At 45.4% G+C, this 111,301-nt stretch overlaps 2 protein-coding genes across 4 annotated transcripts; one reads left to right on the top strand and one right to left on the bottom strand.

Annotated features, from left to right (window-relative positions):
• The first annotated feature begins 3,004 nt into the window (after positions 1-3,004).
• On the top strand, positions 3,005-52,431 carry LOC140198036 (basic helix-loop-helix domain-containing protein USF3). Of its 2 annotated transcripts, XR_011886089.1 has the most exons (7): positions 3,005-3,535; positions 23,685-23,751; positions 26,401-26,429; positions 35,300-35,382; positions 38,330-38,426; positions 38,678-51,146; positions 52,026-52,431. XR_011886089.1 is itself a non-coding variant. In XM_072258866.1 (6 exons), the coding sequence occupies exons 2-6, from the start codon at positions 23,705-23,707 to the stop codon at positions 44,473-44,475; spliced, it is 6,054 nt and encodes a 2,017-aa protein (XP_072114967.1). In that variant the 5' UTR covers positions 3,005-3,535; positions 23,685-23,704; the 3' UTR covers positions 44,476-51,249. The 2 variants fall into 2 exon arrangements, 1 of the variants encoding a protein (XP_072114967.1); XM_072258866.1 differs by lacking the exon at positions 52,026-52,431 and having other exon boundaries at positions 38,678-51,249.
• A 4,530-nt stretch (positions 52,432-56,961) lies between these two features.
• LOC140198035 (B- and T-lymphocyte attenuator-like) lies at positions 56,962-99,308 on the bottom strand. Of its 2 annotated transcripts, XM_072258864.1 has the most exons (6): positions 99,055-99,306; positions 79,152-79,472; positions 75,581-75,622; positions 67,578-67,721; positions 67,430-67,482; positions 56,962-57,714 (listed from the first exon to the last, which is right to left on the bottom strand). In XM_072258864.1, the coding sequence occupies exons 1-6, from the start codon at positions 99,143-99,145 to the stop codon at positions 57,448-57,450; spliced, it is 918 nt and encodes a 305-aa protein (XP_072114965.1). In that variant the 5' UTR covers positions 99,146-99,306; the 3' UTR covers positions 56,962-57,447. The 2 variants fall into 2 exon arrangements, with proteins under 2 accessions (XP_072114965.1, XP_072114966.1); XM_072258865.1 differs by lacking the exon at positions 75,581-75,622 and having other exon boundaries at positions 99,055-99,308.
• Between the last annotated feature and the right edge of the window lie 11,993 nt (positions 99,309-111,301).

The raw sequence follows: 111,301 nt of genomic DNA, 5'->3' as shown, positions 1-111,301 counted from the left end.
AATGATTTCTGAGCTTGGAGGTGTGGGAGGGAGCGAATGGGCTGCAGTGAAGAAACAATTCCTTGCATCCTTCCACAATCTTAACAATCTGTTTCATTTAAAACCTTGAACGATGAAAGTCAAGAAAAGTACAATTAATTAACAAAATCAATAGTAGTCACAGAGAAGGAACGTGTATCGCAAATTTCAAGGCCGTTGCAAGTTAGTGAAGTGAGGTGGTTAATATTAAAAGAAGCATTGATTTCTTAGTGTATAAAGCATGTAGGTTGTTTGGTGTTGGGCATGGAGTGGGTGGGGGGGGCTGTTACCATTAATTATCCCCACTCTCCACTTTGAGCTGATATGGCTGCATGTCAATTACTGTTACTGTGACAGACAGCTGTCAGAATCTCTAATCTCATTATTCTCTTCAATCAGCTGCCTGTCCTCTCACCTTCAGGAAGACCATCAGGCTGCATAAATTACATGGATCACTGGAACCACACCTACAATATTATAAGTAGGTCTGGCTTCCAAATGTTAGGAAGGATATTTTGACAGAGGGTGGAGTAGTGTTAACCAGATTGTTTACTGAGATGGGTGTGGGGGGGGGGGTCCCTTAAGGAGAAAGGCTGATCAGACTGGGCCTATAATCAAGTTTGCCAGCAGGAGAATGACCTCATTGAAACATACAATATTCTCACATGGCAGTTACAGTTCATGCTTCCTCTGGCTAGAGTGGGTGGACCCAGAGGTCACAGTTTCAAAGCAAGGAGCTGGTCCTCAGGACTAAATTAAGAAATTTCTTTGCCCAGAGGGTAGTGAATCTTTAGAATTTCTATACAAGGCTGCAATAGGCTCAGTTACTGAGAATGTTCAAGACCAGACAATAGTAGAATTAAGTATATGGAGAATTTAAGTAGAATCAAGGATATGGAGTGAGTGCAAGCAACTTGGGCAGAGGTAAAATATAAAGTTTGGTGTTACTAAATGGTGGAGCTGGCACATAGGACAGAATAGTTTTCAGTTCTTAGCCCTTGACTGCTCCTTTTTGTTCTCTGAATGTATTTGTGTTGCATTTTACTATAGCTTTGCTGACAAATCTTGGTTCTCAAGTTTCAAGTTAGAGTGTCTCTCTCTGACCTGGTTTCAAACAGCAGTTGAATGTGACCACTCATCTCATGCTGGCCATTAGGAGGAATTCTCCATTTGGCACTACCTTTCCATCTGGATCTACATAAACACACGAGATTCTGCAAATGCTGAAAATCCAGAGTAACATATTCAAAATGCTGGAGGAACTCAGCAAGTCGGGCAACTTCTCTGGAGAGGAATCATCTTGGCCCAAAATGTTGACTGTTTATTATTCTCCTTAGATGCTGCTTGACCTGCTGAGTTCCTCTAGCATTTTGTATGTGTGTTCCTCTGGAACTATAACAGTTTCCTTTTGAGAGTACCTGTTGAATATCCTACCACTGCCCTTTCAAGATTCAATATTTTTTCCTGTCTGTTTATCTTATCTCAAAAAGGGCAGTGAATTTCTGGAATTCTCTGCCCCAGACAGTTGTGGAGACCAGATCATTAGATATTTTGACAATGGAGACAGGGAAATTAAGCATTGATAAGTTGAGAATTATGGGAAAATGGCACAGCAGAGATGAAGCCAGTGTAGATTAGCCATGATATTGGATGACAGGGTTGCCTCGAGAGGCTAAGTAGCCTACTCCTGTTTTCTTGTGTTTTTATGTCATTTATCTTCAATTTGTTCTCGTGTTTCATTCTGCTACCAGAAATGATCACTTAATTTACTGTATCAAAACTCTTCATTACCTTAAATTCTTGTATTAATTCTTGTTAGTGGTCTTAAAATTGGAATTGCTTTATTATTGTGAACAGTGAAAAGCTGCAGATTGTACATCTGCCCCAGGAGGTGCAATGCTTGTCCCAAGTCCTGAATCACTGAAGGATGCTCAACAGCTGTGGCAGGGCTCGAGTATCATCACCTCTCACAGAGTGAAACCAAGCGACATTGATGGCAAGGCTTCACTTCCAGATGAAATCAATGCCCTTAATGCTTGCTTTGACTGTCAAAACAGGAAATCAAAGATCAAGTTGCACAATGAGGCATTGAAGCCAAGGACATAAAGCCCATTGATTAGTTTTGAGGGGATGATAGTATTGAATGCTGAGCTGTAGCCAATGAAAATGCAAATTTGCTGTCCAGATGTTCCAGGGCTGAGTCAAGATCCAGTGAAATGTCATCTGCTGTTGACCTGTTGTGACAGTAGGGAAATTCAGTTCTCAGGCAGGAGATGATGTGTTTCATCACCAACCTCTCAAGGCACAGTATGCAAACACCAATGCCCTTGAACAAAAAAGATGCCTACAAAAAGGTCATGAATACAGCCCAGTCCATCATGGGTAAAGCCCTCCCCACCATTGAGCAGATCTAGTTGGAGTGCTGTCACAGGAAAGCAGCATTCATTAACAAGGACCCATACCATCCTGGCCTTGCTCTCTTCTCGTTCTTGCCATCAGGAGGAAGGTACAGGAGCCTCAGGACCCACACCACCAGGCTCAGACTCCTGAACTAGAGGGAATAACTTCACTCAACCTCACTCACCCTATCACTGAACTTGCCACAACCTATGGATTAACTTTCAAAGACTTCATTCCATGTTCTTTATATTTATTTATTTATTATTGTTGTATTTGTACAGTTGTCTTTTTGCACATTCACTCTTTGAATCTGTCCTGTTCGGAGCAGTCTTCAGTGATTCTATTGTGTTTCTTGCATTTACTGTGAATGCCCGCGAGAAAATGAATCTCTAGGTTGTATATGGTGACATATGTACTTCGATAATAAATTTATTTTGAACTTTGAAGTCCCGCCTTCAGAGGGATGCGAAGTCAACGTAGTCAACCGATCAATCAACGTTCGTCACTGTTGCCCCGCCCCTTCTAGTGCAAACACTTCCGGCTCCCACTCAACCGAACTTGACCCATGGCTCCCGCCTATTGGCCCGTTGATGTCACCGCCGGCCCGGCGATAGGCCTGATCGCCATGACAACGGCGGGTAGCACGTTCGGCTGCATTGGGGCCTGATTCTGAGGGGGGGAAGGCCTGGGCCCGAGCCCCGAGTTTAAGTTAGAAGTTGCGGCCGTCTGGGAGTGAGAGCCTACCCCCCCTCGCCCCGCCCAGCCCACCGCCCCGGAACTCCTGCTGGGTCTGAACCTCCACCTTCCTTCACCCCATACCCGTCTCGGTGGGTTCCTGGGCAGGGTGGGTCTGGGGCTGGGCTGGGCAGGGCTGAGTTGAGGCCGAGGCCTGCGCTTGTCTCTGGGACGTCAGTGGGCCCAGTGTGTGTGTGGCAGATGAGGTGAAGAGACCAAGACCCTGGCCGGCCCAGCCTTGGAGCCTGAGCCCCCCTCCCCGTACCTGCCCTCTCACTCCTTCCCCACCATCCCCAAACACAGTGGGAGGCGATGTGGGCGCCGATGTCCGAGGCCACCTGGGAAGCTGCTGCACTGGACACTTCCCCCGCCGTACCCTGAGGTAAGGCAGGACTTTGGTGGAGGGCGGTGGGTGGGGGTTCAGTGATATCTCCACCTCACCTCAATCACCCACCTCTCAGGATTGTGCCCAGAACAGTAACCAGCTGTGTTTTGGAGAAGGTTGTAGATTGAAGCCTTTCTCCACAGAGGTGTTGTCTTGTGGATGAAACAGTGGTCTGTCTGCTGACTTGGCAGGTGTAAACGATTGTATTATAGTATTCAAAGAACAGGAAACTTGTGTTTAGTTTCTGTCTTATATTAGACTTTGCTACCACCTTTCTTGGCACATTTATTTCACTGATTTATTTGTGATAATCCTCTATAAAAATTGCTGCACTTTCCATGTATGGGAAGGATTATACCTTAAAAATATTTCATTAGCTCTCAAGTGTTTTGGGATGTTCTGAAAGACGACGAAAGTACAGTAGATATGCTTGTTCTGTTTTATTTTCCTCGGTGGTGTTGAAGTTACTTTGCCCTTCCAATGGTACAGTAACTGTTCGTTCAGTTTTCAAGATCATAATCTATAGCCCTCTCACCATAACGTCCTTATCTCCTTTACAAAGTTCCTTAAAATCTATCTCTGTCACGGAGCTCTCAACATAAATCTGAACTTTTCTTGTGGGCTGCTGTCAGATTTTCTCTGAAAGTTGCCTCGTAGGTACTGGACCTTGGGATGGTTTACTCTATTAAGTGTTTTTTAATGATAAAAAGAAAGATTGTCCAGGAATACTCATTTGGTCAGGCAGCATCTGTGGAATAAAGAATCAGCAAACTTTCAGAGTGCCAATTTTTTCATTAACGAGTTGATCTGCTGCTGATCTTTACATTATTTGTTGTTGCTAATTTCCAGCCTCTTGCTTCATCGTTGTGTTGTTGTAGTTATTACCCCTGGTAAAGTATGCTGGCCGCATCACACTGAGTAACATTGAGGTCTTGCTGTATTTATTCCAGCTTGCACAAGTGGGATTGATTTTTCTCACTCTCTGACTCCTTGAGTAGAGAGACAACTGCCGCCTTATTAGAAGTTGAAGAGTTGTGTGCTTTTTGATGCACCAATGAGGCAGAGTTGTATCGGCGTCACTGACAACAATCATAATGCTAAGCTTAAGAGAGGCCACTTAGCCCTATGGGTCTGCTCTAATATCCAACAACATTAAGCTGATCATCCTTTCCTTTTTTCTCCCATTGGCATTAACTTACTTATCACCTCGAATAATGACCTGCCCTCTGTTGTCTTTGTGGTAGAGAATTCTACAGGCTCATTATAGTCTGGGCCTGAGGCTGTGACCCCTGGATCTGGAATCTCCACCTACTGGGTACATCACACCTGTATCTTACCTGTTTCTCTTAGGGGCATTGGGGAGATGGGGTGGAAGTACATATCTACCAAAGGAGGTGTAAGGTACTGCTTCCTTCCATTAGCCTGAAGGTCACCCTTGAGCAAGGTGTAGCACCTGCTTAGCCCCCCCCCCCACCATTCCAGGGTCACGTGAAGCCATGGGAGTAGGTGGTGGATGGTCGTATGAGCAGCTGGTGCATATCACAAGTCCTGGTTATGCAACCACTGACACCAGGCAGACAACCTCTGAGGAGTATTGCTAATGACTAGGGGTCACCATCTCGTAAAGACACAGCCAGTAAGAAGGCAATGGCAAACCACTTGCAGACCATGGTCGTCTATGTCATATGACATGGCACATAACAAACAAATAAGGCATACCTCATTCTTCTGTTGTCATGAATAATCCAAGACACTTTGTCCTGCAGCCATAGGAGGTACAAACCTTGCCCTTACACCAACTCCCTACAACCTTCCAGAGATTCACCTGTACCTCCATCCTCGTCCATTCCATTTGGTGCTCTCGCTGTGGAATCCTGGAGGTTCACTCCTGCAACTTTCATCATCCATTTCCTTGTATTTTCTTAACATTCTTGAGGAATTTCACAGACCATTAACCATCCTTGATGTAGCAACCTTCAAATATCTGTTAATTTCGTGCACACTGTTTTTCCATTCTGTGATGGCTGTTTTTTACCCACTGACTACCATAATGGACAGGAATGAACAACTTTTAATTCATGAATATACACTTTAGATATCTTCCACTGCCTATGTACTGTCAAACCATTTAGCTAATTTGTGCCTCATATCTTTGTAGTTTCTTTGTTCAGATTCAGGGCCTCAAATTCCATTACTTCACTCTTAAGGAAGAATTCTGTCATGTTCTGTCACTTTGCTCTCAATAACCCCACACTAAGAAATTGTTAATTATTCCCCTGTTTCATAGCATCCAGTTTAGGATTGCCTGCTATCTAGTCAGTCTTCAAAGTAAAAAGTACCAAAATAATCAGTTTAAAGTAAATGTATTATCAAAGTACATATAAGTTACCAAAGAAATACAATAGAATCAATGAGAAACTACACACAAAAACTGACAAACCAAAGTGCAAAAGAAGACAGATTGTGCAAATACATGAAAAACTAATAATAACAGAGTGAGTGAGGCCTCCATTGGTCAGAGCTGACCGTGATTATTGTGTCCTAGCTGTCTAGATACGCAAGTCTGGGTAGTATGATGTGGAGAGCAAGAGCAAGCTGTTGCGCGTGTAGCAAGCTCCCCCTTGTCACTCAACTGATGAACCCAAGGTGCGGCAGAGACCGACACAGTTTGGAACCAGCAGCGTCGCAGCAGTTGCTAGTTAGCATTGAACTCCATGTAGGACTGCCTTAGGAACTCCAGCACCGGATGTTTCCCTTGGGGTTTATTCCCAAAGCCTTCCCTGTGAGTGGGAGTAGCCGCAAGGCAGTGGAGATTTGAGATCAGAGTTTTCCTTCTAGATGAACTGCCAACCATGGTTAACAAGCCCCATCTGCCTGAAGCGACTGGTTTTAAGGAGACAGTAAACCGTCTTTGCCCCTTCTCCTGTCAGTAGGAATGTTTCCACTGGGCTTAGTAGCTAAGCCACATGTGAAGGCCAGGCGCTGGACTTGGTTGTCAGAGGCACGTGCTATTGGGAGCATTTAATATTTAGTGAGAACTTGTTTCCATTGCCACCCCCAGCTAAGGAACCAAATAATAATAAACAAGTAAATAACTAATAGTGGGAACATGACTTGTAGAGACCTTGAAAGTGAGACCATGTGTTGTAGAATCAGTTCAGCATTAAACTGAGTGAAGTTATCCACGCTGTTAACTACCAGAAGTCAGTTGGTTGAATGGTAATAACTGTTCCTGAACTTGGAGAACTTCTTTCTGATGGCAGCAGTGAGAAGAGAACACAGCCTTGGATGGTGGGGGTCCCTGATGGTGGATACTGCTTTCTTGTGCCAACGCTCCTTGCAGATGAGCTTAATGGTGGGGAGTGCTTTTACTGTGATGCAACAGAAGAGGATTATTCCATGTTGCCAAATACAAAATAGTACTTTCTGAACCAAATCAAAATATTATTAATGTTGGTAATCATTGAAAAGCTGAAGGAAGTTCATTTTGGTATGGCAAAATGTAAAACAAACTCAGAAGAAGCTGGAGATAATCACTGGTTCAGGCTGCACCTGTGGAGTGAGACAGAGTCAACATTTCAGATCTGAACCCCAGAGATTCTGTAGATGCTGGAAACCCGGAGTAAACACACACAAAATGTTGGAGAAACTCAGGTCAGGCAGCATCTATGGAAAAGAATAAACAGTTGATGTTTCAGGTTGAGACTCTTCCACCTTCTGTGCTATTCCTTGCCCTCAGTTTGGAAAGTCTAATCACGTGGCAGTACTTCTACTCTCTCTGTATATGCAGAGAGAGAAGACTGCAGCACCAGTAGTGAGGACCAGGAAGAGATGGACAAGGGCGGCACAGGAACACTTAGAGGACTGCTTTGAATTGGTGGGCTCTACTGTATTCAGGAGTTCATCTTCAAATCTGGATGAGTATTCCACAGTTACTACTGACTTCATTAAGTCCTGTGTGGTTGAGCGTATGCCTACAAAAACTTGCTGTACATTACCAAACCAAAAGCTGTGGATGAACCAGGAGGTTCGTCATCTGCTAAGGGCTAGATCTGTGGCATTTAACAAGAAAACCAGGTATGACTTGTGTTGCGCTATTTCAAGGGCAAAGAGACAATTCCGAGTGAGGTTGGAGGCAACATTGGATGCTTGACAACTCTGGCAGGGTTTGCAAGACATTACTTCATACAAAGTGAAACCCAATAGCATGAGTGTCAGCGATGCTTCACTACCAGATGAGCTCAACGCCTTCTTTGCCTGCTTTGAAAAGGAGAATATAACTAGAGCTGTGAATATCCCTGCTGTGATCTCTGCCTTGGAGGCTGATGTCAGGCTGTCTTTAAGGAGGGTGAGCCCTTGCAAGGTGGCAGGCCCTGATGGAGTACCTGGTAAGGCTCTTAAAACTGCTGCCAACCAACTGGCAGAAGTATTCAAAGACATTTTCAACCTCTCACTGCTACGGTTGAAAGTTCCCACCTGCTTCAAAAAGCAACAATTATCCAACTGCCTAAGAAGAATAATGTAGGCTGCCTTAATGACTATCACCTAGTAGCACTCACATCTATGATAATGAAATGCTTTGAGAGGTTGGCCATGGCTAGAATGAACTCCTGCCTCAGCAAGAACCTGGACCCACTGCAATTTGCCTATCACCACAGTAGGTCTACGGCAGACACAATCTCATTGGCTCTTCACACGGCCTAAGATCACCTGAACAATACAAATCCTGTGTCAGGATGCTGTTCATCAACTGTAGCTCAGCATTTAACACCATCATTCCCACAATCCTGATTGAGAAGCTGCAGATCCTGGGCCTCTGTACCTCCCTCTGCAATTGGATCCTCGACTTCCTAACCGGAAGACCACAATCTGTGCGGATTGGTGATAACACCTCCTCCTTTCTGATGGTCAACACTGACACAGCTCAGGGATATGTGCTGAGCCCACTGCTCTACTCTCTTTATACCCATGACTGTGTGGCTAGGTATAGCTGAAATACCATCTATAAATTTGCTGATGAGAGAGCCATTGTTGGTAGAATCTCAGATGGAGATGAGAGGGTGTACAAGAGTGAGATATACCAGCTAGTTGAGTGGTGTTGCAGCAATAACCTTGCACTCAATGTCAGTAAGACCAAAGAGCTGAAGGGTAAGACAAGGGAACTCAAACCAATCCTCATAGAGGGATCAGAAGTGGAGACAGTGAACAATTTGAAGTTCCTGGGTGGCAAGATCTCTGAGGATCTAACCTGGTCCCAACTTATCAATGCAGCTATAAAGAAAGCATGACGTTGGCTATATTTCATTAGGAGTTTGAAGAGATTTGGTTTATCAACTGAAACGCTTGAAAACTTCTATAGATGTACTATGGAGAGCATTCTGACAGGCTGCATCACTGTCTAGTGCGGCGGGGGTGGAGGTGGGGAAGAGGCTACTGCACAGGACTGAAAGAAGCTACAGAAAGTCATAAAATTAGTCACCTCCATCTTGGGTACTAGGCTCCGTAGTACCCAAGACACTTTCAAGAAGTGGTGCCTCAGAAAGGCAACGTCCGTTATTAAGGACCCCCATCGCCCAGGGCATTCCCTCTTCTGATTGTTACTGTCAGGAAGGAGGTACAGTAATCTGAAGGCACACACTCAATGATTCAGGAACAGTTTCTTTCACCTCTGCCCTGCACATTGAACCCATGAACATTACCTCACTTTTTTTTAATATATTAGTTCTGTTTTTGCACTATCTTTAATCTACTTAATAAAGAAACACACACACACTTCTTTCTATATTTATTATGTATTGCGTTGTACTACTGCTGCTAAGTTAACAAATTTCACGACACATACTGGTGATAATAAATCTGATTCTGATCATGATTTTCAGATCTAAGCCATGTTTTAGGTTCAGCACAGATATTATTGGACCTCTGCAGTTTTTTCGATGGGATTGGGCCCAGTATTTGTTTGATCATTTTGTTCACTGATAAGATGGTCGGTAACTGGATAACATTTTTAGGATAATCAGTTTAGGTTTCATTTTGTCTGAGTTCTTAACATTGTTGTGATCTATTAATAGACATCTGATTATAGATATCTTCTAATTGTATTACTGTTTAAATTGTAGAGGACATCCAAGGACTAGACAGGGCCATGCAGGCCCAACTACACTCCCACTCCTCTTCCATAGCCACTACTGTTTTTGGATGAGAAAATAGCTAATTTGTCTTGAATCCTATTTTCTGAATTACTCTTTACTCATAATTTGTCAGTGTGGGTTTTGAGATTTACAACAAACTTCCAATGTCAGTAGCTGCTTAGGAATTTGGGGTTTGTGAACGCATATTTGAAAAGAAGAAATTTGTATGGTAATGGAAAAAAGGCAGAGCAGTTGGATGAGTTGGATAGCTGTTTCATTGCCAGCACAGGAGCAGTGGGACAAATAGATGCCTTCTATAAGAGAAGCATCATCTGAAAAACGCTTTGTTCTTCTGCTGACCACACTATTAATAAACCTTTTGGTTTTATACTATGTCAGTTATCTCCAGTAAGGAACATAATTAAGAATTTTGTTGTTCATTTTCCAGATACTTTTGATCATCTTATAAAATTTTCCAAGTAATCCAATTCCCCTCCCCTGCTTTTGGAGTACTGACTGCATGGTTGGTTCCTGTTCTTCCGATCTTAATGTACGTTTGTTGCAGACCTCTGAATTGTAGTCAAAGTTTGGCATTTCCTGTTATGTAACCAATTCACTATTTCAACCGATATGTCAGTCCATGGCCTCTACTGCTGCGATGAGGCCACACTCAGATTGGAGGAGCAACACGTTATATTCCGTCTGGGTAGCCTCTAGCCTGATGGCATGAACATCAATTTCTTGAACTTCCGGTAACAGCCCCTCCATCCTCTCCTTTATTGTTCGCCATTCCTGTTTCCCCCTCTCAGCTTATTTCCTTACCTGCCCATCACCTCCCTCGGGTGCTCCTCCCCCTTCCCTTTCTTCCATGATCTTCTGTTGTCTCCTATCAGATTCCCCCTTCTCCAGCCCTTTATCTCTTTCACCAGTCAACTTCCCAGATCTTTACTTCACTTCTTCCTCCCCTCCAGCACCTTACTCTGACTTCTCCTCATTCTTTGCACAATCTTAGCCTGAAACATCGACTGTTTACTCTTTTCCATAGATGCTGCCTGGCCTACTGAGTTCCATGCAATGGATCCCATTGAACCATGCAGTGTTCCAGGAGAGTGATAAACACAAGGAGTTCTGCAAATGCTGGAAATTCAGAGTAACGTACACAAGTGCTATTTCTGCTCAGCGGGTCAGGGAGCATCCTTGGAGAGAAATAGAGTTGACTCTTCAGGTCAAGACCCTCGGCAGGATCAGTACAGCAGGGAAACTGCCTCTTCAGCCCATCTATCAATGCAACTTGAACTTCTGCTTAAGTCTCACCTATTTCACATAGACCATATCCCTCCAAACTCTTCCCATCCATATACCTATCCAAAGTTCTCTTTGAAGATGCTGAGAGATTATTTCCCTTGGCTTGATAGTCACCACCCCCCCCCCCCCGGAGCAGTGGAAGTTTTTAATGGGACGGTGGGGGGGGGGGTTGCTCAGTAGCAAGGGGAACACCTGAGGGATTACAGGCTTAATTTACAAATTGAATTACTTATTATAAGTATTTGATCTTAAGTGTCTCACAATTAATTACAATGATCACATAATCACCTCATTCTCTGGCTAACGCACTGCTCTTTTGGACTTTGCTCAAAGTGTGTTATAGCTGTTGATGATGTGTTTGGCATATCATGAGAAATCTGGAGCGAAGAAATCGTGTCATTTCTGGGCCTGGTCTGCATATTATTGTCATTCACTACGTAATACAGTGTTAGTCAGTACGATTCCCATACTGTAATCATGCGGTTCCAGTGAATGAGGGTATGGTGTTGAGCGGGGTAAAGTTCAGAATCTGCTCTTTTGAATGGTCTCGACCACATTTCTCGAGCCTATGGCCCAACCAAGATATTGTTGCCCCTCATTATGTATCTTCAGGCAGAGAGTCGGGTATTGCCTTAGCTATGACAACTTCATAACTTTCCCTTTTATTGATTGCAGCCCTTGAGGTTGGACTTAAACAAGAGGTAATGACTGTGGACATTAATCCATAACGAAAATGGCAGAAGCTGACCAAACGAAAAATGAAATTGCTCATTAATAAATCTGGAAAGCCCCATACAGTTGGAGAAAAAGTGATTCTGCTAGCAGTAAGGGAATTTCTGAGCATGGTTTTGCATTAGTCACCAGGCCGAATAATTGAAGCAATTCTGCTCAGAGACAACTCTGTTCCTAGACAATAGATGAAGTGTTTGAGAATGTGGAAGATATTGTGCATCAGAATTTGGACAACAGAATACTTAGAACAACAGAATTTGCTTTGCAGTTGGATGAGTCAACTTTGTCAGGCATTGAACCTTTGCTTCTTGGTTATGTTCACTTCATAAAAGATGAAAGCATGGTTCAAGAGTTTCTATTTGCAAGGAGTGTGGAGGCAGATTACAAAGTGGGAGTCAATATATCAGGTAGGTGAGCAACTTTTCAAAGAGAAGAACATTCCACTCACCAACATTCTTGTTGTGCAACAGAAAACTTGGAAAGGATGGTAGGGTACGGGTACCATGGTGTACAAAGGCTGTTGAAAATCTAGTCAAGAGGAAAAGAAAAGCTTACGGAAAGTTCAAAAAAACTAGGTAATGATAGAGATCTAGAAGATTGTAAGGCTAGCGAGAAGGAACTTAAGAATGAAATTAGAAGAGCCAGAAGGGTCCATGAGAAGACCTTGGCAAGCAGGATTAAAGAAAACCCCAAGACATTCTACAAGTACGTGAAGAGCAAGAGGATAAGACGTGAGAGAATAGGACTAATCAAGTGTGACAGTGGAAAGGTGTGTATGGAACCAGAAGAGATGGCTGAGATACTTAATGAATATGTTGCTTCAGTATTCACTACAGAAAAGGATCTTGGCGATTGTAGGGATGACTTACAGTGGATTGAAAAGCTTGAGCTTATAGACATTAAGAAAGAGAATGTGCTGGAGCTTTTGGAAAGCATCAAGTTGGATAAGTCACCGGGACCGGATGAGATGTACCCCAGGCGACTGTGGGAGGCGAGGGAGGAGATGGCTGAGCCTCTGGCAATGATCTTTGCATCATCAATGGGGATGGGAGAGGTTCCGGAGGATTGGAGGGTTGCAGATGTTGTTCCCTTATTCGAGAAAGGGAGTAGAGATAGCCCATGAAATTATAGACCAGTGAGCCTTACTTCAGTGGTTGGTAATGTTATGTACCCCTAGGGGTCATATTTTTTATGGACTGTATCTTTAAAAAGAGAGAGAGAATTGTTCAAAACCAGACACCTTGTTATTAAGAGAGAGAGAGGCGAAGACTGCTTTGAGATGGTGTTATGAGCCCCTAAGGTTCATATTTTCTGTAGACTGTCACTTTAAGGCACGAGAAAGAACTGAGACTAACTTTTGAGTTTCTGCTGAGTTCGGAGAGAGAGGGCACCGAGCAGCTCGTGGGTCGTCATTGTGACCGAGGGCGGCGTTATTTGATGGACAATCAATGTTATGGTTTCTCTGCAGCGTGTTTACTTTTTACAAGGACAGTTACAGACACAGAGAAACACATGCTCGGAGTCAAGATGGATTCAATCAATGAAAGACACCAGTGAGTGAGGTCCTGGTCTAAACTTTCAGCAGCCCAAAAAGGGGTGAGTTGAGATCGATCCTGAGTATTGATAAATGACTCTTACAAGTTTTCTGCAACTGGAACGAGTTTGCAGTGAGAGAGAAGGGAGGAGCTACTTGATGGACAGCTGGTGTTCAGCGTGGTGAGATAAACAGAAGTTCAGCCGATAGATTGATAGACACATGGTTTCGGACACTGGATGAGCTTTGTTGTGCCCACAGAAAGGTGGGATTTTGGAGTATTAGTCAGGAGAATCGATCAGTGGCTCTCGCAGTGTGGAGAAGGTGTGACTGGTGGGGAGTTATTCGTGTGTCCAACCCTCGCCTGGGTTGATAATTCCACCACAGAAGAACGGTCCCCTTTTGTGGTGATCACGTTCGGTGACTTTAAAGGAAGAGAAGAGTGGAGAGAAGGTTTGAAACAGAAGAAACCTAGTGACAAAGAGGTCACTGTTTGGACTCTCTCTCTAAGTAGTCTGTAAGGGTGAGTTTGATTCCATTCGAATACGAAGGTGTGGTTGTCGCATAGTTAATCCACAGGAGTGGGTTCTCTGGTAAGGGGAGTACATTGTGAATATCACTTTTGTGTTACCCTTATTTGGGTGTGGTAGTTCACTGAAGAAAGGCACCCCGTGGCAAATCACTGTTAGAGTTATTTCGTATGTCGTGGAACTGGATAAGTGGCTATCACAGTTGTGTGTTTGGGGTAACCTTGTGTGGAAACTACCTGTGTGTGATAATCCTTGCCTGGGTTGGTAGTTTTACCACTTGAAGAAGGTCCCCTTAGTGATAGACTACTGTTGGTGATAATCCCTACGTGGATTCTGTTGGAGTATCCTGTGGCCACACTTTGGGATGACCCGTAGCTGAATTCGGGTGTGGTACCACTTGTGTTGAAAGGATATTCGTTGAAGGTCACTGTTGGTGACACTTTGTGTATGGAGTGGAACAACTTCAGAGATAACCTACCACTATTGTTATTCTGTATTGCTGTCATAGAATCTGTGGAATATCGACATAATTGCCTTCTCATGACATTCGCCTTTGGATTACAAACATCTCACATTAATTAACCTGAATTAAATATCTCTCTCTCTCCATCACCATTCAACTCAATACCACGGACTGAACTGAACTTTACTCATCTTCGTAAGACAATCTATTTACCCCTAGACTTGAAGAAGCTTGGTTTTCATATATTTCCATATATATATATATATAAAAATCATTGCTAACCTGTTTGATTTATTGGCATTTATATTACTGTATTGCATAGTTACTAATAAATACCATTAGTTAATAGCAATACCGGATTCCAAAGTATTTTCAATCTCTGCTGGTTCTTTAACCTGTCACGGGGTACGTGACAGTAAGTTGATGGAAAAGATCCTGAGAGGCAGGATTTATGAACATTTGGAGAGGCATAATATGATTAGGGATAGTCAGCATGGCTTTGTCAAAGGCAGATCGTGCATTATGAGCCTGATTGAAGTTTTTGAGGATGTGACTAAACAAGTTGATGAAGATAGAGCAGTAGATGTAGTGTATATGGATTTCTGCAAGGCATTTGATAAGGCACCCCATACAAGGATTATTGAGAAAGTAAGGAGGCATTGTATCCAGGGGGACCTTGCTTTGTGGATCCAGAATTGGCTTGCCCACAGAATGCAAAGAGTGGTTGTAGATGGGTCATATTCTACATGGAGGTCGGTGACCAATGGTGTGCCTCGGGGATCTGTTCTGGGACCCCTTCTCTTCGTGATTTTTATAAATGACCTGGATTAGGAAGTGGAGGGATGGGTTAGTAAATTTGCTGATGACACATTGAGTGGGGATGTTGCGGATAGGTGTGGAGGGCTGTTAGAGGTTATAGCAGGACATTGACAGGATGCAAAACTGGGCTGAGAAGTGGCAGATGGAGTTCAACCCAGATAAGTGTGAGGTGGTTCATTTTGGTAGGTCAAATATGATGGCAGAATATGGTATTAATGGTAAGACTCTTGGCAGTGTGGAGGATCAGAGGGATCTTGGGGTCCCAGTCCATAGGACACTCAAAGCTGTGCAGATTGACTCTGTGGTTAAGAAGGCGTACGGTGCATTGGCCGCCTTCAACCGTGGGATTGAGTTTAAGGGCCGAAAGGTAATGTTGCAGCTATATAGGACTCTGGTCAGACCCCACTTGGAGTAATGTGCTCAGTTCTGGTCACCTCACTACAGGAAGGATGTGGAAACTATAGAAAGGGTGCAGAGGAGATTTACAAGGATGTTGCCTGGATTGGGGAACATGCCTTACAAGAATAGGTTGAGTGAACTTGACCTTTTCTCCTTGGAGCGACGGAGGATGAGAGGTGTCCTGAAAAAGGTGTATAAGATTATGAGAGGCATTGATCGTTTGGATAGCCAGAGGCTTTTTCCCAGGGCTGAAGTGGCTATCATGAGAGGGCACAGTTTTAAGGTGCTTGGAAGTAGATACAGAGGAGATGTCAGGGGTAATTTTTTTTTAATACGGAGAGTGGTGAGTGCGTAAAATGGGTTGCTGGCAACGATGGTGGAGGCAGATACAATAGGGTCTTTTAAGAGACTCCTGGATAGGTACATGGAGCTTAGAAAAATAGAGGACTATATGTAACCCTAGGTAATTTCTGAAGTAAGTACTTGTTTAGCACAGCATTGTGGGCCGAATGGCCTGTATTGTGCTGTAGTTTTTCTGTATTCCTATGTTTCTAGATGAGCCACCAATAATAAGACGCCACCGTGAGTTTACCAGCTGTGTGGTGAAAAAGGCACGACAGTGCCTCTTTCACATCAGACAGTTGAGGAAGTTTGGTGTGGGGCCCCAACTCATAAGAACTTTCTTCAGGGGCACAATTGAGAGCATCCTGACTGGCTGCATCACTGCCTGGTAAGGGAACTGTACTTCTCTCAATTGCAGATCTTTGCAGAGAGTGGTGCGGACAGCCCAGCACATCTGTAGTTGTGAACTTCCCATGATTCAGGACATTTGCAAAGACAGGTGTGAAAAAAGGGCCTGTAGGATCATTGGGGACCCAAGTCACCCCAACCACAATCTGTTCCAGCTGCTACCATCTGGGAAATGGTACCGCAGCATAGAAGCCAGGACCAACAGGCTCTGGAACAGCTTCTTCCGCCAGGCAATCAGACTGATTAATTTATGCTGATTTGAATGTATTCTATGTTACATTGACTGTTCTATTTATTATAAAGTAAATTAAATAACTATGATTGCACATAGCACATTTAGAGGGAGACGTAACGTAAAGATTTTTACTCCTCATGTGTGAAGGATGTAGGAAATAAAGTCAATTCATTCATTCATTCTTGAAAGTAGTTGTACCTGACATTTACCGTTCATTGTGTAATTCACAGACAACATCTTGTTGTGAAAAACTTTGGTGACCGGCCACACAAATCATTAAATACTGTTATCACAGCAAAAAATAAAATCAAGCCCATGTTCTCAATTTTTGAGAATTTTGGAACAAAAATTATGAATAGTTTGAATGCTTGCTGTTACACACAGAAGTGAGATGCTCTGAAAAGGAAACTGCCTGAGATGCTTTTATGCGCTTTTTAAAATGATAGAATCCTTTGAAGACTTGAATGCTTCATTTAGTAATCAACTCAAGCATATTAGACATTTGTCAGAATTATTCACAAAGTTTAATGAAATCAACCTTCAATTGTAAGGAAATGATGTGAATCTTATCAAAGTCAAATGAGTCGTCTCATTTCTGACCATTACAGTAAGTACAGCACTGGCTGACACAACCTTATCCAATTTCTGAGTCCCTCTGAGTTGGAAGAGAAAGAAAAAATACCAGATGTTGATCCCACATGGGTGAGCTGCATAAAGACATGTCATATTTCAGGATCTCCTCCGGATCCAAATTCCACATTGTGTAATAAATCCATTCCTGATTATTTTGTAATGAGGAATTAACAGGAAGCATGGAGGAAGAGCAAAATTACTTTGAGCTGAAGCTGAGGATTAAAAATTCATATCAAGACTTTTGGTTGCAGAAAGAAATCTTTGAACACGATTCTGCTCTGTGTGACACTATCCTGCCTTTGTAACATCATTAGGAAAGAAATGGCAGCACTTGTGACCCAGGCAGTTTGGCAATATTGTAGAAACAAATAAAATCTGCAATGTGCCAGAGTTGGAGAAGCATGGGCACAGTGGAGGCTGAGGAGTTGAAATAGATTAAAAAAAAAGAGAGGCTTGGTGAACTTTAAAAATAGGATGACATTTCAGAAATTGAGTTGTTTTGGATCAGGGGCTTATGAAGTAGAGCAACATTGGTTGTAAGACCTTAAGATAAAGGAGCAGAATCAGGCCATTTGGCCCATCAAGTTTGATCAACTATTTCATCACGGCTGATCAATTTCTCTCTCAGTTCCATTCTTCTGCCTTCTCCCTACATCCTTTCATGCACCGACTAATCAAGAACCTATCAACCTCTGCCTTAAGTATACCTAATGAAGGCCTCCACCGCCACCTGTGTCAATTAATTCCACAGATTCTCCACTCTGGCTAAAGAAATTTCACCTAATCTCCGTTCTAAGTGGACATCACTTTATTCGGAGGCTGTGTCCTTGGGGCTTACACTCCCCCACCATAGGAAACATCCTTTCCACATCCACTCTTTTGAGATATTTTAAGATTTGATAGGTTCCAATGAGATTCCTCCCCCCCCCACTATTCTTCTGAATTCCAGTAAGTACAGGCCCAGAGTCATGAAATGCTCCTCATTTAATATACCTTTCAATCCCAGAATCATTTTCATGAACCTCCTTTAAATCCTCTCCAATGTCAGTACATTCTTTCTTAGATAAGGGGCCCAAATTTACACACAATAGTCCAAGTGAGGCATCACCCGTGCTTTATAAAGCCTCAACATTACATACTTTTATATTTTAGTCCTCTCAAAATGAATGCTAACATTGAGTTTGCCTTCCTCACCACGGACTCAACCTGGAAATTAACCTTTAGGGCAGGAGGCTGCAACCCTTTTTGCACCGCGGACCGGTTTAATATTGACAATATTCTTGCGGACCAGCCGACCGGAATATGGGTGAAACTATAAGTCACTTATAAGTGGCTAATAATACACTCAATTTCGTTTCTAAAAGGGTTTATCTAAAGAATTTAATGTTAAACAGACAGTGCATATTTTCCTCCCATGAATATAGTGATAAAGCAATTATAAGTCACTTATAAGTCAATAGCATCATAACATTTTAAGTAACGTTTGGATATTAAACACACAGGGCATATTTTCCTTGTACGAACATATAAAATCATTGCAACACACCAATATCGGTGAATCAGTGGGAGCTCTGGGCTTGTTTCCCTGCAACAAGATGGTCCCATCGAGGGGTGATGGGAGGCAGCGATACTTGAAGGGGGTTCCTTATTCCACAATTTAGTTTTCGTTGCATTCATTGCAGAAAATCCTGCTTCGCAGAGATATGATGTTGGAAATGGAAGCAACGTTTTGAGTGCTTTTGTGACTATCTCAGGATATTCAGCCTTGACTTTGATCCAGAATGCCGGCAGAGATGTTATGTCAAACATACTTTTCAGCCCACCATCATTTGCAAGCTCGAGGAGTTGATCTTCTATTTGCGCTGATGTGGATGATTCACCGGGGACATTCACAAATGGGTCCCAGGACCCATTCCTTTGCACGTCTTGGGTCATTTGCGTTTGGGAAGTAACGCTTGAATTCTGCCGACAGCGAAGTTAGGTGATTGCGCACCAGCTGTGATGCTCAGTCTCTCCCAAATTCCCAGTTAATGTTGGGAACAAGTCAAATATGCCCCTGTCCACTCGCCGACCCCACAGTTCCAGTTTGGCTTTGAAAGCAGACACTTTATCTGCCAACTTGAAGACAGTTGTCATTCTCCCCTGAAGTGACAAACTGAGTTCATTGAGCAGGTTGAAGATGTCACACAGATAGCCACTAAAGTACGACGTTCTCAGTGCAGCAGCATTTGTGGAGGTGGTTGCTCTCAGCGCTTGCTTACGTTTTTTCCGCTCAAAAAACTCAACAGGTTTGTCTTTAAGTGCAGGACTCAAAACTGCAGTTGTTTGAATTCTCTCCCCATTTAGAAAATATTTATGTTGTTGAGTGAGTCTTGAAGTGAGGTAGGATGCAGACAACAGAGCAAGTTAGGAAGTAGGCAACAGAGTTTAAGATGAGCTGATTTTTAGGAAAGGTAGAAGCTGTGTGTTGGCGCGTGGCCAAGTGGTTAAGGCGTTCATCTAGTGATCTGAAGGTCGCTAGTTCAAGCCTTGGCTGACGCAGCGTGTTGTGTCCTTGAACAAGGCATTTAACCACACATTGCTCCGAGATGACACTGGTGCCAAGCTGTATGGGTCCTAATGCCCTTCCCTTGGACAACATCGGTGGCATGGAGAGAGGAGACTTGCAGCATGGGCAACTGCCGGTCTTCCATACAACCTTGCCCAAGCCTGCACCCTGGAAACCTTCCAAGGCACAAATCCATGGTCTCATGAGACGAAAGGATGCCTATAAAAAAGAAGCTGTGGTGCAGGCCAGGCCAATTAGGTCTGGACCTTAACAAAACCCTGGTGAAGATTAGAGCAGCATATAAGGGGAGGCATTACAATGTGGTTTCATCTGCCAGTCATAAGTCCCAAAAAATTGATTGAAGTTGCAAGAAAAGCCTAAAGCTTCTTTCCAAATGGTCTGCAAATCACAACATTGGTTGTCACTCATTGCCTGGTTCTTGAGAGTTGAACTAATTCATTAAAAACCGGCTTTTTATATTCTTGACATTGCAATTTTCTTTTCCAAATCTATGAAGACATCAGCACTTCTGATATATTTTATTTGCCAAGTGTAAATATACGTTGTGTCTTCTAGTTCAATGAGTGATATACCATTTGTGTATTGTAAAGATCCAGGCACAGAATTGGTTTGGGAATGCTATCTTGTTTTGAGCAAGATCCTGGAGGTCTCAATAATGAGGCAGAGTTTGTTCATGTGGGAACATGTAAATGAGGCTAATCACCTATTTTAGTCCATGCTGGCATTCAGTACAGCATTGTAGGGGTTCAAAGTCAAAGTAAATTTATTATCTTTCTTTTTAAATCTTTTTATTGAATTAGTACACAAAAGGTAAACCATATAGGCACTGATACACAGTTACAATATATCTTTACAAGAGATATCAATACACAAAAAAAAAGTTAGTACAAACAGTGCAGTTTAGATATAAAATAACCAGGTAATATAATAGTATACTAATTTTTAAACATGTCAATAAGGAAAAGGAAAAAAAACCCCCAAAAAAACCCCAAAACACCCCCCAAAAAAAAACCACTGTGCAACTAAACTGAAAGGCAAAGCAAAGCAATGGGCTAACTAGGTATCAAGTAGAGTTAAACAATTTAAAACAATCACGTCCTCAAACCCGACCTCCATTAAAAACAGTTAAAAAGCAAGAAGGGAATAGATATGGCCAGAAAAAGTTACATTAAATGAAAATGTTGAATAAAAGATCTCCAAGTCTGTTCAAATCTAACTGAAGAATCATAAAGATTACTTCTAATTTTCTCCAGATTTAAACATAGTATCGTCTGGGAAAACCAAAAGAATGTAGTTGGAGCATTAATCTCCTTCCAATGTTGTAAAATACATCTTTTCGCCATTAAAGTAAGAAATGCAATCAATCTACAAGCTGAAAGGGAAAGATTACTGGAAATTTTAGGTAATCCAAAGATAGCAGTAATAGGATGGGGAGAAATATCTATATTCAATACCTTTGAAATAATATTAAAAATATCTTTCCAAAATGTTTCCAAAGAAGGACAGGCCCAAAACATATGAGTTAAGGAAGCTATCTCCCCATGACATCTGTCACACAAAGGGTTAATATGAGAATAAAAACAAGCTAATTTATCTTTAGACATATGTGCTCTATGGACAACTTTAAATTGAATTAAGGAGTGTTTAGAACAGATAGAGGAAGTATTGACTGGTTGTAAAATATGCGCCCAGTTATCCACCGGAATAATAAGACCCAATTCCTTTTCCCAATCTGACCTAATCTTATCAAATGGAGCTTTCCTAAGTTTCATAATAGTATTATAAATAATAGCCGTTACACCTTTCTGACGTGGATTAAGGTTAATTATAGTGTCTAAAATATATGTAGGAGGTAGCGTCGGAAAGGAAGAGAGTATAGTACTTAGGAAATTTCTAACTAAAAATAAATCCAAAAACCATGAAATACCATTAGTCTTCCAAATTTGAAAGGCATGGTCAGTGGAAGAGGGAGGGAAGAATATGTTACCTAAAATAGGAATCGCAAGCCCAAATTGATTAAGGTCGAAAAATTTTCGGAATTGATACCAAATACGTAAGGTATATTTAACTATTGGGTTACAAACCAGTTTACAGCGTTTCAAATCAAAAGGAAGAGAAGAACCTAAAATTGAGCCAAGTGCATAACCTTGAGCAGATTGTAATTCAATACTACCCATTTAGGAATGGATAGTGTATCTTGATCAAGTAACCAAAATTTCATATGTCGAATATTAATTGCCCAATAATAGAATCTAAAGTTAGGTAATGCGAAACCTCCATCTCTCTTAGCTTTCTGTAGATGTATTTTACCCAATCTCGGGTTTTTATTTTGCCAAATAAATGAAGAAATTTTAGAGTCAACTTTTATCAAAAAAGGATTTGGGAACAAAAATCAGTAGTGCAAAGTAAATTTATTATCAAAAAGGCCATTCAATCCAACTGGACCGTGTAGCTGTTTAGGATCCCCATAAGGTTCTTCCTATCCCTTTAGTAGTGGCAAGGGAATAAACATGGCCTTATGTGGTTTCCTGTGGATCTCTCCAAAAATATTACTGGACCCTCTTGCTCCCCAATTCTGCAAAATACCATCCTATGAAATGAATCAAAATCTGTGTACATAGACAAATGGATAATTGATCCTCAAACAATCAGTTAATCAATTGAATATAGTAGCAGCAGAAAATGTAATGCTTTCAGAATATTCCCTTGCAAAATATTAGCAAATTATCTAAAAACGTACTATGCATGATTCACAAAAACAAAATTTTCCTAATTTTGCAAGTTCTCCAATCTCTAGCACATCTTTGTAGAATTTGTCATTGTAACTTGCAGGGAAGCTTACTTTGTTTAGCAGTTCCAACTGGTTGATGTTGTGTGGAGTAACATCTCCAAGCTCCATCTGGCTACGCTTTGTGGAAGGGAGAATTGGCTTCAGGAAAATCAGTTGGGGAATGGGATCTCTGAGAGATAGCATGGACCTAGTGGGCTGAATAGCCTCTACCAATGTTAGAATCCAACCACCTCAGATCTACAATCAATCTTTCACCCATTATCTATTGCCTTTAGGTAAAGTAAGTTTCAAATTTCTGCCAACCTGTGTGTGTAGTAGAATGAATTTTAAAGTTTGAGAACAAAAGAAAGGTATGATGACAAAGTTAATTGAATGAATTAGACAAATCAAGTACAGAATGTAACAGAGGCAAGAAAGTGAGAAAGTAAAACAAAGATATTAAAATTCTGACATTTCTAAGAGTTGACTACACAGGAATGTGACTGCATAGTTTTTGTGCAACAGATACAAAGTACTTGAGAATCTCAGCGAATTAGGCAGCATCCATGGTGGGGAATAAGCTGTTGACATTTCAGGCCAAAAACCTTTGTCAGGACTGGTAGGGAATGGAAAGGGGGCAGAAGCCAGAATAATAAGAATGGGAGAGGGGAAAAGTACAAGCTGGTAGGTGATGGGTAGAAGAGGGGAAGACATATTCATAGAACACTACAGCACAGAAACAAGCCATTCGGCCCATCTAGTCCATGCAGAACTATCATTCTGCCTAGTACCATTGACTTGGACCATAACCCTCTGGATTCCTTCCATCCATGTAGTTATCCACATTTCTCTTAAATGTTGAAATTGAACCCACATCCACCATTTCCAGTGGCTGTTCATCCACACTCTCACCACCCTCTGAGTGAAGAAGTTTCCCTCATGTTCTTCTTAAACATTTCACTCTTCACCTTTGATCTATAACCTCTAGTTGTCTCACCCAACCTCAGTGGAAAAGCCTGCTTGCATTTACTCTATGCCCCTCCTAATTTTTTATACCACTGTCAAATCTCCCCTCATTTTCCCATGTTCCTGGGAAATAAAGTCCTAACCTATTCAACTTTTCCCTATAGTTCAGGTTCCTAAGTCTCGGCAACATCCTTGTGAATTTTTTCTGAACTCTCAATTTTATGGATTTCCTTCCTTTAGGTAGGTGGCCAGAACTGCACACAACATACTAATATGCTATTACCTTATTTTTTTGTAATTGTTATGATAGGAGTGCAGTCTGCAGTCACAATGCCAGAAATGACAGAGAATCAACTACTGCTGCGCAGAACTCACAGGTAAGTGTGGATTGATTTCAAGCAAATGCGTGAGATGATTCTTTCAGGCTCTAATGAATCCTTTGTATTCAGAAGCTTAGAGCTAGTTGAATTTCGATCCTAGTTTAAAATATCTCTTGAGGGCCACCCTTTCCAGAATGATCAAAAGTTTATAAGGAGAGACTGAATGGGCTGGGTTTATTCTCACTGTAATTTAGGGGTTACCTTAGAGATTTACAGAATTATGAAGGGCCTCGAGTCTATCCTAGAACAGGAGAACCTAGAATTAGTGGGCACAGGCTTAAGATGAGAGGGGAGAAATTTAAAGGCCATCTTCAAGACAAGGTTTTCACAAAGAGAGTGCTGGCAATCTGCAGCGAGTGAGCTACCAGAGGAGGTAGTTGAGATAGAGAAAAAATACATTTGAAAGGCATTTGAACAAGTACTTGGATAAGGGTCTCATGCAAGGAAATGAGACTATCAAGGAGGAGGCAGGCTGAAGAGCCTATTTCTGTGCTGTATGATTCCCTGATTTTATGAAAACGCTGGAATTACTCAACAGGCCAGGCTGCATCTGTGGTGAATAGAGTTAATGTTTCAAGTCAAAGACTCTTCATCAGAAATGATTAAGCTGCAGGAAATTTGTTAGGGAGGTGTGGGTGGGGTTGGTGGGGTAAAACGTGGGATAAGCTGGGTGGGGGGCGGGGGAAGGAGTACAAGCTAAGTTTAAGTTCAAATTTAATTGTTATTCAGCCATACATGAATACAGCCAAACAAAACTAGAGTTCCTCTGGGGCCAAGGTGCAAAACACAGTACCAAGAGTCACACATAACATACGTATAATCATGATAGCAGTAAACATACGGTCACCAAAAAAATATAGACCAAGACCCCGAGTGTCATGTCCTGTAGACTGATGTGCATGGGATGTTGGCCTGGAACCACATTTCTGCAAGAAGGTGATGGGTGAAGCCACAAGCAAGAGAAAATCTGCAGATGCTGGAAATCGAAACAAAACACACAAAATGCTGGAGGAACCTAGCAGGCCAGGCAGCATCCATAGGAAGGTCCTGATGACGGGTCATGGCCCGAAATGTTGACTGTTTTCTCCTTCACACTGTGGCTGCCTGGCCCGATGGGTGAAGTCAGGTAGCTGGGGGAAGGAAGTAAGAAGCAGCGAGGTGATAGGTGGAAAAGGTAAAGGGCTGAAGAAGGGATCTGATAAGAGAGGAGAGTGGGCCATGGGAGAAAGTGAAGGAAGAGCAGTGCGGGGGGGGGTAGGGGGAGGTGATAGGCAGGTGAGGAGAAGAGAGGTGAGAGGGGAGCTAGAGTTGGGGATGGAATAAGTGGGAAGGTGATGGGGGAAAGTGACCGGAAGTTAGAGAAACCAATGTTCCTGCAGTCAGGTTGGAGGCTACCCAACCATGACCTCCTCTACTGCCACAATTAGGCCACACAGTTTGGGGGAGGAATACCTCATATTCGATCTGGGTAGCCTCCAAACTGATGGCAGGAACATTGATTTAGGAATGGTTAGAGAGAGAAAACATGGGCTAAAGAATGGAGGGTCTCGGCCAGAAACGTCGACTGTGCTTCTTCCTATGGATGCTGTCTTGCCTGCTGCGTTCCACCAGCATTTTGTGTGTGTTGCTAGACAAATGAATGTTGGAGTACAAATGCAGAACACCAAGGCAGACCCAGCTGATCAGGTTAAAAATAAAGGAAAAAAGGCTGAGCTGTGTCCCAGACAAGGGTGAAGAAGTGGCAAACAATATTTGTGCTGGAAGAGTGCCTGGCAATGACAGTCTCCGACGAGAAAATCCAAGTTTGAAGTTCAATTGCACAACCATTTCTGAGTCCTCTACCATCAATATATTTGGGGGGGGGGTGGTGGTGTCATTATTGATCAGAAACTCAACTGGACCAAGTACTTAAATACTATGGTTGTGAGGGCAGTCAGAAGTTAGATAATATGTGGCAAGTGACTTGCCTCCTGACATTCCAAGGCCTTTCCGCTATTCATCAGATACAATTCAGGTGTGCAGTGGAATACTCTCCATTTGCCTTGATGAGAGCAATGTATCAGGAAGACACAAAATAAAGCAACCTGATTAATCAGCACATCGTCAACCACCAAATATTCATTCCTTCCACCATCTGCATACAGTGACTGCATTGTGTACCATATATAAAATTTGCTGTCATTACCCGTCCAAACTCATGGGCAACAGGTGCATGGGAACACCCGCTCCAAGTTTCACATCATCCAGTTTTGCTGGGTCTAAATTTTGGAATTTGCTGTCTAGCAGCACTGTGTGTGTGTAAACCACCAGAAGAACTTAAGCAATTCAAGAAGGTGGATCACCACCATCTCCTCTCGAGTAACATAGAACAGTACAGCCCGATGTCGTACCATCCTTATGACCTAGTCCAAAATCAATCTAACCCCTTCCCTCTACATAGGCTACCATTTTTCACTCATCCATGTGCCAATCTAAGAGTCTCCTAAAACCCCAGATGTATCTGCTTCTACCATTTAGCACTTGCTGTGTTTTTTACAAAAAAGAATGGCAGTAAATACTGGTTTCATTGATGAGGTCTAGACCCCAGAAAAAAAAGGATGTATTTACAGTACAATGACTTACTCTTTATTTTTCTGTTGTACATAGGAAGAAAAATAGAGAAACTCACAATGCAGGTAAGTGTTGTTACTGCTGATGATTAAGTATTACTCCCTTTTGGTTGTCAAGGGGAGTTTGAGAACATATTTCTTGAATCCCAGGGGACCAATATCCCGGTGGGGAGGTTTGTTAAGGCTGTTGGGGAGAGTTTAAACTAGAATTGCTGGGAGGTGGGAACCAAGCTGAAGAGACGGAGGAAGGAGCGGTTGGCTCACAAACAGAGAAAGCTTGGAGACAGTGCGAGAGGGAGGATGGGCAGGTGATAGAGAAGGGACATGCTCAGACCGATGGTTTGAGTTGTGTCTGTTTTAATGGAAGGAGCATTATGATCAAAGCGGATGAGCTTAGAGTGTGGATCAGTACTTGGAGCTCCAATGTTGTGGCCATTACAGAGACTTGGATGGCTCAGGGGCAGGAATGGTTACTTAGAGTGTCAGGCTTTAGATGTTTCAGAAAGGATAGGGAGGGAGGCAAAAGAGGTGGGGGCATGGCACTGTTGATCAGAGATAGTGTCACGGCTGCGGAAAAGGTGGACGTCATGAGGGATTGTCTACGGAGTCTCTGTGTGTGGAAGTTAGAAACAGGAAGGGGTCAATAACTCTACTGGGTGTTTTTTATAGACCACCCAATAGTAACAGGGACATCGAGGAGTAGACAGGGAGACAGATTCTGCAAAGCTGTAATAATAACCGTGTTGTTGTGATGGGAGATTTTAATTTCCCAAATATCGATTGGCATCTCCCTAGAGAGAGGGGCTTAGATGGGGTGGAGTTTGTCAGGTGTGTTCAGGAAAGTTTCTTGACACAATGTGTAGATAAGCCTACAAGAGGAGAGGCTGTATTTGATCTGGTATTGGAAAATGAACCTGGTCAGGTGTCAGATCTCTCAGTGGGAGAGCATTTGGAGATAGTGATCACAATTCTATCTCCTTTACCATAGCATAGGAGAGGGACAGGAGCATACAAGTTAGGAAAGTGTTTAATTGGAGTAAAGGGAAATAAGAGGCTATCGGGCAGGAAATTAGAAGTATAAATTGGGAGCATTTGGAGAGGCATAATATGATTAGGAATAGTCAGCATGGCTTTGTGAAAGGCAGGTTGTGCCTTATGAGCCTGATTGAATTTTTTGGGGATGTGACCAAACACATTGATGAAGGCAGAGCAGTAGATGTAGTGTATATGGATTTCAGCAAGGCATTTGATAAGGTATCCCATGCAAAGCTTATTGAGAAAGTAAGGAGGCATGGGATCCAAGGGGGCATTGCTTTGTGGATCCAGAACTGGCTTGCCCACAGAAGGCAAAGAGTGGTTGTAGACGGGTCATATTCTTCATGGAGGTCAGTGGTGTGCCTCAGCTTTGTGGGCTGAAGGGCTTGTATTGTGCTGTAGTTTTCTATGTTTCATATGTGGCCATAACTTTATGCAGTGGGTATTATGATTATATAAATTGTTCACCATTGATCTGTTCTTTTCATCTTGTGATGCGTGTACTCTAAACATCTCATGCAGTGTTCAAATGTAGACCTTCCAATCTGTTAATGAGATGCCCTGATGCACCAGTCACCTTAATTGGTGAGGATCCACAGGAATGGGTTAGATACCAATCTAAGCAAGTAACAAGTGACTGGAAATCAGTAAAGTAGAATTAAAATGTAGAATTAATGATAAGCCAATGGAATAAGTGGGAAGAATAAAAGATCTAACTGGCTCATTTTCTCATCACCAGAATTTTTTTTTGTAAGAGATTCATTTGAGAATTTGCTAGTTCCCTTGACCTACAGCTGTCCCATAATTAACTTTGTTTTCATCTGTGCTATCTGTTGTACAGTTAAAAGATGTAATTTTTAAGGTATGGGAGCTGTTATGGACTGCACGACAGGGTGAGTTAGGCATGTCCTTACATCTGCAGCTCTTAACTTCAGAAATTGTCACTATTAATTTATTGAAAAGGTCAAGCTGGTCACTTCACTGGAAAGCAAGAGAAAGCTGACAGAGCTTGTATATCTCTAAATGAAGGACTGAATGGTTGAAGGGAATTGCAGGAATGGGGAGAAAATGTGAGGTATTAAATTGAGGCACTATCTGCCCTCTCAGATGAATGCAAAAGATCCTTTGGAGCTATTGCAAAAAATAGCTGAGGTTCTTCGGTGAAATGGTCAATACATGTATTTAAGTTGCTATCAATGCCAATAACGCATAGTTATTGGTGAGAATCCATCCTTATAAATTGTCTGCATTCAAAGAGTGTTTCTTGGCTACTGCACAGTCAATGGCTGTAGCAGGTGCTGAAGGAATACAACATTTTGCATATTGTTTCCTTTAGTCTGCAGTTGCAGCCCATGTGCTGTAGACTTCGCTTTGAAGCAATAGTGAAATGAAAACTTGTAATTTTTTTATTGTTTCCTTTTCAAATGTGCTAACTCATGCTGTTCGTCCAACGTGTGCAGGCTCTTGATAATAAAATTTCAGTAGGCTACTTCTTTTGATGATCCCTTGGTATTTATTGCTGTCACTGCTGGTACTTATAGCTTTTCCTGATTGAAGTCCTAGGCAGCTGCAGGCATCTGTATGTGGTCAGCTGCCAATCTACTGACTTGCCCTCTGATGTTTACCTTATGATTTTGCTATCCTACCATGTTCCCCAGAGACCTCAGCAGACCAGCTATATCTCCTGGACCTCTCCTGTTGTTGGTCCTAACATTTTTGCGGTGAGTCACCATGTCAAGTAACTGTATGGCAGAATGCACTTCAGTGCCTACTAGAACAAGCAAAGTGTTCCGTGCTTTCCCGACCTCCAGCCTCTTCTTGTGCTCTCCCAGCCCTTAAATTTGGTGAAATTCTGTTGGGGAAAAGACACGCGGCAAGTCTTGCTATGTAGGTGGGTGCCCATCAGCTACTGGGAAGTACAGCTCACAAACCATCCAAATACACTGATCAGAGTATTTTACATGAACACCATTGAGTGTGTCCTGACTAGCTGCATCACTGTCTGCTATGGGAATTGCAAGTCATCTGACCGCAACAGCCTAAAAGGATTGTGAGGACTGCTGAGAGCATCATTAGAATCTCTCTTCCATCCGTCTGAGATATTTGACCACCTACCATTAGATGGTTAGGATAGGAAACAGCTTTTTTCACCAGGTGGTGAGACTACTGAGCTCCTGCCACCACCCAGATCTCATCACTTATGAAGTGCCAGAAGTGTTAACTGTCCTGACGTGAGTCCTGACCAAGGGTCTCGGCCTGAAACGTCGACTGCACCTCTTCCTAGAGATGCTGCCTGGCCTGCTGCGTTCACCAGCAACTTTGATGTGTGTTGCTTGAATTTCCAGCATCTGCAGAATTCCTGTTGTTAGTGTTATACCGTTTACTTTTTAAATTCTGGCATAACTACACCTTATGCTAAATGTCAATCTTCTGGAATGTATTTTTTTTGTTTACTTATGGTAAAATTACTTTATGCGTTGTGTGTGAGCTATATGTACTGTGTTGTACACCTTGGTCTGGAGGAACATTGTTTCATTTGATGGTATACATGTACAGGGTTGAATGACAATAAATTTGAACTTGATCAGAGCAGCTTATTCATAATGCTGTACACCTGACAAGTTTGTGGAACTCGTTGATCAACAAAATGCTGACTGTTAAGTCCCTCCATGGCCTCACCACTCCTCATCTCTGTAAATGCATTCAACCCTTTGACCAGCACATATCTGCATTTCTCCAACCTGGGTCTGTTGAGAATCTATGAATATAATTAGTGACCATGACTTCTGTTACCAACTATAAGCTATTATTTGAAATTATCAGCCTCTCTAATTTACAAAAAAAAATCATTTTCATGATCTTGGGAAAGATCTTGAAATGTTATAGCTGTTGTTTTGCCTTCCCTGTCCTGTAATCTCCCGCAGTCACACCAAAATTCTGCTTCTGTGATTGCAGGCTTTTTGTTCCTCTGACCCCAGCCTCTGATGCATTTCTTGGCTTCATTACAGAGAACCTTCAAAAGTTTACTTTTCATTTATGAACAAGTTACCTGAAGAGCAAAGCTTCTGTGGTCAACACCAATGGGGTGTCTCAGCATTAGCAACAGAAATGCACCTCCCAGTTTGTTTGGTAGTTTAGTGGCAGCTTTGTGAGTTAGGTGCTTCTCAGTATTTCCACTGACGCCATCAGGACATGTCAATTGAAGCACCAGGAACCACTGGATGAAGGAGATGGTTGTCTTTTCGTTGTCAGCTTTGATCAGTTTGCTATAGTAAAGTAACAGTGGAACGCAAGTGTCAATTCAGCAAGCCTCAACATTAGCTCCTTATGGAATGGAAGAGCTCCTTCCATTCCCTCAGGTGAAATGCCACCTACACAGGAGGATACTCTCTCACAAACAGTAGATTAAGTTGCCTCACCTTTCTATGTCCCCTGTAACTTCACCTCTCTTAATGGACATGTACTAATTGTGTTAGTTGGTTGCTAATCTGGAGGCCTAAATTAATAGTCTGGTGTGCACAAATCTCACCATGACAGCTGGGAAATTAACCCCTTTACCATGTATGAAGTACTTTATAAACGTACATTGATTTATTGTTACAATGACAACTATTGTCATATCTTTTTCTTAATTGTAACCACCATTACATGTAGAAATGATCATATTTATTGATCAAAATTGTTGTGGTAATCTTTATTGCAAACATTACAATGACACTGTAGTTAATTTATTGGCCTGGATTTTTCAGTTGCAAAGGTAGAGTAACAATCTGTGCTCAGCATCACTGTTAACGTGTAACTGACAGCAGCCTCACAACATGAAAATACTCTGATGTCAGTGATTCAGTATTCCTTCACTTACAATATGCAGTTTTCTCCAATGCTGTCAAGCTGAAATTCCTTGAACTGACATGAATTTAGACATTTTACTAAATTAGTTGTTCAGGTTTCCCCCACTATCCTGGGGTAGAGCGTTCCGATGAAACAGTTTGTAAGCTGGAATGTCGTAAAGTGAATAAGCAATTACCATTGATTAATATGGGAAAAATTTTTGAGCATTCCCAGCCCCAAAAAATAACCTACAAAATCATGCCAAATAACACATAAAACCTAAAATAACAGTAACATATAGTAAAAGTAGAAATGATGTGATAAATACACAGCCTATATAAAGTAGAAACCGGCATAAGCAGCGGCCTGATGGGCCACAAGGCTTGTGACAGACTTTAACTATATAAAGTGGAAATACTTTTCTGCAATCATTGCAGCACTGTCTAGTGCAGCGAAAATCTCACGCAAGCGCTCTCGGCAGCACTGTCGGCAGAAACACTCTCTCAAGTAACCTTTAAGCTATGAAGCTGCCAAGTCATACCAAATAACACATAAAAATACACAACCTATATAAAGTAGAAATAATGTATGTACCATGTAGTTTCACTTACCGGAATTGGGAAGACAGCGAGCACACTGAAGATGGTGTGTAGGCTGAGTTGTTGGAGGTTGGGGTGGTGGGAGGTAGAGGAGACTGGGGTGTCATCTCATCGTCGTCTGTTTCCATCAGGGCAGGCAGGTCATCTTCTGTGTCTGCCTGCCTCGATGTCGAAGGTCAGGGTTCATTGTCTGCTGTGGCTGATGTGGAACGCTGGAAAAACGACAGTATGCTTGACTGCTTAGCCTCGCGCATTTTTCTACCATGCAGTTCTTTGTAAGCACGCAAAACATCCTGCAAACCTGCCCTAAACCTACGTACTCTTTCAAAATTAAAGTCATACTTTCCTGCAATCATTGCAGCGTTGTCAGTCACAGCGAAAATCTCACGCAATTGCTTCACGTTCAGTTCCTGGACGACTTCACTTTCGGGCCGTTCGCTACTGCGTTCTGTTTCGATTGTTATCCTTTCCTCTTGCAATTGCATCGGCTCTTCATCTATCAGTTCTTGGTCATGGGATGCCAAAACCTCTTCAACAACATCTTCGTCAACTTCCACAAACCCAGCCTCCTTAGCCAAACTTACTATTGCCGTATCAGCCGAAGCACTCCCTCTGGTAAACGTTAAACTATGAAGCTGCCCTTGCCTCAGAAACCGATCAAACTACCCATGACTACCTTTAAATTCCACTTTCGCAACACTTTCATTGCCATCGTCCAGTGCTTTCTGTTTCAGCTTATTAAAAAGACTGACTGATTTCTCCTTAAGTATAAGAAAACTTAACAGAACACCACGCTTTGTATACCCATCAATCCACTCAAGCAATAGACTTTCCATTTTATCCATTATTGGATGCCGACTAAGAGAGACCACTTTGCTACGAGCAGAACCAACAGTAACATCAGCAGCTTTCAAGATTCTTTCTCTCTACGTATAAATAATGCGAATGGTGGATGCAGGCAAGTTCAACGTGCGAACAATGTCCTTACTTCATTCACCATGATCGAAATGCTTAATTATGTCTAGTTTTATGCTAAGTGTAACACCCTTACGAGCTCTTTCAGGCTTTTCTGATACCTTAGAACTCATCTTGCTAACGAATGCACAAAATAAATTGAGATAAAGCACGTGTTTAAGCAATGGCAGCTAGAATGCAGTTCCGGGGGAGGAGCTTGGCTGTTCGGGTGCGCGCTGCCTTTTTTCGTAACAGTGAAAACACCTTCTGTTAACGAAAACAGGTAACTAATGTAGGTCTTTTGTAACAGCGAAGTGTTGTAAAGCTAATGTTCGGAAAACGGGGGCCACCTGTATTGTTAAAGAGCATGGAAATCCTATAGTAACAATAGTGTTGAAATTCACAGCAGGTCAAGAGAGAAACAAAGTTAATGTTTCAGGTCAATAGCAGTTGATGAGAACATCTCTTGATTAATTTTATCAGTTCTGAACATTTTAAATTTGTTTTCCAAGCCATAACAATTAAACAGTCTGTCCCTTGATTTGCATACATAAAATTAGTTATTATTTCCTTTTATGTTTATTTCAAACTACACCAGTTTTTGTAGATTTCTCCTTTGTGGTGATATTTCTTCTACTTTAGTCATCCAGTCTCTGTTTGGAATCAGATTTATTATCACTGATATGTGATGTGAAATTTGTTGTTTTATCACAGGAGGGCAAAGATCTATAAATTAAAGATCTAAAAAATCTATAAATTACAAAAATAACTAAATATTGCAAAAGGAAAGGAATATCAAGCTAGTGTTTGTGGATTCATGGATTATTCAGAAATCTGATGGCAGAGGGGAAGAAGCTGTTTCTAAGTCATTTAATGTGTGTCTTCAGGCTCCTGTACTACTTCTCTAATGGTAGTAATGAGAAGAGGGCAGTGAGGTTCCTTAGTGATGGATACTGCCTTCTTCAGGCACCACTTCTTGAAGATGTTGTTCATGCTGTGTAAGGTTGTGCTTGTGATGGAGCTGGCTTAGTCTACGACCCTCAGCACCTTTAGTACTGATGTTAAAATGTAAATTGAAGTGTTCTGTAGTCCTCTGTAGAAATTGTTACACATGATCATCTGTTTGGAAAGCTGATTTCTGACTTGATATTGGGAATGGGTATCTCTAATGTAAGATTATCCACCTGTAACATCTTAGATTTTTGTTTCCACAGATGCTGACTAAGTGCTGAGTATTTCCAGAATTAATTTTTACTTCAGATTTCCAGCGGCTGCTTATTTTGCATCTCTCTTTTTACTGCTCCCTGTGCTTTTCTAATTTATTTATCTCTTGTTTACCTTCCCCTAGATGGATCAGCTTCTCCTCCTGTGACACGGAAATAACTGTAATCATCTGGACAACCTATCACACACATTCCCATTTTCAGTCCTCCTTTTTCCTCTCTCTACACCTTAAAACATGCTTATTTTCTAATTTTTCAGCTTGAAGGAAGGTCATTGACCTGAAATGTTAACTCTGTTTCTCTCCCCTCAGATGCTGCTTGACCTGCTGAGTATCTCCAGCATTTTCTTTTTTTTATAGTTTTGATGACTTAACTGATACTGGCCGTCAGGAATCCTTTTGAACTGATACCTGATAGAAGCAGTCATTGGAACATGGCAAGTTCTCTTCAAGGAGATTGCTTGATATTTGTTGGGATCTCTTTTATCCCCCTCAATGAGAAACATAATTACTATACAAGGAGATTGCTTGATATTTGTTGGGATCTCTTTTATCCCCCTCAATGAGAAACATAATTACTATACCCGTGACTGTAAATTCTGAGGCACTTTATTATACTAAGGTAATAGTCGTATTCAATATACTATATTTTTGCAGTAATAATCAAGTTTCAGCATTATTGTGTACTATCTTTTTTTGTTATTGCTAGTTGGAATTGTTTTACTTACGCTGTTTTGAAAATGAATGATCCAGAATTGTTGTTGTTCCTCCAATAAAGATAGCAAAATCACTGCCTTCACTTAATTACTGACGTTGAGATACAGTCTTTCCTGTGACTATGAAGAGAGTTATAGAAACTTAGAGAGTTCCATCATTGAACTGAAATATACCATTGTGGTGAAAGAAATGAGCACTGAGCCAAGGACAGAGTTATGCGGTGGGGGTGGGGAGAATTACAAGAGTTTTGGTAAATTCTGGGTGTAAATCAAATACTGAAGCTTGCTGTGTCTGAATGCCATTTGTTTGCTGAGTAACAAACTTATTCAACACTAAGGACAGTGGTTCTTAGATATATAGCAACAGTAGAAGTGTCAGGAATCCATTTAATGGGCAGCACTTAGCAATTTCATTGTGGTATGCCTTTGAGTAATGTGTATGTAATTTCAACTTTCCTATCACAATATTTCTGAACCTCGCTGCATGTGGATCTGTTACTGGAAAGTTAAGAAATATAGAAAATAAGGATTAGAAATTCAGTTCCTTCAATTTTTAAATGAAAAATTCTGATTTTCTAGTCGAAAGACACCGAAAGAAGAAGATTAACTCTGGAATAAACAAAATTGGAGAACTTATTCCATGCTCTCCTGCTTTGAAACAGGTAAAATAGTTCCAATTTTGTACAGCTCTTTGGATTTAAAAAATTAACGAATTGGATAGACAATGTAAGTTTGTATCCAATAAGGACACAGCCACGAATCAATCCAACCATTAACCTTCCCCAAACACGAGGAAATCTGCAGATGCTGGAATTTCAAGCAGCACAATAAAAATTGCTGGTGAACACAGCAGGCCAGGCAGCATCTATAGGAAGAGGTACAGTCGACGTTTCGGGCAGAGATCCTTCGTCAGGACTAACTGAAAGAAGAGATAGTAATCAACTGTCTCGACTTCACCGCACCTTGTTCCCATTCCAACCTCACTCCTTCCAAACACTCTGCTCTCCACTCCCTTCGCACTCCTAACCTTACTATAAAACCTGCTGATAAGAGGGGTGCCATTGTAGTCTGGCGTACTGACCTCTATCTTGCCGAGGCACAGCGACAACTTGCGGATACCTCCTCTTATTTACCCCTCGGTCATGACCCCACTAAGGAGCACCAGGCCATTGTCTCCCACACCATCATCAACTTTATCCACTGGGGATCTCCCATCCACTGCTACCAACCTTATAGTTCCCACACCCCGCACTTCCCGTTTCTACCTCCTACCCAAGATCCACAAACCTGCCTGTCTAGGTAGACCCTTTGTCTCAGCTTGCTCCTGCCCCTCCGGACTCATTTCTGCATACCTCGATACTGTTTTATCCCCCCCTTGTTCAATCCCTTCCTAGCTATGTTCATGACACTTCTCACGCTCTGAATCTTTTCGATGATTTTACGTTCCCTGGCCCCCACTGCTTTAATTTCACCATGGATCTTCAGTCCCTATATACCTCCATCCCCCACCAGGAAGGTCTCAAAGCTCTCTGTTTATTTTTGGATTCCAGACTTAACCAGTTCCCCTCTACCACCACTCTGCTCTGTCTAGCGGAATTAGTCCTTACTCTTAATAATTTCTCCTTTAGCTCCTCCCACTTCCTCCAAACTAAAGGTGTAGCCATGGGCACCCGTATGGGTCCCAGCTATGCCTGCCTTTTTGTTGACTTTGTGGAACAATCCATGTTCCAAGCCTATACTGGTATCTGTCCCCCACTTTTCCTTCGCTACATCGACGACTGCATTGGCGCTGCTTCCTGCGCGCATGCTGAGCATGTTGACTTCATTAACTTTGCCTCCAACTTTTACCCTGCCCTCAAGTTTACCTGGTCCATTTCTGACACCTCCCTCCCCTTTCTTGATCTTTCTGTCCGTATCTCTGGAGACAGCTTATCTACTGATGTCTACTATAAGCCTACGGACTCTCACAGTTACCTGGACTATTCCTCTTCTCACCCTGTCTCTTGCAAAAATGCCATCCCCTTCTCGCAATTCCTCTGTCTCCGCCGCATCTGCTCTCAGGATGAGGCTTTTCATTCCAGGATGAAGGAGATGTCCTCCTTTTTTAAAGAAAGGGGCTTCCCTTCCTCCACCATAAACTCCGCTCTTCAAACGCATCTCCCCCATTTCACGTACATCTGCTCTCACTCCATCCTCCCGCCACCCCACTAAGAATAGGGTTCCCCTTGTCCTCACCTAACACCCCACCAGCCTCCGGGTCCAACATATTATTCTCCGTAACTTCCACCACCTTCAACGGGATCCCACCACTAAGCACATCTTTCCCTCCTCCCACTTGCTTTCCGCAGGGATCACTCCCTACGCGACTTCCTTGTCCATTCGTCCCCACCATCTCTTCCCTTTGATCTCCCTCCAGGCACTTATCCTTGTAAGCAGAACAAGTGCTACACATGCCCTTACACTTCCTCCCTCACCACCATTCAGGGCCCCTGACAGTCCTTCCAGGTGAGGCGACACTTCACCTGTGAGTTGGCTGGGGTGATATATGCGTCCGGTGCTCCCGATGCGGCCTTCTATATATTGGTGAGACCTGATGCAGGCTGGGAGACTGTTTTGCTGAACACCTATGCTCTGTCTGCCAGAGAAAGCAGGATCTCCCAGTGGCCACACATTTTAATTCCACATCCCATTCCCATTCTGATATATCTATCCACGGCCTCCTCTACTGTCAAGATGAAGCCACACTCAGGTTGGAGGAACAACACCTTATATTCCGTCTGGGTAGCCTCCAACCTGATGGCATGAACATTGACTTCTCCAACTTCCGTTAATGCCCCACCTCCTCTTCGTACCCCATCCATTATTTATTTATCTTTTATTATTTTTTTTTTTCTCTCTCCTTTTTCTCCCTCTGTCCCTCTCACTATACTCCTTGCCCATGCTCTGGGCTTCCCCTGTCCCCCTTTCTTTCTCCCTAGGGCTCCCGTCCGTCCCATGATCCTCTCATATCCCTTTTACCAATCAACTTACCAGCTCTTAGTTCCATCCCTTCACCCTCCTGTCTTTTCCTATCATTCCGGAAATCCCCCTCTCCCTCCCACTTTCATATCTCTTACTATCTCTACTTTCAGTTAGTCCTAACAAAGGGTATTGGCCCGAAACGTCGACTGTACCTCTTCCTATAGATGCTGCCATGCTGCCTGGCCTGCTGCATTAACCTTCCCCATGTGATTCCAGATGCTGATACATTTCTTCCAAGTCTCTAATTCATGACCGTGTTGTGGAATACTGGATGGTGGGGGGGGGGGGGGGGGGAGCGAGGAAATAAAATGAGATGTATAGCAGAAAGAACGAGTGGCTGGTTTGAAATAAAGAGCAAAACTCCAAATTTCACTTTGGTTCACTTGTCTATTTGTATGCTTGTATAAATAATTTATGTACTTGGAAATCTCTCTGCTCTTAATGGTTTCCATTCCTTTGCCATTTAACTGTGTCAAAGAACCTCTAAAACACTTTAATTTTCTTTTCTACAGACCTTTTTCTTTGTACCACTTTTAAAAGCAGCAATGAATATGGCTTTGTTGAACTATTTTTTTCTCTTGTACACAGAGTAAAAATATGATACTAGATCAAGCATACAAATACATTTCAGAGCTGAAGAGGCAGAATGATGAAATTCTTCTGAATGGAGGAACCAAAGAACAAGGTGAGTGTGTGATACGATAATCTGTGTATCCAGTCTTACTCAGTAATTGTTCTCTTCACTGCCCTCCCTACCCTCACATCGTATTATTGTGATATGCAGTGCAATGGTGAAGATTTTAACAGCGTTTCATCATTGCTAAATGTTGTTACTGTGAAGCTATCACCCCGATCCTTGATCTTATAAACATCATTTAGCCACACAGACTCTCAAGTGGATGATTTGTTTGTAACTGAATTTGTTATATTCTGCAGCTGAAGAAATTGTCAGACTACGTAAACAGCTGGATGATCTACAGAAGGAAAATGACCGTTTTGTGGAACTACTGAAAGCTAATGACATCTGCTTGCATGATGACCCTACGATTCACTGGAAGAGGAAATTCAAGGGCACTAAAACTACTATGATGATTTCTCCCAACCAAGTGCAGGAGGACATACTCATCTACACAAACGGAAACCAACTGAATGGGAATTGCCACCAAGCTACAGTACAGAGTTCACCGGAGCTAACTCTGAATACCCTGAAAAACACTACTCAAGAAGCATGTCTTGATATAATGATGCCAATGGCAATACCTGATATCGGCCAAGTGGCAAATGGGATCCAGCCTCAGACAAGGATCTCTCAGCGGAACATCCCCGAATGCCTCCCTACAACTCAGAATTCTCTGAACGCTGCACTGTGCACCACCACCATGGGCACAGTCCAGAGTGTGCTGAATGTCTCTACTAACAGTTCTGGGCCAGTGCTTCTTCAGTGCCCCATAAGCACCTCTGCACAACTTGTGCTGGAGTGTTCACAAACCACATTTGGGCGGACCACCTCAGAGGTTCCCAGCGGATGCCCTGTCCTGAACATTGCTGGAACTTCTGCCAACACCTGTCCTGCTTTACCTTTGCCCTTACAGCAGATGGGGTCAATGTGCATGGGCGTGGAGTCTCCTCAGCAAACTGTTCTGGGGTCCACGTCATCCTGCAACCAGAGTTCCGAGTTTGGGTCAACGAAGTGGCCGGTTAGTGAGTGCCCACAGGGCATGATGGTGCCAAACGTTTGTCGGAATTCACCTGTGTCGGCCCGTGGTTTGCCGCCACCTTTCAAAGCTGGGACAATGTGTCAGGGTGGTCTGGTGTCGTCCTGTCCCATCACCAGCTTGTGGACGGTGTCCTGCCCAGCTTCCACCTACGCCTGCGCTGCCGATACAAATAGCCTGGGTGCTTTCACGTGCATGACCTTTGCAGGTAACACACGGACAACTTGGACCACACTGCAACTGGCAGGCAACACAGTACAGCCTGTCAGCCAAGTGAACTGCAGCGCTTTGCCAACCACGTTAAATGAAAATGTGAATGCCAGAAGCTCCTTCCCTGCTCCCGTTGCCGGGCACGTAGGAGCAGCATGCCCCGCCCCCTCCTCACTCCATGGGGTGCCCGTCTGTTCTGCCCACAGTCAGCTGCCGGCGAGCTTCCAGAACCCGGTGCAACCTCTCCCACTGCAGCCAGTTGTGGCCCAGCCCCATGCCCCCGCCCCCACTGCCGCCAAGGTGGTGTCGCTGCTGCCTCCCTTGCAGGTGATTCAGATGGCCCACCCCCCAGGGGCCACCGACCCATCCTCCCCAAACAGCCAGAAGCTGATTATCCTGCAGCCGGCCAATGCCAGCTCACCGGCCATGGTGAGGGGGGCCCTTCACAGCCAGAGACAGGGTCAGCAGATCGTCATCATACAGGCAGCCGGACAGAACCCGGTCTCAGTGGTCCCACCTCCGGGCAACAGCAGGGCAGCCCCCTCCCTCGACACCGGCCAGGTGGGGTGTAGCAGTGGCAGTCAGAGCACAGCCAGCATTCAGACGGTTGGTGGGAAGCACCTGGTCCACATCTTGCCCCGGCCCGTGTCAGCGTCTGCGTCTGCCCCCAGCAGCTCGCAGTCGGTGGCAGCCTCCGCTCCCAGCACCCCGCAGAAGACGATTTCTGTCAACGGGCAGCTCTTTGCCCTGCAGCCGGTGAGGCAAGCTGGGGGCTCCAGCCACACCACCATGCACGTCATCCAGCCCACCACCAGTGCTGACCCCCACACCAACGTGGCCCTCAACGCTTTCGGTGCACTGACCAGCCTCAGCCAGAGTGTGTCCCAGATGGCAGGCAGCAGGGCGATGCCCACAGCCCAGTCCACCGCTTCCACTGGCTCCAGCGGGCAGATTCCCTGTGCCCCCGTCATCACCGTCAGCAGCTCAAACCCCAGCAGCTTGCCCACTCCCGCTCCCGCTCCCACTCCCAGCAGACCCAGCCACGGGGCTCTCCAGCCCTCTAAGTCCAAGAAGACACCGAAGAAGCTCCTGCCTGCAAAGCAGGGGCTCCCCAGGAAGGGCTGCGCCTCCGGGCACAAGCCACGGGACTGTGCCCCCTCTCGGCAGCCCAGTCCCTCCGAGCGGGTATCCCCAGCTGAGTGCTCCGCCGCACCTCCACCCTCCTTCACGCACCACATCCCGGCCGGGGCGGCTGCCATTTCCACCTCACCGGAACCAGCACCTATCAGGCCCCCGGCGCTGAGCGCTACCGAGGATGCAGCCGAGGGGCCATCAGAGAGCAGCACACCGTTGGCAGCCCCCTCGACTCCGACCTGCCTGGCTACAGATGGTGTGTGTGCTGTCACGAATACTGCTCCATCCCCACCCCAGTGCCCCACCTCGCCCCTACCAGGGACAGGAGAGCTGGCAGCTAGGGAATTCCAGGTGGCCACGGCCGCCCCTTGTGGCATCAGCAGTGTTTCCCAGCAGCTGGAGTCGCTGGCAGCGGCGCAGTGCCAGGGGTGCGGAGATGCCCGGGGCGCGGAGCAGGGTGGCATGAGCAGTCCTCCGTCTCCTTGCAGACAGCCCCGGGAGGCTGGGCCATCCGGAGACCAGCTTCCGCTGTGCACCCCGGAACACGAGAGTGCAGGAGCCCCAGCTGGAACCCAGCGCCACACTGACTCGCCCATGTCCAGCAGCTCGGGCAGCGGCCGAGGCTTTTCCGTCGCCTCCCTGCTGCCTGACAGTGCGCGGGAGGACTGCACCTTCAACGCCTACAGCCTGCCAGACCACAGTGACATTGTGGCCCTTGCAGCTCGGGCCATATTCGAGCAGGAGAGCCCAGAGAAAGGCGCGGCAGCAGAGGATGCGGTGCCGAAGCCGGAGAAACAGAAGCCCCTGAGTGCGGACAAAGACAAAGCCCGGGATTCGAGCCTCCAGCCGGAGCATGACATCGGAGTGGAAGGGAGAGTGCAGGAATCTGTGCTTCCAGCCCAGGGCCAAACTGGAGTGACCACCCACACCTCATCTGCCCAAGAAATGCCAAGCCTGGCGTGTCCAGCCCTGCCTCCTTCCAACCCCGGAGTGCGAAGCCTGGGCCACAGCTGCACACCGCTGGCAGGCGAGCCGGCCAATGCCCCCGCCACCTACCCGGAGCAGGTTGATCACGCGGCGGAGTACCCCGCCAGACCCCCACCGCAGCCTCCTGTTGGCCCGAAGCAGATCACCGAGGTGCGCAAAGATGCAACCAAGCGCAACGGACCAGCAGATCACTTGATCTCCACGGCCAAACGTCAGAAGCAGTGTCCGAGTGGTGCGGTCCGTCCAGATGGGAAGCCGGGGCCAAGCGCATTGGTGGAATCCCCGTGTGAGCGGGAGCAGCCATTTCTGGTTCAGCTGCCGGTCAGCTCCTCCAGTGCGCCACACGGCCACAACCTGGGAACCTTGTTTCCCGCTGCCAACTTGCTGGGCTCCGGCTCGGTACCCATGCCAAGGAGCGCCGAGGGTCACTGTGGTGGGATGCCAGCTGGGCAGTTGGCACAGCAGCACGGGCTGGCGCAGGCCAATGGGTCGGCGCAGGGCGGGGTGCCGCTGGCCCACGGACATTCCTACTATAAACACCCGCAAGGCCAGCTCCGTGAGCGGCACCTGTACCAGTTACAACAGCAGCAGCACCTTCCACACGCCGAGAGCCCAGCGCACGGCGTGCCTCAGGACACCCAACTGCAAAAGAAGCGTGGGCTGGTGAGGACAGGCCAGACGCTAGCCCTGCCTCAGAAGCAGCAAGGGGGGGGCAGTGGGCACAGCCGCCACAAGGGCACCCCGCAGCCGCAGCCGCCACTACTGCTCCAGCACTGCTTTGGCGGCGCACACCCAGAGAAGCGGTGCGAGAATTCAGTGGGCAACAGAAACCCGCATCCGCAAAGCCTGCATGGCCCGGACCTCCTCCCGCACCAGGACGGCGGCCGCTGTGGTCCCTCCACCGAGCAGGCGGCCGGACATTCCCGCATCCAGAGGCTGCTCACCTCCAGGTCGCTGGAGCAGCAGCTGGCGCCCAAAGGCAGTCCAGCGTCGCGGCCGCCTGAGCTTCAGTGCCCGCCTCACCGCCCGGAGCGGAACCGCATTTCCAGCTACTCAGCCGAGGCCCTGATCGGGAAGCCATCCAGCACCATGCAGAGTCCCAGGAGCAGTGCGGAGCAGCCCGAGCTGCGTACGTACCTGGACCTGTCCATGAACAAGAGCCTGCCCGTGCACGGGCTCCAGTCCAAGCTCTCCCTTGACCACTGCATGGCTACTGATGTGGCTGATTGTCCCCCCTTCAAGGCCGGCGTATCTGCCCAGTCGGTCAGCACCTTCGAGGCACAGTCGTCCCGGGGCAGCGAGATGGGTGGTGGCATGGCAGGACACAGGGGGATCCCGGCGCACAGCTTCAGGCTGGCCCAGGGAGCGGGGGTCGAGCGCCAGGGCCGGCTGCCCTACCTGCCTGTGCAGGGCATCTCAGCAGCGGGCGGGGCTTCGTTGAGGGACGGGGAGGGCTCCTGCCACCAGAGTTTCATGCAGGGCTTACTGCCCCCACCCCTGGGTGAACAGCTGGGCGGTGGGCAGAGGTCGGGCCCTGATCATGCCAGGAGCACTCAGTGCACGCCGGTCGCCAGCATCGAGTATTCTTGCGCGCCACTCCGGGAAGCAGTGCAGAGCCGGGACGGCTGTGATCTGAGCTTGGGCACACTTGGACCCCGGGGCATCACATACCCGAACCCGCCGTCTGTGCCCGAGATCCAGAGCCGTAACAGTAGCCCAGGTGCGGCGCCGCAGAAAGCGACGCTCGGAGCTGGCAACAAGTGCCACACTAGTCCGCAGGTCTCCAATCCGCACGGAGGGCTGAGAGCGGCCCTGGGGCACGGAACCGAGCGGCCTCACTCTCTCCAAGCCAGTTCCACGGTGTCGCAGAGAGCGCGGCACCCAGCGCATGGGAGCTCAGCCGGCAAGCTGCGCCAGAGTGACCGGCCGCGCTCAGGTAACCATCGGAGTGCTGAGGTGCTGGAGCGTAGCCTCCAGCTGCCCCTGCCCTCGGGCGGAGGCGTAGTGCTTGCGCGGCAGCAGCCCAGCACCAGCCGCAATGCCAGCATCGTACGCTTCGTGGCTGACGGTCAGCAGGTTCCGAATGAGAACTTGGCCCCAGAGCAGCACTCTCTGTCTCAGAGCTTCGGCTTCCCTTTCATCGCCGAGGGCGGCATGAACCCGCCTCTCAATGCCAATCCACCGTTCATCCCCCCGGTAACGCAGCCGGGTGCTAACCGGACCCCCACCCTCATCCCAGTCGAACCGCAGAATCCACTGCCTTCATTCTATCCTTCCTACTCACCGGCACACCCCACCCTCTCCAACGACCTCTCCATCCCCTACTTCTCCAACCAAATCTTCACCAGTCCCAGCACGGAGAAAGCAAGCAACCCATTTGGTTCCATCCTCTCCCCGCCCCGGCCGGTTGGCTTTCCACAGCCCAGCTTTCCTCTCCTGCCCGACATCCCGGCCAGGCCGATGGCCAACAGCTCCAGCATCACCCCACACCTGTCCAACTTCAACCTGACCACCCTGTTCCCCGAGATCGCCACTGCGCCCCTCACCGCCGACACCCCGGCCATGCCCATGTCGCCTTTGTTGCCTTTAACCAACCCTGCCCTCTCCGATGTTTCCAAGCAGCACTCCAACAGGTCAGCCCATAACATAAGCCACATCCTAGGCCACGATGGCAGCTCTGCCGTGTGAAGCCAGCTGCTACACTCTCTGCCCAATGCCGTGGTCCAAGTGGGCTCGGATCTCCCTCCACATCCTGCGAGGGGTGCAAAGGAGTCAGTCCATTCCATCAGCAGATCCTGTCAGGTGTACAGGATGCTTTTTCTCCAGTTCCCTTTGTGTGAGGGAGGGAGAGAGGTGGTAAGGGTGGGGATGCCAGGCGAGTGTGGTGGACAAGAGGAGAACTACGGGTGTATCACAGCCATCCAACTGTTCCCATCACCTCCAGAGTACCAAAGTGTTCCCAATACTAGTGGCAAGGACAGACCTTTCAACAAACCATAGATACAGTAACCTGTATTTCCACAGCTGCCAATAGATAGAGTTTTACTACATAATAGAAGATTAATAAAATGAATATAAATATACACAGATGGAAAACAAACTTTCAGAAACCAATATCTGTTGGGTTTGATGTTACCCATTGCTTTGAGCATGGAGCCGGCTAGTAGCTTTTTTGCCGAGCAGGTTGGCTCTCTGCTGTCCTTACCCACAGGTCAGTGTACAGGAGCAAGAAGTGATGTTAACACGAGTGCTCCATGCTTTCATTAATGTCCCGATTCATTCCCCAAACTGCCATACAATGGGGTAAATCTCATCCCCATCAGATCTAATTTTTCCAAGTAAAGTGGATAATTTGACACCACTTCTCCGCTTACCCCGTGTATCTAAAGTACAAGGCGACTAATTCAGCATTAGGCAGAGGTGAGATAAAGGCGTATTCTGTGTTTTATTTCATGGATGAGGGTCTGAATTTGCATGTTGTATAAATATTTAAATAAAAATTCTAGTTAATTTCTATATAAATGTATTTTAGTTTGCCTTATTGTAAGGTACTTCAATATATTTGTTTTAATCGGAAGTAGGTTGGCCTCTCTGCAGGAATCTGACTGAAATTTGTCTTGAGCAATATTTAAGTTTGATGGTGCTTGCAGCCGCAGTTATCTGTAAATGGCAGCTTATATCAGCGTGACTCACTGGCACTTTAAAGCAATACATCTACTCAGGAGGTCAGGTCACTTGACTCACTCCTCTTGGGCATTCCTCATCTTGGAATTTCTGTGCTATCTTGTGTGTACCTCATTCTCTGAAGCAGAATGTGCAGGAAATGAATATGTTTCCCTTCATCTCCATCCTCTTGATTGTTGGCTTATAGGAAAGGTTTGGTCCTGGTTTGTGTCACTTGACAGGCCAGAGGGCATGGACGGTGTGGGCAGAGAATAAAAACATGCTATTGCTGCTTCATGTGCTAGGTTGAGGTTGGGGGTTCAATCTCAGTTGTTTATGGGTTGTTTCTAACTTGGGAATGTTGTGATAAAAGTTCAGAAAAGGGGCTCTTCATTAACAATGTGTGCCAAGAAATTTGCCTAAAGTTGTAAATATTAAAGTGGTCTGTGACAGGTAGCTTTTCACTCAGCTAAGTTTACTGCAATTGAACAATATAAGCAAATCAGAGATAATTAAAGAACAAATTTAATATACAGATTCAGTTCCCACTGGTATCAGATACCTCGTGACTTTTCCTCTCGGACAAATTTTACTTGCTTCAATTAGATCATTATAAAATAGGCCTGTTTAGACATCTTTTATATGGGCTAGTTTCGGTTTTTCTCTTTGTCCAACATTCTAGTTGCTTTATATCGACATAAACACCTTGTTGGGTAAAGTGGAACACAAGCAACTACAAGGGCAATTTAATGATTTCATTGTGTTTCACTGGTAACTTGGAAGCACTGTTTAAAAATACAACAAAATTACACGCCCCTCCTTTATGGAGCTCATAATAGAATTTATTATTCAGAACGCAACTTCTCAAGTAATATCGTGACTCTTTCTCCCTGTTGTTTTTCCAAATATATGCAATGTTGAGTATTAAAAGAAAATCTTATCTATACAAAGACTGACAGACAAATTCTACTGCAATAGCTATTAGGTCTGGTGGTAGTTTGAGCTAATGTTAAGTTGGCTCCTTGAATTATCTTAAACTGATAATAAGGATAGCCAGGATGTTTTGAAAATCCATCCATAACTGTAAAATAAAAGTGTTCTAAAAGTTGCAAAATCAGATATTTAAAGATTTACTGGTAAACAAATTCTGAATAAACTCCCGTCATCCCTTATCACCTTGTGCACTGATGTAGCTTCCTTGTGCCTGTGCATCCTTCCATTGATGCTATTTCCTCGCTCCTCATCAAATGTCAACTCCCACAACTCATTCTAGCTGCCAGCCTCTTGATCTGAGCTTTGTCTTGTAGGAATAACTTTGCTAACAAAAGTGGAGCAGGAGGAGCCCTTCCTTCTTGCACATAGAATCACGTTCCCAGAAACTGCATACTTCAAGTTGCATCTCTTGGGATTTGGGTTGTCCATGGAACATAGAGAATTTGCACTGACACAAAGGAGTTTAGGGTGAATCAGTAACTGGCTTTGCAGGCTGGCCAATCTTCATTTCCATGGAGGTCACAAGGGAAGAAAACAGTAGAATGGTTGTTACTGTGTGAGAAGCCCATTTCACACCTACTGCACAAGAACAGACCGCTTAGCCCATTATGACTGTGCCAACATTTTGTAAGAACTCTCGAATTAGATTCCATCTATTTCCTCATGGTGAATAAGAGAAAAGAACTGCACATCCCAACCAACCCCTCACTACTTCCCACTGAATGTTAAATCTGTTTCTTCTGATTGTTAATTCCCACAGTAAAAACAGTTTCTTCCCATCTCCTGACAAAAGTTCTTATACATTTGATGACTTCAAATCTGTAACTCCTCTTTAGAGAATTTTGAAATTTTGACTTTCTGATTGTTGCTGCTGAGGACGGTTTTGTGAGTGTGAATAACTGCACTTCTATAATTGAACTATATCCCCCAGATTGGTTTTGTTCCATATAAAGATTTAAATTCTCATTTTAATTCCAACTTTGGCATTGCTTCACCACCTTCAAGCTGGCTTTGCATAGTCTTGGTCCTTTGCCTGTGACCTTTTGTCCTATGTCTCTGTTTTGTCATTTTACATTAGTGCATTTTTAGTGGCCTTGTTTCTAATGTATCCTCCTAGACATCTCCCTTTTCTCCCTAAGGGCCATCTGTTTGCTAGACTGTTCTTCACTTCTTCAAATACTATTTCCAGCACTACCTCTCCAAACCCAGCACCCCTCGGAAGTTTTTCATTTAATTATATGCAGATATTATAGTCAGAATGCTTCCAATCATTTACTCACTGCTATTGGGCAGTTTTCAGCAACAATAAATTACATTAGATGAATTGTTGCAAATGGAAACAAAATAAAGGGCATAACTAAACTGCAATTTTAAACCTTTCTTCTATACGCAGAATTTTAATGCTAACACATCAGTCAGTTTCATAGTACATTCTGCTCTAAAGGATTCAATTTACATAGGAAACAAAGAATGGGAGAATCAGTAACCAGAGTAACTTCTCCCAATAAAAGTCAGGAATTTCTCTTGAATAATAAAGGGAGTAGGAAATGCTTACATGTAAATCTTATCTATAAAAATCATTAAACAAAACGGTTAACAGTGGAATGACTTAATTGTTTCCATTCTGAATGACAATATAATTTTCACTACATACAGCCTTGTCCAATTAAACCTATATCCTGGGGTTTTTAATATTAAAACTAGTCCAATTTCCAATGCATCCACCTGATTTGTACCCAAAGCCCCTGGCTTTGAGGGAATAATGCAGCTACCCAGATGTCATCAAATATTATTCTGTGGAAACTGCCTTGGATTCTTTTTGTATGATTATTATCATAGAGATCTTAGTGCTGGGGAATGAAACATTTTCTACTGTATTACCAGTATCAAGACCTTTCTAGGTCAGGTACACCACTGTGACGGTACCTCTATTCCACAATGTACTCTATAACCTACTAAGCTGATTCTATTCTTGATTTTCACACCTACCCCCAGCCCTCAGTTGACCCGTTTGAGTGTCATGATCAAATGAAAACAGCTTTACTCCTATTAATCACATCTCGCTTCACAACCCAGAACCGAAAAGACACACTAATCTGTCATCTGACCGCTCTGTGGTTACTTTTCAGTAGGGATCCTGGGCAGTGAAAGGTCAGCACTCAGTATCCTCCTAGTTCTAAATAGCATTACCAGCCTGTGGGTTACAGGCAGGGGCTTAGTCTAAATAAAATCGTTTTCTTGTGAAAACTGGTATGCATGAATGATTCCATGGCACTCATAGTATGCTATTGCTGCACAAAACTGCATTGGACTTGGACTAGCCACATCATTTAGATCTTATGTATCATCATTTCAGATTCAGAATTAGGTTTAATATCACTGGCGTATGTGGAATTTATTATTTTGCAACAGCAGTACCTTGCAATAAATACTAATAAAACTATAAATTACAATAGGATATATATTTAATCAAGTAGTGCAAAAAGAGGGGGAAAATAGTGAGGTAGTGTTCATGAAATCATTGTGGAGGGGAAGAAGCTGTTCCTGAAACGTTGAATGTGTGTGTTTAGGCTTCTGTAGCTCCTCCTTGATGGTAGCAATGAGAAGAGGGGAGGTCCTGGGTGATGGGGGTGCTTACTGATGGATGCCATCTTTTTGAAGGTGTCCTGGATGGTGGGGAGGATAGTATCCATGGAGATGGAGCTGGCGTGAGTTTACAACCCCCCGCAGCTTTTTCCAATCCTGTGCAATGGCCTCTCCATACCAGATGGTGGTGCAATCAGAGTGCTCTTCATGGTCCATCTGTCGAAATATGTGTCTTTGGTGACCTACTGTACCAAATCTCCTCAAACTCCAAATGAAATACAGCCACTGCATTGCCTTTGTAATTGCACCAATTTGTTGGGTCCAGCATAGATCTTCAGAGATGTTGACACCAGGGAACTTGGAACTGCTGATCCCTCGATGAGGACTGGTGTATGTTCCCTTGACTTCCCCTTCCTGAATTCCACAATCAATCTCTTGGTCTTACTGACATTGAGCGCAAGGTTGTTGTTGAACACCACTCAACCAGCTGATCTATCTCGCTCTGTATGTGCCTCATCACGATCTGAAACTCTGCCAACAATAGTTGTGTGGTCGGCAGATTTATAGATCACGTTTGCACTGTGTCTAGCTACGTAGCCATGGGTGTAGAGAGAGCAGAGCAGTGGGCTATGCACATCCTAGGGATGCACCATTGTTGATTGTTAGCAAGGAGGAGATACTATTTCAGATCTGTACAGATTCTGGTCTCCTGGTGAAGAAATCAAGGATCCAGTAGCAGAGAGAGATACAGAGGACCAAGTTTTGGAACATTGATTAGAACTGAGGGTATGATTGTGTTGGAAAGAGAACAGCTTGATGTAGGTATTGCCATTGTCCAGATGATCCAAGGCCAAGTGGAGAGCCAGTGAGATGGCATCCCTGTATAGGCAAATTACAGTGGATCCAGCTCCTTGCTTAGGCAAGAGTTTATTCTAGCTATAACCAACCTCTCAAAGCATTTTGTCACACATTAGATGAGTGGGCAATAGTTGTTGAGGCAACTCTACCCTTTACATGTTACATTTATCAGCTAGTACCACTTTTTGTGAATAGATGTGACCACTTAAGCAGTATCCACAATATAAAATGTTTCGTATCTGTGAGCAATGCTCGACACTATTTAATGCATTGCTGGTTGTGAAGATGCAACTTTGAAAATTACAAAACCATCTAATCTGAGTTAAAGTCAAAACCAGCTACTTGCTGCTTCCCGTGAAGGATCTTTGACACTGAACGGTGTAAACATAGAAAGCCTCTGCAGAAGTGATGCAGATTTAGAGTGGACTCACATTCATTAATAGTAAACTAGACCTGACCCTACATATACGGGTTAGAAGAGTTCATTGAGTCTGGCTAGTGTGACTTAAACACTGAAGTAGTCGTCTCCTTCAATGCTCAAAGTTCCTTGAAACATCTTTTCCTTTTCAAAAAAAAGTAGTGATATTCCAAAGTAACTTGCTCATGTTAGCAACAGAAGAGTGACAGATTACTCCCTTATTACCTACACTAACATGATAGAAACAAACTGGTTGAAAGTGATGGTGTAACTACGGAAAATAACCCATCATCAAAGATTTGTAGTAGATTTAAGGTATGTAGCACTTGCAAAGTAAAGCTACAAAATGGCTTAAACATTCAAAAGTATATTTTTAGCAAATGTTTTTATGACATTTGATTTTTTAAAATTGTAATAATGGTGTTCAGGCAAAAGAAGGCTTTGATAAAGCCTGTTGTTAAAGAGCTTTTGACCGCAATCTTCACCAAACAGATGCCGCTAGCATCTGCAGTTTTTTAAAAACTTTTTAAAGTTAGTCAATTTGCTAATGTTTAAAAACCCTTCATTCAGATAGCTGAGTTCAAAGAGAAGTCATCTAAAATTTCAAGGCGTTGAAAGTTGTGTGGGGCTAGTGGGGGGGGGATTTTTTTTGTAAGTTGGACTTTGACACCTGCACAATTATACAGTGACACTTTAGGGGAGTGGATGGTGTACATAATGCCTTTGTTATATATTTGTTCTTTAGCGTCTTTAGCACTGAAGAACTTGCAATGTATAACAGTCACCACTCTAACCTCCATGTCGATCAGCTTGTGAATATATTTAAATATTTCTAAAACAGGTAACATACTTGATTCTGTATGTATTCAATTATGTTAATTTTATTGGGAAATTTTCTATTTTATTGTAAATACTTGTGAATAAAAATTTGAATTTGGTTATAACTGGGAATTAATAGTGTTGCACTGTCCAGACATTTGATTGAATATCTGCAGTTTGAAACAGGATACCAGCTGTCATATAAATATTATAGAAAAAATTGTGATTCTCCATTTTTATGCCCTTGTTAACTTGCTACGTTTAACGGTATCTGATAGTAAATCGCTACATTTTATTGTTCCTCTGCCCTATTTGCAAAATACAGCATCTCACCATTACTTCTGTTGAGATCCGTCGGCTGTTAATACAGCTTTGGGTAAATCACAGACTATGATCCCACCACCGATCTTGCCAGACTCCACATCCCACCTTTTGCTAAAAGCCCTCAACCATGACAGTTAACCATAATTCCCTTAATATCGTACAAGTTTTGAAAAATGTAATTCCCGATTCCAAATCTATTTTATAAGGCACAATTAAAAAAATAATTCAAACATCCCCTAATGTTGGCAGGACCAAGAGAAAATTTATAGTACAAAAATCATCTTTTATCCCTGCGTTGGCCATTTATTGCATAGGGCCCTAAGCGCAGTGGTGGCTGATACATCATGGTCGCCTCAGAATCTAATGTATTATTACTGACATATGTCCTGACGTTTTATGGCAGCAGTACAATGCAAGACAAAAAATTACTATGTTGTAATATAAATAAATAGTGTAAAAGACAATAGCGAGATAGTGTGGCATAAGCACATGGGCATGAACAATTATTTCAGTTTGACTTTTCCCTGCCCTGAACCTAAATTTGTTTAACCCCACTGACATGATTTGTGTCTTCCAGGCAAGACTGAATGAATGTACAATATAGGCTGTTCTCGATAGCATCACTATTGAAACCAAAGTCACCTCAAGGAACAAGCAAGCTAGAGTTCTCTTCAGACGTAGTACTGAGCCCCCTGTCATCCAGAGGGACTTTAGTGCAAGTCATCCTGATAACACAGAGGTGACCTGACTTTGCCTGAGATCTCTGAGCCCGAAATCACTTCTAAACTACAGGCTGTGCCTTCAGCTACTGAGGCCCGAAATACTGGACTCCCTCCTTTAAATCTCTTTGGCTCTCGCTTTTTAAAGTAACTCTTTGGTTAGCCATTTCACTGTCCTCCGATGAAACACAAAGCTGCGTTGTTGCAGGAGAACATGCTTAGTGCTATAGTATTGCAAAGTGTTGTTAATAACCAACTGCTTGACTTTGTGAAAAAGAGAAAAGGGAGATGATGCAAGTTTCTTATTTTTAAAATTAATATTTCTAATGTTCTAGTTAATGAAATTTCAGTGTGAAATGCCATTAAAGGTATATCGGGAGATTTGATGATTATTTTCCACGGTGATCCCGTTGAAGTATTAGTAAGTGAACACTAGATGGCAATGTCTATGTTTCCACATGGGCTATCTTCAAGGCAAACAACAGGAATTCTGCGGAGGCTGGAAATTCAAGCAACGCACACCAAAGTTGCTGGTGAACGCAGCAGGCCAGGCAGCATCTTTAGGAAGAGGTACAGTCGACAACTTTGATGTGTGTTGCTGGGGTATCTTCGACTCCGATTTCCCAATCTGACAATTGCGATGAAATAGGATCTCGGCCCCAAATGTCGACTGTTTACTCTTTCCCACAGATGCTGCCTGGCCTACTGGGTTCCTCCAGCATTTTGAATTTCCAGCATCTGCAGATTTTATCATATTTGGATTCCTCCCATCTTTGCTCACTGGCAGGATTTAAATTCTCATTTGCATCTTTTGGATGAGTCGTTCAAACTACGTGTGAAAGATCCCACGTTGGAATTCAGATTGGTTGATTATGTGGTCACACAGACAGTAGTACAGTGAAAAGTCCGTCTTGCATATGTTCATACAGTTAAACTAATTGCACAGTGCATTGAGGTGGGCAAGGTGAAGCATTAACAGAATACAGGATAAAGTATAACAGTTATAGAGAAAGTGCAACGCAGGTAGACAATAAGCTACAGGGTCATAACAAGGTGGATTTTGAGGTCAAGAACTCATCCCACTAGGGAACCATCTAGTAGTAGAGTGGGCAGCTCGCCTCAACACCAGCCTGAAATTCAATCTCCAACCATCATCACTGAAAATTTGATACAATCGTTCTTAATGTTGTTTTATGTGCACACCTTATCTGCTGCAGTTCCAACACTGCAACAGTGACTATGCTTTGGAAATATGGTACTTCATTTGCACAAACACAAACCTTTCGTTATTTGAACGTAGCTGTTCATCATCACAGTCGGTTTGACATGAATGATCTTTGCAATAGTTTATGGAACAATTTTCTTTACAGTGACATAGGGTTAGAGTAGTTCAGGGTAGAAACGGGCCCTTTGGCACACTACATCTATATAGTCCATTTTACCTGTCTAAACTAATCCCACTTACTGGCACTATTTCCAAGTCCCTCTACACCCTGCTCGTTCAAGAATTTGTCCTGATGCCCCTTAAGTGTTGTTATTGTTCGTGCCTCCACCACCTCCTCTGACAGCCCATTCTAGATACCAACTACTCTGTGTGAAAAAATTACCCTCAGATCCCCTTTAAACCTGCTCCCTCTCCCCTTAAACCTGTGCTCCCCCCCCCCACTATCATTGGAAACAGACGCTGACTAGCCATCCTATCTATGCCACACTTAGTATTTAAATCTCTGCTGTGTAACCTCTCAGCCTCCTTTGCTCCAGGGAAAATTGTCCCAATTTATCTAATCTCTCCTTATAATTTGACCCCTCCAATCCAGGTAACATCCTTGAGATGGTTTTCTACATGTTCTCTAGCTTAATTCTACAATGCACTGTCCAGCACTACACACAGTACATCAAGTCCAGCCTAATTGTCAAAAAGGCGGCGTCCATCATTAAGGACCTCTATCACCCAGATCATGCCTTGTTCTTACTGTTACCATCAAGAAGATATAGAAGCCTGAAGGTATACACTCAGTGTGTCAGGAACAGCCTTCCCCCGCTTCTTCCATCCATTTTCTAAATGGACATTGAACCCATGACCACTACCTCACCACTTTTTAATTTCTATTTTTTGCACTACCTATTTAATTTAACTACTTACTGTAATTCACAGTTTTTTTTCTATTATTATGTATTGCATTGTACAGCTGCCGTAAAGTCAACAAATTTCACTGCATATGCCGGTGATATTAAACCCGATTCTAGTTCTAATTCTGATATATGATTTAAAAAAAATTATATTAGATGTATAGATAGGAAGGACAAAATCTTTTCCCCAGTGTGAGAATGTCAAACACCTGAGGACATGCAGTGAGTGGTAGGTGCCTCAAATGGAATAGAATATAGAACAGTACAGTACAACACAATACAGGTCCTTTGGCTCATGATGTTGTGCTGACTTCTTAAATCTATCCATGATCAATCTAATCCCTGCCTCCTACATAACATATTTTTCTTTCATTCATGTGCCTAAGAGTCGTTTAAATGTCTCTACTGTATCTGCCTCTATCACAAGCCCTGGTAGTACATTCCAAGTATTTACCACTCTCTAGGTAAAAAAAAAAACATCTTTGACATCTTTTCTCCACTCACCTTAAAAGGAGGTCTTCTGATATTATCTATTGCCATCCTGGGGAAAAGGCACTGGCTGTCCACTTATCTAGGCCTCTTATCATCTCATACACCTCTAGTATGTTGCCTGTCATCCTTATCTACCCCAAAGGGAAAAATCTGAGCTCACTCAAAAGACATACTCTCTAATTCAGGCAGTATCCTGGTAAATCTCCTCTGCACTTTTTCTAAAGCTTCCACATCCTTCCTATAACGAGGTGACAAGAACTGGACACTGTACTCCAAGTGTAGTCTAACAAGATCTTTATGGAGCTGCAATGTAGCTCTTCAATTGTATCCTGTGACTAATGAAGGGTTACCATGGGTGGTATTGGAAGCAGACAACTTGGTGGAGTTAAGAGACTTTTAAGATAGACATATGCAAATGAAGGGAATGGAAGGATATGGATGAGACAGATAAGGATACGGAGGATATTTAGTCTAAAATGGCATTCAGCATAGGCCGAATGCTCTGTCCAGTGCTGTAGGGTTCCACTGTTCATCTCTCTAACAATGAAGATCACCCACAACTTTAATAGTGGAACCAGAAATCAACATACATGATAAAATGCTTTCCAGCTTTCGAACCAGACTTGATCAGAGGTAAATTGGTATAATTTCTATGATTCTGTTTGCCATTTCTCATAAATTTGTCTAGTTTTTTTCAGCCACATTAAGTAATAACTTTAGGCAATTAATCTTTAATGTGTACATTTACTTAAAAAAAGACTTCAGATGTAGAAGGAAAAAGGTCTTCACGTTTGATCACTTGACACGTGGAACAATGATATCAGTATGTGCACAGCAAGCTCCCACAAATTGTAATGTGATAAACAACTTCATCTAGTACACTGGGATGAACTCTCCAACTCTTTCAACATTGGCTCCAGAGCAAGTAGAATTCTGAGGCCTTCCAATTCATGTGGCAACTGTGACTAGTGCATGGCAAGAGCACAAATATTCCTCAGCCTCGTCCCTCTGAATGGGGCTGACATGCAGAGGCGAGCCCATTCACCAAACACAAAGTGGCTGGCCCCTTTGCAACAATTATTTGAATATGATATGCTCAACTTACAAAAACAAATGTGCTGAGTTCTCTGCTACCTAAACCTCAGGCAGCTTCTGCACCGTGAGGTAGATTAACCACAGGACTGGTGCTCTAAAATCAAATGTGCTCGTTCCCCAAGACATAAAGCAATCCCCTTTCCAACAGTGCAACTTTGACAAGCGTGCCTTGTCCAGTCACTTGCTCCCTCTGGTTACTCTCCTCTGTCCAAGGATGAATTTCAGTAGTAGATCTGCTTTCTGTGTACTCTACCAGGGGAAAATAAAACTGGTATCCCAAGTGAGTACAAGAAAGAACTGTGTAGCAATCAACCAAGATTCTTCCTGCTCGCCTGTGTAACAGCACAATCAAACATGACGTGAAGCATAGAGCATCTGTTTGTAAAATGGAACCATTTCATTTTTGCAGAAAGCATAACACCCACATTCTAAGCAATGTGAAAATAGGAGCCAGGCTGTGAACACCTTGTTCAAAAGCATACAGGTGGCAATGTAACTTAAAATAAAATCATACAGATTTCAAACTGTTATAGAAGGCTGGTTACTCTCACAGATCTGGGAAGTGATGGTGAAGTCAACTTTTCTAATATATCATTAATCCCTTATGGATCCAAGATCTAGTAGAGATTGTTATACTCACGAAAACAGGCCCCTCTGGTCCATGCTGACCAAGATGCCTCATCCAAGCTAGGCCTAGCATTAGGCAGCATCTGAGGGAGGGGAAACTGAGTTAATATTTCATGTTGGAGCCTCTTTGCCACTCTGACAAGGGGTTTGCTTTCACCTAAAACTTTAACTCTCTTTCCACATATGCTGTTGACCTGCAGAGTGTTTCCCGCATTTTCAATGCGTGTGTGTGTGTGTGTGTGTGTGTGTGTGTGGGGGGGTGTTTTCCATGCACAGCAAGTTTCCACAGACTGCAGTGTGAAAATGATCAGGTGATCCGTGTTAATGGTGATGTTGTGGAGTAAGTGAGGAATCTGTGTCAGAGATGGAATGGACACAGTCGAACAGTCCACCTCCTCTCTCTCTATGCAAGCTACTTTGAGAATCAAGAATTTATTAGTTAACACAGAGTAAGCTTGCTAAAAATTTATCCATTTAATATAATTACGGTAATTAAAATATTTGATTTTAAATGCGTTATTTAAATAAACATTCTGCAAGTCCACTTTGAAAAAAAAGGGAGCTAAGAGTTTTCCTCTTGTAGCAGTTTCTCACAAGATGCAAATCATCAAAATCGTACGTTCGGAAGTCCCGGTAAATCCATTGCCTGATTTAGTTAAAAAGAAAAATACATAGAAGATATAAACAGCTTTGGCCAAGAGGGACTGTTTCCGTGAGAGCAGAATCCTGCATCCTGTGAGTTAGTCTCTGGCGTGTGAATAGATCTCAGCTACTGTCATGAAACGTCTCAATTTGCTCTATGTTAGTATCAGCAGGAGCAGTGGTTGTCTATTGCACGTTTTGGTACCAAACCTGCCTAGCAAGCAGTGGAACCATTATCTGGACTTTGTCCTTTCTCCTGGGGTGTCTCTCACTGTGGGCTAAAACCCATTCCACTTAATGTTTGATATTAATGGCAGCATATTCTGTGTCTTCGTTGTTAGTGATCTTCAGAGATGATTTTCTATTTAGCACGGATTCACGCAGGGAGGCATAGATGATGGCGTCTTGCTGTTCTGTGCAAGAGGGTTTCTCCCTCTTCTGACTTTGAGGTGAAATGGACTCATTAACAGTCAAAGGATTGCGACTCGAAGAGCTGATGTCTTCAGAAAATTCATTCATATTTTCATAAATTGTAGGTTTCTCATTAATTTCAGTCATATTCTTAAAAGAAAAAAAGAAGCAATGAGTTTTGAACATCAATAATACATGCTGAATTACAAAACAAAACTGAGCAAGGCTAATATGATTCCGACAGACACGTTACTAAGGCATTTTGCCACTAATATTTTATGTTAAAGTCAAGCTACTAGTATCACAGATACCCCACGCTCGAGGGAGTGTGTGGGTCAACTAAAGTGCATTTCTTCCCTCTGTAACGGGAACAGATGGAGGTCATCCAGCCCCTCTGTCATGTTGAGTGAGAGGGACCACAGCCCCTCGAGGCTGTGACACCAGAATGGTGGAGGTTACTCCTCCTCCCCGATGCTGTGGTGCTAAGTGTTTGCCCACGCTTGTCTGACTCCCTCAGTCCCTGACAAAACAACCAGAAACAGCCGAACACTCAATCCTGTCGCCAGACCATTCTTCTGGCCTCAAGTACAATCTGGCCCAGGTGTGGTTGAGGGAGGGCCCTGCAGTGGGGTAAGGTTGAAATTAAGTGAAGCCTTTAGGCTGGGCACTAACCAACAGCCAGGCAGGCATTCTGAACCCACTCCCTGTACCCTTTAAAGTCCCACAGTCTAATCCACTCTATTCTCCCTCCCACACCCTTCAATATCCCACCCACACCGCTCTCAAACCCCATAGCCCCTTCTCTCTCCCCCTTTAACCGAATTTCAGGTTGGAGCCTCTTTACAAATCTGCTGAGGGCTTTTTCCCCATCCAAAACCTTAATTCTCTTTCCACAGATATGCTGACCTGCAGAGTAGCATTTTATTTTGGCCATTCCATGCACAGCAAGCTTCTACAGTCTACAGAGTGAAAATGATCAAGTGACATCAATGCATTTGGGGTTGAGAGGGTAAACAGCTTTAAGTTCCTTGGCATCGACATCACCGAGGACCTCATGTGGTCTGTATACACCAGCTGTGTGGTGAAAAAGGCACAACAGCGCCTCTTTCACCTCAGACAGCTGATAAGGTTTGGTATGGGGCCCCCAAATCCTAAGAGCTTTCTACAGGGGCACAATTGAGAGCATCCTGACTGGCTGCATCACTGCCTGGTCTGGGAACTGTACTTCCCTCAATCGCAGAACTCTGCAGAGAGTGGTGCGGACAGCCCAGTGCATCTGTAGTTGTGAACTTCCCATGATTCAGGACATTTACAAAGACAGGTGTGTAAAAAGGGCCTGAAGAATCATTGGGGACCTGAGTCACCCCAACCACACTCTATTCCAGCTGTTACCACCCAGAAAATGATACTGCAGCATAAAAGCCAGGGCCAACAGGCTCCAGGCCAGCTTCTTCCACCAGGCCGTCAGATGATTAACTCACACTGATTTGAGTGTATTTCTATGTTACATTGACTGTTCTATTTATTATAAATTACTATGATTGCACATTGCACATTTAGACGGCGACGCAACGTAAAGATTTTTACTCCTCATGTATGTGAAGGATGTAAAAAATAAAGTCAATTCAATTCCTCATTTTATGGATAGCTTTTACCATAACCTGCTGTTTCTACTTTATTGTTTACTTCTTTGATGAAACACCATCTGTTGTTTCTCATCTAGCGGGAGAGCTTTGTCCATAAGACCATATGATGGAGGAGCAGAATTAGGCCATTTGACCCATCATGTCTGCTCTGCTATTTGATCATGGCTCTACCTCATTCTCCTGCCTTCTCCCCGTAACCTTTTACACCCTGACATCAAGCATCAAGCAGCCTCCACCTTAAACACCCCAAAGGCCTGGTCTCCACCGCTGCCCGTGGCAACAAATTCAACGGGTTCACCACCCTCTGGCTGAAGGAATTCCTTCTCATCTCCCTTCTAAATGGTCGAGCCCTCTAGTCCTAGACTCCCAAACTATAGGAAACATCCTCTCCACATCCACTCAACATTCACCAGATTTCAATGAGATCCCCCCTCATTCTTCCAAATTCCAGTGAGTACGGGCCCAGAGCCATCAAACGCTCCTCATATGATAAGCCTTTCATTCCTGGAATCATTTTTGTGAATCTCCTCTGTACCCTCTCCAATGTCAGCATGAGGGGTCCAAAACTGCCACAAAGCTCCAAGTAAAGCTTTACAAGTGCTGTATAAAACCTCAACATTACATCCTTGTTTTTATATTCTGGTCCTTTTGAAATGAATGCCAACAGTGTATTTCCCTTCCTCACCACCGACTCACTCTGCACGAGGACTCCCAGTTTCTTTGCACCTTAGAGTTTTGAACTTTCTCCCCATTTAGAAAAGTCTACGTCTATTCCTTCTACCAAAGTGAATGACCATACACCTGCCGACACTATATTCCATCTGCTACTTCTTTCCCCATTCCCTTTATTCCCACTCTTTTCCTCCTGTCAATCAGCCAATGCTTTATCCATGCTAGTATCTTTCCTGTAGTACCATAGGTCCTTATCTTGCTAAGTGTTGGCGTGTGGCCAAGTGGTTAAGGCGTTCGTGATTTGAAGGTAGCCAGTTTGAGCCTTGGCTGAGGCAGCATGTGTGTCCTTGAGCAAGGCATTTAACCACACATTCCTCTGCGACAACACCGGTGCCAAGCTGTATGGGTCCTAATGCCCTTCCCTTGGACAACATCGGTGGCGTGGAGAGGGGAGACTTGCAGCATAGGCAACTGCTGGTCTTCCATTTAACCTTTCCCAGGCCTGCGCCCTGGAAACCTTCCAAGGTGCAAATCCATGGTCTCACAAGACTAACGGATGCCTATATATCTTGCTAAGCAGCCTCATGTGTGACAAAGGGCTTCTGAAAACGCAAGTACACAACATCCACCAATACTCCTTCGTCTATTCTGCTTGTTATCTCCTCAAAGAATTCCAACAGATTTGTCAGGCAAAGTTTTCCTTTGAGGAAACCATGCCGACTTTGCCAGTGTGAAGACATCAATCAGTTCACTGCTTAATATCAAACACAAGTTAATCAAAAGCAGAACCAAAATTTTCAAAGCTGTCTTATCATTAAGATGTTTAAATGGGCTCATGGTCCAGAGCCAAACTTAATCAAGATTTAGTAAAAGAACTAATGCTAACATATCTATCTAAGGGTCTCTGCTCTATGATAAAACCTGGTAATGCAGCACCTCAGTCTCTCAATTCCTCTCAATTCTCTCCAGATTTACTTCGATGGTACTGGAAGCAAAGTTTAAGAAGTGTTACTTAATAGTCATGGCATAATTATGATAAGTCGCAAGTCCTGGCTGGACAGGGGGATGTGTAGTGGTGTGCAGAGTGGAGTGATGGGTGTGGGAGGGACAGAGTGGTGTAGAGAGGGGGGTGGAGGAATGGAGTGGTGTGTGTGGGAGGAGCAGGGTGGGGCATGGGGAGAGACAGGGTGGAGTGAGGGGAGGGGCATAATTGTGTGTATGGAGAGGAGCAGAGTGGCGAACGGCAGAGCAGACTCGAGGGGCCAAATGGCCTAATTCTGCTCCTATGTCTTATGGTCCTGTGTGGGGATGTTTGGTGGTGTGTTAGATGGGTGCAAAGTGCGTGCGGGGAGAAGCAGGGTGGTGTGTGTGGGAGGGGTAGAGTGGTGTGAGTGGGCTGTGGGGATGCATGATGGAGAGGTACATTGAAGAGCCAGGACAGGTGAGGACAGATGCAATTTGTCACCGGAGTGAGGTACAGACAGTGGGAAATTCCAGGGCTGCTGACAGAAACCTGTGGCGCGGATCAGTCAGGGTAATTCTTCAAGGAATTGGTCCAATGAGTCACCTGGTCATTAAATCTGCTCCATGGCCACCCTCCATCGCCCTGTTGCCCTCCTTAGCGCATCCTTGTGCTTGATAGTTTTATAACTAGATAAGGATGAGGCTTCGCTCTCAGGTCCAACGTGATGACTGATTGTGCATCAGTTAAGATGTTCCGGGCACAGAGGGGGCGGTCGGCGGGGTGGTATCCTGTGGTACGGTGATAGCAGGTTCGGATGATCAGGAGTGGATTGGGTAAACCGGATGGGGTTCAGGGAAGGCGGCAGCATGGGGCGTGTGCGGACGCGAAAGGGCGATGACATCGCGGACCGTGTAGGGTGAACCAGGCATAGGGTTGGTCACACTGAGGGGGCGACTAACTCAGGAATGGACGACCATATTCGGCCGCGGGGTGAGGCAGGGAGAGCGGGGCGCTTGTTAGTGGACAGGGAAATATGAAAAGGTTGTAGTAAAGTGAAGTGAAACACGGTGGAGGGTAAATACAATTAGTATAGGAAGGCGGAATGGAAATCGTAGGTCGAAGGAACTACTTCTGTCCTATACTACACCACCACTACTGAGGAAGTGTCACACCGTGAGAGGGGCTGTACTGGGAATGACACTGAAAGGCGCATTACTGTGGGAACCAGGAGCAAAAGTGAATAAAATGAAAGCAAGAGACATCAAACCCTCAAGAGGACCACAACCTTGTCGTGGTTTGGCGGCTTGCGTGCCTCAATGACTCAGAGACCTATGAAGGCTGGAGTCGGGGCTTTATGCTTTGTCTCTTGGGAGGGTCGCCCATGCCAAACAGGTCAAAGGGTAGAGGCCAGACTATGAGTGGTTCACTGGTGCTCCAGGTTCGGGGGGCTGCAGCTCAGGGCTAACAACCCTGACAGGTAAAGCAATTTTTTTACGGAAACAGTAATAAAAAAAAAATCCTTCTACACCTGAGTGCGACGGTATTTCATGGGTCTCCAGTCAGGACTTGCATGACTGACAGTAGTGAAAACTGAGAGGAGGCTATTGACGTGATGAAGGAAGCCCTGACCTTCATTGCTGCCCTGAGCACCAGCGGCGACACGGGCAGGGGGTAAGGGTGGGGGGGTTGGTGGCAAGGATTCATACAGAGGCAGCAGGATGACGTGGAGAGAATCTGGATGCAGACCCAGCAGGGTGGAGCTCCGTGAAGCGGCGAAGGCAGGTGCAGACGTGAACGAGTGGAACAGAAGCAGAGCTGGGAGGAATAATGTAGCCATCGGTGTAGGGCTTGAAAGAAGGACGTGAGGGTGGAGCATGTGCGGACCTGAAGGTGCGGTGACCCAGCTGACCGTGTAGCGTGAACCCCCGAGCCAGGAGCAGGGGTGAGCTCGGTGAAGGGAGGAGAGGGGTTAACCCAGCAATGTACGAAAGGAATTGGCCACAGGATGAAGCAAGGGGTGCGGGGTGATTGTTAGTGAACTGGGAAAGGTGAAGCAGAACGCCATGTAGGTACAGTAATTGGAATTAGCGCAGAAGGGCGGCAGAGAAATGCTGGGCCGAAGGGGGCCTCCTTTCTGAACTCCATCACGTTCTAATTATGGCGGGTATTGTGTGGGTGCGGGAGGGGGAAGCTGTGTGTGTGTGTGTGTGTGTGTGTGTGTCTGTGTGTGTCTGTGTCTGTGTGTGTGTTTGTGTGTGTGTGTGTGTCTGTCTGTCTGTGTGTTGTATTATGAGTCAGTGTGTGGCCCTGGAAAGCCGAACACCTTGCCTCATTGTGTGGTACGGAAGCTGCAAGCCATCAGACCACAAGACCCTGCAGAGGACAGTAAAAACCGCCGAGAAGGTCACCAGGGTTTCCTTCCCTGCCCCCGCCCCCCACCACCATTTGTGACATTTGCCGGGAGCACTGCAGACAGTGCGCCTTAAGCATCGCTGAGGATCCCTACCACCCATCCCGCAATCCCTTTCACCCGCTACCACCAGGAAGGAGGTGCAGGAACATCAGGACTAGGTAACAGCTCCTTCCCTCAGGCTGTGAGACTTTGGTGACCTGCCAGCACTGAAGTCTCGAAGCCTCATCACTCGGGCAGTGAACTGTTTACCTGTGCTGTGCTTTACTACATGCATTTTGCATTTTATTTTATTAACTTATTTATAGTGTAATATTTTGGCTTACAGTTGTGTAGTGGGTACACTGTGGTCCGGAGGAACGTTGTATATGTGTACATTCAGATGACAACAAACCTGAACTTGAGCTTAGTCTTGGTGTGGGCAAGGGTCAGCAGTTGGGCACTGCTGGAGTATTGATCTGAGAACGAGCTGTGGCACTGCCAAGGGTGTCACCCTTGGCTGGTTGAAATATTGGTGGAAGAGGCAGTTCTACAGAGGTGGAAGTTGGGGTTTTGGAGGAAAACTGCGTCAGAACATCTCCAGGAGAACTTCAGCATTGGGTAGTGGTCATCAGTGGGTCCAAACACAGGACTGGTGTTTAACCGCAGGGTGTGCTGATATCTTCAGTACTATCAGTCAAATTAAACTGTAAACCCTCGGCTCGTACCTTTCTCTGCCACCCCCTTCTCCTTCCCCAACCCCCCACCCTGACTCCACAATTTGTCCTTACTTGGTTCGAACCTTGGAGCAACACTGATCAGGTCCATCTGGAGATATTGGTCCAATTTCTCACACCGTAGGAGGTTTTGGTGTGTGTGTGTGTGTGTGTGTGTGTGTGTGTGTGTGTGTGTGTGTGTGTGTGTGTGTGTGTGTGTGTGTGTGTGTGTGTGTGTGTGTAGGAGATGAGCCCAGGAAAAGGGGCTACACTGGGGCTTTCTCCAGCCACTCCTCACTTCCAGTGACATCCCTGAGTTTTGATTCCTGGGGTGTAGCAGTTTGAGCAATGCTTTCCTGTACCAGCAATTGATGTTCAATTCCCACCACTGTGTGCAAGGAGCTTGTACCTTCTCCACTGGTCATGTGGGTTTCCCCCGGGTCCTCCAGCTTCCTCCCACATTCCAGAGACATACGTATGGGTATGCTATCATGGCTCTGGGAGCAGGACAGCCTCAGTGGACTGCCCCAGCACATTCTCGACGTGTTGGCCATTCACGCAAATGACGCAATTCACTGCACATTTCGATGCACAGTACACGTGACCAAGCAAACCTTAAACCTTTATCCGGCACTGAGCTTACACTGACCGCTCTGTGTGCAGGGTGTGTCTGTGAACCCATCTCCACAGCCGCTACCTCTGAACCTTTAAAGCTTGTAGACTCATAGCCTGTCCATACTGGCCATATTGCCTACCGGTGCCCAGACCCATTTACCCGCACCAGTTCTGTGAATCACCCTGTTCCTATCCAAGTACCTGCCTTTTAAACGTTGTGACTGTATCTGCCTCTACCTTCCTCTTCTGGCACTTCTTTCCAGGTAATTCCCATGTCTGAAGGTCTTATAGGTTGATAGGTTCTTGATTAGTAGGGGCGTCAAAGATCCTTGATTAGTGAGGGAGAAGGCAGGAGAATGGGGTTGAGAGAGTTAATAAATCAACCATGATGGAACGGCAGAGGAGACTCGATGGGCTGAATGGACTATTTCTGTTCCCTCTCGGCTTATGGTCTTTTAACCACTACCCTCCATGTGAGGAACTTGCCCCTCAGATCGCCTTTAAATTTCTCCCCTCTCTCCTTAAGCTCATGTCCAATACTTCCTCTGCCTTGGTACTGTGATTGCCCTACCTGTGCCACCCCCCCAACCTCCTGCACTCCAGTGAGAATAAGCCCAGCCTTTCCAGTTTCTCCTCATAACCAAGACCCTCATTCCAGAGAACGTTCTGGTGAATCTTTTCTGCACCACCTCTATCACTACCACACCCTCCCTGTGGTGCGGAGACCAAAACTGTACACGGTACTCCACCTGTGGCCCAGTGAATGCTTTTTCCAACTACGTACAACATGATGTCTCAATCCTCATGGAGAGGCCTCTGCAGTTTCCCTTCTTAACCCCCTCAGGACGCATTCCATCTGGAGCAGGTGAATTATCCACCTTGTCTTTCAAGTACCTAGCCTTTCCCCTCTTTATCAACCGATAATCCACTTAGAATCTTAACTACGCACATCTTCCTTTGCTGAGACCTCAGCAGCTTCTTCATGTTTTAAGCACGTGTGATATACTCCATTATGACTCAGCCAGGCTCCAAGTTTCTCTTTTATTGTCTGCTTGGCTCCATTTCTTGCTTACTGCTCTTTTCCTGCTCATGCGTCTGCAAAGTATCTTGGATAGCCTTTTATAGCTGCCTTTCTTATTTCCCCTTTTCACTTCCCCTCTAAACTGTTGGCAGCAACCTTATATTAGCAACATGGTCTCTGTATTCTGATTACGTTCACTGTTCAATTTCACTCTCGGTTTCTATCATCGACAAAACTCTTGCCTTTAATCTAATGAGTGCCTCAAATAGGAACTGCAGACAGTAGCTGAGACTTCTCCTCTTCTCCACTGTTAATAGCTCCCCCTTATAATGGCTGTTCTCTGTTAGTGTCTCACAGTCCCACTGGTTTAGTCACACCTGCAGCTCGCCTGCCTTGTTTAATATACAGGACTGTGCAAAAGTCTTAGTCGTGTATATATAGCTATGGTGCCTAAGATTCTTGCACAGTAAGTGGTGGGGTCATGCTCTATCTATGGAAGGTTGTGAACAGTTGACGTTTTGGGTTGAGACCCCTCATCAGGACTGGAAGTAAAGAAGGGGGGAGGAGGGAAATCTGAATAAAAGGGAGTGGGGAGGGGGAGAAGCAGGAGCATGGGTGATGGGTGGATACATGTGGGAGCGTGCGGATTAGGAATGCTGTGAGAAGCCGGGAGGTGACAGATGCAAGGGGCAAAGGGCAAATGTCGAGTGTTCATTTTCCTCAATAGGTGATGCCTGACCTGTTGAGTCCCTCCAGTGTTTTGTGTGTGTTTCTCTAGATTTCCAGCATCCGCAGAATCTCTTGTGTCCCCTGTTGTTTAATGTGCTCCCTGTGTTACAAACCTGCCTGGGACTTCCTTATTCTCCTTTAGTCTGGCCCTGTTTTTTGTTCCAGTCGTGTTTTTGCTTTCATATCCCTGTTCATTTTCTCGGTCCCTCCCCTCTGTTAACCACCTCCCCCACCCCCACCCCTACTCCAACACATCCCTAGGATACCTACCCAGCAGTGAACCCAGCTCTGTGGAAGTGTGATCCTGGCCTGACCGGGTACTGTGGCCTCGGGACCCTTCCTCCCATCCCAAGACTTTATCTTCACCACTCTTTGTTTCCGTAGGCGCTGGGGCATGGCACTGCCATACGGTTCTCCTGCAGACGTGCCTCAGCACCTTGCTAATGGTACACGACAGGGTGTGACTTCTGACAATGCCCCGCAACTGCAAAAGGTCAACTCTGGCCCCAGGGAGGCAACGGGCCCTGCCAGGTGTCACACCACCGGCCACTGGACCTCTGACCACCGGCCACTGGACCTCTGACCACCGGACCTCAGCCACTGGACCTCTGGCCACTGGACGTCAGTCCCCTGCAGTTATCATCATCCTGACCTTCCTCCATCCTCCCTGTTTAACAGTGATGGTAACTCTTTCAGGGCAAGGTATGTTAGGTTGTGGAGGGAAATCAAGTGTGACAGAGATATCCAAAGTCACACTGATCACTGATGGGATAAATGAGAAAGAACTGTCTCCAAGCATGGCAAAGTGATGGACAGAAGAACTGGGGGTGGAGGGAGAGGAGGGATGTGGCTAACGCTGTCATCTGGGACTCACTGCCTATAAGGTTGATGGGATGTAGAATCGGTGTAAAGTTTCTGAAAGGATTTGGAAAAATGCTTAAAATGAGGAATTTCAGCCGGCGACCAGGACTGATTGGACATCCTTCCACAGAGCTAGCACTGGGCCGACGGGCCACAGGGCCTGCCGTGGTTCTGTGGGAAGGGTTCGGCAGGAGAGCGAGGAAGCCCTGGCTTAAACGTCAGACCCACACCTTCCGAAAATCACAGACTCACATGGTACTGGGTCCGCTGGCTGCTGGCGCTGGGCTCGGCTGACTCCAGGGGCTCTGGAAAACAAGGAAAAAGCCAGGTTATGGGCCGGACATGGAGGGGAGGGTGTGTGTGGAGGTAGAGGAGCAGTGCTGCCGAGCCGTGCACTCACCATGGAAGTTCCGGATGCAGAAGTAGGTGATCAATACAATGAACCCGACAGCGCTCACAGTTCCCACAGCAATAATGGCGTAAGAGACCCAGGAAATGGAGTTGACAGGACCTTGAGTCATCATTGTAGAGTTTGTTGGTGTCACTGCAAAACAGAGACTGGAGTGGTCAGAACCCATGCACTGGGATAGAGGGCAAACCCACCACCCCCACTACTCTACGGGAACACGAAGACAGACTTCGCTCTCCTCCAGCCCTCACAGCTCTCTGGGTTTTCCCAAAGAGCTTTCAAGCGAGCGAGCGCGTCACCGCTGTTATGTGACTCATCCATCAGCCAAGCCGTGCACAGCAAGCTCCCACCGTGGTGGAATTATGGACAGTGTAATACAGCGTCGAGCGCTGTCCAAGGAAACATAGAAGAGTATAGCACACTGCACACTTCGACCCATGACGTTGTGCTGACCTATTAACCTAGTCCAAGTCCGTTCTATCCGCTCCCACAAAGACCTCCATTTTTCTACCATCCATATACCTATCTAAGAATCTCTTAAATGCTCCTAATTGATCTGCCTTTAACACCAGCTCCACAGTGTGCTCCATGCACCCACCACTCTGTGTTACCTCTAACAAGTCAGGAAGTAATTTTGAAGGTATATAAAGCTTTTGTTAGCCGGCACTCCTGGTCGCCCCATTACAGGAAGGATGTCAAGGCTTTGGAGAGACCACAAGACCATAAGACAGAGGACCATTCTAATAAGGCATCCTAATTCAATAAAAATTAGGCCATTTGGCCCATTGAGTCTGCTTCCATCATGGCTGATTTACTATCCCTCTCAACCCCATTCTCCTGCTTTCTCCCCATAACCTTTGACACCTGGTCTATGAATCTTTGCCTTAAATATTCCAATAACTTGACCTCCACAGCCGTCTGTGGCAGTGAATTCCACAGATTCACCACCCTCTGGCTATAGAAATGTTTCCTCTTCTCTGTTTTAAATGGATGTCCCTCTATTCTGAGTCCGTGCTCTCTGGTCCTAGAATCCCCCACTATAAGAAACATCGTCTCCATATCCACTCTGTCTAGGCCTTTCGGCACCTGATAAGTTTCAATGGGGTCACCCTTCATCCTTTTAAACTCCAGCGAGTACAGCGAGCCATCAAATGCTCCTCATATGTCAACCCTTTCATTCCTGGGATCATTCTAATGAACCTCCTCTGGACCCTCTCCAATGCCAGCTCATACTTTAAGTAAGGGGCCCAAAACTGCTCACAGTCCTTTGTGGAGCCTGACCAATGCCTTATAAAGCCTCAGCATTACACCCTCGATTTTGTATTCTAGTCCTTTCAAAATTAATGCTAACATTGCACTTGCCCTCCTAACCACCGACCTGACCACCAACTCAACCTGCAAGTAAACTTTTGGGGAATCCTGCACAAGTACTTTCAAGTCCCTTTGCACCTCTGATATTTGAATTTTTTCCCAATTTAGAAAATAGTCCACTCCTTTATTCCTTCTACCAAAGTGCATGACCATGCACTTCCCAACACAACATTCCATCTACACTTCTTTGCCCATTCTCCCAATTTGACTAAGTCTTTTTGCAGACACCCTGCTGCCTCAACACTACCTTCCTTTCCACCTATCTCCATATCATCTGCAATCTTGGCCACAAAGCTATCAATTCCTTCATTCAAATTATTGACAAACAATGTAAAAAGAAGTGGTCCCAATACAGACTCTTGTGGAACACCACTAGTCACTGGCAGCCAACCAGAAAAACTTCTGTTATTCCCACTCTTTGCCTCCTGCCAATCAGCCAATGCTCTATCCATGCTAGTATCTTTCCTGTAATACCATAGGCCCTTATCTTGCTAAGCAGTCTCATGTGGGGCACCTTGTCAAAGGCCTTCTGAAATATCCACCAATTCCCTTTTGTCTATCCTGTCTCTTATTTCCTCAAAGAATTTCAGCAGATTTCTCATCCTTAATAATAGACTCCAATATCTTCCCAAACACTGAAGTCAGGCTAACTGGCCGATAATTTCCATTCTTCTACCTCCCTCCCTTCTTGAACTGTGGAGTGACATTTGCAATTTTCCAGTCCTTCGGAACCATTCCAGAATTTAGTGATTCTTGAAAGATCATTACTAATACTTCCACAATCTCTTCACCTACCTCTTTCAGAACCTGGGGAAGTAGTCCATCTGGTGATTTCTCTACCTTCAGACCTTTCAGCTTCCCAAGTACCTTCTCCTTTCTAATAGCAACAACGGTCACTTCTAACCCCCAGCACTGTTGTATTTCTGGCACTTTGCTCAAGTCTTCCACAGTGATGACTGATGCAAATATTTATTAAGTTCATCTGCCATTTCTTTGTTCTCCCATTACTACCTCTCCAGTGTCATTTTCTAGTGATCTGATACCCACTCTTGTCTTTCTTTTACTCCTGATATAACTGAAGAAATTTTTTGTATCCTCTTTTATATTATTGGTGAGCTTACCCTCATATTTCATCTTTACTATCTTTATGGCTTTTTAGTTGCCTTCTGTTGGTTTTTAAAAACTTTCCAATCCTCTACCTTCCCACTAACTTTTGCCATATTATATGCTCTCTCTTTTGCTTTTATGCTGAGGGGGTGCAGAAGAGGTTTCTCAGGATGCTGCCCAGATTAGAGGGTATGCACTATAGAGAGAGGCTGGACAAACTTGGATTGTTTTCTTTGGAGCGGTGAGGCTGAGTTTTGTAAGATTATGAAAGGTACTGATAAGGTAAACGTTCAGAATCTTTTTCCCAGGGTATTAATGTCAAGTACAAGAGGACAAGCATTTAAAGGGGGGGGGGAGGAAGTTTAGGGGAGATGTGCAAAGCAAAGTTTATTGCAGTGCTGGAACAGGCGGAAGAAAGGAGTATTGGAAGCAGATACAATTGTGGCATTTAAGCTGCTGTTAGATGGACATGAAAATGTAGGGAATGGAGAGATATGGATTATGTACAGGCAGAAGGGATGCAGTTTAATTTCACTTTGTGTTTGGCACAGGCATCGTGGGTCAACGGGCCTGTTTTTCTGCGGTACTGTTCAATCTTCTAGAAGTCATAGAACACTGCAGTAAAGAAACAGCCCTTTTGGCTTTTATGCCGAACCATTAATCTGCCTGCTCCCATCGACCTGCACCCGGACCATAGCCCTCAATACCCCATTCATCCATGTACCTGTCCAAATTTCTCTTAAATGTTGAAATCGGACCCACATCCACCACTTGCACTGCTAGCACGTTCCACACTCTCACCATCTTCTGAGCGAAGAAGTTCCCATTCCTGTTCCTCTTAAACATTTACCTTTCACCCTTAACCAATGGACTCTAGTCACAGTCTCTCCCTAAACAGTGGAAGAAGTCTGCTTGCATTTACCCTATCTAGACCCCTCATAATTTTGTACACCTCTAAAACATCTTCCCTCAGTCTTCTACATTCTAGGGAATTAAGTCCTAGCCTATTCAACCTTTCCCTAAAACTCAGGTCCTCAAGTCCCGGCAACATCCTTGTCAATTTCCTCTGCGCTCTTTCAACCTTGTTTATATCTTTCCTGTAGATAGGTGACCAAAACTGCACACAATACTCGAAATTAGGCCTCACCAACATCTTATACATTTCAATATAACATCCCATCTCCTATACTCAACACATTGATTTATGAAGGACAATGTCCCAAAAGCTTTCTTTATAGCCCTGTCTTCCTGCGATAGAACTACTGACCGGTATTCCCAGAACCCTTTGTTCTACCACACTCCACAGTGCTCTACAACGCTGTAAGACCTACCCTGGTTGGTCCTCCCAAAGTGCAACATCTCGCGCTTGTCTGCATTAAATTCCATCTGCCATTTTTCACTGCATTTTTCCAGCTGGTCCAGACCCTGCTGCAAGTTTTGATGGTCTTCCTCACTATCCACTATGTCTCAGTCTTGGTGTTACTCATAATTTTGCTGATCCAATTTACCACATTATCATCCAGATCATTGATATAGATGACAAACAACGATAGACCTAGCACCAATCTCTGCGACACACCACTAGTGACAGGCCTCCAGTTAAAGAGGCAAACATTTACCACCACTCTACGGCTTCTTCTGTGAAGCCAATATCTGATCCAATTTACTACCTCATCTTGAATGCCAAGCAACTGAACCTCCTTGAACAACCTCCCACGTGGGACCTTCTTAAATGCCTCAATAAAGTCCATGTAGACAACATGAACTTTCCTGGTAACTTCCTTGAAAAACTTTGTAAGATTGATTGGGCGTGACTTACCATGCACAAGACCATGTGACCAGTCCTAATAAGTCACTGTCTATCCAAATACTTATATATCTGGTCCCTTGGAATACCTTCCAATAACCTTCCCGCTACTGATGTCAGAATCGGCAGCCTATAATTATTGTTAGAGCCTGTCTTAAACAATGGGAAAACATTAGCTATTCTCCAACCCTTTACAACTTCACCTGTGGCTGAGTATGTTTAAATATCTCTTCTAGGGCCCCTGCAATTTCTGCAGGGTCCAAGAAAACACTTTGTCAGGCCCTGGAAATTTATCCACCCTATTTTGCCTCAAGAGAGCAACCATCTCCTCCTCTGTAATCTGTATAGGGTCTATGACCTCGCTGCTGCATTTCCTCACATCTATAGACTGCCTGTCCCTAGCTATTCCTTTGCTCTGAATAAATCTGTACAAGCTCCTAGGATTCTCCTTCACCTTGTTTTGTTCGGGCAACCTTACACCTTCTTTTAACTGTCCTGATTTCCTTCTTTAGTGTTCTCTTGCATTTCTTATACTCCTTTTCTGATACCATCAGAATTGGCCTTTCTCTAACTCAGAATCTCAACCTGAGGACCGGACCTGCTATTTTCCATAATTTATGAAATTAATGGCATTATGATCACTAGATGCCAAGTGTTCTCTCATCTGCCCTGTCTCATTCCCTAATAAGAGATCAGATATCACACTCTCTCTAGTTGGGACCTCTATGTACTGATTAAGGGAACTTTCCTGAACACATTTGACAAACTCTTTCCCATCCAGCCCTTTTACAGTATGGGAGTCCAGTCAATATGTGGAAAGTTAAGATCACCTACAATCACAACTTTATATTTCTTACAACAGTGTGTGATCTCTACAAATCCCATGGAGTGTTGGGTGATCTGTAATATAATCCTATTAATGTGGTCATACCCTTTTTATTCCTCAGTTCTACCCACAAGGTCTCACTAGACGAGCTCTCCAGTCTGTTCTGTCAGCACTGTCGTGGCATTTTCCATGACTAGTATTGCTAACCCTCTCCCCCCACCCCCCTTAATCTGTCCCACTCTATCACATCTAAAACAAAGAATCTCCGGAACAATAAGCTGCCAATCCTGCCTCTCCTGCATCCAAGTCTCACTAGAGGCTACAATATCATAATTCCACATGTTGATCTATGCCTTGAGCTCATCCGCCTTTCCTACAACACCCCTTGCATTGAAATATACACAGCTCAGAACATTAATCCCAGCATGCTCAAACTTTTGATTCCTGACTTTGTATGCAGGCTTAATAACATCTTCCTTCACAACCACTCCTCTATGTAGTGCTCTGCTTAAGCCGCACACTGTGTAAACTAGGACACCTTGCTGCCAGGATATCGGTCCCCTTCAGTTCAGGTGCAAACTGTTCCTACTGTACAGGTCCCTTCTTCCCTGGAAGACAGCCCAATGGACCAAAAATCTGAAGCCCACCCTCCTACACCAACTCCTTAGCCATGTGTTAAACTGTATGATATTCCTATTTCTGGCCTCACCAGCACATGGCATGGATTGTACTCCTGAGAGCACAACCCTGGAGGTCCTGCCCTTTAACTTCACATCTAACTCCCTGAACTCACTTTGCAGGACCTTATCACCCTTCCTATCCACATTATTGGTAGCGACATGGACTATGACCTGCTGCTGCTCACCCTCCCATTGAAGAACGCTGAAGGCTCATCCCGAGATTCCCCTAACCCCTACAACTTAGGCATGTCTTCCTCCCTGTAGCTTCTATCCATCACCTCCTCATTTCCCGTATAAGCCGAAGATAACTAAGCTGCAGCTCCAGTTCCTTAACACGGTCTCTAAGGAGCTGCAGCTCAGCGCATGTTGTGTAGATGTAGTTATCAGGAAAACTGGAGGTTTCCTAAAGTTCCCACATTTCACATAAGGAACATACCACCAACTCTGGACCAATTCTCAGTGCACTACCTATGTAATGACAGAAGAAAACTTACGAGAGCCTCTGCCTGTGCTCGCCCAAAGCTGTTGAGCCAAAGCCAGGCCACTCTAATACTGCTCCACTCAAACGATGGCCACTCCATCAAATGAATATTGGCTTGCTCCTCCCACGGTGAGACACTGTCTTGCTACCATCCCTCCCACAGTGTGATGCACCTCAGTACAGCCCCTCACTACTGCTGCTCTCACAATTTAATGCTCCCTAAGTACTGCCCCCTCCCACAGCATGACACTCAGTACCTCCCCTCCTTCAGTAATGGCCCTCCTGCAGCACCCCACCCATCCAAAACTCCCTCTGTACTGCCCCTCCCTCAGTATTGCTCTGCTTATTGGAGGCATTAATCACCAGGGAAAGTGACAGGGGTTCACGCTGTTCCTATGGTCGGCAGGGGAATGTGAATGCTGTGTTTTCGGTGTCATGGTATAAACTGAATGCTGTGCTTTGTACGTTAAAAAAGTGTGATAAGTTTATTGCAGACAGAAGCCAAAAAACCTGCTGGTATGAAGTGCGAGAACAGGAAGCGTGTTGAGGGCTGTTCTGCACTGAACGTTATCAAGAGCTGCGGCTTCACACAGGGATAAGACGTGACAGCCCCAGGACCCAGTCACGGGTCTGGACGGAGCAGAGCAGCTTCACACCTGGATAAGATGTGACAGCCCTAGAACCCAGTCACAGGTCCGGACGGAGCAGACCAGCTTGTACTCCTTTCGCCTTTCATTGATAGTAACATTGTTTCATAGATCAGGGTGGTTCTTCTGGAGGAACCTGGTCACCATAGGGCTCAGAGAGAGAAGAAGAAACAGAGCCTCCTCAGCTGAGGAACCTACTCAGCACCCTGCTCTTCAGAGAAGTCACACCACATTAATCAATGCCAAGATCCCAGAGGGTCACTGGAGTGGGATTCTTTCGATCCTCAGGTCCATTAACTGTTCAATTAAATTGTTCTCTTCATCTCAACACCATCTCCACATTGGTTCCACAACCCAAACCCAACAGAAATCTCTCAGACGATCCAACTTCCCTTCAGCCCTCAGAGTATTTGGGGGAAAAAGTTTCACATTCCCACTTGTGTGTGCAGGGAGGTGGTGCCAACGTCAGTCCTGGATGGGTTGGGTTCCCATTTCAAAGACATGCTCCTCCCGCACCCCCCCACCTCCATCCCCAGTTCTGGGCACCCCCATATCTTTCCAGCAACCTAATCAAAGCATCCAATCATGTTACAGCTTCGACACTGCCCTCCACTAAGTGCCAACACTCCAGAAACCACAAGCCTAGCCCCGGGCAGCATGTTCTCTGAATTTAACCCTTTGAGTCCCTGTATATTTCGGCGGTCCCCTGCCCATCTCTGGAACCTAGCTCCCCACTTTGACCCCAAAGGAACTGAAGGCGGCTCTTTGGTGCGGAGCTCTGAACAGCCTTCCAAGCCCATCTGCTCGGAATGAAGGCCCACGGACCCAAGAACCCTGCTGTATCTGGTTACATCAGAGAATTATTCTGGCATTGCTAAGTGACAGGGAACAGCCAATAACAATGGCGGAAGAGCCTCTGGTTGGTACCAGCACAGACTGAAGATGATTAGTAGTTTCATCTCAGGAGAACCCTGATTGTTTGAGGACCAGGACGAGTCACACTTTACCAACTCCGTGCGGTAAGTAGCCTTTAAACAGGAAAGGAAAATCACCAAACGAAATCAGCCAAACTCACATTCACCAGTGGTGCTGGGCCCATGAGTAGTCGCTTTCACTCCTTAGGAAGAGATAAAAGTCAATTAACAGAAATGTCTTGAATTTTTAGCTTGTCATAATCTTTTCATTTCTTGCCTTTTATATCCAGAGGTCTGGATTCTAGTCCTGAAGTGAAAAGCAAGCAGATCAAAGCAACGTGGATACATCACTGTGACACTGAGTCACTGGAATTCAGAAAAACTGCCCGAGATTATATACAGAAGGCATTCATTCTGAACGATCTTTTCAGTTGCAGATAAACCACTTCCTCTGTCACCTTTAAATACTATCCCCCCCCCACCGCCACCACTGGTGCACAGTGCCTGCTGTGTGCACCGTCTATGAAGTGCACTGTCAGTTACTTGCCGAGGTTACTCCCGCAGCACCTCCTAGTCTACAAACGCTGCAGCAGATGAATGAGAACACCATCCCAACAAGTTCCCTTCAACTCCCATTTCTTCACTGTCACTGGGTCGAACTCCGGGAATTCCATCCCCAACAGAACAGTGGAAGCTCCTTCAGTAGAAGGTAACTGGCTCCCAACCTTTGCTATGGGAATTTGGGGATGGGTGACGCTGCTGACACACATCCCATACGTTGATTAAAGAGAACCGATCTCACCTGCACACCAGAAAGATTGGCCATGGTAGAATGTGGACGTGCCTTAAACATTGACCTGAGCATTCAAAGACCCAAACGGGAGATCCTTTGTTGACGGGCCTGCACCTTTCAGAATATGAATGGACCTGGAGCCTTGTCCATGTCACTTTCATGAAGCGTTCATGGGCTGGTTATCATGGAGGAGGAGAGAACCACCCTTATTGTGATATCACCTGCATCAGCATCATACAAATAACCCATTCTGATGCAACAATGAAGGAACTCGTGGGGAGGGAGAAGAAAAGGGCAGTTTGTAACTGCGCCCCGTTGGGACACAAATGTTATTGAGTGCAGGGTGAAACCATCTTTGAGTACTGGGCCCAGGTAGAACATGGGGAGTAACACAGACACAACCAAGTGGCTAGCCTGATGCCATTACAGCTCAGGGCGTTCCGGACTTTGGAGTTCAATTCCAGCACCATCCTATAAGGAGTTTCTGTACATCCTTCCTGTGGAATGTGTGGGTTTCCCCTGGCAGCTCTGGTGTTCTCCCACAGTCCAAGGACATACTGGGTAGGCTAATTGGTCATTGTATGCTGGAATGGCATGGCTCAAAGGGCCAGAAGGGCCTACGCCACACTGTACAGCTAAATAAATAAACTCAGCAGGTCAGGCAGCATCTATAGAGAGGAATAAACCGTCGATGTTTTGAGCCAAGACCCTTCATCAGAACTGAGAAGGAAGGGGGAAGAAGCCAGAATCCCACTTGAAAATTGAGAGTTTCCCGTTTCCCTTGGCAGCCGCTAGAGGGATTCCCAGTCCTACCAAAGAATTCCTTGATTCAGAAGATCTGGGCATCACAGGCAAGCCCATCCCTAACTGTCACGCGAAGTTGGAGTTGCCAGCTTGAAACTTTCAGTCCTTTGACAAAGGTGTTTCCATGGTGCAGTTTGGGAAGGAATTCCAGGATTTGAACCCAGTGATGGTGAAGGAACGATAATATGTTTCCAAGATGGGACTGTGTATGACTTGGAGGGGAACCTGCAGGTGGTGGTGTTACTTGCACTGGCTGCCTGACCTATCTCAGTGGTAGAAGGGATGGATTGTGAGGAGCTGTCTGAAAAGCCAGGGCAAGTGACCGCAGTGCATCTTGTGGGTGGCTCACACTGCTGCCACTGTGCACCAGTGGCAGAGGGAAGGGGGTAGTTTTAGAGAGGTGGATGGGGAGCTGGTCATGTGGGCTGATTTGTCCTGGATGGTGTTAAGATGTCTTGAGAGTTTTTGAGGCTTGGCTAACTCTGTCAAGTGGAGAGTGTTCCACCACCCTCCTGACTTTGCCTTCAGGGACCTTGGGGTGTCAGGAGGAGAGTCAGTTGCCACAGGATACCGAATGACTGAGGCTGGTTTGTGGTGATGATGGAGGGGAGGAGTGGGGTGGAACAGCAATGGGAATACTACCGAGTGTGGCAGGTAGGTAGTCACTGCCCGGTCAGTGGTGATGTGGACGTTACCTGCCACACATCAGCCCATTCCTGAGTGTGGTTCAGGTCTGGCTGCAGAGGAGATGCAAATCTCTCCCTCCCTCTGATAAACATCATGCATTCACTAGTGAACAGCGATAGACCCCCCTCCCCTTCTGATCTTATACAATGCCAGGAAGATCAGTGATGAGGGGTTGGGTGATTTGTTAGTTTCTGTGCGAGGGAGGGGTTGGGGGTATTATGAGCTGCAGAGACGTCTTGGGACTGGCATGATTGACTACCAATACCCACACACCCCCTCCTTCTGACCCTCAACTGTAATGAGCTCTTTGAGCTTGTGCTGTGGTACAGAGAGCATTGACGTTTTCAGAGCATCAGAATTGGTTAAGTGTTGTTTAACAAGATCCATTAATTCATTGTATATTTCTCGAGCAACGCACTCTTTGTAATGCGGTCTCCTGGTGCTGTCTGGTTAAGCTTGTTCAGCTTATTTTGACAGGCTGGGGGATTCCATGTTTCTTGTATTATTTAAGCGGACGCCCAATTAATGCTAATCATGGGGTCCTAGTTTGGAGAATGTTACTCCTCGCGGTATTGCTCAGCTGAGTCACTGATGTTATCTTTCAAATGATTATGAATAAACTCGTGTCGTTATCTCTGCATCGAGTCTGCCTTTCCCCTGCACTTGGGTTCTGATATTGCCAACTCACATTGTAACACCAACCACTTGAGTTTTTGCCCGATGCCCAAGGACCTTCAGGTTTACCTGGGCTCCACGGTGTCAGGCTCAGTCAGGGGTTGTTTTGATACGGGGGACAGTCACCTTCCCACTAAGCCGGAGTTCAGCTCTTTAGTCCATGACTGACCCAGGCTGTGATGTGGTCAGGAGCTGAGAGTGAGATTGTGAGGAGGTTATTGGGAGTAATGGTGACACAGTGGAGCACGGTTAATGTAACTCTATTGCAGCAGTCAGTGACCTGCGTTCAGTTCCTACCGCTGCCCGTAAAGTGTCTGCACCCTCTCCCTATGACCACCTGTGTTTTCTCTGGGTGCTCCAGTTCCTTCCACATTGCAAAAACGCACGTTAGTAGGTTAATTGGTCAAATTGGTGATATTGGGCAGTGTGGCTGGAAGGGTCTGTTACCTGTACCACTCTAAACAAACAAAATGCTGTTTGACAGCTCTGTCGCTGACCCCTCCCCACATCATGGTGTTACACGTGTGGAGAATTGAAGCAGGTCACAAGGGCTCAGATGAGGGATTGAGCTGGAGTAGGTGTGGGACTGGCCAGGGGACATACGATGTCATAGGTGGTCTGTGTGGCCTACCTTGGTCAGATAGGGTGGTGAGAGTGGGTAGAGGTGTGATTCAGCCCCAGACAGCACATAACGTGCACTGTAATTAACTTCCTTCAGCACAATAATGTTACAATCAGTAACTTTCCACAGTTAAAGAACTGTCAATACTCACCATGTACATTCACGGTGATGATGTGCCCTATTGATGTTGCATTATCTTGTTCAGCTTGACATCGATATTTGCCGCTGTCAGTCAGGTTAACGGAAGGGATTGTGTAAACCATAAACATCTTGAAAGGATGGCTCTTGTACTTCTCATTTTCATTTGGCAATGGTTCACAACTGTTTACAAGCCACTTGCACCAACCTGCGGTAAGTGTCTTTGAATCACAGAACTTCACCGTACAGTTCAAAGTCATGGTGTCCCCCATGGAGTAATTGAATGTAGCTTTAAGATACATCACTTCAATACCACAACCATCCCCTTTATTCACTGCAAGAGAAAAATTGAGATGTTTTAAAAAAAGGATCAGTCATGATTGAATGATGGAGCAGACTGAATGGGCCAAATGGCCTAATTCTGCTCCTATGTCTTATGGTCTATGGTCTTTTAGAAATCAGAGATGAAGAGAAAGAGAGAGGGAGGGTGAAGAGGGAAGAGGGAGATGTGGAGAAGGTGTCATGAAGGGGAGAGAAAACGTAAAACAGTCCATAATGTTGTGCCGACATTTTAACCTACTCTAAGACAATCTAACCCTAACCCTCCCACATAGCCCTCCATTTTTATTTCATCGTGTACCTATCTAAGAGTCTCTTAAAGGTCCCTAATATATCTGCCTCTACCACCACCCATCACTGTCTGTGTAAAGATCTTGCCTCTGACATGGCCCCTATACTTTCCTCCGCACCTTAAAATTACAGCCTCTCGTTTTAGCTGTGGTCACCTGGGGAAAAGGCGCTTGCTCTCCACTCTTTTCATCCTGTACGCCTCTGGTAAGTCACCCCTCATCCCCCTTCGCTCCAAAGAGAAGTTACACTTTTTCTGGATCAGGGGTCCCCAAACTTTTTCGCACCGCGGACCGGTTTATTATTGACAATATTCTTGCGGACCGCCCCCGGGGGGGGGGTAGGGTTGCTGACGGATAAGAGTAGCAGTCAAATACGTTGTGTTTACCCGGAGAAGACTACAATTACCATGAAGCCTTGCGCGGGCACCTGGTGCAAATGTGAGTACGTGCCGATTTTTTTCCACAAATCGTTTTTGGCGATTCTGTTCGGGGGGGGGGGCGGTGGTGTTAATCATGACCGGAATATAGAAGATCAGTCAACTATAAGTCACTTTTTAGTGGCTAATACACTCAATTTCGTTTCTAAAAGGGTTTATCTAACGAATTTAATATTAAACACGCAGTGCATATTTTCCTTGTGTGAATACAGTGATAAGTCAATTACTGTATAAGTCACTTACAAGTCAATAGCATCATAACATTTTAAGTAACGTTTGGATATTAAACACACAGCACATATTTTATCCGTATGAACGTATAAAATCATTGCAACACACCAATATCGCTGAATCAGTGGGAGCTCTGGGCTTGTTTTCCTGGAGCAAGATGGTGCCATCGAGGGGTGATGGGAGACAGCGATACTCGAAGGGGGTTCCTTATGTCCAGTCTATCCTGCAATTTAGTTTTTGTTGAATTCATTGCAGAGATATGATTTTGGAAATGGAAGCAAAGTTTTCAGTGCTCTTGTGGCTATCTCAGGATATTTAGCCTTGACTTTGATCCGGAATGCCGGCAGAGATGTTATGTCAAACATACTTTTCAGCCCACCGTCACTTGCAAGCTCGAGGAATTGATCTTCTTCCCGTGCTGACATGGATGATGCGTGCGTAATGACCTCATGTGCGTTCAAGCTCAACAGTGGGTGTGACAGGGAATGAGGAAAGGTGCAGCTGACTCCTATCGACAAATTATATCGTTTCCTCACTGCCCGGTAGCTCATGGTTTGCGGCCCGGTAACGGTCCGCGGCCCAGTGGTTGGGGACTGCTGGACTAGACTTCTGAACGCGATTGATTGTAGCCTTTAATTTCCCCTTTAATTTTGTACTTTTGATCCGATTAAACGATCTGGTGCTTTTGCAGTCTCCTGCGGGATTCGGTGAACTAGACTTTGGTAAGCGCAGGTACAACGGGGACGGCCGTTGCCCGGGGCGGACACTGCAGGGGAGAAACACGAACCCGCGGTTGGCTCCAGTTAATGCTACGCGCAGGTTAAAAGCGTCTCCCATTAAAATTGTCGAGGATGGGAGCAGAAAACAAATGGATATTCAGTGTTGTCTGCCTGCGTCTGACCACTCTCCATCTCTTCTCGCGACTACCATCAGGGCGGAGGTGCAGGAGTCTCGGTTCCACACCACCAGGTTCAAGAGCAGCTGTGCTCTGCGGCCTTCGGGCTCTCGTACGGGCCTTCACTCGCCTTAGCGCTGAACGGGTTCCGAGTTGTGGACTTTCTTTCGGGGACTCTGTGGTTAACGTTCTGTATGTTATTTGCTCACTTTTTATTATTTGCTCCATTTGTTCTTTTTCATACATTGGGTGTTTGACAGTCTTGCTGTGTGGGTTTTAAAAAATGGGTCCTATCTTGTGTAACCTCACCAGGCTCGTACACAAACTTGGCCCATTCAGCGGTTCTGCTAACAGCCACCCGACTCAAACAATATACAGCCCGGGTCGGTATGATTTGGGGTTCAAACAAACGGGAACGTCGTGATGTTCCGATTAAGGAAACCTGGATTTGAGTGAACACTGTGTAAATGCTGCCCATACAGAATTGTCGGTCGCCAGAAATAACAGGCTATACACTGCATAAAATTATCAAGGAAGCATATTTACAAATTTCAGCTATCAAACAGTTAACATGAAAAAGAAAAGAGAAGGGCCCAAACAATGCACACAAAATGCTGAAGGAACTCAGCAGGCCAGGCAGCATCTCTGAAAAAAAGTAAACTGTTCATGTTTCAGGCTGAGACCCCCAAAATGTCGACTATACTCTTTTCCATAGATTCTGCCTGGCCTGCTGAGTTCCTCCAGCATTATGTGTGTGTTGCTTGGACTTCCAGCATCTGCAGATTTTCTCTCGTTTATTAAAGGGCCCATTAGAGTTAAACCTGTCTAATGTTCACAAAAACATTGGAACTCATACTGGTGTTGTCTTTTTCTCATGTGCTGGACCCACTGACTGCATGAAAGCACACACCACATTCCGAACTTCCCTCCTAGTGCAACTCCAACAAACTGGCTCTCTCTCAGGAGTATTGGCCCTTCTTCCCTGGAGCCATTCATCTGCACAAAGCACTCTGTGCAGTGAGGACTCTCCTTCGGAGGCATCTTCCCTTCTGTCCCACTCTGCAGCTCCCTCAAAATCCTCCAAACCAGACTACTGTCCTTCAGAAAACTCTTCCCCACAACCCTGATTGGCTGACTCACGTTCCTAAGTTGACCAGCAGGGCTTCTCATCTTAGCCGAAACCAAAACATTCTACCAGCAGGACACACTGCTTTTGCAGACAACTGAAATGAAATGCCTACAACATCGCAGTAGAAATCTTAACCAGGGCTTAAAGCACTCCCCCCCCCCCACCAAAAATAGTCATGTCCTCATGAATGTCAAACTTATTAAACCACTATTAATAACACAGTACTCAAATGAATTTTGTGTTTTCAAGACCCTCAATCCATTGGTAAATGAAAGTAGGATATCTCACCATGGGAATGGACAAAGCACTCTGCTTTTCAGGTGCATTCTGTCAGTTTAGCTAGGGGTTTCCTGACCCTCAGAGACCTCCTCATCTCATCTTCAGCTTCTCCAGCTTCAGCCACTCCATGTGACCGTTTCTGTCTACAAGAGGATGCCTCTTCGCTGTCTGGTGGCTCAGGTCCTCATGCTTCATGATTAAACTTAGCTTCCTTCAGTTTAAGCAGGTGCCGCCAAACATCTTCAACCTCCATTGGTGCTAACCAGTGAGGCTTCTCTTAGAAAGGGGTGTCCTCAGTCTCTCTAATGGTGTGGCAAGTACACTTGGAGCAACCAACACCAGACTCGTCCGTAGAAAAGACATCTTCGTGTTCCAACGTCTTCTCATTTAATCTCCTTTTCCATCCCTCAGGTAACGGTGAGTTACCAAAGTTGAATGACTTTGAAGTCAACTTCCTCGATCCAGGAGACTTTCTCTTCTGGTTCCCCCAGAAAACTAGTAACTACCATCACAAGAAAAAGAGGGGCAAACGACAACCCACATCTGAGGGTAACTTCTCTTCCTGAGGTGTTTCTGACAATCACTGTCATCCTGTTTGTGGAGAAAGCCAAAGAGTTCTGTAGTTCAGGTGTCACCAGCACTCCTGTAGGTAAGTGTGCCTCTTCCTCCCGATCATCAGGACCATCCACCTGGCTGGCTGAGGCCAAGTTTGGGGTCTCCTGTCACTCTAGCTACTCCTCCAGGGTGTAACATGACAGGTTTAGACTGGGTGTATTGCCAGTTCCTCATTTCTGCTCATGATCCTGCTTAGGAGGAACTTGCACCTTCTCTAAAGCAGTTCTGTACTCAGGGTGAATGAACAAGATTTTCAAAAAGTTTTCTCCATTCCTCTCCTTGAAAGCTCCCACTCATGGCAGTAGAAATCTTAACTAGGGCATTACATGTGTTTCTTTTTTTTTTTTTTGCGGCCTGTAAGAAGACGAGTCTCAAGGTTGTACTTGAGAGTTTGAACTTCGAAGAGAAAACCCCTAGCATTCCTTATCAGACTTGCTGTTTAATACAGGCAGCATTCTGGTAAATCTCATCTGCATCCCTGTTAAATCTTCCATACACTTCCTATAATGAGGCAACCAGAACTGAACATAATACTCCAAATGGGGTTTTTTAGAGCTGCAACATTACCTCATAGCTCTTGAATTCAATCCCCAACTACTAAAGGCTGCCTTATCCACCCTATCAACTTACATGGCAACTTTGAGGGATCTATGGACGTGGACTCCAAAATTCCTCCATTCCTCCACACTGTTAAGAATCCTTCCATCATGTTCACTCTTCCAAAGTGTATCACTTCATACTTCTCCAGACTGAACTGCATCTGCCACTCCTCAGCCCAGCTCTGTGTCCTATCACTGCCCTGTTGTAACCTATAACTTACTACGCTATTCAGAAAGCCACCAACCTTAGTATCATCTAGAAACTTACTAATCCACCCTTCCACTTCCTTATCCAAGTCATTTATAAGTATCACAATGAGCATAGGTCCCTAAACAGACCTCCATGGAACTCTTCAAAGTTCAAAGTAAATTTATTATCAAAGCACATATATACCATACACAACCCTGAGATTCATTTTCTTGTGGGCAAACTCACTAAATCCAAGAAACATAATACAATCAGTGAAAGACAACATGCAACAGGATGGACAAACAACCAATGTGCAAAATACAAAAAATTATACAAATACAAAAGAAATAGGGAAATAATAATAATAAATAAATAAGCAATAAATATTGAGACTTTAAAGCAATTAAAGATTGGAGCGACTGGGCTTGTATACACTGGAATTTAGAAGGATGAAAGGGGATCTGATTGAAACATATAAGATTATTAAGGGATTGGACATGCTGGAGGCAGGAAGCATGTTCCCGCTGATGGGTGAGTCCAGAACCAGAGGCCACAGTTTAAGAATAAGGGGTAGGCCATTTAGAATGGAGTTGAGGAGAAACTTTTTCACCCAGGGAGTGGTGGATATACGGAATGCTCTGCCCCAGAAGGCAGTGGAGGCCAAGTCTCTGGATGTTTTTAAGAAAGAGATGGATAGAGCTCTTAAAGATAGCGGAATCAAAGGTTATGGGGATAAGGCAGGAACTGGATACTGATTGTGGATGATCAGCCATGGTCACAGTGAATGGCAGTGGTGGCTCGAAGGGCTGAGTGGCCTACTCCTGCACCTATTGCCTATTGTCTATTGAGACCATGAGATGACGGGTTCTTGAAAGTGAGCCCATAGGTTGTGGGAACAGTCAGAAACGGGGTGAATGAAGTTGAGAGAAATTATCTCTTCTGGTTAAAGAGCCTAATAGTTGAGGGGTAGTAACTGTTCCTGAACCTGGTGGTGTGGGTCCTGAGGCTGCTGTCCCTTCTTCCTGATGGCAGCAGCGAGGAGGGAGCACGTCCTGGGTGGTGGGGGTCTCTGATGGCAGAAGCTGCTTTCTTGCAACAGCACTCCCTGTAGATGTGCTCAGTGGTGGGGAGGGTGTTCTCCGTGATGGACTGCACTGTAGGATTTTTCTTTCATGGTCATTGGTGTTTCCACAGCAGGCTATGGTGCAACCACACATCTAGAGATGCTTGTCAAAGTTTTAGATGTCATGCTGACTCTTCTCAAACTTCTAAGGAAGTGGAGATGTGCTTTCTTCGTAACTGCACTTACACACTGGACCCAGGACAGGTCCTCTGAAATGATAACACTGAGGAATTTAGCTTTGCTGACTCTCTCCACCTCTGATCTTCCAATGATGTAGGATTGAAGAACAGTCTGGAAGAACTGACCAGTGACCACGGGGACAGAGACAAGAGCACTTTCATCCATCGTGTTGCAGACTCCCAACCTAACGCTTTCCGCAGACTGATGATGTATTTGTCCGCGTCCCAAGACTGGATGAGCTGAAGCTCGCTTTGGTTAAATCCTGGGAAGCCGCTGCTTCCAGTTTCTGTTGCAGAACCTGTCACCCGATCTCCTGCTGCTTCCCAACCTGTAACTCACCCGAGGGGGCTTTGGACTGATCGGCAAAGAATTACCTCCTCAGACCTCACCACTGCTCTCCAGCCCGACCCCACCCCAGCCCTGCCACTGTTGTTTAACTTCTGGTCGTCATCCAGTATCTCCCCACGTTGGTCAACCTGCTGTCGCGTCTGAAAACCTGACTCTGAATTGTCTTGAGGTAATTTACTGTTAGGTTCAATCTGTTGGTATATATCCACGTTTATTTCAATAAAATTTATTTTCCAGAGCATCACCATTCATGTACATTGTAGAATATAATTAATTCATCACCTCCCCTGTTCTACCACTGTAAGAACTTGTGGACTCTCCATTAATTGCAGGCACGTGCTGTTTGCGTTTATTCCGCACATTACACAGTTATGGGGGTGGGGGGCAGTTTGTGCCTTCTCTCCGTCTCACTCGCTGCTCCTTAAGGAAGGTCCCTGCGTTCAGATGATCTCTCTCTCCCCCTCGATGCTGCTGGAGGACGGGTGGAGCGACGTGGTTTGAGGATTGGATTCTGCAGTTCACGTTATGAAGTGTTTCTGGCTTCTGATCATGCTTTTAATTGTCGCTATTTTGGGCGATTTTAAATAGGGGTGGCTTGCAGATAACAAACACTGAGCTGAAATGAAATATGCCTGGACTCTTTTGATTTTGTGTTTTATATTCCGTGCTTTTCGCTTGTTATTTTTGTTGCTGTTTGCGCAATTTGTTGTTTTTTTGTATTGGGGTGGGGAGAATTGATGTTTTTCTTTTAACGGGTTCCATGGTTTACTTTGACAAGGTTCCACACGGTAGGCTTATTCAGAAAGACAGAAGGCATGGGATCCAGGGAAGTTTGGCCAGGTGGATTCAGAATTGGCTTGCCTGCAGAAGGCAGAGGGTGGTGCTGGAGGGAGTACATTCGGATTGGAGGGTCGTGACTAGTGGTGTCCCACAAGGATCAGTTCTGGGACCTCTACTTTTCATGATTTTTATTAACAACCTCGATGTGGGGGTAGAAGGGTGGGTTGGCAAGTTTGCAGATGACACAAAGGTTGGTGGTGTTGTGGATAGTGTAGGGGATTGTCGAAGATTGCAGAGAGACATTGATAGGATGCAGAAGTGGGCTGAGAAGTGGCAGATGGAGTTCAACCTGGAGAAGTGTGAAGTTCTCTTTGGAAGGACAAACTCCAAGGCAGAGTACAAAGTAAATGGCAGGATACTTAGTAGTGTGGAGGAGCAGAGGGATCTGGGGGTACATGTCCACAGATCCCTGAAAGTTGCCTCACAGGTAGATAGGGTAGTTAAGAAAGCTTATGGGGTGTTAGCTTTCATAAGTCGAGGGATAGAGTTTGAGTCGCGAGGTAATGATGCAGCTCTATAAAACTCTGGTTAGGCCACACTTGGAGTACTGTGTCCAGTTCTGGTTGTCTCACTATAGGAAGGATGTGAAAACATTGGAAACGGTACAGAGGAGATTTACCAGGTTGCTGCCTGGTTTAGAGAGTATGGATTATGATCAGAGATTAAGGGAGCTAGGGCTTTACTCTTTGAAGAGGAGGATGAGAGGAGACATGATAGAGGTATACAAGATATTAAGAGGAATAGATAGAGTGGATAGCCAGCGCCTCTTCCCCAGGGCACCACTGCTCAATACAAGAGGACATGGCTTTAAGGTAAAGGGTGGGAAGTTCAAGGGGGATATTAGAGGAAGGTTTTTTACTCAGAAAGTGGTTGGTACTAGAATACACTGCCTGAGTCAGTGGTGGAGGCAGATACGCTAGTGAAATTTAAAAGTCTACTAGACAGGTATATGGAAGAACTTAAGGTGGGGGGGGTTATATGGGAGGCAGGCTTTAAGGGTCGGCACAACATTGTGGACCGAAGGGCCTGTACTGTGCTGTACTATTTTATGTTCTATGTTCTATGTTTTGCGGCTGTCTGTGGAGAGGATGAATCTCGGGGTTGTATACTGCATACATATTTTGATAAGAAATGTACTTTGAATCTTTCAGTCTTTAACTCTTTGAATCACTTATTACATCTGGGCTGCCTTTGGCTGAAGACAGGTTTGCACCCACTGTAAGCCACTTATCTCAGCTGTAAAGTAAAATCAGGGAACTAAGCTAAAGTCACAGAGTCATAGAGGACTACCACACAGAAACAAACCCTTTGGTGTATCTATTCCATGTCAACTTGTTATCCTGCCTAGTTCCAGTGACCCACACTTGGACAATAGCCCTCTATACCCTTCCCATCCGCGTACCTATTCAAACTTCACTTAACTGTTGTAATCAAACCTGCATCCACCACTTCTGTTGGCAAGTTGTTCCACTCTCACGCTCAGTGAAGAAGTTCCCCCTCAGTTACCCCTCAAATATTTCACCTTTCACTCTTAACCTGTGACCTCATTCTAGTCTCACCCAAGGTCAGTGGCAAAAGCCTTCTTACATTTACCCTGTCTATACCCATCATAATTTACTATATCTCTATCAAATCTCCCCGCATTTTCCTATGCTCCAGGGAGCAAATCCCTACCCTGTTCAATCTTTCCTTTAATTCAGATCCTCGAGACCCAGCTACATCCTTGTAATTTTTCTCTGCACTCTTTCAATCTTATTGATATCTTTCATGTAGCTAGGCGACCAGAGCTGTGTACCGTTTTCCAAATTAGGCCTCACCAAAGTCTCACACAACTTCAATGTAATATTCCAAATCCTATACACAATACTGTGATTTATGGCCAATGTACCAACAGCTCTCATTATGGCCCTATCTCCCTGTGATGCCACTTTCAAGGAATTATAGATCTGTATTCCCAGATCCATAGCGACAAGCTGTAAGAGCCACTCATTTGAATTTACACAAACGTGTGCCATACAGTTATAACTCAACCTGCAGTGTTTTATAGCGTTGCTGTTAAATTCATTTTATTGAGACGGCATTGGCATAAACCAATATGTAAGTGGTGATGAAATCAGCAGGACCATGGGGAGGGAACATGTGGGGAATATTTTCCAGCAGCCAGCCAGCACAGGTTCGAAGGCTTAGGCTGGATTATTCTCTGACTGTGAAGAAAAAGCATTTCAGGATGTGTATTGTACACATTTCTCTGACATTAAATTGAACCTTTGAAACCTTTGATTTTTGTTTCCCCGTCTGTATGATCAGTGGGTTTTATTTGCTCATAATCTTCCAGGAGAGGAAAAAAAGTTAAGCAAGTGGTTGCAGATGCTTGCATGTTTGGTATGGAGGGTCACAGAATGGAACTTCGTCAGGGTGTAAGTGTAAATAACAGCCTGACGAACATTTTACTTTCAACATTGAAGTCTTTGTCTTAACTCCTCCGTTGGTCTCCAGTCTGGGGCTTGACCTGTGAAGTGTATTTTCCATTGGCTTGAGTGATAAGTTATGTCATTTACCTTGACTTCATTCAAAGAAATAGAACAGGATGTGGGATAGTAATGTTCACGACTCCCCCTAAAGCCAGTCACAACAACATCCTACCAACCCTGGTTTCACCAAACCTCTCTCTCTGCCTTTTTCTCCACCAATGTTTCCACTCTGGTTCCCCCAAGCTACATTAGTGACGGTCGCACATCACTACAGCTCTGCAGTTGGTTTGCAAGCAGTTTACAACCACGGAATCTCTCTGGATTTTAACTTCTGCGTAGTAATAATAATGCGAAAGCTACTTAAAAGTGAAACACTCATAATGCAGATACAAAACAGTCTCAGTCGGTGTTTAGGGAGTGAGCACAGAGCCTTGGGGTGAAGAATGAAGGGAGGTCGGGTGATGGTCGATTCTCATGGGCAATACCAAAGTTTGGAAGAGAAGGAATGTAAAAAGAGAGAAGGGTAAACAAATGAACGAGAAAGGGAATGTGAAAGGGAGAGGATGAAAGAGCAACATGAAGAAGGCAGAAGTGTTAAGAGGTGAGAGACTGTTAAGTGACGTTCTCACACCATCTCCCATTTATAAACCGACACTGACTGATTCTGCCACCAACACACCTACCTTCAGAAACATACTCTGGCATTTTCTTTCTCCCTCCTTGTTCAAAGATTGGCACTGTCTTAGCTAGCCTCCAATCCATTGGCATTGTTGCTGAACCCAGTGAATGTTCAGTGCCCACCCTAACCCTCCACTGTCTCCAGGGTGACTCCTTTTGGTACTCTTGGATGGGGACCCCAAGGTTTTATCCACCATTTATATTGATTTCATTCAGTTCCTCCCTCTCACTCACTTAAGGGATCTGATCGCTTGGCTGTCCTCATACTTGCAATGAGGCAGAGGCTAAAGGGCAAAGCTCCAGAGATAAGGACTTCAAAGAGATGGTTGTCGGAGGCAGAGGAGCGGCCGCAGGGTTGCTTTGAGCCAGCGGACTGGGCCGCGTTCAAAGACTCATCAGAGGATCTGAATGAATACACCACTGTGGTCGCAGACTCTGTCGTTGTGGATGAGCGTGACCTCCCAAAAATAATTTAGAGTCTTCTTTAACCCAAAGCCCGGGTGAACCATGAGATCCACAATCTGCTAAGGGCCAGATCAGTGGCATTCAGGTCTGGTGGCCAAGTTAAATACAAGACGATCTACAGAAAGCCATCTCATGTGCGAAGTGGCAATTCCGGGACAAACTTGAACCACCGAAGGATGCTGAACAGCTGCGGCAGGGTTTGAATGCCGTCACATCACATAAAGTGAAGCTGAGCAACACAGGTCACAACAAGGCTTTGCTCCCAGATGAGCTCAATGCTTCCTATGCTCACTTTGACCATCGAAATATAGAAGCGTCTTCAGGAGCTCCCACTGCCCCGATGGCCCTGTGATTTCAGTCTCTGCAGGCGGGTGAATGCCAGATCAGGTTCATGGCCGAGCACTAAAGATCTGTGCTGATCAACTGGCTGGAGAGTTCACCGAGATCTTTAACCTCCTGCTTCAAGCAGGCTCCAATTGTACTGGTGTCTAAGAATAATGTAGCAACCTGCCTCAATGATTATCACCCAGTAGCGCTTAAACTCACTGTGGTGAAGTGTTTTGAGTGGTTGGTGATGAAACATATCAACTCCTGCCTGAAAAGCAAGTTGGATCCACTCCAATTTGCCTCTGGCACCAGGGGTCCACAGCAGATATCATTTCATTGGCTCTTCACTTGACCCTGGAATATCTGGACAGCAAAGGTGCATACAGCAGGATGCCCTTTATCGACTCCAGCTTGACCTTCAATACCATCTCCCCTCAAAACTTGGAGACCCCAGTCGGTTGTTTTTGCTTGTGCTACCTCGAATATGATGATCAGCATGGAGGGTATGCAAAACACAGTTTTTTCCCTGTATCTACACAAAGTAGTGCCCACTGACCAGTCCATCACAGTAAAGCTCTCCCCACCATTCAGCACATTTACATGGAGCTCTGTCACAGGAAAACAGGGATCCCCGCCACCCAGGCCACGCCCTCTTCTCGCTGCTGCCATCAGGAAGCAAGTACAGGAGCCTCAGGACCCACACCACCAGGTTCAAGAACAGTTATTACCCCTCAACCATCAGGCTCCTGAACCACTGGGGATAACTTCACTCAACTTCACCTGTCCCATGACTGGACTGTTCCCACAATCTATGGAATAACTTTCAAGGACACTTCATTTCATATTCTCGATATTTATTTTGTATTTGCACAGTTTTTTGTCTTTTGCACACTGGGTGTTTGTCTGTTCTGTTGGGTGCAGTCTTTCACTGATTCTATTACAGTCCTTGGATTTACTGAGTATGCCGCAAGAAAAATGAATCTCAGGGTTGTATATGGTGACATATATGTACTTTGATAATAAATTCACTTCGTACTTCGATCTTTAAAGTGAGCACTGGATTGTAGAATCACTTCAGAGCAGTGGTGAATGAAGTTATCTGCACCGGTTCAGGAGCCCGATGGTTGTAGGGCAATAGCTGCCCTCCACAGTACACTTGTAGAAATTTGCTAGAGTCTTTGATCGAGTCTCTTCAAACTGCTCACCCTTTTCACTACTGACCCCTCAGTGAGGACTGGTGCGTGCTCCCTCGACTTCCTCTTCCTGACGTCCACAACCAGCTCTTTAGTCTTAACTGGTGTTGAGTGCAAAGTTGGCGTTGTGACACCACTCCATTAGCTGATCTATCCCGCTCCGTAGTTCCCTCTTCATCACCACCAATGGTTGTGTCATCGGCAAATTTATAGATGACGTCTGAGCTGTGCCTAGCTATGCAGTCATGTGTATGTGGAGAGTAGAGCGGTGGGCTAAACACACGTCCTTGAGGTGCGCTGGTGTTCAGTAAGGAGGAGATGTTATTTCCAATCTGCACTGACTCTGGTCTTCCAGTGAGGAAGTCAAGGATCCAGTTGCAGAGAGAGGTACAGAGGACCAGTTTTGGAGCTTTTTGTTTACAACTGAGGGTATTTCTCACCTTCTGCATGTCACCTTGGCTGAGCAGAGGAGCACTTTTAGCAATAGATGAAGCCTGATACCTTGATGGTATACAGTACCTGGTTGGGCACCCTGTTGAAAGATGTTCTGATGTCAGCCTCTGAGACAGAGATCACAGGGACATGGGACTCTGCAGGGATTTGCACAAGTCTAGTTTTGCCCCCCATTCAAAGTGTGCATAAAAGGCATTGAACTTGGATGGCAGAAAAGCATCATGAGGTTAGGCTTTGCCTTGTAGGAAGCAATGACTTGCAAATCCTGCCAGATTCTGTGTATCTGACTTTGTCTCTAACTTCAAACAAAAATGCTTTTTTTTTTGCTCTGAAAAGAGCTTTCTGTAGGTCTCAAAGTCAAAGTCAGCGCACATTTATTGTCAAAGTATGCATTCAGTATACAACTTGGAGATTCAGCTTCTTGCAGGCAGCCACTAAACAAACAAACACCACAGAATCTGTTTAAAGAAAACCCCACACAACAAGACCATCAAACGTGCAGAGAAAGGAGAATGACTTGTACGAACAGCAAAGAGTGAACAAGTAACACACAGAACATTAAACTTCAAACTGCAGAGTCCCCAAACGTGAGTCCACTAGCACAAGTGGCCGAGGTAAGTGAAGCTGGTCCAGGAGCCGATGGCCACGGCCACAGCCTCCGAGCCAGTCAGTTCAAGATGGCCGCAGGCCGCAGTTCCATGCCGAAGCGTCTCGATTGAAATGCGCAAATAGTAAAGAACGTCCGGTGCTGAGGACGTTAAGACCATTATAAACATCAAACCGCAGACGAAAGTGAGTCCAGAGCCACGATCGCCGAGGCGATTGAGCCTTGCAGTGCGGAACCCAAGACCCCTGACTCGTGCGCCTTCCGCCGGCAACAGCGAGAGGGAGACCACTCAAACAAAGGCAGACGGCACTGAGCACCCACCCGTTCGTCCTCATCGATTTCGATCTTGCTCGATGCTAAGTGAAATTTGTTGTTTTGTGGCAGCAGGACATTGCAATATAGCATAAATTACAATAAGAAATGTCATCAATAGGTAGTGCCAAACAGAGAGCAAAGTAGTCAGGTCGTGTCCATGGGTTCATTGTCCATTCAGGAATCTGATGGCGGAGGGGAAGAAGCTGTTCCTAAATCATTAAATTTGGCTCTTCCTTCCTGATGGTGGTAATGAGAAGAGGGCAATCCTGCATGGTGAGGGTCCGTAATATTTGATGCCACCTCTCTGAGATGTCCTCGATGGTGGGGAATCTGGTGCTCATTTACCCTCTTGACTGACCCACTTTCAACGATCTGTACGCCCTCAGCACTCTGTTCTTATTACCCTGTAGGATTGGTGTCCTCTAGTTCATATAGCCTCTTCTCAATCTCCTTACCCAAGATGTAAACATAGAAACACAGATACTGCACAATACAGGCCCTTTGGCCCACAAAGCTGTGCCGAACATGTCCTTACCTTAGAAATTACCTAGGCTTACTCATAGCCCTCTATTTTTCTAAGCTCCATGTAGCCATCCAGGATTCTCTTAAAAGACCCTATCATTTCCTCCACCACCGCTGTCAGCCCATTCCACACACTCACCACTCTCTGAGTAAAAGAACTTACCCCTGACATCTCCTCTGTACCTGCTTCCAAGCACCTTAAAACTATGCTCTCTCGTGGCAGCCATTTCAGCCCTGGGAAAAAGCCTCTGACTATCCACACGATCAATGCCTCTTATCATCTTATACACCTCTATCAGGTCACCTCTCATCCTCTGTCGCTTCAAGGAGAAAAGGCCAAGTTCACTCAACCTATTCTCATAAGGCATGCTCCCCAATCCAGGCAACATCCTTGTAAATCTCCTCTGCACCCTTTCTATGGTTTCCATGTCCTTCCTGTGGTGAGGTGACCAGCATTGAGCACAGTACTCCAAGTGGGGTCTGACCAGGGTCTTATATAGCTGTAACATTACCCCTGTAACCCCTTTGTTATCAACCATTGGAGGATCCCGGTCTTTAGAGCGAGGATGTTGTTGGTGACATTACTTTCCAGTTAAACTCAGAGCAGTAAAAGAGCAAAGTAATGAAGGGGTGTGGGAAATCAGCTCGTTGTCAGGGGAACAGTGTCACTCCACAAGCATCGTGAGCAGTGAGTGCACCTGTAGAAATCCACTGTGGCTTCTAACCAGCAGAGCTTACAGGCAGTTAAAGCCACGGATCACGCACCACGAAGGAAAGCCTTTCAGCATATTCTGCCTCAGGCCTTTGATTCAGGCTTCAAGTTTAGCTTTCACATGCACAGTGAAAGGCCTCATCTGCGTTGGCAAACAGCCCCTCCCCCACCCCCGAGGGTGTGCTGGTGGCAGCCCGCAAGTGTTGCCCCACGTTCCAGTGCCAACATAGCATGCCCCCAGTGCTTGGCAGAAGAGCAGCAAAACAACAACAGCAAAAAGCAACCTGTGCAAACACATAGTCCGGCAACTCCAGGACAGGTCTACAACTCCAGCCTCCAGCGGACACAGGCTCAGGCCTCCAGACCCTCGGCTTCAAACTCTGCAGCAGACTTGCAAGTTCTGCTCTTGGCCAACAGGCCTCGACTGCCAGATTTCTGATTCGTCCTGGGGCTTTGATCCCAGGACACACCGATTACCAGGCCGTGAAATCTGGACTAGCCAATGATGGGATCTCAAATGCTAGGCCTCGAGCTCCGGTCTCACAGACTTACAAACCCAGGGGGCATCTCATTCCTCTTGCCCTCATCTCTCACATCCGGGCAACATGCTTACAATCTTGTTTGCACACTTTCCAGTTAAATGACACCTTTCCTAAAACAGGGTGGCCAGAGCTGTGCACAAAACTCCATACTAACACCTGCCCACTTTAGTCCTCCTCCCTATTTCCTTCCCCAACCATTTCATCCCCTTTAACCACACGCCCAAGTTTCTCTGACAGCTCCAGACCCTCCACAACTCTGCCTCCTCTGCTTTTGGGTTTTCCAGTGATGTTGAATCTATTGATTCTTGACTGCCTTGCCAGAACACAGAGTCACTGCACCTTCATAACTCTGAACGCCTCACTCTCAGCTCCCCGAGATCTGTTGCTCTGATGAAGACAAGACACCTCCTCCACAGAGCTGAATCCCCGCACCCCCGAGCCCATTCCGGAAAGCTTGCCCTCTCCGGACTGACACTTTGGGAAGTGTGCAGTCCAGAACTGGAAATCCTCCTCCAGATGGAGCCGCACTGACGACTTACACAGGGACAGACCTATGTATAACGGTGTGGTTTCCACTGCTCTCGAACAACCTAACCTGGTATCTCAAGGATTTAATCAACAAGCAGTTGACCGATGATGTAAGTGGTGCTGACCGTGTATAGGACAGGCCCTTCAGCCCGCAACGTTTTACCGACCTTTTCATCTGATCCTTCCCCTCTACCATGTCAGTCTGATTCTCTTTCATCCATCTGCCTACCGGTCCTCCAGGTTCCGGGGTTCAGCCCAGGGCTAACAACCCTGACCGGTAAAACAAAATGGTTACGGAAACAGTAATGAAGAACCCTTCTACATCTGAGTGTGACGGTATTCCTGAGTCTCCACCCGGGACTTGCATGGCTGACAATAGTGAAAACTGAGAGGAAGATACTGACATGACAAAGGAAGCCCTGAACGCTGCCGGAGATAGAGGACCTTCATTGCTGCCCGAAACACCAGCCGTGTACAGGCAGTAAGTAACTATGTGCCTATCTACCAGTCTCCTAAATGTCCCTAATGTATCTGCCTCCATCACCACCCCAGGGGGCGCATGGAAACTACCACACTCTTATCTCTGACATCCTCCCTATACTTTCCTCCAGGCCCCCTTGTATTCGCTATTTCCACCCTGGAGAAAAGTCTCTGGCCGTCCACTCTATCTAAGACTCTTGTTTTCTTGTACACCTCTGTCAAGTTACCTTTCATCCTCCTTCGCTCCAAAGAGAAAAGCCCTAGGTCAGTCAAATTCCCTGCAAGGCATGCTCTCTAAACCAGGCAGCAGCCTGGTAATTCTCCTCTACACCCTCTTTAAAGTATTCAGGGGTAGACAGGGTGGTGAAGGAGTACTTAGCCCACTGGCCAACATCAGTCAGGACACTGACGACTCGAGCTCAATTACGTTGCAATTATATAGGTCATTAGCGAGACCGCACTTGGAGTACAGTGTTTGGTTTTGATCATTGAAGTGGAAAGAGTGCAAAAATCTATTTACAAGATGTTTGCCCGGACTGAGTTAAAGGAGAGTTGGGGCAGGCTAGGACTTTATTCCTTGGAATGTAGGTAACTGAGAGGCGTAGGGTGAATTTATTCAATCTTTTTTCTTAGGGTTGGAGAATCAAGAACTACAGGGTGTAGGTTTCAAGTGAGAAATGAAAGGTTTAAAAGCAACCCGAGGGGCTGGTTCTTCACACGGAAAGTGGTATGTACAAGGACCGAACTGCCTGCCATAGGAAGTGGTTGACGCAGGTTCAGTAATAACATTTTAATGTCAATTGGACAGGTGATAAGAAAACAAGAGGGAGATAAGGGTCAAATGTGGGCAAATGGGACTAGCTTAAATGGGCATCTTGGGCAGCCCAGAGCAGATGGGCCGAAGTGCCTGATTCCATGCTGTATGAACCTAGGACTCTATTGCTTTGCTCTCAGTCAGTTTTAAAACTGCACAACAGAGACGCCCAGACATCTAGATACGGGATAACTAGATATTGAAATCCCAAGGTTTGATCATTTTGGAAATTAGCGGTAAGTGGCCATCGGGATACTTACAGATTGATGTACCTCAGAGGCACATCGTAAGAGGCCTCACTAATGTTCAATCCAGGTACAGTGGGTGCTCTACAGTTCAGCATGTAACAGCAGTGACCATTCCGGTGGGAATGCATCAGGAGACCCTAAATGCTTTGTTGAATTAGACAGATTACAAGATGACTGTGTTCATTTTTTAGCTGAACCAGGCAACCTGACTCCTTTCTGCAGCACCCCTCTTCCGTCAGATACTTATTAAACTCTTGTTTAAATTAAGCCTCTCTTGGGCGCTGCTTAATGTCCTCTTTGTGAAAGTACTCTTGCCAAAAAAACATCTTTCTTTTCCCTGCAGGGAGTTCCCAGTCTGATTGCAGAAACTGGATTTTTTCGGTCACCCAACAGCAACTTGGACTCTTATTTGCAGCTGATGTGACAGGATGTGAGGGAATTTTATCAGATTAGCTCTCGAGAGCTTCTTCAGTCCAGAGATGGTTAGGGGAGATTAAGTGGAAGTGTTTACAATCAGGAGGGTTTCTGAGTAAGTCAGACATTCTGAGAACAGGAGAGTGGGCGGCCAGAGATGAAGGGAATCTGCAGAAGGAGAAAGAGGAAGGGAATGTTGTCATACTGTGGGCTGCTGTGATCTGCCATGTTCTACCTGAAAGGGCAGTGGCAAAGGATTACGCAGGAATTTCCAAAAGGGAACTGATAGGCACAGAAAAGGAGAAGTTCAGTGGCTCATGCGGAAGTGTCTGGTGGGATACATTGGGGACCCTGGCCCTGGGTTCTTGGCCACTGTTACAGTATCAATGATTCCTAAAAACAACAGATTCTGCAGATGCTGTAAATCTTGATTAACACACACAAAATACTGGAGTAATTCAGCAGGCCAGGCAGCATCTATGGAGGGGAATAAACAGTCGACATTTTGGGTTGAGATCTTTATCAGGACTCTGCCTGACTCACTGAATTCCTAGTTTCGTGTGTGTTGCCCTAATGATTCTAAAGGCAGTGAAGACGATGAACAATTGGGCTGACCATTAGCTCTCTGTCAAATGCACAGCGCTTGAGGACTTGTGTGCCCAGTTTTCTCCGTGCTTCACCCTGACTACAATCACACAGCTGGTACCATTTCACTCTCTCTATAAATTAATATCTAAAGGTAATGCTTTAATCTAGAAAGGCACTGATTGTAACTGTTCAAAGAAAGAACATGGGTCAAAAATAGACCTTCAGTTCAAGTGTTTCGGCCCATAACGTTGGCTCTTTATTCCTTTCCATAGACGCTGCCTGAACTGCTGAGCGTCTCCAGAATTTTGGTCGGGATTTCCAGCGTCTGCAGAACCTCTTGTGTAAGAGGGGTTGAAAATCAGGCAAGGTTGTAGAAAACTTCACCAAAAAATGACCCCTTGGGAAGGCTGCAGCCACCTGTAACTTTGCCACCATCGGGCAGGTGGTGAAGAAGCCTGAAGACCCACACCAGCAGGCTCAGGAATGGCTATTTCCCTTCCACCATTCGGTTCTTGAACCAACCAGCAAAACCCTAATCACTACAGTTTAGCAGCACTAAGAGCACTTCGATGACTTTGCGTTAAAGTGAACTTTGGATAATTGTGCCCTTTCTTATAGAAACTGTGTGTAATCTATGGCTTTTCTTGTGAAAGCTGCTTATCTGATGCTGCTGCAAGTAAGCTTTTCTTTCTGCCTGTGCCTACACCTGCTTGTGCATATGACAGTAAAGGAGATTCTGCAGATGCTGGAAATTCAGAGTAAAACATAAGAAGAAGCTGGAGGAGCTCAGCAGGTCAGGAAAGGAATAAAGAGTCGATGTTTCGGGCTGAGACCCCTCATCAGGACTCCGACACTAAACCTGACTTCAATTTTACCAGTAAAAGGTAGATATCCAAAAGGACAAAGTGCTAGCTCCATGAGACACCTGCGTTAGTATATTCTCGTGCTATTACAGGATTACCGAACGTCTTGCGTCTGAGGACCCTAATTCACCAGTAAATCTCTGCACGCCCCTTACCGAACAGACTGGCAATGTATTTTCCCCACTGCAAGGAGTTTCTTACCTTGCATCTGCAGGACGAAAGGGAGCAGAGCAGTGAGAAGGAGCTGCTTGAGAGTCTTTTCAGAACACATCCTTCTCCAGTAAACCATCATTCATCCATTAAAGCGGTGGCCTGGGCCCTGAGCCAGACAGGAATCTCTCCACACTGATTATCACCAAGCTGCTCAAGATACCCAGTGGGACCTCTGAGTTCTAACATCGTACGGCACCCACTGCCAGTAACATGTGAACAAGCTGTGCATTCCTAGCACCAGAAGTGACGTAACTCTGTGGTTAGTTCTGTAAACTGATGAGCTGTAGATCTGTGATTAAAATTATATTTACAATCAGGTTGCCTATTATGATTAGAATTAGTTTATTCATGAGTGAGGGAATGCTGCGGCTCTCTCTGCTGCCCAATGTGGTCATGCCTCTCTGAACACTGAGAGTGTGGGGGACTGTGACTGGCTTCCACCCCTCCCCTGCTGTATGCCTCCTTGCCATAGCGCCATTGACTGCTTTCTGATTTAAAATTTGATGGCTTTGGGCTTGTATTCACTGGTGTTTAAAAGAATGAAGGGGGAATCTCATTGACTCCTAATAAATATTGGAAGGCATAGAGAGAGTGGAAGTGGAAAGGATGTTTCCAATGGTGGGGAGAGTATAGGACAAGAGGGCACAACCTCAGAATGGAAGGAAATCCCTTTAGAACAGAGATGAGGAATTTGTTTAGCCAGAGAGTTCTGAATCTGTGGAATTCATTGTCACGGATGGCTGTGGGGGCCAAGTCATTGGGTATATTTAAAGTAGAGATTGATAGATTCTTGATTAGTACGGGAGAAGGCAGGGGAATGAGAGGGAAAATAAATCGGCCATGATAAAATGGCGGAAACAGACTTGATGGGCCAAATGGCCCAATTCTACTCCTTTGCCTTATGGTTTTAAGGACTTATGAACCACTGCCTGTTTCTCTGATTCCCTTAGTGGCTCCCACTCTGTCAGCTCATAGTCCTCCTTCACCCCACCTTCTTGATCTGCCTTCCACCCCCTTGTGTAATTGTGTAGTGTAACTTTGTGTATGTGTAGTGAATCTTTGTGTGTGTGTGTAGTGTATCTTTGAGTGTGTTTGGTGCCTGGTTTATGTATTTGTGCATGTCAATAGATTGAAGAGATAACAGGCTCAGTTTTCATTTGATTAAAAGTAAAGTGAGTTTGCAGGGTACGTGGGTGGACTGAGGATAACGTAGCAAGGGGCGAATGGAGTGTAAGGTGTGGTGTTGTTAAGGAATGATTCAAACAAGCCAGTGATTGTCTCTCCAGGTACCCACTGGTTGATCACACATCGACTCTAAACAGCCGTGTTTACAACCTCCCACACATCTTCCACCTCGATGCACAGCAGGGAAAGTTACACTGAACATGTGTAACCACAAACTGTGACATCCAAAGCACATGCTGAAAGCCATTGCTGTTCTTGCCAATGGCATCTTCCTCAAGCACTGATATTCACAGAGTCACACAGGCACTGCACACATTGTCCGCCATCGTGCAATCAAGCACACGAGATTTGCACAGATATGTGAACAGATATACGGATATTGTACAAGATATAAAGTTGCACACAGGAATACACAGACTTGTGCACACATGCACACACACACACATTGTTGCATTGGTGTTTAAGGGGAACTTGAGGGAGAACTTCTTTACTCAGAGGGAGAGACAAGCTGCCAGAACAAGTGGTGGATGTGGATTCTATTTCAACGTTTAAGAGAAGTTTGGATAAGTACATGGATGGGAGAGTTGTGGAGGGCTATGGTCCAGGTGCAGGTTGATGGGACTAGGGAGACTAATAGACTGGCATGACTAGATGGGCTGAAGGGCCTCTCTCTGTGCTGTAGTATTCTATATTCTATGACTCACTGTATTTATACACATGCAGACATGTGGACATCCATACAGTATACTGTAGATATAAATTAAGATTCTGTAAACTTTCCAATGAAGTTGTTAAGTTTCAAGGGAGCACCTTGAAACATCCCCTAGTGAGCCAGGTGCTGAAACACCTGAGTTTTGAATGGTCAGCACATTATTGGAGTGCTAATCAATACACACAATTGCATATAAATATATGGGAACAATTATACATACACTATAGTCAAGAGGGTGAGGAGTTTCAAATTCCTCTGTATACACTTCACTGAAGATCTCACCTGGACTGTACATACCGGCTTTGCGGCAAAAAATGCACAACAGCGTCTCTTCCACCTCAGGTGACTGAAGAAGTTTGGCATGAGCCCCCAAATCCTCAAGACCTTCTACAGGGGCACCGTTGAGAGCATTCTGACTGGCTCTATCACCGCCTGGTATGGAAACTGCACCAACCTTGATCACTGGGCATTGTAGAGAGTGGTACGGACAGCCCAGCACATCTGTGGGTGTGAACTTCCCTCCACTGAGGACATTTACATCAGCAGGTGCAGAAAGAAGGCCTGGAAGATTATCGGGGATACCAGTCATCCCAACCATAAACTGTTTCAACTGCTTCTGTCTGGCAAACACTACTGCAGCGTTAAAACCAGGACCAACAGGCTATGGGGCAGCTTCTTTCTACAAGGCATTAGACTTTTAAATTCATATGCCCGTACACTGCGACAGAGTCATAATGCAAAGATTTTTACCCTCTCATGTTGTGGGATGGATCTAAGATTTAAATAAATTCTAATTCAAGTTAAATTCAAATATAGACACCATTACAGTTATATGCAGACATTTGTGTGCACATAAATACACACACATCTTCACACACAAATATACATCACTATTACTTAATTACCATTCTGTAGTTCCTGGCACACCTTACACATTCCACACACATGGTTCAAGGCACTACACCGCTCACCTCCATCTTCTCAAGGGCAATTAGCAAAGGAAATTACTTGCTGGCCACTTACTGATCAATTAATAAAAATTTTATAAATTCCTGCATGTAAATGCACATTATGCAGAAACTCATTGTGAAATTACACACTTCCACTCCTACCTAATCTCAAGCCATTGGTAAACCTGACACTCTACTCCCTGGCATCTCCTCCAGAGGGTAGGGAACTGAGGGTCAGGGGTTGATCCATGGTGAACTTCACTGGTTACATTGTCCAGAGTGGAAAAGACTCGTTTACTCCCACTCTCTGTCTTCTACATGATAACCCGTCTTCTACTCACACCAGCACTCCACACTGCAATACTACCTGCTCTAGAACGTACACTAGCCTTTCACATGGAACCTCAGCAAGCGCCTTCTGGAGATCTAAATACAGGCTGTCTGGTAACAGATGGGTCCTTGAGTTGATTTTGTCCGTAAGTTAGAAGGTACACAAAGTCACTGGATGCAGTGACCAGACCTCCACTGTAACGTTCTGAAGGGCTTCAAAAGCACTCAAGGCAGAACAATTACTGAAACTAGTCCTAAGGTTCATAGGAATGATCACATGTATGTCGTTAGACTTTTGTGTTTAGTAATATTGTGGGAACTCATTTGTACAGAAGGGTGTCCGTAAGTTGGTTGTACCTAATGATGTATGTACTAAACCTACAGATCCCCCTCTCAACTCTGCTTGTTATTCCCTGAAACACCTTCAGCAAGTTTGTCAAACAAGGTTTTCCTTTTGTCAAACCATGTTGACTTGGTTTGATGACATGAAGCTTCTTTAAATAGTGTTTCTTCCTTATAGACTCATCTTACACAGAGCACACGGATACATATATGCCCATGCGCAGATAGATCTGTGGTATCTCCTGTAACTAATAAAGTGGCCACAGAGTGCATGTTCATGGTCTTCTGCTGCTGTAGCCCATCCACTTCAAGGTTCAACATGCTGTGCGTTCAGAGATGCTCTTCATGCGTTGAGTTGCTGTCACCTTCCTGTCAGCTCGAATCTCTCTCATCAACAAGGCATTTTCGCCACAGAGCTGCCACTCACTGGACGGTTTCTTTGTTTTTTGCACCGTTCTCTGTAAAATCGAGAAACTGTTGTGTGTGAAATTCCCAGGAGATCGGCAGTTTCTGAGATACTCAAAACACCCTGTCTGGCACCAATGATCATTCCATGGTCAAAGTCACTTGGGTCACGTTTCTTCCCCATTCTGATGTTTCGTCTGAACAACAACTGAACCATGTCTGCATGCTCTTATGCATCGAGTTGCTGCCACGTGATTGGCTGATCAGATATTTGCGTGACAAGCAGGTGTCCAGGTGTACCTAATACAGTGGCCACTGAGAGTATATGCATACACGGAGCCACATATACCTGCACTTCTGCAGGCTCTGCACAAATACTTCAGCAGAGACTCATGTGCATATACCGTTGCATATCCTTCTTCCTTAACTAAGCACATCTCACCATTTGTTCTATAGCCTTCACTTCGCAGTGAAATGGCCAGATTATCACTCCCACCCAGAGGACAGTCGCAGAGCAGACCATCGATACCAGCCCAAACACATCATGAGAATGTAGTGTGGCTTTTGTCCCTATCTTAAACCATCTTGCTTAAATCTGAGTGTCTCCAGAAGTCTAATTTAATATTTGTACAAAAAAAGAACGTATGAAAGCAGAACTGCTCGGACGTGGGGATGATTTTTGGGGAAGTGACTGCAAGCAGAAAGGTAGTGAAATTGAGACCCATCTGGATTCTAAAGTATTCAGCTCACATTGAACAAGCATGGACGCCACAGGAGCACAGAGGCTAACGTGAATCTGCTACAGTTCCAGGTGCTCCAGAGGTCAATTCTGGCACCGTCTGTATGGAATTTGCAAGTTCTTCCCGTGAATCTCGTGGGTGCTCCAGTTCTCACCCACGGTCCAAAGGCGTAGCGTTAGCTGGTTAATTGGTCCTGTGATAGGGCTAGTGTTAAATAGGTGGGTTGCTGGGCACTGTGACTCATTGGGGTGGAGGGCCTATTCCGCACTGTATCACCATATAAATTAATAAATGACATGAAATGTCCCCAGACCAGTAGAGAATTAAATAAAGATAGAAAATTCTGGAATTACTGGGTCAGGTAGCAGAAAGCAAATTGATTGCAGTCTTTTGGGTGGTCCTGGGGGTGGGGGGAGGGTGGGAGGTGTGGTTCTTTGAGGAGAATTTGGCAGATGTCTTCAGCAGCAAGACCTTCGCCAGCACCCCAGCAGAGCGGTACCCGAAGGAGTCCGGCGACAAGCACTGTGGCTGAACTGGTCAGAGAGGCCCCAGCTGTCCCTCAGAACAGGCTGACAGTTGCCCCATGCAGGCTGAGAGGCGATGGCTGGAGAGCAAAGGGGAGCTTGGAGATGGCAGCTTTGACAGCAGTCTTGAGAGAGCTGGCACTCAGACTGACCTTGCTGGAATGAGGAGAGTCTCTGCGCTCTTTGATTGCTCCGTGATGCCGAAAATACTTGTTGCATGTACAAACCGGGGCTCAGGAAAGCCCACGATAAGGATTTCTCATTTTGAAACTCTTCAGTACCACGTTTAAATCCAGCTGGAGCATAGGATTACTTAGATCCTGGGTTTATATGCAGAGGCCAATACCAAAGTGGTTTTTAAATGTGTATGTATTAAATAACTCACTAATGCGTAATACACTGTACATTGCATTTCACATTGAAATTCATACTGGATCATAGTAAAACAAAGAGCAAATAAAAAAGGGATGGTACTGAGGGAGGGTCACACTGTGGGAGGGTGGTACTGAGGGAGGGTCACTCTGTGAGAGGGTCAGTACTGAGGGAGGGTCACACTGTGGGGGTGATACTGAGGGAGAGTCACATATCTTGGGGGGTCGTACTGACATAGGATAGTAATGTGGGGGGGCAATACTGATGGAGAGTTGCACCATGGGAGGCGATGCTGAAGGAGGGTCACTCTGTGGGAGGGGTGGTACTGATGGAGGATCACACTGTGGGAGGGTCGGTACTGAGGGAGGGTCACTCTGTGAGGGGTGGTATGATGGAGGATCACACTGTGGGAGGGATGGTACTGAGGGAGGATCACACTGTGGGAGGGATGGTAATGAGGGAGGGTCACACTGTGGGGGGGTGGTACTGAGGGAGGGTCACACCGTGGGAGGGGTGGTACTGAGGGAGGGTCACACTGTGGGAGGGGTGGTACTGAGGGAGGGTCACTCTGTGGGAGGGTGGTATGATGGAGGATCACACTGTGGGAGGGATGGTAATGAGGGAGGGTCACACTGTGGGGGGGGTGGTACTGAGGGAGGGTCACACTGTGGGAGGGTGGTACTGAGGGAGTGTCACACTGTGGGAGGGGTGGTACCGAGGGAGGGTCACACTGTGGGAGGGGTGGTACCGAGGGAGGGTCACACTGTGGGAGGGGTGGTACTGAGGGAGGGTCACACTGTGAGGGGTGGTACCGAGGGAGGGTCACACTGTGGGAGGGATGGTAATGAGGGAGGGTCACACTGTGGGGGGGTGGTATGATGGAGGGTCACACTGTGGGGGGGTGGTACCGAGGGAGGGTCACACTGTGGGAGGGGTGGTACTGAGGGAGGGTCACACTGTGGGAGGGGTGGTACTGAGGGAGGGTCACACTGTGGGGGGGTGGTACTGAGGGAGGGTCACACCGTGGGAGGGGTGGTACTGAGGGAGGGTCACACTGTGGGGTGGTGGTACTGAGGGAGGGTCACACTGTGGGAGGGGTGGTACTGAGGGAGGGTCACACTGTGGGAGGGCGGTATGATGGACGATCACACTGTGGGAGGGTAGTACTGATGGAGGGGATGTTGAAGGAGGGCCACACTGTGGCATAGGCAGTACTGAGGGAGCACAGTACTGTGGGAGGAGTGGTATAGTGAGAACTCTGTCCTATAAGTGGTATATCATGCCGTGTACGAGGGGTGAATGATAAGTTCGTGGCCTGCGGCAGAAGGAGTCAATTTTAGAAAACCTAGCACATTTATTTTTCAACATAGTCCCCTCCTACATGTACACACTTAGTCCAGCGGTCGTGGAGCATACGGATCCCATCTTTGTAGAAGTTGGCATCTTGGACCTCCAGAAAGTGGTCCACAGCAGGGGTGATTGATAAGTTTGTGGCCTAAGGTAGAAGGATATGAGTTATACAGCTCTCGTTACATGCACGTGCAGTTCTACTCTTTGAATGATTATGCAGAAAGTTTGAAGTTAATAACTCATCTCCTTCTACCCTAGGCCACGAACTGATCAATCACCCCTGCTGTGGACCACCTAGAGGTCCAAGATCCGTACGCTCCACAACCGCTGGACTAAGAGTGTAAATGTAGGAGGGGACTATGTTGAAAAATAAATGTGCTAGGTTTTCTAAATGCAAACACGAGGAAATCTGCAGATGCTGGAAATTCAAACAACACACACACAAAATGCTGGTAGAACACAGCAGGCCAGGCAGCATCTACAGGAAGAGGTACAGTCAACGTTTTGGGCCGAGACCCTTCGTCAGGACTAACTGAAAGAAGAGATAGTAAGAGATTTGGAAGTGGGAGGGGGAAGGAAGATCCGAAATGATCCGAGAAGACAGGAGGGGGAGGGATGGAGCCAAGAGCTGGACAGTTGGTTGGCAAGAGGGATACGAGTCTGGAGAAGGGAGCGGATCATGGGACAAGGAGGCCTAGGGAGAAAAAAGGAGGAGGGGAGCCCAGAGGATGGGTAAGGAGTTATAGTGAGAGAGACAGAGGGAGAAAAAGGAGAGGAAAAAAGGGGGGAAAAGAGAAAATAAATAAATAAGGGATGGGGGATATACCTCGATACTGTTTTATCCCCCCTTGTTCAATCCTTTCCCACCTATGTTCGTAAAACTTCTCACGCTCTGAATTTTTTCAATGATTTTAAGTACCCTGGCCCTCACCACTTTATTTTCAACATGGATGTCCAGTCCCTATATACTTCCATCCCCCACCAGGAAGGTCTCAAAGCTCTCCGCTTCTTCTTGGATTCCAGACCTAACCAGTTCCCCTCTACCACCACTCTGCTCCGTCTAGCGGAATTAGTCCTTACTCTTAATAATTTCTCCTTTGGCTCCTCCCACTTCCTCCAAACTAAAGGTGTAGCCATGGGCACCTGTATGGGTCCCAGCTATGCCTGCCTTTTTGTTGCCTTTGTGGAACAATCCATGTTCCAAGCCTAACCTGGTATCTGTCCCCCACTTTTCCTTCGCTACATCGACGACTGCATTGGCGCTGCTTCCTGCACACATGTTGAGCATGTTGACTTCATTAACTTTGCCTCCAACTTTCACCCTGCCCTCAAGTTTACCTGGTCCATTTCCGACACCCCCTCCCATTTCTTGATCTTTCTGTCTCTATCTCTGGAGACAGCTTATCTACTGATGTCTCTATAAGCCTACGGACTCTCACAGCTACCTGGACTTTTCCTCTTCCCACCCTGTCTCTTGCAAAAATGCCATCCCCTTCTTGCAATTCCTCCATCTCCGCCACATCTGCTCTCAGGATGAGGCTTTTCATTCCAGGACGAAGGAGATGTCCTCCTTTTTTAGAGAAAGAGGCTTCCCTTCCTCCACCATCAACTCCACTCTTCAAACGCATCCCTCCCATTTCACGCACATCTGCTCTCACCCCATCCTCCCGCCACCCCACTAGGAATAGGGTTCTCCTTGTCCTCACCTACCACCCCACCAGCCTCTGGGTCCAATATATAATTCTCCGTAACTTCCGCCACCTCCAACGGGATCCCACCACTAAGCACATCTTTCCCTCCCCCCCCTTTTCTGCTTTCTGCAGGGATCGCTCCCTACATGACTCTCTTGTCCATTTGACCCCCCCCCATCCCTTCCCACCGATCTCCCTCCAGGCACTTATCCTTGTAAGCGGAACAAGTGCTACACATGCCCTTACACTTTCTCCCTCACCACCATTCAGGGCCCCAGACAGTCCTTCCAGGTGAGGCGACACTTCACCTGTGAGTCGGCTGGGGTGATATACTGCGTCTGGTGCTCCCGATGCGGCCTTCTATATATTGGTGTGACCCAATGCAGGCTGGGAGACCATTTCGCTGAACACCTACACTCTGTCTGCCAGAGAAAGCAGGATCTCCCAGTGGCCACACATTTTAATTCCACGTCCCATTCCCATTCTGATATGTCTATCCACGGCCTCCTCTACTGTCAAGATGAAGCCACGCTCAGGTTGGAGGAACAACACCTTATATTCTGTCTGGGTAGCCTCCAATCTGATGGCATGAACATTGACTTCTCTAACTTCTGTTAATGTCCCACCTCCCCTTCGTACCGCATCCCTTATTTATCTATTTATCTCTTTCCCCCCTTTTTTTTCTCTTTTTTCTCCCTCTGTCCCTCTCACTATAACTCCTTGCCCATCCTCTGGGCTTCTCCCCTCCCCCTTTCTTTCTCCCTAGGCCTCCTGTCCCATGATCCCCTCCCTTCTACAGCCTTGTATCCCTTTTGTCAATCAACTGTCCAGCTCTTGGCTTCATCCCTCCCCCTCCTGTCTTCTCCTATCATTTCGGACTTCCTCCCCTCCCCCCACTTTCAAATCTCTTACTATCTCTTCTTTCAGTTAGTCCTGACGAAGGGTCTCGGCCCAAAACGTTGACTGCACCTCTTCCTAGAGATGCTGCCTGGCCTGCTGCGTTCACCAGCATTTTTTGTGTGTGTTGCTAGGTTTTCTAAAATTGACTCCTTCTACCCTAGGCCACGAACTTATCAATCACCCCTCATATAGTACATAGTTTATCTAATGTAGGTTGACAAACACGAGAAAATTTTCAGATGCTGGAAATCCAAGGCCACACACAAAATGCTGGAGGAACTGTGCAGGCCAGGCAGCATCTATGGAAAGGAGTAAACAGTCGCTATTTCGGGCCCCTCATCCCGATGAAGGGCCTAGGCCCGAAATGTCGTCTGATGTAATGGCGTTATGGCATAATGAAGGGGGTGCAATTCTCTACAAAGTCCTGGCCAAAACTTTGCTTTCAATAACATAATGAAGACGTATGTCTTATCAGCTCCTCATCTATTCTCCAGACTGGAGAACGACAGTGAATTAGATGGAATGCCTTGAAGCAGTGTCTTTAGTAATGGTCCAGTCCATGGATCAATTGGCCGATCTGTACCGGGGGCTCTGTGTCCCTGCATGTATCCCTGGTCCCCAGTACTTCTTCTGGGGGGAGGGGTCTCTTTTCTCCAGATCCCTTTCTCTCTTGTCTCCATTGTGTGTTAGTCGTGTGTGCAAATAAACAGAGGTCAAGATAGCAGAGAGCATCCTTTATTGAACTCAGTGATTCCTGATGAAAACCTGTGTCTGGTGCGGCAACGTCCCCGGCTCATACTATACAGTATTCTCTGGTCCTCAAGGTATACCAGACTTACCCTCCGTTAGACTTCATTGCCAGAGACAGCTGTGGGGGCTAAGTCATTGGGTATATTCCAAACAGAGTTTGGTAGGTTCTCAATTAGTAAGGGTGTCAAAGGTTACAGGGAGGAAGCAGGTGAATGGGGTTGAGGGGGATAATAAATCAGCCATGATAGAGTGGTGTAGCAGCCGCGATGGGCTGAATAGCCCGGTTCTGCTTTTATGTATTATGGTCTTAGGATAACAAATACTCTCATATAATTAATTAAGCATTTGCAGACATGAAATAGTATAATCACTGAATATTTGTGAAGAAATTTTGATTTTGACATTCTGAGTTCACTCAATCTTGGTCTCCTCATTCACTGAAGTCCTGATAGCTTTGAGTTATCCAGTCCGGCCTCTGGTATCTTGAGGTGACTATGTCCTCAGGGGCTTCCCACTTACATCAGGGTCTCAGCAGCCTATTGGACAATGTGTTATTTCAACATTAGTTGTCTTGGTAATTTGGGATAAATATAGTGATAGTGACATTGCAGAGTAGCTCTGATTTACCTGCTAGAAGTTTAACCCAGCGATGCTCTGCTGAAGGACAATTAAGATGCCAAGTGTGTGTGCGGACATCTCCAGCGTGTTGGTTCCACCATTCCTGTTGGTTGGGTCCACTTCAGGCCTTCCTGTGATACCTGCGAAAGTGGAAAATGAGTTGAGTATGGCAGATACCCTGGGGAGATGAGATGATTAAAGGAATTAATGGCCGAGGGTTTAGAATCCTAACATTAGACTTCGGCTCTCATATGGTCAAATGGAAGTTCTCAGACCTGGGTACTGCTCTGCAGATTAAGGTGCTCTGAGGGTAACTACACCTACCCAGTACAATGTGGAACCAGGTTAGGTGGTCCCTCTGCCTATGCTGGGGTTCCTGACACACATCTCTTCCACTGTCTCCACCCTCTCTCCTTTGTGTATATATTCGCTCCCTCTTGTGCGATCCAGTGCGATCATGTTTGCTGTTGTGTGCTGGGGCAGCAGGCTGAGGGTAACAGACACCAACAGAATCAACAAACTCATTTGTAAGGCCAGTGATGTTGTGGGGATGAACTGGACTCTCTGACAGTGGTGTCTGAAAAGAGGATGCTGTCTAAGTTGCATGCCGTCTTGGACAATGTCTCCCATCCACTACATAATGTACCGGGTGGGCACAGGAGTACATTCAGCCAGAGACTCATTCCACCAAGATGCAACACAGAGCGTCATAGGAAGTCATTCCTGCCTGTGGCCATCAAACTTTACAACTCCTCCCTTGGAGGGTCAGACGCCCTGAGCCAATAGGCTGGTCCTGGGCTTATTTCCTGGCATAATTTACATATTACTATTTAACTATTTATGGTTTTATTACTATTTAATTATTTATGGTGCAACTGTAACGAAAACCAATTTCCCCCGGGATCAATAAAGTATGACTACAACTATGACCTAGACTCATGCCGGTCCTCACTGCAATACCTCTCTTTTTGGGGGTGAGATCTCCAGTCTCCCCTTTGTCTAGGGCAAGGAGCTTCTGAATTCCCACAGTGTGGTCAGAACTCATCAAGTGGACACATCTGGCCCGTGTCCAAGGCAGGAGACCTTCCTCTACCCTCAAAGACTTGCCTGGGATCACGCCGCAGCATTCTGTATCCCAGAGTAAAGAACATCAGCCTGCTCAGTCTAGTTGATGGGAACGCTGTGACCGATGGGTAAACACCAGTCGCCACTACCATTAAATCTTTCAGGTAGAGACTACTCACTCTGAACGCTGATGGTGATAATGTGTCCCTGGGCTGAGATTGGAGCAGAGCCGGTTCTCCAGGCCTGACACTGATAACGGCCGCTGTCTGACTGTTTTATGCTTAAAAATTGAAGGTTCACC

Source organism: Mobula birostris, chromosome 5, assembly GCF_030028105.1.
Source record: "Mobula birostris isolate sMobBir1 chromosome 5, sMobBir1.hap1, whole genome shotgun sequence".
In the NCBI taxonomy this organism is placed as follows: Eukaryota; Metazoa; Chordata; class Chondrichthyes; order Myliobatiformes; family Myliobatidae; genus Mobula; species Mobula birostris.
This window is presented reverse-complemented; position numbering and strand designations above follow the sequence as displayed.

Bases quoted from the DNA above. Each gene is read 5' to 3' on its own strand.
- LOC140198035 (XM_072258864.1), bottom strand. From the start codon at position 99,145: ATGATGGTTTACTGGAGAAGGATGTGTTCTGAAAAGACTCTCAAGCAG. The intron at 79,473-99,054 runs GTAAGAAACTCC...TTTCTCTTGCAG, and splicing joins TTTCGTCCTGCAGATGCAAG to TGAATAAAGGGGATGGTTGT. The intron at 57,715-67,429 runs GTGAGTCTGTGA...TTTTCTTTTAAG, and splicing joins GCCAGCGGACCCAGTACCAT to AATATGACTGAAATTAATGA.
- LOC140198036 (XM_072258866.1), top strand. From the start codon at position 23,705: ATGCCAGAAATGACAGAGAATCAACTACTGCTGCGCAGAACTCACAG. The intron at 23,752-26,400 runs GTAAGTGTGGAT...TGTTGTACATAG, and splicing joins CTGCTGCGCAGAACTCACAG to GAAGAAAAATAGAGAAACTC. The intron at 26,430-35,299 runs GTAAGTGTTGTT...CTGATTTTCTAG, and splicing joins TAGAGAAACTCACAATGCAG to TCGAAAGACACCGAAAGAAG.